General features: G+C 43.8%; 1 protein-coding gene across 5 annotated transcripts; it reads right to left on the bottom strand.

Annotated features, from left to right (window-relative positions):
- Nucleotides 1-28875: 28875 nt before the first annotated feature.
- mcm9 (minichromosome maintenance 9 homologous recombination repair factor) lies at nucleotides 28876-109992 on the bottom strand. 5 transcript variants are annotated; one of them, XM_070885311.1, is made up of 13 exons: nucleotides 109928-109992; nucleotides 104024-104338; nucleotides 101539-101855; nucleotides 100027-100108; nucleotides 81203-81403; nucleotides 68450-68575; nucleotides 59483-59602; nucleotides 46910-47084; nucleotides 44685-44887; nucleotides 44323-44526; nucleotides 36019-36101; nucleotides 35457-35602; nucleotides 28876-31128 (listed from the first exon to the last, which is right to left on the bottom strand). In XM_070885311.1, the coding sequence occupies exons 2-13, from the start codon at nucleotides 104331-104333 to the stop codon at nucleotides 29592-29594; spliced, it is 3504 nt and encodes a 1167-aa protein (XP_070741412.1). In that variant the 5' UTR covers nucleotides 104334-104338; nucleotides 109928-109992; the 3' UTR covers nucleotides 28876-29591. The 5 variants fall into 5 exon arrangements, 4 of the variants coding, with proteins under 4 accessions (XP_070741412.1, XP_070741411.1, XP_070741413.1 ...); XM_070885310.1 differs by lacking the exon at nucleotides 109928-109992 and adding an exon at nucleotides 109315-109691; XM_070885312.1 differs by lacking the exons at nucleotides 28876-31128; nucleotides 35457-35602; nucleotides 36019-36101; nucleotides 44323-44526; nucleotides 109928-109992 and adding an exon at nucleotides 109315-109691 and having other exon boundaries at nucleotides 44699-44792.
- Between the last annotated feature and the right edge of the window lie 30986 nt (nucleotides 109993-140978).

Here is a 140978-nt window from a genome sequence, read left to right as displayed (position 1 = left end):
TTATGTTATATAAAGCAGTACTGTAATATGCTGAGAGCTTGATCTATTACTATTGGCCCAGAACTTGCGGTTCTAATGACAGCGAACTGGCAGTGTTTGCTGTCATTTTGCCTTTGAAACTGACTGCCAATTCAGGATTTAGTGCATGTGCTGCCAAATGTGGGAATGCCAAAGTTGCGATCTGTCATTCACTGCTCCGCCACAGGCTGCGCTGTGGATCCCCTCCCCATCCTTGTTTACCAATGTAAATATCCCATTAAAGTCAGACCTTTTTGGATTAGGTGTAAGTGAGGTTTTAACAGTGTATTGACTGCTGAACAAAGGTTATGGCCCTGAAAAACTAATTTTATTATGGAATGGAAAATTTATCCATTTTAATAAAAATTTAAATTAAGAAACTTAAAAAATATGTTTTTGAAGTATGTTCATCTTTATTTCAGGTTTGCCTTTTCCCCAATCTTTGTTTTGCTCTCTGACATTTTTTAAAAGTTAGAATCCAAAGGAGCTTGCCCACTTCCTGGTTCGCTGTCTGAGAGAATTCTGCATCTTGATTGGCTGCTTATACAGCTTGTTGATGTCACAGCAGCTCGCGCTATAAGTTCCCCCTTAACTTGCGTTGATTCCAATTATGCGCAGGAAAAGCTGAACTTCTCGCCACAGCGATCACGAGATCTTTGTGGGAAGCTTTCTTTGGGGCCAACGGTGAACACCTTTGCTTCACCACTGATTCCAAATTAAGACCATTATGTTCCAAAAAATTCTTCTGCTACAATGTTATTGTGAAGTTTTTGATCAGTGGGTATTCAGAAATATCAGTAACCACAGGGAAAGCAAATTATTTTACAGGTTCTAGCGTAGTGCTAAAATTAATTTCTGGTAAGTATTTTTTGAATTAAATTCACTGTTTTAGGACTATTGCAAGCCTAGAGGGTGTGTCAGTACTCCTCACATTCAACAAAAAGTAACTGATCAAAATCCACACAATCAGAATGAGAAATTAAATTGCTTATAAAATGGATTGTCTCAGGCTCCTGTTTTAAAAGCATTTTCTGTCTTTAGATCTAGTCATATTCTAATCCTGCTTATCAGAACTGCTGCACATTCTATTTTGAGTCGACCAGTTCGTGTGAATTTAGATCTTCATCCATTCCCAGAGGAGTTTGAAGATGGCAAGCAAAATCTGGGGAGTGGGGATGGGCTGGATTAATAACATAATATGCAATTAATCAAATATAGTAATATTAACTTTTTTTAAAGCATCTAAGCAAATATCACTATTTTATCAGACATATCCTTGTGTATATTTTTGTTAATTCTTTGTTGTTTCAGATATTAATTGCTTTGTAAGAGATCTCTGAATAATTTTTGCATTATGTGTATTGTATTGTTCCTATTACACAACCAGAATTAAGTTCTAACTTTTAAGTGATACAGCAATCTGGGTATAATTAATTAGTAATCTATATTAAATAATTTATAATAATTTGTTTAGCCACATTTTCCTTTAGCACTGTAGCTTTACAAATCACTTCTGTAGATGTTAGAGGAAAAATGTTCCCACACTACAGTACTCGGGGGCTCATTCTGTGAAAGGTCAATGGTTTGAAATGAATCAGAGGGTTTCATGAATGTCACTGAAATTATGACATTTCTTACAACATGTAAAAATGTTAAATCACAAAGCATTGAGATTGTAATTAACTACAGTATAATAAGTGTCAAGTGAAGGACAGATCCATGGTGTACTCAAGTGGAAGAGGTCTTGGATGTCCACCAAAAACAGATGTGAAGTCGGGCATCAGAAGCATTTTGAGGCCTGGGCCTTGCAAAACAGGTCACTGGCGAGCTGCGGGCATCTGCTGCAGCTCTCGTTTCTGGAGAGCGGGAAATCAGTCGAGCTGGCTGGCAGGTCGGGTCCGGGGCAGGGGGTGTTGGATTCAATTCTGGCAATGGGTCAGAGGTATTTTGGGAGGTGCACGAGGAGCTGTCCTGCTCATTAGGCCACTCAATGCCTGCTAGAAATGGATGGAGTGTGCGCGATGCACACTCCCCCATTTGTGGATGGAGCGTGCGCAATGCACACTCCCCCATTTGTAACTGAAATTTGCAATCAGGGTCCTTCAGTCCTATGGAACCACGATTTGCTTATTTAAGTAGCCTTACGTCCATTTCAGGGGTACTTTCGGCTCGCTCATTTACAGGCCTACCTGAAAATTGCGTCAGGCGGGCCTTATGTGTCAAGCGAGTGGCCGAGCGGCCCCACTGCCTGATTTACAAGCGAAGGCGTTATGTTTTCCAGGCAAGAAACAGATAGTTGAAAATCTCTCCAGCATGTCACCCCATAAAATGAACCAGAGGTCAGTTGCAGTTAAAGCAAAATGGGAAATGGAAAATAGTGCTATCATTATGTCATAGGTTTCATTTATTTGGAACTGTATACTTCAGTTTTTGGAGAAAACAGCTGTAAAGTGAACAAATTCTCTCCCACCAGAACATTTTGTTTATCCACATGCCTATATTGAATTGAAATAATTTCCAGTGCCTATAACCTTTTACAAAGTCAGAAATATTATTAGTTGCAGCCTACATATCTCAATTAACTTCAACAAAAATGTTTTATGAAAATATAATCAGGCAAATTGTAGCAATAATGTATTTATTTCCTTCTGACTACATTGTAGCTTCCAGACGTGCAAGTGAACTCCACTGTGGGTGCAAGGAGCATCACTTTTCAACTCATTTCTAACATCACATTAGTCACTGGATGGAAATCATTACGATTGTTTATTTGGAGTGTGTTTTAAGCCATCATACATCTAGTACTGTGATCTCTTCACTACTGTAGACTACATCCTTTACAAAATCATTCCAAAATCAGTTCAAAGTTCAAACTGCTTTAAGAAGAGCATGAAGCGGGACATCAATGCTATTTATTGAATATTAAACTAGTATAAACCAATTTATTCATCATTATTTGTTATCCATATGAAGCTTAGGCAACAAAAAGTTAAATGAATCATACACTTACATTTGTCCAACTAAATTATGTGCAACGTTGCTGATAATGTGAGTGGCAATGAAGCTTTTCTTCAGGGCTACTCAGGCATATTCCAAGAGCATCTGAAATTGCAATAGGACTTTGCATATTTTTAATTCCTGAAACATATTGCGCAAATTATGCACCTTTAGGTACATTGGGCCCAAATTTCCCCAACCCCTCCCGAGATGCGCCGACTTTGTGCGCTCAAAATGACGGCAAAAAATTTGCTAACGATTCTGGCAGCTCTGCTGTGTGTCCCAGGTCCTGGCACGGCGTTTCTCGTGGAGTGGGGGGCGGAGCCACAACTCTGCACCGAAAACAGTGCCGGCAGCTGCGCGCAGGCGCAGTGGAGTCTCTGCAGGCTGTGAGCCGGTCCCGATGCTCGCTGCCCCTATCCCTGGCCGAAGAGATGACCCGATGTTCACCGCCCCATCCCTGGCCGAGTGGCCTGCCGCACACGCCGGCCGCGGTTTTCCCGTGCTGAGGGCTACAAGAAACAGGTTGGTGCGGGGAGACTTTTGATCGGTGGGAGGGGGGGGGGAAGTGGAGGGTGGGGGGGCGGGGGGGAAGTGGAGGGTGGGGAGGGGGGAAGGAGGAGAGTTTCTTTAAATGATTTAGAAAAAGTCTCTGTCAATGGCACAATGCAACTGGCTGTTAACAGGTGAGAATGACCAGAGAAAACTTTCCTTAGGTTTGGTCTCTCAGTACCAGCAAATATCTGGTTGTGGCTGTTGTTTTGGTAGTAATCATGACTTAGGTCAATTTTTTAAAAATCCCACCAATTCTTAGTGAACAACTGCATGGATGCCTATGGATACCCTGTTAGGAACATTCCATCAGCACCCACTGGTGCCTTATTGGGGAATAACTGCATGGGCACCCTCAGGTACCATGCGCAAATGACCATCGTTCATAGCCCTGCTAGCAAAATATTTGATTGATAAATGGTTTTATGAAACCCTTTGTCTTCTGATATAAATGATATTAAAAAGTGCAGATTTTCTGAAGCTTTATATAGTGGAATGTATAAATTATGCAAAAGTTACAGTACAAGATCTCTATTAGTTGCTGTGAAGGTGTTTAGTGTTTTGCAAGGTCCTCTGTGCTTCCCTTCCCTCCCCCACCCTCCCCTATCTCTGGTGACTTCCTGCGCTGATTTTTTAACTCTCCGCAATGGTTTTCTGTGCGGCCACAAGTGGCCACATACGCTGGCCTAAGTTAGTTTGGAGCAACTATTAGCTGTCCAAACTAGCTTAAATAGCCAAAACGGCTGGTAACGCCCCCTTTTGAAAAAAAAACTAAACTAAAAAAAATCCTAACTAACTCACTTACACTGGCACAAATTGAATGTGCAAAATGGGGATTTTTATCATACTCCAGAAAAATCAAGTTGCTCCAAAAAAAACAGAGCAACTCCTGGCCAAATTTGGGCCCTTTATGTATACTTAAAATAAATTGTAAATAAATCACCATAGAACAATCAGCTGGGCAAATCACTCAAGATGGTTTTCCAGAGTAGCATCCTTGGAATCAGATAAAGTTTTCTACACATACTCTGTAGAGCACCTCAAACTTCAGTTCTTTTCGATCAGAGGCTAGGTGGGAACTGCCATAGAATAACAATATTTGGGGTGTAAATCAGATACACCCAAGTTATATCATTCCAAAATACTGGTAGAATTGGCTGCTGGAAAAAGATGTGTCTGTCCCAAAGTGGGCTGAAGCTGCTCTCAGAAATTGTCATTTACAAGAGAATTACACCCAACTTAGGTTAAGCCTGTAGAAAAGAGGAGTAAGTGACCTAGAAGTCAGTTGTTGAACCAGCTAGTAGTTGAGCTCACAGGCTGTGAGTGCCCACAAACCTCGTCTGAAATATCAGCTTTGATGAATCGATTAGAAAAATCTTTTTCAGCTGTGCAACTAAGAAATAATTCTGCAAATTGCTTTTCCAGTTTCAGGCAGGGAACTTTTTTCCTCCCACCCTTCTGTCCTGGAGCCCTTACCATAGGGTTCACCTTGGGGGTTTCCCATGTAAATCCTTAACATAAAAACTGACTGCAAAAGCTTCTATAGATATATGAAGAGAAAAAGATTAGTGAAGACAAACGTAGGTCCTTTGCAGTCAGATTCAGGTGAATTTATAATGGGGAACAAAGAAATAGCAGACCAATTGAACAAATACTTTGGTTCTGTCTTCACGAAGGAAGACACATGACCTTCCGGACATACTAGGGGACCGAGGGGCTAGTGAGAAGAGGAACTGAAGGATATCCTTATTAGGTGGGAAATTGTGTTAGGGAAATTGATGGGATTGAAGGCCGATAAATCCCCGGAGCCTGATAGTTTGCATCCCAGAGTACTTAAGGAAGTGGCCCTAGAAATAGTGGATGCATTGATGATCATTTTCCAACAGTCTATCAACTCTCTGGATAAGTTCCTATGGACTGGAGGGTAGCTAATGTAACATCACTTTTTAAAAAGGAAGGGAGAGAGAAAACGGGTAATTATAGACCAGTTAGCTTGACATCAGTAGTGGGGAAAATGTTGGAATCAATTATTAAGGGTGAAATAGCAGCACATTAGGAAAGCAGTGACAGGATCGTTCCAAGTCAGCATGGATTTATGAAAGGGAAATCATGCTTTACAAATCTTCGAGAATTTTTTGAGGATGTAACTAGTAGATTGGACAAGGGACAACCAGTGGATGTAGTGTATTTTGACTTTCAAAAGGCTTTTGACAAGGTCCCACACAAGAGATTGGTGTGCAAAATCAAAGCACATGGTATAGGGGGTAATGTACTGATGTGGATAGAGAACTGGTTGGAAGACAGGAAGCAGAGAGTCGGGATAAACAGGTCGTTTTCAGAATGGCAGGCAGTGACTAGTGGAGGGCTCAGTGCTGGGACCTCAGCTCTTTACAATATACATCAATGATTTGGATGAAGGAATTGAGTGTAATATCTCCAAGTTTGCAGATGACACTAAACTGGGTGGCGGTGTGAGCTGTGAGGGGGACGCTAAGAGGCTGCAGGGTGACTTGGACAGGATGGGTGAGTAGGCAAATACATGCCAGATGCAGTATAATGTGGATAAATGTGAGGTTATCCACTTTGGGGGCAAAAACACAAAGACAGATTATCCGAATGGTGGCAGATTAGGAAAAGGGGAGGTGCAACGAGACCTGGGTGTCATGTTTCATCAGTCATTGAAAGCTGGCATACAGGTACAGCAGGCGGTGAAGAAGGCAAATGGTATGTTGGCCTTCATAGCTAGGGGATTGTAGTATGGGAGCAGGGAGGTCTTACTGCAGTTGTACAGGGCCTTGGTGAGGCCTCACCTGGAATATTGCGTTCAGTTTTGGTCTCCTAATCTGAGGAAGGACATTCTTGCTATTGAGGGAATGCAGCGAAAGTTCACCAGACTGATTCCCGGGATGGCTGGACTGACATATGAGGAGAGACTGGGTCAACTGGGCTTTTATGCATTGGAGTTTAGAAGGATGAGAGGGGATCTCATAGAAACATACAAGATTCTGACGGGACGGGACAGGTTAGATGCGGGTAGATTGTTCCCGATGTTGAGAAAGTCCAGAACCAGGGGACACAGTCTTAGGATAAGGGGTAGGCCATTTAGGACTTAGATGAGGAGAAACTAATTCACTCAGAGAGTTGTTAACCTGTGGAATTCCCTGTCGCAGAGAGTTGTTGATGCCAGTTCAATGAATATATTCAAGAGGGAGTTAGATATGGCCCTTACGGCTGAGGGGATCAAGGGGTATGGAGAGAAAGCAGGAAAGGGGTACTGAGGGAATGATGAGCCATGATCTTATTGAATGGTGGTGCAGGCTCGAAGGGCCGAATGGCCTACTCCTGCACCTATTTTCGATGTTTCTTTTAACAGAGGTAGAACAGGAGCAGGCTGAAGAGGAAATGAGTCACCCAGGATAAGGCCACACCTATGTAGAAGATAAACCAGAGACTACAGACCAAGCCTCTGTCTCAGTGATGTCTCAGAAGGAGGCAATGGTTCAATTAAGGAGACATAGAAGGAATTGCCTGCCAAGGCAAACTGACCTTCAAACATCCTTTCGAACACGAAAAAACAAAGATTAATTTTTAGAAGATTTGACTTGATATTGCAAAGTGCATATATATTTATAGAATGTGCTTCCTATTATCACTGCGCTGACCTCTGATGCTTCTCATGCTGGTCTGAAACCTATCCTGGTACTACGCTGTAATGACACCTTAGGAAAAGCTGGCTAGAAAGGTCACATGAGCTGGAGAGATGATGGCATCATGAAGGCAGATTCTAGGCATGCCACTTGTGCTGGGTCCCAAATCTGAGTGTCCATGGTCAGCAAGGGGCAGACCAAAAAATATTAATTTGTTGTTAGAGAGAGGTCACTCTGAAGCTCTTCGAAGCTGTTCTCTCCAAACAGTTCTCCCAAGCCTGTGGTCAAAGCATCTACTTAGGATGCACTGATTGGTCTGTGGACCTCTCTGTCAGGGAGACAGACAGATGCAGATGTTGGTGGTGCCACCATCCAGTTCATGTAGTGCTGCATTTGGTCAAATCCCTCTCGGCATATTGGCATTGAGGATGGCATTGAAGTCCACGTGAGCTCTGCCTTTTGTCTCAGATTCTCTGAGATGGTTCTCTGTGTGCCTCCATACTCACCCAACATCTTTCCTTTGAGTGCAACAGCCCAGAAATCTGAATCCATAGGCTCGGGAGCTCGAGTCCGATCTCTGGGGAATCAGGTGAGATCGTCTTCAGATGTCCTGTACAACACCCCGATCATCAGTTCTTTTTAATCAGAGAAGCCAGATATGTAATCATAAAAAGTATTGAAAAGATATGCTTTGTAAAGTTAATTCAATCTAAATCAAAAGGAATAGATTATTTGTTAACAATCAGATTAATTAAACAAAACTTTAATACCAAAACTATTTTTTGTACAGGTTATAATGAATTATTTGCTATGATTATTATGTATGTAACACCTTGTATCTGACTCCACTTGGACATTTTGTCACCTTGTTCATATTTATCACATCATTAACGATTGATTAAAGAATTTTGGGCTCAATTTTCTCCAAAGCTGTTTTTTGGCGTACTTGAAGTGTTACACCCATTTTTTGGGGGCCCAAGTACGCCAAAAAAAAATCATCCAAGTTTCCCTGTTTGATTTCTTCATTTTGGTGCCGCCTAGCCTGTCGTTTCATTTTGGGGGAGGAGCCTTGATCTGCTCCAAAAAGATCGGGTTGCCACGGTAACCAGGGACACAATGCGAGCTGAAGCTGGAAAGTGAAACATACAGCCAGCTCACAGCAACCTGCACAAGCACATTACACATTTCAGCAACTTACATCCAGGCCGAAGGGCCTCCCAGTGCCGATCCCCGCTCCTATCCCAGGCCAAATGGCTTCCCCCCTCCCGGTCCCCGCACCTATCCCAGGTCGAACGGCCTCCTTCCTCCTGGACCCCACTCCTAACTATGCTCGAAAGGCTTTCCCCCCCCCTCTCTCCCACTCTCTCTCACCTCTCTGCTGCTGCTATCCGGGCCCTGGAACTGCATCTGCTGTGCTGATTTACTTACCTGCACCATTCTTAACTCACCAGAAGGTGTTTCCACAGAGGCCACATACGCTGGCCTAAGAAGCATTGGAGTAAATTGGAGCTGGCTAATTGCTTAAATGGCCGGAATTGGCGTGGGTGGCAGGTTATGCTCCCTATGACACAAAAAAAACTAACCTAAAAAAATTGTAACTAACTGAGTTATGCTGGTGCACATTGATTGGGTAAACTTGTATTTTTTTTCAAATTTGGGCCAAAAAAACGTCGCAAATCACTGGGGAAAATTGAGCCCAATACTTATCTAAAATTCCTCTAAAAATCTTCAATTATTATGTGGTCATGTGCATTTCCTGTACATGCACTATTTTGTTTATTCGCATAATGTTAATTTTCTGTCTTCATAAAAAATGTAAAGGCTTTTGAAAGATAATATGATGAAATAAAATATTTTGTAAGGTGAGAACATCGCAAGATCGGCTTTGCTGATTATGTGCGTCAAGCTCACATGATTAGTTCTGGCTAATATACAGCACTTATTATAGCACCTTCATACATGTTGGCCCCAATTTTGCCCAACGAAACGGCGGCCAACAATTTTTCTGGCGCTGAAGGTTAGTTTAAATATTTCACAATGTTGGGGCGCTGGCGTCAACTACCAGCGGCAGAATGTCTCACGCAATACATTCTAGCACTGGTGTACGTTGAAAAGCAGCTTACGCGCCTTTACTTGCCATAAGGCCAACTTTCCTCATTAACATTTTTTTTTAAATCCGTGCACAGATACTAGAAACACCGTAGGAAAAAGCCTTACCTGCAGTTAAAGAAATCCGTGCTGGCCTGCTACTATCCCCGGCCGAAGGGACTCCCTGGCTATTTTACATCAACTTTATGGAACTTGAAAAATAAAACAGATCAAAGAAAACTTACTGCTAATGCTCCTCCTTTGCTGAGAATTTTTGTGTGTTTTTTTTTGAGCACAAGCTCTAAGCACCGCCCCAAGATCGACTCGGGTAGCGCCAGCGCAACAAGAAGATTACATTTGCTGGAAATTTGGGATTTGTTTTTCCACAGCAGACAGTCCACAAAAAAACGTGCATTCAGGTCAGTGTACGCCATTAGTTTTGCTTGGGGAAAATTGGGATCATTGTTCCAACAACAACCAATGAGAAATACATCATTTACTCCATGAATAAGGAAGACTTCATGACTCGCAAATGCCTCGAGTGATTTACAATGTTATTAGCAAACAGAGTAAAATTGGCATTTGTGCTCCACGTTCATAAAAATAATTACGGATTGAAGAAAGAAAATTTTGTTGCCAATAATTAGTGTTTAAAATTAATTTGTAGATGACTAGAATTGTAAACAGCGGTATGTAGCTAGTCCTGAAGATGTCTATGAACGGAGTACGTAATTGTTAAATGTATTAAAATGTGTGGCTATATGGAGAAGTTTCCAGGGCAAACGAAGATAGTAAACGATGTACATTGAAAATATAATTCTGATGTTCTGGATACATAGAAATATCGAAAATAGGTGCAGGAGTAGGCCATTCGGCCCTTCGAGCCTGCACCACCATTCAATAAGATCATGGCTGATCATTCACCTCAGTACCCCTTTCCTGATTTCTCTCCATACCCCTTGATCCCTTTAGCCGTAAGGGCCATATCTAACTCCCTCTTGAATATATCCAATGAATTGGCATTAACAACTCTCTGCGGCAGGGAATTCCACAGGTTAACAACTCTCTGAGTGAAGAAGTTTCTCCTCATCTCAGTCCTAAGTGGCCTACCCCTTATCCTAAGACTGTGTCCCCTGGTTCTGGACTTCCCCAACATCGAGAACATTCTTCCTGAATCTAACCTGTCCAGTTCCGTCAGAATCTTATATGTTTCTATGAGATCCACTCTCATCCTTCTAAACTCCAGTGTATAAAGGCCCAGTTGATCCAGTCAATACAGATTTCAATGAAATGTAATAAATGACATGCTCTGACTGTAACAGGACTTATTTGTTGTAATTAAACACTTGAAAACAATTCCAAAAATAAATGGAAGTAAACTGTCTTGCTATGATGTAGCTAAATTTATTCATTCATTCAGTCACAAGAACTATTTTACTGAACCACTGAGGTGGAAAGGTCAACTGAGATCAATTATTACTGATCACACATGAAATTCCTATCCTTCCATCTGGCTGTTTACATGGAATGTAGTCACATGATGACTTAAGGAGGAAAACAAGAATATTGTCACATGCTTCACAAGAGCTTTAAGCTTTTATTATGAATAGAAGCAATGCCTTGCTATTTAGTTCAAAATTGATTTTTTTCTCTTGTATATCTGATTACCAACTCCATTTTAAAAACTAACAAGTCTAAATCACTTTTATTTTCAAACTTTTCCAGTGATTTTGCTGTAGAACAATATTATTGCTCATCATATTCCTAGCTACTAGTTTTTTTCAGACAGAATGCAGCAGCGAAGAAACAAATCCAAAGTCTTCACAGTGTGGATGCTACAAATGTTCAAAAGGGAGCTGGCCGAGTTCCTCACTATGGCTGAGTATATATAAAAAAGGTAGATGGGGTATTTAGGGAGACACCTCCCAGTCATCGTGGTCTCCTGGAACTTGTTTTATCACCCCTGCGGAGCTCGGAGGGGCGGGGGTGGTGGTGCAGTCTGACGGGAAGTTCCCAGAGTTTTCTCCCCTACGTTGGCCTAAGTTTTTTCTGTGGTCTGTTGCCTGCCCCAGAATATTGTGTGACTGGTTGTTGGGTGGGGAGGGGGACGAGAGTCACAGTGTGCATAAATTGCATCATGACAGTATGGGACAGGCTTGATGGACCAGCTGGTCTTTTCCTATCCAACATATTCCAATGTCATATTTATCCACGATACCCAGATTCTTTTGCAGTTGTTTTTACTCCCAGCAGAATGTATTTGACCTGTACCTCATCAATTGTGTAATATCTCCCACTGCTGTTTCATCTACTATGAATCTAACCAATGAATCTGGCCTCAGTCCCCTTTCATCCCTCTGAATTTAGCTAATTTCAGGTCCAACAGCTTTATCATTGATTTTTTTCCCCCTCTCTTTATTTTCAACATGACCCTAATTATGTTACAGTTGCTATTTTGCCAAGTGTTCCCCTACCTTCAGCTCCATTACTTGCCCTATTTTATTATTCAGAACCAGCAAAATACTGATTAAGGAACCAACCCCAGAGGCAAAGACCCTCTCCCAATTTTGACAACGTACTTTTATCTTATCCCAGTCTGCCTCAGGGTAATTGAAGTCCTCCACAATTACAATGTACCATTGAAAACGTCTATTAAAATACTATTGCCTACAAATCTAATCCTTGAATTCTTTCCCACTATTCAGTGGTCTTTCTTACTCCCAAATTTGGAACAAAATGGGTCTATAATTATTTCTAACATGGTAACAAATCCATTATTATTTCTTAACCCAACCCAGGCAGACTCTTTTGGACCACACCATCAATAAAAACTCTCCTTTCTATTGGAGATTAAATGAAAATTAGAAAAGATTTAGGAGTTGAAATTCGGTACCGCCATTTTTGAGGCAGTGCCACCGCCTGAGTACTGGTTTTACCGCCAGGTGTTAGGTGCAGGCTCCAACTGCCAAATTCGTTTTTTACGGCCAAAGGTGAGAGAACTCACTAAAAAGTAGCTTTGCACACTCATCCTCGAGCGGGAGCTCAGGAGGCCTACTGAATTTCGCAATGGGAGGCTGCCGCCATGCTAGCTGAAAAACGGAAAGAAAAGGGAAGAAAAAAACAAACCTCAAACTTCTACTTCTTTGACCGACACACAAACTTTCCCAGTATTACAACTAATGAAAAGATGAAATAAATAAAGAAAAAAAACTTACCTTGATTTCTGGACGAATACGCCCGAGCACCGTGATGTTCCCTCCACTTTTCCCAGGCAGTAAGGATGCCTTGCCATTAGGCTTCCGTACAAACCAAATATCACGGGAGCGGCACCAGGGGGGGGGTTGCACGCTGGATGACATCACCACGTGGGTGGCGTTAGATGGTGCAGAGTTACTTCTTGGCGCCTCTACCAGAGCCTACCGAATTTCTCCCGAGCCGTGGGCACCGTTTATACCGACGGTAGGCCTTTGCTGCCCGTTAGCTGCCTAGTACTGGTGCTAATGGGCGGCAAAGGCCTACCAAAATTCCCTATAAAGGGAATTTCGACCTTTTAAAATTGAGAGAGGTGACAATCTAAGTATAAAAATTATAGTGCACTCCCAATTTTCTGCTGATTAAAGTTAATGGATGGAAATTTGCAGGCTGGGAATACACAATTTTATAGTATGCTCCCAAAGAGCAGCGCTCTGGAAATTTTAACCCCCTAATTGTATAGCAGCATGTAGGAGCAAATTAGGCTTGATATTTAGCCTTGGCTGACATCAGCATTTTGTCAGAAAGAATTTGCATTTATATAATGCCTTTCACGGCTTCAAGTTATCCCAGTGCTTTACGGCCAATGGAGTACTTGTTGAAATGTAGTCACCATTGCAATTTGCACAGAGCAAGGTCTCACAATGAGCAATGAGATAAATGACCAGATTAATTACTTTAATGATGTTGCTTGAGGAATGTTGGCAAGGAACCGACCGGGAAGACCTCCCTGCTCTTCTTTGAATAGCATCATGGGATATTTTATGTCCACTTGAGGGGCCAAACAAGGCCTTAGTTTAGCATCTCCTCAGAAAGATGGCACTTCCAAAAGTGCAACACTCCCTCAGTACTTCACTGAAGTGTCAGTCTAGATCATGTGCTCAAGTCTCTGCAGTGGGGCATGAACATTATGATTTTCCCTTTTTCTGAATGTAAAAAGATGCACACTATCAAATATGCATGGTATGCATTTTGTATTTCCGATAAATTGTGTGTGCTTGCCATTTTGATTTGGATCTGCTAAAATTGATGAAAAAGGAGCAATTAATACTTTGGCGTTGAAATTCTTCTCCGTTGACAATTTTGCTAAAAGGTTGGTGTCTTATTTTCAACAGGAGCTATTTTATTCCTTTTACTTGCAAAAAGAGGAACATATAACCCTAAATGTAGGCTTCCTCTCCTCTCAATCAATAAAATCATTGGATTTGCCAACAGAACAGGATAACAGAGTTATATTACTGGTCAGTTACAATGTCATTTTCTAAGTTTATCAGGTTCATCCCTTTAGTGAAAAAAAACTCTTTTCCAATAACTTATCAGTCTAATGCATACTCCAGTTTTCAGCTTCACCTATGTACTTCCTCCTATAATACTAGAAAATAACAAAAGAGTTTCACTTAGGACATTACAATATACTTATATAGGAACATACGAATTGCTAGACGAGAAAAAGGCCATGGTCCATCTCGTTTGCCTTCTACCATCCTAGTAGTCAGATGATACAACGATAATGTAGCTGCTGATTAATGATAGCAACCAATAAATATCAATTAGTCTACAACAGACCCAGACATGACACAAAAGATCCCAGTGATGATGAGCTTTGGGAACCAGAAGGCCAAAAACATACTAAAGCGATTTACAGACCCAGAAATTTAATGTTTTAAGCTTTTTTTTCTCAACCATCTATAAATATAATGGCTTCTCACTGTAGTATTTGGCTACCTTTAGAAAATAAGAACATAAGAAATAGGAGAAGGAGTAGGTTATTTGGCCCCTCGAGCCTGCTCCACCATGCTATAAGATCATGGCTGATCTGATCGTGGACTCAGCTCCACTTCCCTGCCCGCTCTCCATAACCCTTTACTCCCTAATCGCTCAAAAATCTATCTCCGCCTTTAATGTATTCAATGACCCAGCCTCCACAGCTCTCTGGGGCAGAGAATTCCATAGATTTGCAACCCTCAGAGAAGAAATTCCTCCTCATCTCAGTGTTAAATGGGCGACCCCTTATTCTGAATCTATGCCCCCTAGTTCTAGATGTCCCCAAGAGTGGAAACATCCTCTCTACATCGACCTTATTGAGCCCCCTCATTATCTTATATGTTTCAATAAGATCACCTCTCATTCTTCTAAATTCCAATGAGTATAGGCCCAACCTTTCTTCATAAGTCAACCCCTTCATCACAGGAATCAACCTAGTGAATCTTCTCTGAACTCCCTCCAATGCAAGTATATCCCTCCTTAAATAAGGAGACCAAAACTGTACGCAGTACTCTAGGTGTGGCCTCACCAATACCCTGTACAGTTGGAGCAGGACTTCTCTGCTTTTATTCTCTGTCCCCTTTGCAATAAAGGGCAACATTTTGTTTGCCTTCCTGATTACTTGCTGTAGCTGCATACCAACTTTTTGTGTTTCATGCATAAGGACCCCCAGATCCCTCTGAACTGCAGCATTCTGTAATTTCTCTCCATTTAAATAATAATTTGCTTTTTTATTTTTTCTGCCAAAGTGGATAACCTCACATTTTCCCACATTATACCCCATCTGCCAAATTTTTGCCCACTCACTTAGCCTGTCTATATCCCTTTGCAGATTTTGTGTGTCCTTCTCACAACTTGCTTTCCCACCCATCTTTGTATCATCAACAAACTTGGCTACATTACACCTGGTCCTTTCATCCAAATCATTAATATAGATTGTAAATAGTTGAAGCCCCAGCACTGATCCCTGTGGCATCCCACTAGTTACCATTTGCCAACTGGAAAATTACCCATTTATCCCGACTCTCTGTTTTCTGTTAGGCAATCCTCTATCCATGCTAATATATTACCCCCAACCCCGTGAACTTTTATCTTGTGCAGTAACCTTTTATATGACATCTTATTGAATGTCTTCTGGAAATCCACTGGCTCCCCTTTATCCACCCTGCTCATTATATCTTCAAAGAACTCCAGCAAATTTGTCAAACATGATTTCCCTTTCATGCTGACTCTGCTGACTGTATTATGCTTTTCCAAATGTCCTGCTTCTGCTTCCTTAATAATAGACTCCAGCATTTTCCCAATGACAGATGTTAGGCTAACTGGTCCACAGTTTCCTGCTTTCTGTCTGCCTCTTTTTAAATAGGGGCATTACATTTGTGCTTTTCCAATCTGCTGGGACCTAACCAGAATCCAGGGAATTTTGGTAGATTACAACCAATGCATCCACCATCTCTGCAGCCACTTCTTTTAAGACCCGAGGATGCGAGCCATCAGGTTCAGGGGACATGTCCATTATTATTCCCATTATTTTACCAAGTACTTTTTCTTTAGTGATAGTGATTGTTTTAAGTTCCTCCCTCCCTATAGCCCCTTGATTACCCATAATTGGGATGTTTTTAGTGTCTTCTACGATGAAGACCGATACAAAATATTTGTCTGCCATTTCCATATTTCCATTATTAATTCACCAGTCTCATCCACTAAGGGACTTTAGTTGAGCTTATCAGAAGTGGATCAAACACAGCACATGTTTCATAAATCCAACTTGTTCTGGCCAACAAGCAAGTTCCCTTTCGGAAGTGTAACAGATACATTTCATAATAACACATACTTAAAATCTATCTTAAATAATTCAGTTGGAGTTTTGGATCTTTACCTACTGAATGGAAATTTACAGACAGCGAAAGAATCTAAGCTTCCATACCTACGTTTCTTTTGCATACAAATTCTGAATTTTATTCCATTGATTAACAGATCACATGCAAAATTGCGATTACATATTCTTAGTGGACTGAAACCTAAACTGTGTGCACCAAATGTAGACACTCAACCACATAATGAAAATCAGTGTATTTTCATCAGTGTTTGTATACTACATGAAAAACTCATCTATACCGATCAATTTGCAAGAGACCTGGTGGATTTGTGATCATGGCAGTTCAGTTTACTCCCCTCATTGCTCTAAAAAAAGACTTGAAAGGAATTGTGAAAACCATAAAGATTATAAATTCTTTACTCAAATGACAATATATAAAATTGCTATCCAAGAAAAAATGATTTTAATGATATTACATTTATTTTACAGGGTTGCTGGCATCTGAGACAGCTCAAGAGAAAAAAATGGGCAATGCCAGTGCTGCTGGAGACACAACTCTGCCCCCCGCCCACCTCCTCCACCCCCACCCCCCCCGGCCCCCACCTTCAGAAGGTGTTTTGCTGGGTGGCTTTAACCAGTGGCAGCAAACATGAACAGTGGCCGTTATAGCTTTTAGGTTGGGTCACCACTTTGGGTCTGGCCATCGGTAGCACATGGGGGAGCTATTGTGACTTTTCACAGGTTGTGCATGTGTGAATTTCACACTTGTGCATTTGCTTTAAAATTTGCCACTTCAAAGCAACTGCATTTGTGCAAATCTCGTACATGCCCAGTATTTCATGGTTTCTGAATCTGGCAGATTCAGAACAGCATAGACAGGATTATATTGGATATTTTCCGTTGAGATGTTAATGCAGTAAAGAAGCATTCAGATACAATGGTTCCTTCCATGTACCATTAATGCCCCACCATATATACACTTGACATGTAAGCAACAAAATAGAATCCAGAATCAATGTGGGTTAAATCATGTGATTCAATTGCAGGTGTCTACTATTTAACATTGTTCATCATAACATATACCATTGGTATACTTATATAAAGACTAAAATAATACTGATGAAAAAAGTGACTCCGTTTTGTCAAAACAAAAATGTACACAACCCACAATCCTGTAATTGTTGGGGAAGCACATGTCTCCATGATTTAAAAGAGCTTTCTGTGTAGTGATTGCTGAGATGCAAGAGAAAGTCTTATTGGAGCTACTCCAATTATAAATAATTAATATTACCGTTGACATCTTGATTAACTTTTTTTTTACTTATGTGTTTATTTAAACAGTGAAGTCATCATTGAGGAGAGTTTGGAAGGGTGACAACTAAAGTCCAACATTTTGAGGGTGTTGGAGCCACAAACACAGCTGATGGAGCCACAAATACAGCTGATGCTGAATCATCGGAGTTTATAATTGATTCTTAACTAATGACAATTTCGCAAGTTAACAATTAAAATTAGTTACTCCTTAAAAACAGTAACCCTTGTTGATGTCACTGCCACTGACTGAAGAATAAGATTCTTGCAGAGATAGGAAAAAAGTTACTAATCTCAATGCTTTTGAACTTTTTTTTTAAGAACTGTGATGTTTAAATTTTATTCATCTTGAGTAATTTACTTCAGCGTTATAAAGAAGATTATAAACAGTTTATTTTTGTTTTGCACTTTGTACTGATGGTGACTGGTATTACTTCAGTAAGAATGCAATCGCATTGTAGTGCTTAAGGGCTCAATTTTGCCTAAAACCATTTTTTGGCGTATTGCCAGAGTTACGCCCGTTTTTCTAGGCCAGAACTACCAATGTGCTAAGTTTCCCCGCTCTATTTTTCCAAAATTGGTGGCGCGCAGCCTGTCCTGTAGCCACGGGGGGGGGGGGGGGGGGGGGGTGGAGCCAACTGTCTGTGCCGCAAAAACGATGTCGCCCCTTCTGTACATGCATGAAAAAAACAGGACGTTTTTGATGTGATTTCTGTGGCCACGCATGCGCAGTACTGCTCCCGGTCTGCAATTGGCCACTTTTAAAGAGCCATTTGTGTGTGAGAACTTTAATTCCCATTGGAAAAATCGGAGCTGCAATACAAGATGCAACGTGGTGCAAGGACCAAGAATTTCTTACAGGATGATGTAGAGGCACTGGTTGCTGTGATTGAGGGCAGATGGCATGAGCTGGACACCAGCAGAGGTCACATAAACGTTCCACCCAAGGAAATGAAGAAACTGGAACCAACTTGCAGAAGATTACTGTGCAATGGTGACCACCCCGAGGTGGCAGGACCTTGGTCAAGTAGTTAGTGAGAAAGAACTTGAACAGGAGAAAGCCCGGCAAATCTGCACCCACTGACATCCTTGGAAGAGAGGGTCATTGCTTTGATGGGTCCTGCCGGGAGAAAAGCAACCACCACTGCACAAGCTGGACCCAAGCTCGAGGGAGAGGGCAAGTCCTGCAAATTCCACAGTCTGGCGTTCCTAAATGTGAAGTATTACGTGGGTTCATGGGGATGTCTCCCTCAGCTACGCTTCGGTTGATGCAATGTGCTATCATTCATCGTGGTCCTTCAAATCAGCCTGCTGCCTGCGCTGTGTGAGCCTACTCATGCCACCCACCCTGCCCCCTCCTCTGCTGCTAACCATTTGTCTGTTCTGTTATATTTTGCAGAAGAAGATTCAGACGAGAACGAGCCTGAAGAGAACATCTTCCAATCCCACCTTCCAGACCAAGAGCAAGGGGTGAGGGGGAGGGATGGATGAAGTCCCCACTGTTGTACTCACTTTGGAGGAGGTGCAGGTGTCGTCCATTGACGTGCTAGCCCCTTCCCTGAGAATGGTTTGAGTGTTGGTGGGACATTCCATGGTTTCCCACCATCCGAGGCTGCGGGTCCCACTGGGATGCTGCGAGCCACAGCCAGGATGAGGAGGGGAAAGAGGGCTCGACTGTGCCCTCCTGAGGTGCAGGATCTAATAGATGTGGTTCACACGATGTCAATGAGTGTGGAGAGCACTGACCTTACGCGGTCACTCCTGGACACGATCAGTAGACTGGGTGATGAGGTTTCGGGACTGTGGGGAAAAGTAACAACACTCTCACGAGAAATGGGAATGCTGTCCAGGAACATGAGGGAGGGAATATCTCAGTCAGCTGAAACCATGTCGGTGCACATGAGGGAGGGAATTTTGGAGTTAGCTGCTGCAATAAGGGAACATGCCCAGACCCTGCGCCCGCTGACAGAATCAACTGCCACTCCCACTCCAATCCCTAGACCAGCCTCTAAAGAGTCCGAAACCGGGGCCTTCCACATTACCGCCTCCACTCCCCCCACCCCCTGCCTCCCATCAAGAACTGCGAGATTTTTGAAAGAATAAGCTTGATACCAACCCGAGAAACGCTGTGCCACCCGTGGGCAGGGGTGGTGGAGGCACCAAGACCAAGCGCAGCGGGCGGTCTTAGAATGAGATGCAGGAGAGATGGGGCAGTCTTTCTTTGCTGCTGCTGTTATTATTAGTATTATTGTTGTTATTGTTGTAACTGTTCTCAACTTAAAAGTTTTTTGTAAGTTATGTAAATTTGCAAGTTTAAAGTTTGTAAGTGATCTTATGGGAAAACTTTAAAGTTTGATACATGAATATGTTTATTAAATTTAAGTTAAGTACAAACAAACATTTGTTAAACCTTTGAATAAAATATATTTTAAATTATAACAATCATTTGCATTATTTGTCCATTATTAACACAACTTTTGAAGTAAACAAGAATCATTTCCATCATTTATTCCATTAACACAACACATTACAGAACAGGTCCAAACAGTAAACATGGTTCATGTGGAATAGTTGCCACTGAGCCTTCAGGCAGTAAAGCATCCATGGATGAGCTGCTGGTATAAGGCTCGAGCAATCGTTAAAGGGGCACGATGGCCCGTCCTCCTCCACCGTCATGCTCCAGATTCAGGTAGTTGCATGGCTTCCTCGTCCTCTGCATCTTCCTCATCATTATCTTCAGCCACTCTCACCTCAGATGGGTCTTCTACCACCATCTGCTGCTGCGTCTTGATGGCTAAGTTATGCAGCATGCAGCAAACAGTGAACTGACCAACAATCTCAGAGGAGTATAGCAAGTAGCTTCTGGAATGGTCCAGGCATCGGAAACGCTGTTTCAAGATGCCAATGGTCCTCTCTATTATGCTGCGTGTCGCAATGTGCGACATGTTGTATCCCTGGTCAGCTTCCATCCAGGTTACACGTAGGGGTGTACCCTTTGTCTCCCAGTAGCCAGCTCTGCCCTTCTGGCTGCTGCTGAAATGTGACAGATATAACAATCTCGCGTAGGATGAACGCATCATGGATGCTCCCAGGGTATTTTCCATCAACTGACATGATGCAATGCATGTTGTCACACGAGCTGCACATTAATGGAGTGGAAGCCATTTCTGTTTCTGTACATCCTCCAAAAAGGTGCTCGCAAGGCGATGTGGGTACAATCAATACAGCCCTGTACCTTCAGGAAGCCAGCAATCCTGAGAAACCCACAGCCCTGTCAAGCATTGCCTGGGCGGTCATGGGGAACTTTATGTAGTCATTCCTCTGGACATATAGTGCAGCAGTCACCTGCCGAATGCAGACATGTGTTGCATGTTGAGAAATGGCGCATACATCCCCAGTTGTAGCTTGGAATGATCCAGATGCATAGAATGAAAGTGCAACTGTAACCTTCACTTCAACTGACAAAGCAGTCTGCCTGATGCTTCTAGGTTGCAGGTCTGCTTTCACCAACTCACAGATCTGTTGCAACCTCTATGCGGAAATACAGCCTTCTGACACAGTCTGCATCACTCAGGTGCAGGAACGAATGCCTATCTCAATATAGCAGACATGGGCAAGGCCTCCTGCCCATCACCCTACGGGCTCTCACGTTCGTCATGTGATGAGGTTGAATCAATTGTTTCCTCCGCAGCACCATCATGCAAAAGGCTTGTACAAAGTATGGCATTATCAGTATTGCTCCTGCTTAAATTTGACCGTTGTAAGAAGCTCAAAGCAGCAGGCAGGCAAAGCCTCATTGTTCTCTCTCCCCACAGGTCTGTATGGACCACACCCAGGTCTGAGCAGGGTCAGTGATCAGGAACCTCCACCGCCCCCCCCTCCCCCCACGCTACATTTGATGCCTTCCACCCGGGCTACATTTGATGTCTTGTGATGCCTTCCACCCGGGATACATTTGATGCACAGTGCAGTCTTGTGATGCCTTCCACCCAGGCTACATTTGATGCACAGTGCAGTCTTGTGATGCCTTCTTTATGCCTTCCACAGCCCCCCACCTTTGCCGCCCCCCCGGGCTTCTTTTGCAGCCAAGCCTGTGTCTGGGCACGGGACCGATTCTGCCAACTGGCGCTCCGACTTTCCAGCCCTGTTTGCAGATGTTCGGTGGTAGTGTGTGAGTTGAAAAAATATGAAAACTTACAGAATTCCATTAAACTTCCATTTACTGAATTATAAAGGGAAAAAAAAATCTGCATTATGCATATTTAAGTCTTCTTGGCTCCCTCTAAAACTTCTCTGAAAAACAAGCATCTTCCTGCGCCGAATTTTCAATGCACACTGCTTTTTCTTAACTCACCAGAAGGTTTTTCAGGAGTGGTCACATACGCCGACGTAGGAGAAATTATTTTAGGGCAAACTTCCATAATTGAAAAAACTGGCGCAGAGATCAGGTTATGCAAATAAAACCCTAAATAAATTGTAACCGAGTTACGCTGGTGCACGGTCGTTGGGGAAACTTAATTTTTTTCAATTTATGCCAAAGAAAGTGGCACGCACCAAAAAAATGGCGCAAATCACTGGGAAAAATTGAACCCTATGTTAGTAATACAAATATATTCTGGAATAAAATCTTGCAGCAAAAACAAAACTAAATTAAACTAGCAGATCTCCTGTGGTGTTCCTTATGGTGAGAGAGAGCAGTGCAAATATCTGGGAATATGTGGGTCAGCTTTGGCTCAATGGTAGCACTCTCACCTCTGAGTCAGAACATCGTAGGTTCAAGCTCCAATCTTGAGATTTGACCACATAATCCAGCTTGGCACTTCAGTGTAGTAAGGGAATGCTGTACTGTTGGAGATGTCACCATTCACATGATACACTAAACCAAGGCTTTGTCTTCTGTGGATGTAAAATATTCCATTGTACTATTGAAAGAACAGCAGGGAAGCTTTCTTGGTGTCCTGGCCAACATTTATCCATCAACCAACACATAAGACAGATTGGGGCCGAAATTGGCCCTTTGCACAGAGCCAGTTTGCGCAGCCCACCGGCGCTAATAGAGCACCAATGAGTTAGCTCACGGGTGAGGCAGCCACATCGACCCGCGTGGATTTGCCTCTGGGGCTCCGCGCGGCAGAGAGTGAATGCGAGAAGCTGTGGTGGCTGTGGCTCCCCAGCCGTCCTTAAAGCGAAGGTGGTAGCTCGATGGTCGTCATCTTTTTTTTGTCGGACAACTTTTTTGACAATGGCGGCCACTGGTATGATCGGGCCACCAACCTACAGCCTGGCATCCCCTCTTAGGTGCCAGGCCACTGGCCGGACCAACACCCTCTCTGGTGGCACAGTGGGCACCACTAAAGAGCCTGCAGAGTTTGCAGTGGCACATCTACGTTGCGCTGACGTCAACAGCGCTGTGCTGACGTGCTGATCGTCATGCCCAGCGAATGCTGGGGGAACGCTCTGTTACAGGGCCAGCGCATTAAAAAAAAAATCACTTTTAGTGAAATGACCACCCCAAACCTAGCGCAGGACAATTTCGGGCCCAATATCTGGTCATTTATTTCATTGATGTTTGTGGAACCCTGGTGTGTGCAATTTGGCTGCTGTATTTCCTACATTACAACTTCAAATTACTTCATGGGCGGAGGTTGTGAAAGGCGCTATATAAATAAAATCCTTCTTTCTGCAGAGATAGATGTCTCTATGAAAGGATTTGGTCGAAGTTAGTAAGAGATCTGATCGGAGGCAACAAAGTGTTTTTTGATTGGTTCCTAATAAAGCTTTTTTTCCCCTTCTGCTAGAAATACTACCCCGTCAATGTAGCTCCATCACTGGACAGGAGGGTATAGAGAAAGCAGGGGGTGACGTGGATGCAGCAAATCCTGGTGTGATGTGTGAATGGCCAGTTTGTTGTCAACCATAAAAAGATTCTGGGAGGTGTGGGCGCACAGGCATACTGGGAGTTGCAGCCTGATGACAATAAAAGCACTGGGAGCTCCAAGTGCTCAAGGAGAAATTGTTATTAGTCATTTTGAACAGTAAAAATGCCATTGTACACAATTTTCATAGAATTTTGTAATGTTCTATATCTTAATTATGTTATAAACTTCATTTTCAATGTTTAATCAGAGTAACTGAGAGCTAAAACAATTCCCCCCAAAAAATATTTGAAGCATTTCATTGGTTCACTTTCTCTTTTTTATTGGCAGTGTTTGCTGACTACTCATTGCTGATTTGTTGTTTTCACATGTTTTTCATGGATATTTATGCACCCACTTTTGATTGGTCTTTACCTTACCTGTTCAGTTGTGATTTGGCATTTTATAAATATGTAATTTCAACCAATTAAGTGCAAGTATAACACAAAAATCTGCACGAGTTACATTATAGGTTTGACACTCAACTTTGACATAGTAAGTATGAGACACAAGCCGTGCATGTTACATAGATTCATATACTACATATTAAAATGAGTATGAGTCACACACTCCATTTTAGACAGGCAAGAATTTTGCCATGTTAAAATATTAACATTTTCCTGTTTGCCCTCTAGGTGTCCCCCCAATAAAGTTTCCCATTGTTAGCGGAGAAGCAATTACCTCTCACAGTCCCTGCAGGTGGAGCTGTAGAGATCCCACATTGTCCACCACAGCTACTTCAGTCTACAGGTAAATTTAGGAAAAATATCTTCTTTTATCAGCTGTTCAGCCCAATTTCAGCTAACTGGGTGGGTTTTAAAAGTTTTTTTAAAAAAAAGTACCTTAATTATATGTATTCTTACCTGTTCATGTTTCTCCAGCCGCTTCCGCAAATGTCAACTTCAGGCATCCAGTCTGTCGCTGCTCTACTTTGGGCTACCTATCATTCAGTTGTTGCTATTTTTGTTCCTATTTTCTCTCTATCTCCCCCTCCAACAATTCAAATTGTCAGCTCAAGATATTCTTCCTTCTACCTCTCTATCCTACTCTGAACCATTTTTGCACCTTGCTCCCTCTTCTGTTCTGCTGGCAGCCCTTCTCCCGCCAGTCCTGGACTGTTTCAAGCACTGCTTTTCTACTCACTCAGTTACTCGATACTGGCTCTCTGATCTGTGCCTGATTCAATTAATTCCACCCAATTGCTTACTGTTTTCAGGGCCCCGCTCCCATCCATTCCTGCTGCTGGGCCATGTTCTCTCTATCACATTCACAGCCCTTCTGCCCAGCTCCAAACCATTTTTGGGCCCTGCGCCCTCTGCTATTGCACTTTCAGTCCTTAATCCCTGCATCCAGGCAGCCCTGTTGACAGACACCACTCCTTCCTTTGTTCTGCTGGAAGCGACTTACTTGAACCCAGAGAATTAATTCATTAAATGACCCATGGTAAAGTAAATTAAATTTAGCCAATTATTTTTGTAATTAAATTAATCTTTCTAGTTGAGAGAATGGAAACTGTGAATTAATTTACTTGTGTGGCTGAGCCAAATGAATCCATCAAATGAATCACAATGAGGCAATGGAATCCACAGAAATACAATATGTGAATGAATGGAATCAGAGGAATAAGTCAATTAATTATATTATGTGTTGGCAAGTCAATGAAACCCAGAGAATGAATTAATGTGTCACTGAGTGAATAGAATTCACCAAATTCGTCTAATAATGTGCGATTCAGTCAATGGAGTACAAATTTTTACTTACCCACATGGCTCACTTTGATTACTGACTACCTGAACTCCCTTGAAATACTCCTAGCCACAGTACTCCATTCCCCCTCAACTACTAACTACATATCCTTACCACTTCACTACTTAGTACTCTACCATAAATATCCTACCTCCTCCATCAACTACTCTTCATTCTCCCAGAATTGCTTACTGCCCTACAATGCATCTCCCTTCCCAGTCCCTTAAATACTTCCACATACCTCTTAAATTAGTGCACAATCAACATCTCCTATCACACCACAACCCCTCACCAACATCACATCATTTCCATTTATTTATTAAACACTATATCCTCCACCTTCCCATCAATAATTTGACAGTACTGTATTGGCAAATCCCCCATGGTATTTCTTATCATTGTCATCATCTTCGGCAGTCTCTTGGAATCGAGGAAGACTTGCTTCCACTCCTGAAGTGAGTTCTTTGGTGGCTGAACAGTCCAATACGAGAGCCACAGACTCTGTCACAGGTGGGACAGATAGTCGTTGAGAGAAGAGCGCCCTCCCCAGGTGTCAGTGGGGATGTCGGACTTTATCAGGGAGGCTTCGAGAGTGTCCTTGTAATGTTTCTGCTGCCCACCTTTGGCTCATTTGCCATGAAGGAGCTCCACATAGAGCACTTGCTTTGGGAGTCTCGTGTCTGGTATGCGAACTATGTGGCCTGCCCAGCGGAGCTGATCGAGTGTGGTCAGTGCTTCAATGCTGGGGGTGTTAGCCTGGACAAGGATGCTGATGTTGGTGCACCTGTCCTCCCAGGGGATTTGAAGGATCTTGCGGAGACATCGTTGGTGATATAGCTCCAGTGACTTGAGGTGTCTGCTGTACATGGTCCATGCCTCTCAGTCATACGGTAGGGTGGGTATTACTACAGCCCTGTAGACCATGAGCTTGGTGATAGACTTGAGGGCCTGGTCTTCGAACACTCTTTTCCTCAGGCGGCTGAAGGCTGCACTGGAGGCGGTGTTGAATCTCCTCATCAATGTCTGCTTTTGTTGATAGGAGGCTCCCGAGGTATGGGAAATGGTCCACGTTGTCGAAGGCCGCATCGTGGATCTTGATGACTGGGGGACAGTGCTGTGCGACGAGGCATACAAAAGCATGGGCCTTATGCTAAACATCCGTAAGCCAAAGGTCCTCACCAGCCTGGTATTTCTCATGGTGAGATAGAGAGTACATTGTTCAGGTGGTTATATCGCACAATCTATTGTATGTGGACATGCACATTTAACATTGTGCAAATCTAATATGGCACTTGCCACTAGTTCGCACTCCTTTCCAATCTGCACAGTCCCAATGCCCAAATCCACCACTGCTTCTTGAGATTATAAATTCATTTAAGTCTGGGGAGTTATCCACCTGTTGTGTGCTGTTATGAAAGAGTGTTGCCTTTAAATGTAACTGCAGTAGAGAATAAGAAATGGTTTACCCATGGAAATTCTTTCCTGCAGAACATTCATCTCCCATTATTTTTTTTTTTTATTCGTTCTGGGATGTGGACATCACTGGCAAGGCCAGCATCTATTTCCCATCCCTAATTGCCCTTGAGAAGGTGGTGGTGAGCTGCCTTCTTGAACTGCTGCAGTCCTTGTGGTGAAGGTACTCCCATAGTGCTGTTAGGGAGGGAGTTCCAGGGTCTTGATCCAGCAACGATGAAGGAACGGTGATATATTTCCAAGTCAGGATGGTAACTTAGAAGGGAACGTGCAGGTGATGGTGCTTCCATGCACCTGCTGCCCTTGTCTTTCTAGCTGGTAGAGGTCACGAGTTTGGGAGGTGCTGCAGTGTATCTTGTATATGGTACACACTATAGCCATGTTGTGTCGGTGGTGGAGGGAGTGAATGGTGAAGGGAATGGATGGGGTGCTAATCAAGTGGGCTGCTTTGTCCTGGATGGTGTTGAGCATCTTGAGTGTTGTTGGAGCTGCACTCATCCAGGTAAGTGTAGTATATTCCTTCACAATCCTAACGTGTGCCTTGTAGATGGTGGAAAGGCTTTGGGGAGTCAGGAGGTGAGACACTCCCCACAGAATACCCAGCCTCCGACCTGCTCTTGTTGCCACAGTATTTATGTGGCTAGTCCAGTTAAGTTTCTGGTCAATGGTGACTCCCAGGATGTTTATAGTGGGGGATTTGCCGATGGTAATACTGTTGAATATCAAGGGGAGGTGGTTGGATTCTCGCTTGTTGGAAATGGTCATTGCCTGGCACTTTTGTGGCGTGAATGTTACTTGCCACTTATCAGCCCAAGCCTGAATGTTGCTCAGGTCTTGCTGCATGCAGGCATGAACTGCTTCATTTTATGAGTTGCAAATGGAACTGAACACTGTGCAATAATCTGCAAACATCTCCACTTCTGACTTTGTATTGGAGGGAAGATCATTGATGAAGCAGCTGAAGATGGTTGGGCCTAGGACACTGCCCTGAGAAACTCTAGCAGTGATGTCCTAGGGCTGAGATGATTGACCTCCAACAACCACAACCATCTTCCTTTGTGCTAGGTATGACTGCAGCCAGTGGAGAGTTCTCCCTGATTCCCATTGACTTCAATTTTTCTAGGGTTCCTTGATGCCACACTCGGTCAAATGCTGCCTTGATGTTAAGGGCAGTCACTCTCACGTCACCTCTGGAATTCAGCTCTTTTGTTCATCTTTGGACCAAGGCTGTAATGGGGTTTGGAGCTGAGTGGTCATGGCAGAACCTAAACTGGGTATCAGTGAGCAGGTTATTGGTGAGTAAGTGCCGCTTGATAGCATTGTCGATGACACCTTCCATCACTTTACTAATGATTGAAAGTAGACTGATGGGGCAGTAATTGGCTGGATTGGATTTATCCTGCTTTTTGTGGACAGGTCATACCTGGACAATTTTCCACATTGTCGGATAGATGTCAGTATTGTAGCTGTACTGGAACAGCTTGGCTAGAGGTGCAGCTAGCTCTGGAGCACAAGTCATCAGCACAATAGCCGGGATGTTATCGGGCCCATATAGCGTTCAGCCGCTTCTTGATATCACATGGAGCGAATTGAATTGGCTGAAGACTGGCTTCTGTGATGGTGGGGACCTCAGGAGGAGGCCGATATGGATCATCCACTCGGCACTTCTGGCTGAAGATGGTTGCAAACTCTTCAGCCTTGTCTTTTGCACTTGCATGCTGGGCTCCACCATCATTGAGGATGGGGATATTCATTGAGCCTCCTCCTCCCATTGGTTGTTTAATTGTCCACCACCATTCATGACTGGATGTGGCAGGACTAGCGAGCTTTAATCTGATCCGTTAATTGTGGGATCGCTTAGCTCTGTTTATAGCACGCTGCTTCCGTTGCTTAGCATGCAAGTAGTGCTGTGTTGCAGCTTGCCCAGGTTAACACCTAACTTTTAGATATACACGGTGCTGCTCCTGGCATGCTCGTCTGCACTCCTCATTGAACTCCTCATATAACACATAAGGTTGGATTTTTCTCCTTTTGGCCACCATTTTCAGCCATATCTGGGGTGGCCCACTAAGGAAGATTGGGTAGAAAGGTCCAACACTTAGGCACTGCAAAACTCATGGAATGTTGGCCTACTTTTCACAAACCAAGAAAGGAGAGTATCTATCAGTGGTGAATTGGTTCATTTACCAGCAATTCTGATAAGGAAGGAGATGCTATGACAACTTCTCTAAGATAATGACTTACAGATTGTTCTCAGATAAATAAAGAAAGCAGTTTACATGTTACAGTGAGAATGTAATATAACAAAGTACATTACATCATCCTGGAATTACGTGTCCTTTTAATAGATTATTTGGTTTCTATCTCATCACCAGATACCCAAAAGAGCTATTTATTTTCATTTATAATTCTTCATCATAAAATGCACAGTTGACACAATGATCTGAAGTTCAACGAATGAGACTGATTGACTTGTTATTAAGCAAAAAAAAAGTTTTCAAAAGAACAAAAAGTAATGAGTTTCCTTTTGTTTCTTGATTGTAACATCTTGTAATTTGCAACCTCCCTGGTGGTAGTTAATACTCAATTACTATCAGTGGATTTCAGGTGGGTTCAAACAACTCAGCTCATTTCCATTGCCTCTTTATAGACATTTAGAAATTTTACAAATGTGTGCTGCGGGTTACACCTTAACATACTGGGAGCACACACGAGGAAATTATGCACACGCGAGGAAATTATGCACACGCCTAAACAGAATTTTCAGTCAAGATCGCGCATTCATAGGTTTCAATAGTTAGGTACAGAACGTTAGCTTTCTATTAATAATTTCTTCCAACATTGGAGTTGATTTTTTAAAGACTATTTTTTCCCCCTTTTTAACACATAATCTTCAACATTCTGAGTCACTGAAGGTGTGACGTAGTGTCAGATGGGTTAATCATGAAGTAGAAAAAATGCATATATTTTTAAAGAAAATGATTAAGATACATTTCTGAAATACATCAATTATGCCCTGGGTTTTTTCCTTGCTTCTTCTTCCCAGTCAAAATCCAGAATACAATCATCTTCCAACTCATCAGTAGAAAAGAGGTACTTGCTCTGAACAGCAGCTGTAGTGCCAGCTGCTGGAAATCCAAAGGTCTTCCTTTTTCTAGATGGTGCTGCACAGTCGCTATCTGCATTGTGTGCCGCACTATTCGGCTTCTCAACAGCTACCTGCTTTTCAGCCGTGTCCTTTTCATTTTTCTTTTCAGAAGGTGGACTAAAAGAGAAACCGGCAAGTTTTGCTAATGTACTAGAGGACACTTTCGCCTGGCTTGTCGTAGCTGAACCTCGGCTAATTTGTTGATCTGTATTAGGCTCTGTAGGAAGTGGATATTTTGATTTATCCAGTGTCGATCTTTGCATCTCACCCTCGTGTGTGGTATTAAAACTCTTTGGCAATTCAAGTGATTGTTCTGTTCTACTGCAGTCTGCAACAGGTGGTCCTTTGTTTGTTGTTTTACGTGGGGGTCTACTTTTAGAAGTACAAGCTTGTAGTGTTTGGAGATTTTCTCTGTGAATACTGGCTTGTGTTGGCTGCTCAGAAGCATGTGTCAATTCAGTACATAATTCCCCACCTTCAGCAGTCTCAGAATGCAAGATCAAACAGTCAGAAGTAGAATTATTTACAGCCGAATGGCTTAGCTTTTGCTTTGGTTTGAATGCAAACGTTTTCAGTTTGGTCAGCAGACAGTCAGAATTCCCATTAGTTTCAGAATCTGGGAGAGCGACGCCACTGTCCTGGACTGCATTCTTTGTTCCAAATGGATATGCTGACTTATTTGCTGCAGCCTGCATTCTATGTGGAGGACCTTGGTCTGAACTGCCTCTATTTGATGTAGAGAGGACATCTGAACAAGAGTCATCCAGATTATAAAATGCACTAGTTTTACTTAATTCAGGTGAGTGACTTTTGCTAAACGTTTTATCGCTTTTGTACAACATTCCACTTAGTGAAACCCGAGAAGCATGAAGCTTTTTTGGCACCCGCACTGTTACAGCAGAACTTGATGTGTTTGAAGAAGCACAAATCTTATCATCTGTCTGTCTTTTTAAGTTGTCAGTGTAAGCAGTTTTATCCATTTCTAAATTATCGATGGTTGGACCAGCAGACTTCACATTATTTGTACCACAAGAACTTTCAGATTGCAAAAGCCTGGTAGAAATGTTTGCATTTGTTGCAACACCCTCTGAATATTTTATTGACGATGGAATGGCATTTAATTCAGGAAAAAGATTTTGATAAGAATTCTCTGATGGCACTTTTCGTGTGGGGGATTCAATCTGTACAACGTCATCTCCTTTTGGCTCCGTTTCACGATTTTCACTTTGAAAACCAACAAACCAGTTCAGACCACAATCAGTTTGATCAACATCTTGAACAGCACTGGGCTTCATTTCATCATTTTTTGAATAAGTAGTGGAATGAGAAATCAGATCGGATTTGTCACTTGAGTTTGTACTTCCAGTCGATGGCTGGTGCCCTTTTTCATTTTGAACTCTTAAAGAAATCATCACATCATTATGAAATATGTAACAAAATCATTATTGCATTCACAGAAATTAATATCCAATCAAAAACAAGGACTCCTCCTCCAACCACCCACTAAATGTAGTGTAAAATTTATTGCATCTCATTGAATTAAGCTGATGATCTTCTCATAATATAACAGCTACAAAAGCAGTTTTGTTATATATTTGATGCAATATTCCTATCAACACCAAAGGGCTGATTGTAATTTTCAGTGGTGAGAGAAAATGGAGCGATCAGCCGCCGGTCAATGGAAAGGAAAATTGGGCAAGGTGTATAACAGGTAGCCAATCTACTACCTCGCATTTTCCACTAGCGCCGAAGATTGAAATTAGCCCTCAAATTTCATAGTACATATTTAGTATTTCTGGTGTTTGTAGTGTAGTTGCTTCATGGGTCCTTTGCTTAAGAATTCATAGCTACACACTTGCTGAAAAAAACTAGCTGGTTTAGTTGCAAAGGTTTAACAATCAAACTGAACACCACCAGTTCATCCACCAGGCTCACAATTGCACACTGTGGAGAACCTGAATTCAATTAACTGGGGTTTTATTGAGTCTTGTGAACATCATGTGACTGGCTAAACCACTCACAGTGCAACAGCTCCGCAAGCCTGTGAGCATGCTCAACGGTGCATACATTACCGTGTTCTTTACCAAAAGGAAAGCATTGGTTTATCTCATTGCACATTGACCAGTTTAAAATACACCTGCACTAATGCATTTGAATATAGCACAAGAACTCCCACATGTAAATAAATGCTGCAGGCCTTGAAAATGTGCCAGAGTCAAGTTATTCAAGGTATTCTCTGATGAGCAGAAACTACCTTGTGGTGCACTGCGAAGCTCTGTTTTATCCAAAAACATTCTGGGGCCGAAATTGGTCGATGCATAAGATCCGCCCATTTCTCGGCGGTATGCTGGCGGTGCATTGTTTCAAACCGCCGGCATACCGCTGAGACCGAAGAAGACAAAATTGGTCAAAAATGTTTTTGACGTTATGTTGGCAGTATGCCAGCGGTCTGCAGTGGGTGGTATGTAACTTAGAAGTCGGTCCAGATCGGCTTTCTCTTTGATGGACGGTGCAGCACTGAACTGCGCATGTGTGATTTCCCCTCCCCCCCCAATTTTTTTACAGAAGCATTTTATCCACGATTTGGGGGGTTAGGGGTAACCCGTGTATGTGCAGTGACTTGAAGTGGGCGAGAGTGAGAAGGAGCAGCAAGCTAGTCGATAGGCAGTTACTTGAAAAACACATTGTAGAGTTATTAAATATTCCTAACAACTAATAATTCTACAGTTTGAAGAATAAGACATATTTTACAAAGCAAAAATCATAACAACAGAAATATTAGGGAAATGTTAAAAAAAAATCAAAGCGCAGGAACATCGAGAAGGATGGGAGGTTGAGGGCGCCTGCCTTCGACGAGATGGAGTTACCGGCCCTTCGAGAATCTAACAGAGAGGCACTCCGAGCTAATGAAGGAGGTCGTGGAAAGCCTCCCCCTCAAAGGAATACAATAGGATATGGAACGAGATTGGGGAGGCTGTGTCCTCCACAAGTACCATGGTACGCACCGGGGAAAGGTGTCGCAAGAGGTGGAACGACCTGGTGAGGGTAGCAAGAGTAAGTAATGATTTTATTTATGCACCCCCCATGTGCTATGTACCATGTAACTGTAGGTTCAGTGTCACACGCATGATGTTATTTATCTTCAGGTTACGGCGATGTATTCGTGCTTTCAGGCAATGACAAGAGGATCAACGCAGTGTTTTAATGTGTGTGTGTGTGTGTGTGTGTGTGTGTGTGTCTGCGATGTTGAATGGATTGAAGATTTTTTACTTTGATTTACTTTACTTTCTGCAGAAGACGACATCTGCAATAGCAGCCGATCAGCGGCGTACGGGGGGAGGACCCAAAACCCAGGAGCCTCTGACTGACATCGAGATCTGTGCCCTGTCCCTGGTTAGGGATAGCAACCGTGCCACCACCGGCATTGGAGCTGACCCATTCACACAAGATGGTAAGTTGAATAAAATGCAGTCTGTGTTGCAGTCCTCTCAAGTCATGTAATGTAACTGTTACTGTAATGTTGGTCCCATGTGATGTACTGCAATGTTGGGGGCATGTAACACAATGCATATATGTATTGTATGTCTGCGATATGTAATGCAATTCTGCAGCAGTGGTGGACATTTAAGTAAGACTGCGCTAAGTCACTGTACTATGTACTCTTGTAACCCTGACCCCTCCCCCGGTACCAAGCTTTTTAAAATATTGTTTTGTACTTCCAGACTCGGACGATTCAGACCACAGCGACACAGATGACAGACCCACTGCCTCCACCTCTGGCATCACCCAGCCCTCTCCCGACTTCACCGCTGGTAGAGAATATGAAGATGAAGAGGAAGAGCCGCTGATCCAGCAGCCGGTGGAGCTGGTGCTGGAGACGGAGGAGGATACACCAGCTCCATGTGGGACAGCTGGAACATCCTCCACCACGGAGTCTGTATTCAGGGGACTCCCCCATGACTCCTCTGATTCTGCTGGACCAAGTGCTGTGCAGCAAGGCACCCCCAGTGTTGCAGCACCTTTGCGCAGCGACGGAGGTTGGTGCAGTAAAGGTCGGTTGCTGCAGGCGTGTACCAGGACATGGTGCGTCTGTCACAGGCCTGCATTGACATAGGTCGAGAGCTGCTCAAGGCCATGACTACAATAGCCGCAAACATCGCGGCTTTATCAGAGCGGCAGTCGGAGGAAAGGTTGCGTCTGATCACTGTGATAGAGCGAACCGCCGACGCGGTCGGAGCCATGCAGCAAACAATGGGATCGGGACATGGCGCGGAATCCCCCCATGCCATGGTAGTCACCTGAGGGTGGGGAGCTGACATCATCTTCCAGCCCTAAAGCCGCGCCTTCCACATCACGAGCTTCTCCCGAGGCCCCATTCTTGCGCCTGCAATGTCTGACCCCCAACGACAGCAATAGCACTCTTGGTGCGGTGCTGCACGCCGGCTTGGTATCACCACGGGGAGGTCCAGGCTCAGGGGCACTGGGAAAGGGAAGGGCGGGAGTAAGAAAAGGGGGAAATACTCCCAAGGGTGGTGTAGCACGTGGTCGTGGCCGAGGCCAGTAAAGAGTCTTTTTGTTGTACTTGTGCACTAACTAATTTAAGTTTGATTTGTAAAAGTTTACTAAAGTTGAAAAATGTTGTTAAAGTTGTTATTAAAGTTGTTAAGTTGTTTTATAGTTAAAAGTTTTACAAAGTTTTAAAATTGTTGTATATTTTTGAGATATTTACATAAACGTTTGAATTTAAGCACTCTTGTACAGTGTCAAACTTTTGGGGCAACAGTCATCAGGATAAGGCCTCCTCCTCCTCATCAGTCTGCGACCTCCTCCATTACCCTTATAACACTGCTCAATAAACCTACTCACATCTGGTTCCTCCATTAGACAGGTTGTACAGGCCCCATTCTTTTTAAATCTCCACAATATTTTTCAATGAAAAAAATATAAATAAAATGCCTTCTATCTTAATAAGTTACTCAGTAATAATAAAAATACCTTTTCCACCCTAAATTGCACTGTAAAATCACCTCACCTCAGAAATACAGAGGTGCTGCTTTAGCTGACAGTTCTCGATTTCCAAAATGGCATATCCGTGCACTCTGCCCATTCCCGCCCACTTAACATCACGTAAAACCACGTTTTCCAGGACGGTATGCAGCTCCGGTGGTATGTCGGTGGTATGCGATGAAAATCGGACTTTTTGGGCGGTATGCGGGCAGTTCTGCACGGTGGACGGTGTGCATACCGTTCGGCGATATGTCAATGATGAATATTCTGCCGAGCGGTATGTTGGCAGTATGTAGATGCTTTTTGACCAAAGTTGCACTTTTGGGCGGAACCCGGGCGATAGGGGGCGGTATGTCAACCAATATCGGCCCCTCTATGTGTATTTCTATTTTTTTTTATAATTAGCTCCTTTAATAAAGTATATTCAAGATCTTGATACTTATCTTTCTCTGTGATTCCAAAGCAGTTTCAATTTTGATGGCAACATTCATATGATGTTTTGGCAGCTACAAGGTCATTAATAAAGTTGTTTATCCTGCCAAATATATAATAGATCTTCCCCTGACAATATTACATGCTTATCAATGGCAAAGTGGTTATGTTTTTGGTGTTTTTAATAAATAACTAAGTATCAAATGTACTATTCTATGAACATAACCAAATGAAGTAAATCTTTGTAATGTTTCTCAGCCTCCCATGGACTGAGTCTGACATCTTACCTATCAAGTCCTAGCAGCTCTTGATGGAGAATATCATTTAGGCCCAGTCTTTCCAGTAACAGTTCACACTGCATTTTGTATTGTTCTTTTGGGTTTTCTGGAAAGGAAGTGTGCAAAGCATTCACACCACCAAGAAGAGCACCTCCCTGGAAATGAGAAGCATCAGAACCTCAAATAATATGAATATATTATATAAATTATACAAGGACGGGAAAAGGTCAGCCAGCCCATCCAGTCCCAATATGGTGCCATCTACACACATTATTTAACTCCATCTCCCTCCCCCACCTCCTGCAAAATATCAAACAATTAGTTTTGCCTGAATTCAGCATTCTTATGTTAACTTTATTTGTGTCTTATTCAGAATGAACATTTATCAATCATAAATTACAAAAAGAGGATACAAATGGAAAACATTTTCTGTTGAGTTTAATTTATTGGAATTAATCTGGTTTTCATTTTTACTTGTGCCCCAGGGTATAGTGCACTTTTCAACTTTGTGTCCGTCACACGACTCATTTCGCTATAAAAACGTTTTAAATAATTTGTAATAAATGCATACCTGCATGGAAGACTCCATTACAGAGATCACTGTGATGGCATCTTCAACAGTTACTGTATCCCTAAACATCAGCCTCGCATGAGCTGAAAAACAGTTTTTAAAAATAGCAAAGAAATAGAAAACAGATCACAAAATCTTTACAACCTAATTAAATTTACATCACCTAAATATACCAGCAAACAATTATGATTTGAAAATGCAGTGGAGTGAGATTTCCTCTAGCTACTACCAGTAATAAAATCAGAAACCTATTTATAAATGACATGTTTACAATTTACTGCATCTGAAAACACAGAGGTAATCTTCCCTCATTATTGTCTGAATTAAAAACAAAAAGGCCTGTAAGGCTTTTATGACCTTTTTTTGGAACCTGGCAGTTTCCAACATGTTTTGTTATATTAAAACATAAATTATTAATTACTTGACCTATTTGAATAAACCATTTCAACATGAGAACCAACATGCATTCCCGAGAAAGCTCGGGGAAATATACACAGAATGAACACATTTGAAGGAGTTTAACTCAGTTGTGAACAATTTCAGATTCATTTATTATTTTCCCTTTTAACCATTTTGTAGAGAAGCAATTTTTGACTTTACTAAGAACTATTCTCAGAACTAGCGGTTATTTTCTAATTATACATATCACTTTAGTTCATGAATGTAACCCAAGAGTGCTTACAAGGCAGCAATCTCTTCAAAGGACTCAGAACAATGTAATCAAAAATTGAGACCACTGTCCAGAATTCAGCAGCAACGTGTGGAGTAGGTGAGGTCAGTTTTATTTAATCTCATTTCCTTTAACGTTGCCCTCCAAACGGGTCTCATGGGGGGCACCGGCAGCTACAATGGCTGTGTGGTTCATGCATTACAGCAGCTATAATGAAGCATTGATAGTGATGTAAATTACAAGTTAAATGAAGCAGTTCATGCCTGCGTGCAGCAAGACCTGGGCAACATCCAGGCTTGGGCTGGTAAGTGGCGAGTGACATTTGCGCCACACAAGTGCCAGGCAATGATGATCTCCAACAAGAGAGAGTCTAACCACCTCCCTTCGACATTCAATGATAATTCCATCACCAAATCCCTCACCATCAATATCCTGGGAGGTGACCATTGACTAGAAACTCAGCTGGACCAACCATTTAAATTCTATGACTACTAGTCAGGTCAGAGGCTGGTATTCTGTGGAGGGTGGCTTACCTCCTAACTCCACAAAGCCTCTCCACCAGCTGCAAGACACAAGTCAGGAGTCTGATGGAATACTCTCTTGATTGTATGGGTGCAGCTGCAACAACACTCAAGAAGCTCGACACCAGGACAAAGCAGCCCGCCTAATCAGCACCCAATCCACCAGCTTAAACACCCATTCTGTCCACGACCGGTGTAATGTGGCTGCAGTGTATACGGTCTACAAGATGCAATGCAGCAACTCGCATGGCTTCTTCAGCAGCACCTCCCAACCAACCTGCGACCACCACTACCGAGAATGAGTACTAGTGGGAGCCATGGTTCCTCTGTGGAGTGCAGCCAGAGTCAAGTCCACAGCACCACAGGTGGTTCAGCTACACAGGGGGTGCGGTGGTGGGGGGGCGGGGGGAGAGGAAGAAGAGTGGAAGAGCAATAGTGGTAGGGGATTCGATCATTAGGGGAGCAGACAGGCATTTCTGCAGCTGCAGACATAACTCCGGGGTCAAGGATGTCACCGAGCAGCTGCAGGGCATTCTGGGGGAGAGGGTGAACAGCCAGAGGTCATGATCCATATTGGTACCAATGACATAGGTAGAAAGAGGGATGAGGTCCTGCAGGCAGATTTTAGGGAGCTAGGAGAGAGATTAAAAAGCAGGACCTCAAAAGTAGTAATCTCCAGGTTACTGCTGATGCCATGTGCTAGTGAATACAGAAATAGGAGGATAGAACAGATGAAAGCATGGATGGAGAGATGGCGCAGGAGGAAGAGCTTTAGATTCCTGAGGCATTGGGACCATTTCTGGGGGAGGTGGGACCTGTACAAGCCAGACAGGATGCACCTCAACAGAGCCTGGACCAATCCTCGTGGGGGGGTTTGCTGGTGCTATTGGGGAGGGTTTAAATTGGCAGGGGGATCGGAACCCGAGAATAGATTCTGAAGGGAGAGAAGCAAAGCTGGAATTGGAAAAGCAGAAAAGTAGTAAGTGAATTTGGAAGACAGAGGAAACAAGGGCTAGAAAATAGAAAACAATGGAGTTTGGCAGTTCTAAATGGTATACACTTCAATGCAAGGAGTATAGGGAATAAGGCAGATGAGCTGTGAGCACAGATAGATAGGAGTATGATATTACAGCTATTACTGAGACATGGCTGAAAGAAGGGCAGGTATGGCAGCTCAACATTCATGGTTACAGGATGTTCAGACGGAATAGAGAGGGGGGGTATAAAAGGAGGACGGGTTGCAGTATTGATTAAAGAAACTATTACAGCTGTGAGGAGGGATGATATGTTAGAGGGGTCATTAAATGAGGCCATATGGGTTGAACTGAAGAACAAAAAAGAGGCGATCGCATTGCTGGGAGTGTACTGTAGACCCCCAAACAGTCAGAGGGAGATAGAAAAGCAAATATGTTGGCAAATTTCTGAGAAGTGCAAAAACTCTAGGCAGTAATAGTAGGGGAATTCAACCAATCTAATATTAACTGGGATAAAATGAGTGTGAAAGGTATAGAGTGTGCAGAATTCCTAAAATGCATTCAGGAGAACTTTTTTTACCCAGTATGTAACAAGCCCAACAAGGGAGAGGGCGGTTCTGGACTTAGTTTTAGGGGATGAAGCGTGGAAGGGGTTCAGAGGGAAAGCATTTTGGTACTAGTGATCATAATTCAGTTAGATTTAGGGTATTTATGGAAAAGGACAAAGATAGACCAGGAATAAAAGTTCTCAATTGGGGAAAATCCAATTTTGCTAAGCTGAGATGGGATTTAGTCACAGTGGACTGGAAACTGCTACTTGAAGGTAAATCAGTGTCACAGCAATGGGAGGCATTCAAGGAGGAGATACTGAGGGTACAGAGCAAGTATGGTCCCTTAAAGAAAAAGGGTGGGACTAACAAACCTAGAGTCCCCTGGATGTCAAGAGACATACAGGGTAGGATAAATTAAAAAAAAGGGAGACTTATGACAGATTCCGAGGACTCGATACTGCAGAAACTCTAGAGAAGTATAGAAAGTGCATGGGTGCAAATAAAAAATAAATTAGGAAAGCAAAGAGAGAGCATGAAAACATTTTGGCAAGTAAAATCAAGGAAAACCCAAAGATATTTTGGCCCCAAGTTTCCACATGATTTGCTCCTGATTTTTAGGAGCAGCTGGTGTAGAACGGAGTATCTTAGAAATCGGAATTCTCGTCATTTACTTTGCTCCAGTTCTAGTCAGTTAGAACAGTTTCACTTTGGAACAGAATTTTCTTTTCAAAAGGGAGCGTGTCCGGCCACTTACGCCTGTTTTCAAAGTTTCGTCAGTGAAAACTTACTCCAAACTAACTTAGAATGGAGTAAGTGAAGATTTTTGTACGCTCGAAAAAACCTTGTCTACACTTTAGAAAATCAGGCGTAGGTTACAAATCAGGCGTAGGGAATGGTGAGTGGGGGGGGGGGTTTAAAGGGAAGTTTACAAACATTAAGTTTTACAAATAAAGAGCCATCATCAATAATAAATGATAAATACATCAATAAATCAAGCAATAAATCAATCAAAAAAAATTAATAAGAAATAATTTTTTTTTAAAAATCAATAAATAAAACATTTTCTACTTACCGACTGCAGCACCGGGAGCCCTCCAACAGCATGCTGGGATGCCCCCCCCCCCCCAGTGTGTCTCTGTCAGTGTCTCTATCTCTCTGTCTGTCTGTGTGTGTCTCTCATTCTCTGTCTGTCAGTGTCTGTGTTTGGGGGGGAAAGGAGATGGGGGGGAAAGGAGATGGGGGGGAAAGGAGATGGGGGGGGGGAAAGGAGATGGGGGGGAAGGAGGAGATGGGGGGGGAGAAAGGAGATGGGGAGAAAGGAGATGGGGAGAAAGGAGATGGGGAGAAAGGAGATGGGGAAAGGAGATGGGGAAAGGAGATGGGGAAAGGAGATGGGGAAAGGAGATGGGGAAAGGAGATGGGGAAAGGAGATGGGGGGGAGGAAGGAGATGGGGGGGAGGAAGGAGATGGGGGGGAGGAAGGAGATGGGGGGGAGGAAGGAGATGGGGGGGAGGAAGGAGATGGGGGGGAGGAAGGAGATGGGGGGGGAGGAAGGAGATGGGGGGGAGGAAGGAGATGGGGGGGAGGAAGAAGATGGGGGGGAGGAAGGAGATGGGGGGAGGAAGGAGATGGGGGGAGGAAGGAGATGGGGGGGAGGAAGGAGATGGGGGGGAGGAAGGAGATGGGGGGGAGGAAGGAGAAGGGGGGGAGGAAGGAGATGGGGGGGAGGAAGGAGATGGGGGGGAGGAAGGAGATGGGGGGGAGGAAGGAGATGGGGGGGAGGAAGGAGATGGGGGGGGAGGAAGGAGATGGGGGGGAGGAAGGAGATGGGGGGGAGGAAGGAGATGGGGGGGGAGGAAGGAGATGGGGGGGGAGGAAGGAGATGGGGGGGGAGGAAGGAGATGGGGGGGAGGAAGGAGATGGGGGGGGGAGGAAGGAGATGGGGGGGGAGGAAGGAGATGGGGGGGGAAGGAGATGGGGGGGGGAAGGAGATGGGGGGGGGGGGAAGGAGATGGGGGGGGGGGAAGGAGATGGCGGGGGGGGAAGGAGAAGGGGGAGGAAGGAGAAGGGGGAGGGAGACTTCGGCCAGGGCCCGTCCTCAGCACCAGATTTACAGGTAGGTGGCGTTGGGTCGGGTCGGGGGGATGTGGGAGGGAGGTCGGTTCAGTTCGGGTCGGGGGGAGGGAGGGAGGGAGAGGGAGGTCAGGTCGGGGAAAGGGAGATCAGGTCGGGGAGAGGGAGATCAGGAAGGATCCAGTGCGGTGGCGGGGGCGGGGGGGAGCGGGAGTCGGGTCGGGTCCAGTCGGGGGGGTGGGGAGGGAGAGCGGGAGCAGGAGTCGGGTCTGGTCCGGGGGTGGGGGGAGCGGGAGCGGGAGTCGGGTCGGGTCCAGTCGGGGGGTGGGGGGGGGGTCGGGAGCGGGAGTCGGGAGGGAGCAGGAGCTGGCCGTGGGAGGAGCCTTATTCACGCAGCCCCAGTGAGGCCATTCGGCCAGGGCTAGGGGCTGCGTGCTTCGGGCCCCTCCCACACAGTTTTGGGCGCCTGGAGCTACTGAACATGCCCACTGTAGCGCGCATGTGCAGAGGTCCCGGCACTGTTTTCAGCGCAGGGACCTGGCTCCGCCCCCTACAGCTCCTGCTGCGGTGCGCTGAGGGCCAGAGGACCTGCAGGGAGGTGGAGAATACGGAGGGTTTTTTTAGGCGCACTTTGTGGCGCGAAAAACGGGTGTCCAGGTCGGGACTGCGCCGTTCTAGGCGCGGCTCGAAACTTGGGCCCATTAAGAGCAAGAGGATAACTAAAGAAAGAGTAGGGCCTATTAGAGACCATGAGGGTAATCTGTGTGTGGAGGCGGAGGATGTGGGTATGGTTCTTAATAAATGCTTTGCGTCTGTTTTCACAATGCAGACATTGCAATTAGGGAGGAGGAGTGTGAAATATTAGATGAAATAAACATAGTGAGAGAGGAAATATTAAGGGGTTTAGCAGCATTGAAAGTGGATAAATCCCTAGGCCCGGATGAAATGTATCCCAGGCTGTTAAGAGAAGCAAAAGAGGAAATAGCAGAGGCTCTGACCATCATTTTCCAGTCCTCTCCGACTACAGGTGTGGTGCCAGAGGACTGCTAATGTGGTACCTTTGTTTAAAAAGTGAGAAAGGGATAGAATGAGTAATTAAGACCAGACAGCCTAACCTCGGTGGTGGGAAAATTATTGGAAAAAATTCTAAGGGACAGGATATATCTTCATTTAGAAATACACGGATTAATCAAGGACAGTCAGCATGGATTTGTTAAGGGAAGGTCATGTCTGACTAACTTGATTGAAATTTTTGAAGCAGTAACAAGGAGGGTCGGTGAGGGCAGTGTATTTGATGTGGTGTATATGGATTTTAGCAAGGCTTTTGAGAAGGTCCCACATGGCAGACTGGTCACAAATAAAAGCCCATGGGATCCAGGGAAAAGTAACAAGTTGGATCCAAAATTGGCTCAGAGGCAGGAAGTAAAGGGTAATGGTTGATGGGTGTTTTTGTGACTGGAAGGCAGTTTCCAATGGGGTTCCGCAGGACTCAGTACTACGTCCCTTGCTTTTTGTGGTATCTATCAATAATTTAGACTTGAATATAGGGAGTATGATAAAGAAGTTTGCAGATTATACTAAAATCGGCTGTGTGGTTGATAATGAAGAATAAAGCTGTAGACTGCAAGAAGATATCAATGAACTGGTCAGGTGAGCAGAACAGTGGCAAATGGAATTCGATCCGGAGAAGTGTGAGGTAATGCATTTGGGGAGGGCTAACGAGGCAATGGTAGTAGAGGAACAAAGGCACCTTGGTGTGCAGGTCCACAGATCCCTGAAGTAGCACGCCAGGTAGATAAGGTGGTTAAGAAGGCATACGGAATACTTGCCTTTATTAGCCAAGGCACAGAATACAAGAGCAGGGAGATTATGCTTGAACTGTACACAACACTAGTTAGGCCACTGTTAGAGTACTGCGTGCAGTTCTGGTCACCACATTACAAGAAAGATGATTGCATTAGAGAGGGTACAGAGGAGATTTACGAGGATGTTGCCGGGAGTGGAGAATTGCAGGTATGAGGAAAGATTGGATAGGCTGAGTTTGTTTTCTTTGGAACAGAGGAGGCTGAGGAGAGACCTTATTGAGGTGTATAAAATCATGACGGGTCTAGATAGAGTGGATAGGAAGGATCTACTTTCCTTAGCAGAGGGGTCAACGACCAGGGGGCATAGATTTAAAGTCATTGGGGGGGAGGTTTAGAGGGGATTTGAGGGGAAATTTCTTCACCCAGAGGGTGGTGGGAATCTGGAACTCACTGCCTGAAAGGGTGGTAGAGGCAGAAACCCTCACCACATTTAAAAAGTACTTGGATGGGCACTTGAAGTGCAGTAACCTGCAGGTTTACGGACCTAGTCATGGAAAGTGGGATGAGGCTCTTTGTCGGCCAGCGCAGACAAGATGGGCCGAAATGGCCTCCTTCTGTGCTGTAAATTTCTATGATTTTAATGAGAACACCATCAACTCCAAGGTACACCATCCTGACCTGGACATATTTTGCCGTTCCTTCATTGTCGCTGGGACCAAATCCTGTTTGGCAAGTCCTGTTATCTCAGTAAATTTTTTGTTCCACAGCCAAGTGTGGCACAGGCCAAACTGTCTCAGCAAACATTATATGTGCCAGTGGCCCATTCAAGATAGGGTGAGGAAGTCTCCTTGCAAAATCTGATGGAGCCTGCCCTCTGAGCTGCTGGTACAGGCATGGCCAACATAACCCCACTTTCCGAGACTCGCAAAATTGAGGCTCTAGTGCTTTGCAGCATTAAATATAATCTGCTCAGCTTAAGAGGGAGTGAGAGAGAAGTAAAATTAATATTTTGTACATGCATTTGGAACTCAACAGAGTTGTGCTCTTGACAACTAAATGGGAAGAGTGGCATTATGTAGGAGAACTTGATAGAAGGAGTCGTTGCACCAGGAGGTTTTACTGGGGCTGTAATTCAGTGTTGGTCTTTGCAGACTGCATAGTGTTCAAAGAAGATTTTATTAGAATCAATGTTCAAGTGACTAAAGCCTCTTTTAAATAATTACATCTTTACGACAAAACCTACTGTTCATTTTAACAAATAACATTTGTTAATTGACATTTTATAAAATGAAACACAGCCTCAATTTAATGTTGGGAAAAGGCTGCTGCAGGAAAAATTGTCATAGCCTCAATCTTATCAATCCACTTTTATATCCAGGGGTTGATAGGAAAGCTATGTAATAAAAAGCAGTTTTCAAAAATACTATAAAGTTAATAATCTCCCCAGAGTAGGGGAGTTTACTGCCACGGACAGGATGGGCCGAATGGCCTCCATCAGCGTCATAATTTTCTAATTTTCTATGAGAGGTTACAAACAAATCATTGTTGCATCAAAAGATCACTTCTTTTTATGCAGAGGAACAATTGTACTCAAAGTTTGTCTAATTACTGTCAGCTTTTTGATGTACTATATTTATATTAAAGTATATTACAAACCTATTCAGAAAAGTTGTTTTGTATATCCACAAAAACTGATCCAAAGAATCTTACCTTCAGCTAAACGGACTAAGCTCTCGAGCATGCGTATTGTGGTTCTTGCTGCATTTCTGAACCCACTTTGGCGCTGTACTTGGTAATATTTCACGAGGATTTTATCTGCTTCGTCAGAAATTTTTGGTTGTAAAGTTTTGATGAGACAGAAGTAGGTTTTCAATTTCTCCATGCTCCACAGTTTGTCAGACAGTGTTGGGCAGGCTAAATAATTTTAGGAAAATAAAAGATTTTATAATTAATACAAAGCTCTTCTACACAACCTGCAAATATTTGTTAAAACTATTAAAACATCATTGCAAGTGTATTAAATAAAAATCACAAAAAGAAATAAAAATGTTTCTTTGATTCTAAATGCAGACCTTTGTTTTCCAGAATGAAAGAAGCTATAACTTTGTCCCATTCTTCATTTTTGGTGTCCAGGAGTACCAATACTAGGTCAAATCTGCTCAGGAGTGGGCTAGCGAGTGCTGTATTTACAGTAATAGATTCATCAGGATCATACTGGCCTTTTGGATTTGTAGCTGCTAGTACAGTGGTTTTTGTGTTCAGCTTGCATACTATACTAAATGTGTAGAAAAGATGGTCAGTACCAATGTATTAGGTTAGAATATTGCACGGAAAAAAGTTCTGTTCATACTTTTCAATACATCCTGCATTCTTGTATTGAAACCAGTTACAACTGCAGCAATTAAGTTTTATTTAGTGCTTCCCACATAGAAATAACATCTCAATACACATTACAGGCCAGGACAGAGAAGGAAGAAATGTAATATCCAAGATATATCACACTACTGTAACATAGAAAAGCTACTTAACCAGCATATTCTAAAATATATCTGTGAAACTTACAGCAAGTTGCAGTGAAACACCCGAAGGCATTTCACAAATTAAGGGTCAAATCTGGCGACAAGTAGAGGTGCAAGGTGTCCAAAGAATTAATCAAAGAGGTAGGTTTTAAAGGATATTTTTGAATGTGATAAGAAATGTAGAAAGGTTTCGGAAGGGATTCCCAGAGTGTCAGGGTGGCGTGATTAAATACACTGCTACTGATCGTGAAGAGGAGGAAGGGAGAGACCATGGCAGACCAGAGTCTGAAAAGCAGAGTGTGCGACTAAGGATGGAGAACTGGAACAGACTGCAGTAGTACGTTGGAATAAAGCAATGCAGGGATTTGTGAATGAAGAATAGGAAACCACAAGGATTGAGGAGAACTGGAGTAATAGGCATGCAAGACTAAGTACAGGATGTGGACATGAGAATGCTGGATATGTTGGAGCTTGGGGAACCAGCAAGGAGAATGTTGGAAAACTTGCCTGGATGTGGCAAAGGCACAGATTTCAGCATAGGAAAGGGGAAGGTGAAGTAGAGACAGAGACTGAATGTAGGGTTTGAAGCGCAGCTCAGGATTAAATTATGCCAGAAAGGGGGATGAAATTAGGGGATAAGGTGCAATGTTTCTGGCAGGAGCCAAATAGAATGTTTTTAGTCTTCCCAACGTTATGGTGACGCAATGTTATGTTGCAGAAGATTCCGATTCACCTATGCTTTGATGCTGGACAAGCAGTTGGACAGGTGAGTTCGCAGTAGAGTTTCACCTCCTCCACTGCTATTAGAGGCTCATCCCTCTGCCTAATCAATCTGGAGATGGCGCAATTCCAAGATTTCCAGTATTAAAAGTCATCTAGAAATACTGGTAGGAAGTGATTGGAGCCCGTGTCAACAGGAGGAAGGGAAAGGCCTATTTTTCCATTTGCTCTCAGGATTTAAGTGATATAGGCAGGCTGCATTAATTGCCCATGCCCAATTGGTCTGAGGGTATTTCGAGTCAACTACATCTTGTGGAATTGAAGTGTAGGTTCTCTGAAGGACATTAATGAACTAGTTGATTTTTACAACAGCAGCTGGCTCACAAAGTACCAGATTTATTGAATTCAATTTCTCAACTTGCCACGGTGGGATTTGAATTCTCGACCCTTGGGCTGTTAGTCCAGTATTATAACCACTAGTCTACCGTACATGGAATGCCAGTTCCAGATGCATGATAGCTGTAGATCAGGAATGCACTCTTAGAGCCTTGCATGGAAGTGTGTTAAGCGGTCACCATCTTAATCTTAGAGGCCAGTTGAGGAACTGCAGTAATATCAAAACAAGTTATGCTGTAAATAGATCACCTGGCACCAAATACCAGACCAAATTTGAGGGAAATTATTTTAAAAGCATTGCATTCTGTAAGTTAATTAAACCATCAACAATGAACAACTTGTATGCATGTAATGAAGACAACTTCCCTAAAATTCTGTACAACATTTTGCCTTTTAATACAAAATCATTTAGGATATTTGGATCAAACGTTGATCATACAATTGTCATCAGAACAGTCTTCTTACAACACCAATATTTGGCTTGTTCTCCAAATGACTATAGAAATGGTTTGTAGTTAAAATGTCATTGATAATTTTTAGTGCTGTCAGATAGGCTGATTGCACAGCTGTTTTAAGATTTTGGAGACTAATCTGAAAGCAACTATCACAGTACTTTGGTCTTTGCAGGAAACAACCTCAAGAGATGGGAATAAGCATCTTACCCTGCCTTTGCCACACTTATAGTCTGCTGCTCCATTGCCTCATGGATGCTGCTTTTATCATGCTCTTTAATACTGTTAAATTCATCAATGCAGCACAGACCGCCATCTGCCAGAACCAGTGCTCCTGCCTCCAAATTCCACTCACCAGAGTCCTTTACCGCAGTCACAGTCAAACCTACAAAGGGGAGAGGGAGAAAAATGAATATATACTAAACTTGTGTGGAGATTCACACAGGGAGTGAAGGTCAACTGTAACACAGTCCCCACCAGCTTTAAAAAAAATGAATTCATTCTCCGGACGTGGGCATCGCTAGCAAGGCCGGCATTTATTACCCAAGCCCAGTTGCCCTTTAGCAGGTGGTAGTGAGCCTTCTTCTCGAGCCACTGCAGGCCACATGGTGAAAGATACCCCACAGTACTGTTAGTAGAGAGTTCCAGGATTTTGATCCAGCGACCATGAAGACAAGGGCGATATATGTCCAAGTAGGGATGATGTGTGCTTCAAAGGTGATGGTGTTCCCATGCAGCTGCTGCCCTTGAACTTCTAAAGTGTCACGTTTAAGTTGAGCAATCGTTTAAATTGGGCATGCAGTGCTAACCAATTACCATTATTGTCAATTACAAAATTGCCGCTTACAGCCTATTAAGCACGCCAGCTATTTTAGAAACATAGAAACATAGAAAATAGGTGCAGGAGCAGGCCATTCAGCCCTTCTAGCCTGCACCGCCATTCAATGAGTTCATGGCTGAACATGAAACTTCAGTACCCCCTTCCTGCTTTCTCGCCATACCCCTTGATCCCCCGAGTCCTAAGGACTTCATCTAACTCCCTTTTGAATATATTTAGTGAATTGGCCTCAACTACTTTCTGTGGTAGAGAATTCCACAGGTGCACCACTCTCTGGATGAAGAAGTTTCTCCTCATCTCGGTCCTAAATGGCTTATCCCTTATCCTTAGACTGTGACCCCCTGGTTCTGGACTTCCCCAACATTGGGAACATTCTTCCTGCATCTAACCTGTCTAAACCCATCAGAATTTTAAACGTTTCTATGAGGTCCCCTCTCATTCTTCTGAACTCCAGTGAATACAAGCCCAGTTGATCTAGTCTTTCTTGATAGGTCAGTCCCACCATCCCGGGAATCAGTCTGGTGAATCTTTGCTGCACTCCCTCAATAGCAAGAATGTCCTTCCTCAAGTTAGGAGACCAAAACTATACACAATACTCCAGGTGTGGCCTCACCAAGGCCCTGTACAACTGTAGCAACACCTCCCTGCCCCTGTACTCAAATCTCCTCGCTATGAAGGCCAACATGCCATTTGCTTTCTTAACCGCCTGCTGTACCTGCATGCCAACCTTCAATGACTGATGTACCATGACACCCAGGTCTCGTTGCACCTTCCCTTTTCCTAATCTGTCACCATTCAGATAATAGTCTGTCTCTCTGTTTTTACCACCAAAGTGGATAACCTCACATTTATCCACATTATACTTCATCTGCCATTCATTTACCCACTCACCTAACCTATCCAAGTCGCTCTGCAGCCTCATAGCATCCTCCTCGCAGCTCACACTGCCACCTAACTTAGTGTCATCCGCAAATTTGGAGATACTACATTTAATCGCCTCGTCTAAATCATTAATGTACAATGTAAACAGCTGGGGCCCCAGCACAGAACCTTGCGGTACCCCACTAGTCACTGCCTGCCATTCCGAAAAGTACCCATTTACTCCTACTCTTTGCTTCCTGTCTGACAACCAGTTCTCAATCCACGTCAGCACACTACCCCCAATCCCATGTGCTTTAACTTTGCACATTAATCTCTTGTGTGGGATCTTGTCGAAAGCCTTCTGAAAGTCCAAATATACCACATCAACTGGTTCTCCTTTGTCCACTTTACTGGAAACATCCTCAAAAAATTCCAGAAGATTTGTCAAGCATGATTTCCCTTTCACAAATCCATGCTGACTTGGACCTATCATGTCACCATTTTCCAAATGCGCTGCTTTGACATCCTTAATAATTGATTCCATCATTTTACCCGCTACTGAGGTCAGGCTGACCGGTCTATAATTCCCTGTTTTCTCTCTCCCTTTTTTAAAAAGTGGGGTTACATTGGCTACCCTCCACTCGATAGGAACTGATCCAGAGTCAATGGAATGTTGGAAAATGACTGTCCATGCATCCGCTATTTCCAAGGCCACCTCCTTAAGTACTCTGGGATGCAGTCCATCAGGCCCTGGGGATTTATCGGCCTTCAATCCCATCAATTTCCGCAACACAATTTCCCGACTAATAAGGATTTCCCTCAGTTCCTCCTTCTTACTCGACCCTCTGACCCCTTTTCTATCTGGAAGGTTGTTTGTGTCCTCCTTAGTGAATACCGAACCAAAGTACTTGTTCAATTGGTCTGCCATTTCTTTGTTCCCCGTTATGACTTCCCCTGATTCTGACTGCAGGGGACCTACGTTTGTCTTTACTAACCTTTTTCTCTTTACATACCTATAGAAACTTTTGCAATCCGCCTTAATGTTCCCTGCAAGCTTCTTCTCGTACTCCATTTTCCCTGCCCTAATCAAACCCTTTGTCCTCCTCTGCTGAGTTCTAAATTTCTCCCAGTCCCCGGGTTCGCTGCTATTTCTGGCCAATTTGTATGCCACTTCCTTGGCTTTAATACTATCCCTGATTTCCCTAGATAGCCACGGTTGAGCCACCTTCCCTTTTTTATTTTTACGCCAGACAGGAATGTACAATTGTTGTAATTCATCCATGCGGTCTCTAAATGTCTGCCATTGCCCATCCACAGTCAACCCCTTAGTATCATTCGCCAATCTATCCTAGCCAATTCACGCCTCATACCTTCAAAGTTACCCTTCTTTAAGTTCTGGACCATGGTCTCTGAATTAACTGTTTTATTCTCCATCCTAATGCAGAATTCCACCATATTATGGTCACTCTTCCCCAAGGGGCCTCGCACAACGAGATTGCTAATTAATCCTCTCTCATTACACAACACCCAGTCTAAGATGGCCTCCCCCCTAGTTGGTTCCTCGACATATTGGTCTAGAAAACCATCCCTTATGCATTCCAGGAAATCTTCCTCCACTGTATTGCTTCCAGTTTGGCTAGCCCAATCTATGTGCATATTAAAGTCACCCATCATAACTGCTGCACCTTTATTGCATGCACCCATAATTTCCTGTTTGATGCCCTCCCCAACATCACTACTACTGTTTGGAGGTCTGTACACAACTCCCACTAACGTTTTTGCCCTTTGGTGTTCTGCAGCTCTACCCATATAGATTCCACATCATCCAAGCTAATGTCTTTTCTAACTATTGCATTAATCTCCTCTTTAACCAGCAATGCTACCCCATCTCCTTTTCCTTTTATTCTATCCTTCCTGAATGTTGAATACCCCTGGATGTTGAGTTCCCAGCCCTGATCATCCTGGAGCCACGTCTCCGTAATCCCAATCACATCATATTTGTTAACATCTATTTGCACAGTTAATTCATCCACCTGATTATGAATACTCCTTGCATTAAGACACAAAGCCTTCAGGCTTGTTTTTTTAACACCCTTTGTCCTTTTAGAATTTTGCTGTACAGTGGCTCTTTTTGTTCTTTGCCTTGGGTTTCTCTGCCCTCCACTTTTCCTCATCTCCTTTCTGTCTTTTGCTTTTGCCTCCTTTTTGTCTCCCTCTGTCTCCCTGCATTGGTTCCCATCCCCCTGCCATATTAGTTTAACTCCTCCCCAACAGCACTAGCAAACACTCCCCCTAGGACATTGGTTCCGGTCCTGCCCAGATGCAGACCGTCCGCTTTGTACTGGTCCCACCTCCCCCAGAACCGGTTCCAATGCCCCAGGAATTTGAATCCCTCCCTGCTGCACCACTGCTCAAGCCACGTATTCATCTGCGCTATCCTGCGATTCCTACTCTGACTAGCACGTGGCACTGGTAGCAATCCCGAGATTACTGCTTTTGAGGTCCTACTTTTAAAATCTAGCTCCTAGCTCCTTAAATTCGTTTCGCAGGACCGCATCCCTTTTTTTTCCAATGTCGTTGGTACCAATGTGCACCACGACAACTGGCTGTTCTCCCTCCCATTTCAGAATGTCCTGCACCCGCTCCAAGACATCCTTGACCCTTGCACCAGGGAGGCAACATACCATCCTGGAGTCTCGGTTGCGGCCGCAAAAACGCCTATCTATTCCCCTCACCATTGAATCCCCTATCACTATCGCGCTCCCACTCTTTTTCCTGCCCTCCTGTGCAGCAGAGCCAGCCACGGTGCCATGAACTTGGCTGCTGCTGCCCTCCCCTGATGAGTCATCCCCCCCAACAGTACTCAAAGCGGTGTATCTGTTTTGCAGGGGGATGACCACAGGGGACCCCTGCACTACTCTTCCTGCTGGTCTTCCATTCCCTATATGGCTGTGGACCCTTCTCCTGCGGTAAGACCAACTCACTACACGTGATACTCACGTCATTCTCAGCATCGTGGATGCTCCAGAGTGAATCCACCCTCAGCTCCAATTCCGCAACGCGGACCGTCAGGAGCTCGAGGCGGATACACTTCCCGCACACGTAGTCGTCAGGGACACCGGAAGTGTCCCCGAGTTCCCACATGGTACAGGAGGAGCATAACACCCGACCGAGCTCTCCTGCCATGACTTAACCCTTAGATACACTTAAATTGGCAACAACAATTTTGGGCAGAAACAGGTGTTCAGTAAGTAGTTTGCACTTTGTTAAGCTTTACTAAGTAAATTAATGACAATAACCCAACCAAGCAGTTCAGGTACAGCTAACCTAACCAGCTTTTCATAACAGACAACTTTTCTCTTCAGTATTTGTTGTATGTCGGCTTCTGCTGCTACTGTCTCTGCTGCTCTTATGCAGGCAATCATCGTGAGAAGAAAGTTACGGCAAATAAGCAATATAGATTAAATCAGAGTATGCCTTTTTGTGCAAAGTACCAATGGCATTATGCAGTTTCTCTTGAAGGATTTTTTTTTGTCCACTTCAAAGTTTAATTAGCATCAGAACTTTTGGATCATGTAAACCGTTCACACGTGTAGAGTGGGATAATTGCAGGAGCACCAATGCACTCGCTCTAAGCAGCAGGAATGGAATTCAGGTTACAAGGGGTCAGAGGGCAGCATAACTGAACCACAGTGTGCAGCAGAAATTCAGTCCCCATTTTAAAGTCATACATTCCAACCTTATTTTTATACAATGCTTCCACAAAACTTACAGCAATTTAGGATTCAGAGAAGTAGTTTGTAGTACAGGCGGAAGAGCTGGGAAATTGAAGCACTACAGTGGCACCACTGGCAGGAGGGTATAATTACAGCACAGCAGTTTACGTAGCAAGTTTCTATTGTAAATGTGAGCTTATAACAAGAAAAGTTGACAAGATGTACATGCAGGCAAAAGATTTTTAATGTATGAATATCATCTATTTTCCATAGTTAATTAATTTTGGTGCGCAGGATAATTATAGCAGGACTGGGACATCAGTTGCTGGCTAATTAATCAAAAGTCCTGAAACTCTGCAACTAACTATTCCACTGCATGTTATGGTATACGCCATGACATTGAATTTCCTGTAATAGTCTGCACGTTATATTGCAAGGTACAATATTAACTTTGGTCACTGCCAGAATCTTTTAAAACATAGCTGTAAATTGAAGGGTAAATGTTCTTAATAGAAACATTCTGGTAAACACATTTTGTGCAAAGGAAATAAATAGCTCTTTCAGCCCCAGTATTAGTGGGATAGAGGTGAATCGTTTCTAATCGTAAAACAGTGAGTTTTCCAAAGGGTAAATGCAACACATATACAGAACCATATACATAGAAACATAGAAAACAGGTGCAGGAGTAGGCCATTCGGCCCTTCGAGCCTGCACCACCATTCAATAAGATTATGGCTGATCATTCCTTCAGTACCCCTTTCCTGCTTTTTCTCCATACCCCTTGATCCCTTTAGCTGTAAGGGCCATATCTAACTCCCCCTTGAATATATCCAATGAACTGGCATCAACAACTCTCTGCGGTAGGGAATTCCACAGGTTAACCTCTCTAAGTGAAGAAGTTTCTTCTCATCTCAGTCCTAAATGGCTTACCCCTTATCCTTAGACTATGTCCCCTGGTTCTGGACTTCCCCAACATCGGGAACATTCTTCTTGCATCTAACCTGCCCAGTTCCGTCAGAATTTTATATGTTTCTATGAGATCCCCTCTCATCCTTCCAAACTCCAGTGAATACAGGCCCAGTCGATCCAGTCTCTCCTCATATGTCAGTTCTGTCATCCCGGGAATCAGTCTGGTGAACCTTCGCTGCACTCCCTCAAAAGCAAGATTAGGAGACCAAAACTGAACACAATATTCCAAGTGAGGCCTCACTAAGGCCCTGTACAACTGCAGTAAGACCTCCCTGCTCCTATACTCAAATCCCCGAGCTATGAAGGCCAACATACCATTTGCCTTCTTCACCGCCTGCTGAACCTGCATGCCAACTTTGAATGATTGATGTACCATGACACTCAGGTCTCGCTGCACCTCCCCTTTTCCTAATCTTCCGCCATTCAGATAATATTCTGCCTTCGTGTTTTTGCCACCAAAGTGGATAACCTCACATTTATCCACATTATACTGCATCTGCCACACGTTTGCCCACTCACCTAACCTGTCACCCTGCAGCCTTTTAGCGTCCTCCTCACAGCTCACACCGCCACCCAGTTTAGTGTCATCTGCAAACTTGGAGATATTACACTCAATTTCCTCATCCAAATCATTAATGTATATTGTAAATAGCTGGGGTCCCAGAACTGAGCCCAGCGGTACCCCACTAGTCACTGCCTGCCATTCTGAAAAGGACCTGTTTATCCCGACTCTCTGCTTCCTGTCTGCCAACCAGTTCTCTATCCACGTCAGTACATTATCCCCAATACCATGTGCTTTAATTTTGCACACCAATCTCTTGTGTGGGACCTTGTCAAAAGCCTTTTGAAAGTCCAAATACAGCACATCCACTGGTTCTCCCTTGTTCACTCTACCGGTTACATCCTCAAAAAATTCTGGAAGATTTGTCAAGCAGGATTTCCCTTTCATAAATCCATGCTGACTTGGGCCGATCCCGTCACTGCTTTCCAAATGCGCTGCTATTTCATCTTTAATAATCCAGTCCATAGGAACCGATCCAGAGTTGATAGACTGTTGGAAAATGATCACCAATGCATCCACTATTTCTAAGGCTACTTCCTTAAGTACTCTGGGATGCAGACTATCAGGCCCCGGGGATTTATCGGCCTTCAATCCCATCAATTTCCCTAATACCATTTCCCGCCTAATAAGGATTTCCTTCAGTTCCTCCTTGTCACTAGACCCTCGGTCCCCTTGTATTTCCGGAAGGTTATTTGTGTCTTCCTTCGTGAAGACAGAACCAAAGTACTTGTTTAACTGGTCCGCCATTTCTTTGTTCCCCATTATAAATTCACCTGAATCCGACTGCAAGGGACCTATATTTATCTTCACTAATCTTTTTCTCATCACATATCTATCGAAGCTTTTGTAGTCAGTTTTTATGTTCCCAGCAAGCTTCCTTTCATACTCTATTTTCCCCCTCCTAATTAAACCCTTTGGCCTCCTTTGCTGTATTACAAAATTCTCCCAGTCCTCAGGTTTGCTGCTTTTTCTGGCCAATTTATATGCCTCTTCCTTGGATTTAACAGTATCCTTAATTTCCCTTGTTAGTCACGGTTGAGCCACTTTCCTCATTTTATTTTTACTCCAAACAGGGATGTACAATTGTTGAAGTTCATCCATGTGATCTTTAAATGTTTGCCATTGCCTATCCACCGTCAACCCTTTAAGTATCACTCGCCAGTTTATTCTAGCTAATTCACGGCTCATACCATCGAAGTTACCTTTCCTTAAGTTCAGGACCCTAGTCTCTGAATTAACTGTGTCACTCTCCATCTTAATAAAGAATTCTACCATATTATGGTCACTCTTCTCCAAGGGGCCTCGCACAACAAGATTGCTAATTAGTCCTTTCTCATTACACATCACCCAGTCTAGGATGGCCAGCCCTCTAGTTGGTTCCTCAACATATTGGTCTGGAAAACAATCCCTAATACACTCCAAGAAATCCTCCTCCACCGTATTGCTACCAGTTTGATTAGCTCAATCTATATGTAGATTAAAGTCACCCATGATAACTGCTGTACCTTTATGCACGCATCCCTAATTTCTTGTTTGATGCTGTCCCCAACCTCACTACTACTGTTTGGTGGTCTGTGCACAACTCCCACTCGCGTTTTCTGCCCTTTGGTATTCCTTAGCTCCACCCATACCGATTCCACATCATCCAAGCTAATGTCCTTCCTTACTATTGCATTAATTTCCTCTTTAACCAGCAACGCCACTCCATCTCATTTTCCTTTCTGTCTATCCTTCCTAAATGTTGAATACCCCTGGATGTTGAGTTCCCAGTCTTGGTCACCCTGGAGCCATGTCTCCGTGATGCCAATTACATCATATCCATTAACTGCTATCTGCGCAGTTAATTCTTCCACCTTATTCCGAATACTCCTCGCATTGAGGCACAGAGCCTTCAAGGCTTGTCTTTTTAACAAACTTTGCCCCTTTAGAATTTTGCTGTAATTTGGTCCTTTTTGATTTTTGCCTTGGGTTTCTCTGCCCTCCACTTTTACAAGGAAAGTGCCAGATTTAATTACTGGTTGATGTTGAGTTAGCCAATACCACACAGCGCAAGTTTAGAAATAGGCTTTTGTGAAAAACAGACAGGGCTCCTGCTCCTGACAGTGATCTCTGCTGGAGAGTGTACATGTGAGAGCAGGATCAGGCTTTGCTGAGATGACCTCCAACATCAGACGGTCTACACTCACTGTCTAGACTCACAGATGGAGAATGGGTGCTTGGGCAGGATTAAGGATGGCTGCTGCCAGCTTTGGGTTGTACCTCAGCATGAGTATCCCAGCCTTCAGGAGAGGAAGCACAACAAATACAATAGGGAGAAGGAGAATATGTGCCAACAGTTTCACAGAACTCGGGTGGAAATAAGCATTCTTGCCTAATTTGGTAACTGTTTGAAACAGTTACACAGCTGCCACTCCATTGATCAGTGGCACTGGCAATGATCATGGGCCACATCAACTCTCTGTTGAAGGATGTTACATAGAAATAATAAACTTTTGTTGGGAAGGGGAGGAGGAAGATAAAGTAAAAGTAACTGAACAAGTAAAGAGTTGGGGTCATTATGTTTTCATCCTGGAATAACAATTGGGTTCATCATGTCTGGAAAATGGTGATAATCTTATAAAATTGGCACATGGAGCTTTTTTCCCCTTTTCCACAGTACTGATCCAATTAGAATGAAACAATTTAGTAAAAGTGGCATCTACCAATATGCACTGTCATTACTGCAATAATGATGCCATCTGGCATTTCTCTGAAGTCTAGATCACACCAAATGAAAAATGTAGTAAATGAATGAGTTCAAATCATTGAAAATAAAATAAGAAGTGCCCCAAGCCATACAATTCACTGGTAGAGCTGCTTTTTATGTAAATTGGATACAGATGAAGAGGTTACTCTGCAAGTAATATCTTCAACCAAATGCCATACAACTAAAACTGCAGATATAAAATAAATAAAATCTGTGGAATCTATGATTTGGTTGACTACTATGTTTTTAATGTTTTTCTTCAGGATTTTAAGTTAATAGTTTATGGTGTCATGTTCTATGCAGCTTAACCTGTTCAATGTGATTTTTCCCTCAAAACTATCAGCATTAAAGAGACATAAATTCACAAAGCATGCCAAGACAAAAATTTTCACATCAAGTGTGCATTGGTTACTTAAGGAATTTCTTAAAATCAATCGAGTTTGTTCCTTCCAACAAACCACATACGATTCTGCTGACATCAAAGGTTATGGAGTGAATACAGGCAGGAGCACGTTGGGGGTGGAGTGTAAAGGAAATAGAGGTATTTCAGCCATAGTACTGGTGGGATTGATGGAATCATTTGCAATACAAACGTAGTAAGCTCCATGATGGTTCAATGGATAATTGCACCCCCAATGCTGAGCAAATCAAACCAGGAAAATCCCAAGTTTAATCACTGGTATGTGCTGGGTTAGTCAATCTCAGTTAGTATAGCAGCAGGTAGATAAAATTAATCTTAAATGAGGCTGGGGAGGGAAAGAAAAAGAGAAAACACTGGGGCCAAGTTTCGGCCTGAGTTGTTCCTGTTTTTTTGGAGCAACTGGTTTAGAATGGAATATCTTAGAAATGTGAATTCTCGGCATTTAGTTTGCTCCAGTTCTAGTCAGTTAGAACAGTTTCACTTTGGAACAGAATTTTTTTTTCAAAAGGGGGCGTGTCCGGCCACTTACGCCTGTTTTCAAAGTTTAGGCAGTGAAAACATACTCCAAACTAACTTAGAATGGAGTAAGTGAAGATTTTTGTACGTTCGAAAAAACCTTGTCTAGACTTTAGAAAATCAGGCGTAGGTTACAAATTAGGCGTAGGGAATGGGGGGGGGGGGGGAGGGGGGGGTTTAAAGGGAAGTTTACAAACATTAAACACTTCAGTTTTACAAATAAAGAGCCATCATCAATAATAAATGATACATACATCAATAAATAACCAATAAATCAATCCCAAAAAATTAATAAAAAATAAAAAAAATTGAAAAAATCAATAAATAAAACATTTTCTACTTACCGACTGCAGCACCAGGAGTCCTCCAACAGCGTGCTAGGACGGCCCCCCCAGTGTGTCTCTGTCAGTGTCTCCATCTCTCTGTCTGTCTGTGTGTGTGTCTCTCACTCTGTCTGTCAGTGTCTGGGTTTCTGACAGCGAGGGGAGGGGGAGGAGGGGGGTGGGGGAGGGGGAGGAGGGGAGGGGGAGAAGGGGAGGGGGGGGAGGAAGGGGGTGGGGGGCAGGAGCGGGGGTGGGGTGGGGGGAGGAGGAGGGGGCGGAGGAGGGTGGGGGGAGAGGAGGGGTTGGGGGCGGGAGGAGGAGGGGGGTGGGAAGAGGAGAAGGGGGGAGAGGGGTAGTGGGGTAGAGGGGCAGGAGAGGGGGAGAAGGGAGAGAGGAGGGAGGGAGGGAGGGAAGGAGAGGAGGGAGGGAGGGAGGGAGGAGGGAGGGAGAGAGGAGGGAGGGAGGGAAGGAAGGGAGAGAAGGGAGAGAAGAGAGAGAAGGAGGCTGAACGGCCGGGGGGGGGGGTGGGTGGGTGGGAGAGTCGCGGGGGAGGGGGTGGGGGGAAGCAGAGGTCGAGTCACCGGGGGGGGGGGGGGAGCGGGGGTCGGGTCGGGTGGGAGGAGCCTTATCCACGTAGCCCCAGTGAGGCCATTTGGCCAGGGCTAGGGACTGCGTGCTTCGGGTCCCTCCCACAGTTTCGGGCGCCTGGAGCTACTGCACATGTGCGCCCACTGTAGCGCGAATGTGCAGAGGTCCCGGCACTGTTTTCAGCGCAGGGACCTGGCTCCGCCCCCTACAGCTCGTGCTGCACCGCGCCCAGCTCCAGAGGACCCTGCAGGGAGCCGGAGAATCGGTGAGTTTTTTTTAGACGCACTTTGTGGCGCGAAAAACAGGCGTCCAGGTCCAGGCTGCGCCGTTTTAGGCGCGGCCCGAAACTTGGGCTCACTGTTACTGTTCCTGCTTTCACAACATAGCAAAACCTATCAAACATAATCTGGAACAAATTTAATTCGATCAAGTTATCAACAGAACTTGCCATTTTGAACCCGGAATTATCCTCATCACTTTCCTCTGAACTTTTGGCAATGCATTAATATGCTTCTGCAGACAAGGTTACAAGATTCTACACATGATTCCAATCTTCCTTTATTAATAAACCATACATGGCTAAAATAACTTATTTTGACTTGCAATCAAGTCGCATCAGAGGACTTCACTTTCATCATCAGCAACAGTCTGAAACTGTGAACAATTTCAGTAAACAATTGATAATCGCACTCACATCTTTTCTTTCCATAACTATCAATAGCACAGCTATTTAATATATTCTGTACCAATTTGCATTATCTTCCATTTTTCGATCATAATATATATTTACCATTTAACTAATTCTCCAGACCTTTGAACACTACCAATCTCCCCTATAATCAAAACTCTGTGATCACTGATATAACAAGGTCTGAGTTTACATAATTATTTCTGTATGTACGTTTCTCAACGATTCTGGCATCTCCCTTTTGAATGCCATTACTAAAGTATAATATTTCATCACTACATTATTCAATTTTCCCTTTTATAAATATAAACATACTCATTTACTCTATGCGACACAGCAAATCACAGCAAAGGAATCTGTATGTATATATTTTCTCTTTAAAACAAAAGGCTGACTACTTAAACTAGTCAGGCCAAAATACGAGTATTTAAATCAAAATTCAAACAAAATACGACATATAAAAGCAATTGGCACATATTTCTTAATGTTAAATTTCAAGGTACATTAAGTGTTACTAGATTTTTAAATTGTAGAAGATATAAATGTTTCACATGCCTGCACTGGTAGATCCAATTCCAGCTGTCAGTATTGACCGGGGTATAATTTTTGCTGCATATTTAAGAAATTGAGATTTCCCAGTACCAGGATCCCCTACCAGTAAGAGATGAGGTTCCCCTTCAAAACAAAGGGAATGTATTAATGAGTACATATTCCTTTATTAATTAATTATACACAATCAAACTGTACCAGGAAATTGAGCATCATTGAAGGGTGAAACAGTTGGATGAAGCACAGCATCACTGGGATCATTCTGCGATCAGAGTCTCCAGCAGGGAGCAACAATCGAGGGCAACACTTCTCGGGAAATCAGAGGTCACAAAAAAGCAAGCACCACTCCTTTCTGGGAGTGCCAGATTGTAGATCACCACTTGTATTCAATCTTTTCTTTTGGTGGGAGGGGAGGGGAGGGGGAAGAAAGAAAACTCACAAAGAAGTTGCAATAATATTAATATTTTGTAATACTGTATGTAATTCAGAATAATAGCCAAAACTGTGGATTTATAAATCTCATCATTTATATTTGAATTCCCTAAAAACATATTTTTGAATATACCACACAACATATTACATATGCATTCTTTATTGGTGCACAAACACTAGATAAAATTGGTATAATTCAAGAATTTTTATGTTTTTAAAATGACAAACTTACACATCCCCTGAAGGTCACCTATCGTTACCAGGGCTACCAACAAAGTACAGAAAAAAAGACTAAAACAGTAAGTCGTATGGATCAGTATTGGGACCCCAACTATTTACAATCTATATTAACGTCTTGGAAGAAGGGACCGAGTGTAACGTAGCCAAGCTTGCTGACGATACAAAGATGGGAGGAAAAGCAATGTGTGAGGAGGACACAAAAAAGTTGCAAAAGGACATAAGACAGGCTAAGTGTGTGGGCAAAAATTTGGCAGATGGAGTATAATGTTGGAAAGTGTGAGGTCATGCACTTTGGCAGAAAAAATCAAAGAGCAAGTTATTATTTAAATGGAGAAAGATTGCAAAGTGTTGCAGTACAGCAGGACCTGGGGTCCTGGCGCATGAAACATGAAAGGTTAGTATGTAGGTACAGCAAGTGATCAGGAAGGCCAATGGAATCTTGGCCTTTATTGCAAAGGGGTTGGAGTATAAAAGCAGGAAAGTCTTGCTACAGTTATACTGCATACAGTTTTGGTTTCCATATTTAAGAAAGGATATACTTGCTTTGGAGGCATTTCAGAGAAAGTTCACTAGGTTGATTCCAGAGATGAGGGGGTTGGGCCTCTACACATTGGAGTTCAGAAGAATGAGAGGTGATCTTATCGAAAAGTATAAGATTATGAGGGGGCTTGACAGGGTGGATGCAGAGAGGATGTTTCCACTGATAGGGGAGACTAGAACTAGAGGGCATAATCTTCGAATAAGGGGTCGCCCATTTAAAACTGAGATGAGGAGGAATTTCTTCTCTCAGAGGGTTGTAAATCTGTGGAATTCGCTGCCTTAGAGAGCTGTGGAAGCTGGTTAAGAATAAGGGAATAAAGGGTTATGGAGAGTGGGCAGGGAAGTGGACCCAAGTCCATGATCAGCCATGATCGTATTAAATGGCGGAGCAGGTTAGAGGGGCCGTATGGTCTACTCCTGCTCCTATTTCTTATGTTCTTATGTATGTTATGGCCATTCATCAGGGTCTGAGCTAAGGAACCATTCATTGTCAATGGGTAAATATATCAACTTAGAAAACCATTCCACCGTAGAATCCTCCCCCGGACATCGCTAACGATCGTGCCGAGAGTCAACATCACAAGATTCAGATTGTAATTCAGCGGCATCCCTTGAGAAAGGATGGGCAGGATGCAGGTTCCTAAGCTCTCGCCACCCAGATATGATGTTTGCCTTCTATCATCTGCAAAGAAGGCATGCAAGCCTTCAGACATCCAGATTCCCCACAACTTCTTCACAATAATCTGAAAACGATCTAATGACTGTTATATTTCTTCACTCATCATGTTAGATTAGACCTTCAAATATCACAGCCTAGGAACTATTCTTTATCACTGACCATAAACTGAACAGTTTGTTTTTTTGATTGTTAACACTGTCAACTCCAGATTGTGGGTTTGTAGAGCATTCCTTACTAACGGAGCCCTGAAGTAAACATCATGGGACCTGATTTTTGGCTCTTCTCCACTCCGTTTTTCACCCTGGAGTAGCGGCAATGGCAGCAGTAAGGTGTTCTGGCTGGGCGGTCAGCCTCCAGCCCCCCACAGCGATCCTTGGGTCTGGTTTTGAGGCAGCATGGAGCAGTACTGCCCGGAAGAGCTGCGACAGTGAACAATGGCCCTGGTTGCGATACCAGTGCAAGTTTTAATTCTTGCTCAACCCGTGCACCCCAAAGCGCGCCCCGCAGTGAACACCTGGGAAATCAGGCAATACCGACAGCGGTGAGGTAAGTTAATGGACTCCTAAGGTAAGTGTGAATGTTTTTTCTTTTCATTTGTTTTGCGATTCATGCTGTGGTGGCGTGGGCAATGTTTTGGGAATGTTTTTGTGGCTTTTTTTAAAAGTTTTGTTTCTCCCCCCAGATGTCTCTCGGAGCACTCCAAGCCTGGCTCTCGAGCTCAGGAGATCCCAAGAGAGGTGCACAACGCCTCCCTTAACGTTGCACCCACACTCCGGGCCCAGCTGCTCAATGTTACTTACTGAGGCGCAAACTGTTCCTGGATGAAAACTTTACCGCCCCGCCACCATTACCGCCCCAAAACATCAAAGCCGAAAATCTAGCCCCTTTTCTTTATAATGGCATGCGGTCTCCTCAACACAAACCACCATCAGGTCTCCAGTTATCTAAGCATTTGTATTATGCTTGACAACACCTGCAGGGTAATTTTGCAGGTGGTGCAGTTTTTCCATTCAAAAATAATCAATAAGCTTCGTATTATCACCATTAATTACACATGCCAATGCTATGGTAAAGTTGGTCTGTTTGAGGGCATTGGTTACTACCAACTTGGACGGCTCGCCTTGCTAGGCACCCATTCTACTTCCTGGTACATCGAAGCTCACTAAAATGTTGTCCCTTTTTGCAGCCTCCTGAAGGGAACTGATGCTTTCCATATTCTGTAAAATTGAGCTCTGAAAACTGGTCATCTTCTCCAGATGGTCTGGTAACAATATCAGGCACAGTAGCTGGGTATGTACATTCTTCAAAATTTGAAGAATGGGTTGCAGCTGAAACTTGAGGTTCATCTTTGCGACATACTTTGCAGCTTGCAGTTAAACTTTGACAGTGATGACTGATGTGGTCTTTTTATCGCCATTTCAACCATCATTTTCTTTTCTTTTTCAAGCCACTTTCCTTTTAGACCATTTTGAGCTTGTTCATTTTCAGTAAGTAACATTGACTCAGAAGGTCAAGATGTTGAATCAGTTTGGGTGGAGATAAGGAATAATAAGGGGATAAAGTCGCTGGTGGGCGTAGTCTATAGGCCCTCTAACAGTAGCTACACTGTTGGACGGAATATAGATCAAGAAATAATGGAGGCTTGTAATAAAGGAACGGTAATAATCATAGAAACATAGAAACATAGAAAATAGATGCAGGAGCAGGCCATTCAGCCCTTCTAGCCTGCACCGCCATTCAATGAGTTCATGGCTGAACATGAAACTTCAGTACCCCCTTCCTGCTTTCTCGCCATAACCCTTGATCCCCCGAGTAGTAAGGACTTCATCTAACTCCCTTTTGAATATATTTAGTGAATTGGCCTCAACTACTTTCTGTGGTAGAGAATTCCACAGGTTCACCACTCTCTGGGTGAAGAAGTTTCTCCTCATCTCGGTCCTAAATGGCTTACCCCTTATCCTCAGACTGTGACCCCTGGTTCTGGACTTCCCCAACATTGGGAACATTCTTCCTGCATCTAACCTGTCTAAACCCGTCAGAATTTTAAACGTTTCCATGAGGTCCCCTCTCATTCTTCTGAACTCCAGTGAATACAAGCCCAGTTGATCCAGTCTTTCTTGATAGGTCAGTCCCGCCATCCCGGGAATCAGTCTGGTGAATCTTCGCTGCACTCCCTCAATAGCAAGAATGTCCTTCCTCAAGTTAGGAGACCAAAACTGTACACAATACTCCAGGTGTGGCCTCACCAAGGCCCTGTACAACTGTAGCAACACCTCCCTGCCCCTGTATTCAAATCCCCTCGCTATGAAGGCCAACATGCCATTTGCTTTCTTAACCGCCTGCTGTACCTGCATGCCAACCTTCAATGACTGATGTACCATGACACCCAGGTCTCGTTGCACCTTCCCTTTTCCTAATCTGTCACCATTCAGATAATAGTCTGTCTCTCTGTTTTTACCACCAAAGTGGATAACCTCACATTTATCCACATTATACTTCATCTGCCATGCATTTGCCCACTCACCTAACCTATCCAAGTCGCTCTGCAGCCTAATAGCATCCTCCTCGCAGCTCACACTGCCACCCAACTTAGTGTCATCTGCAAATTTGGAGATACTGCATTTAATCCCCTCATCTAAATCATTAATGTACAATGTAAACAGCTGGGGCCCCAGCACAGAACCTTGCGGCACCCCACTAGTCACTGCCTGCCATTCTGAAAAGTACCCGTTTACTCCTACTCTTTGCTTCCTGTCTGACAACCAGTTCTCAATCCACGTCAGCACACTACTCCCAATCCCATGTGCTTTAACTTTGCACATTAATCTCTTGTGTGGGACCTTGTCGAAAGCCTTCTGAAAGTCCAAATATGCCACATCAACTGGTTCTCCTTTGTCCACTTTACTGGAAACATCCTCAAAAAATTCCAGAAGATTTGTCAAGCATGATTTCCCTTTCACAAATCCATGCTGACTTGGACCTATCATGTCACCATTTTCCAGATGCACTGCTATGACATCCTTAATAACTGATTCCATCATTTTACCCACTACTGAGGTCAGGCTGACCGGTCTATAATTCCCTGTTTTCTCTCTCCCTCCTTTTTTAAAAAGTGGGGTTACATTGGCTACCCTCCACTCCATAGGAACTGATCCAGAGTCAATGGAATGTTGGAAAATGACTGTCAATGCATCCGCTATTTCCAAGGCCACCTCCTTAAGTACTCTGGGATGCAATCCATCAGGCCCTGGGAATTTATCGGCCTTCAATCCCATCAATTTCCCCAACACAATTTCCCGACTAATAAAGATTTCCCTCAGTTCCCCCTCCTTACTAGACCCTCTGACCCCTTTTATATCCGGAAGGTTGTTTGTGTCCTCCTTAGTGAATACCGAACCAAAGTACTTGTTCAATTGGTCTGCCATTTCTTTGTTCCCCGTTATGACTTCCCCTGATTCTGACTGCAGGGGACCTACGTTTGTCTTTACTAACCTTTTTCTCTTTACATACCTATAGAAACTTTTGCAATCCGCCTTAATGCTCCGTGCAAGCTTCTTCTCGTACTCCATTTTCCCTGCCCTAATCAAACCCTTTGTCCTCCTCTGCTGAGTTCTAAATTTCTCCCAGTCCCCAGGTTCGCTGCTATTTCTGGCCAATTTGTATGCCACTTCCTTGGCTTTAATACTATCCCTGATTTCCCTTGATAGCCACGGTTGAGCCACCTTCCCTTTTTTATTTTTACGCCAGACAGGAATGTACAATTGTTGTAATTCATCCATGCAGTCTCTAATCATGGCCGATTTTAACCTCCATATTGATTAGACAAAGCAAATTGGCCACGGTAGCCTTAAGGTAGAGTTCATAGTGTATCCGGGATAGTTTCCTTGAACAGTACGTTGCGGAACCAACCAGGGAGCAGGCTATCTTAGATATGGTATTGTGTAATGAGACAGGATTAATAAATGATCTCGTAGTAAAGGATCCTCTAGGAATGAGTGACCATAACATGGTTGAATTCCAAATTCATTTAGAGGGTGAGAAAGTTGTATCTCAAACCAGTGCCCTTAGCTTAAATAAAGAAGACTAAAAAGGTATGAGGGCAGATTGGCTAAAGTGGACTGGGAAAATAGATTAAAGTGTGGGACGGTTGATGAGCAGAGGCAGACATTTAAGCAGATGTTTCATAACTCGCAACAAAAATATATCCCAATGAGAAGGAAAAACTGTAAGAGAAAGAATAACCATCTGTGTCTAACTAAGGAAATAAGGGATGGTATCAAATTGAAAACAAGGGCATACAATGTGGCCAAGACTAGTAGGAGGCCAGAGGATCGGGAAACTTTTAAAAGCCAGCAAAGAACGACTAAAAAATTGATAAAGAGAGGGAAGATAGATTATAACAGTAAACTAGAACAAAATATAAAAACAGGTAATAAGAGTTTCTACAGGTACATAAAAAGGAAAAGAGTGGCTAAAGTAAATGTTGGTCCCCTAGAGGATGAGACTAAGGAATTAATAATGGAGAACAGGGAAATGGCAGAGACATTGAATAAATATTTTGTATTGGTCTTCACGGTAGAAGACACTAAAAACATCCCAATAGTGGATAATCAAGGGGCTACAGGAAGGGAGGAACTTAATACAATCACTATCATTAATGAAGTCGTACTCAGAAAAATAATGGGACTAAAGGCAGATAAGTCCCCTGGACCTGATGGCTTACATCCTAGCGTCTTAAAAGAAGTGGCTGCAGAGATAGTAGATGCATTGGTTGTAATCTACCAAAATTCTCTGGATTCTGGGGCGGACCCAGTGGATTGGAAAAACGCAAATGTAACACCCCTATTTAAAAAAAAGGAGGCAGACAAAAAGTAGGAAACTATAGACCAGTTAGCCTAACATCTGTCGTTGGGAAAATGCTGGAGTCCATTATTAAGGAAGTAGTAGTGGGACATTTGAAAAAGCATAATTCAATCAAGCAGAATCAGCATGGTTTTATGAAAGGCAAATTTGCTGGAGTTCTTTGAGGATGTAACAAGCAGGATGGATAAGGGGGAACCAGTGGTTGAGGTGTATCTGGATTTCCAGAAGACATTCGATGAGATGCCACGTAAAAGGTTACTGCACAAGATAAAAGTTCATGGGGTTGGGGGTAATATATTAGCATGGATAGAGGATTGGCTAACTAACAGAAAACTGAGAGTTGGGATAAATGGGTCATTTTCCAGTTGACAAACAGTGACTAGTGAGGTGCCGCAAGGATCGATGCTGGGTCCTCAACTATTTACAATCTATATTAAAGACTTGGATGAAGGGACCGAGTGTAATGTAGCCAAGTTTGCTGATGATATAAAGATGGGTGGGAAAGCAAATTGTGAGGAGGACACAAAAAATCTGCAAAGGGATATAAACAGACTGCGTGAGTGGGCAAAAATTTAGCAGATGGAGTATAATGTGAGAAAATGTGAGGTTATCCACTTTTACAGAAAAAAATAGAAAAGCAAATTATAATTGAAATGGAAAAAAATTGCAAAGTGCTGCAGTACAGAGGGACCTGGGGATCCTTGTGCATGAAACACAAAAAGTTAGTATGCAGGTGATCAGAAAGGCAAATGGAATGTTGGCCTGTCTTGCAAGGGGGATAGAGTATAAAAGCAGAGAAGTCCTGCTACAACTGTACAGGGTATTGATCAGGCCACACCTGGAGTACTGCGTGCAGTTTTGGTCTCCGTATTTAAGGAAGGATATACTTGCTTTGGAGGTTGTTCAGAGAAGGTTCACTGGGTTGATTCTGGAGATGAGGGGGTTGACTTATGAAGATAGGTTGAGTAGGTTGGGCCTATACTCATTGGAGTTCAGAAGAATGAGAGGTGATCTTATCGAAACATGTAAGATAATGAGGGGGCTCGACAAGGTGGGTGCAGAGAGGATATTTCCACTCATAGGGGAAACTAAAACTAGGGTCATAGTCTCAGAATAAGGGGCCGCCCACTTAAAACAGGTGCGGAGGAATTTCTTCTCTCAAAGGGTTATAAATCTATGGAATTCTCTGCCCAGAGAGCTGTGCAGGTTTGGTCATTGAATATATTTAAGGCGGAGATAGACAGATGTTTGAGCGATAAGGGAATAAAGGGTTATGGGGAGCGAGCAGGGAAGTGGAACTGAGTCTATGATCGGATCAGCCATGATCTTATTGAATGGCGGAGCAGGCTCGAGGGGCCAGGCGGCCTACTCCTGCTCCTATTTCTAATGTTCTTATGATATGTTATTGCTCTGTTCCTCTTCTCAGCAACTATCTTCTCCTTGTCACCCTGAAGGCCTAGTATCTCCTTTCCTCTCTGGGCCAAAATTTTAATCAATTTTGAAGTCAAATTTGCATTAAACACCTCCACTCTCTGATCTTGCACTGTACATAAGCATCATCAAGTATGTCTTCACACTGTGCTGTGCAAAAAAGTAGAAGTACTATGATTGCAGCAAATACCATGGGAAGGCACATGCATCAATGTATGTGTGCTCTAGATGTACCCATTTAACTAAAATAACATTATGGATGGGACAAAGTAGGGCTTTTCATCCTTGGAAGGAGATGAAGAGGTGATCTTACAGATGTATACTAGATAATAAAAGGTATAGATAAAGTAAATCTAGAACATTACTTCAAATAAAACTGTAACAGTAGGACAATGGCATAAAGTTCCAACTAGTGAAAGGCAAAATTAAGACTGAATTTAGGAACTGACTTTTGACTAAGCGATCAATACATGAAATGGACTTCAGAGTCAGGTAGTGGAGGTAAAAATCAGAATCATTTAAGAAACAGCCAGATCGGGAGATTGTAGGGTTTTTTGTTGTCGAATAGGTTGAATGATTTTCCTCATCCAGAACTATTTCTGATCTTGTGATTTTGCTTCAAGTGCTGCATCGAACTTTGCAGATTAAATAGAATAAACATCAATAGAAATCATTTAAAAAAAAACATCTGTTCCAGTCTAGACATGTGCGAAAAATATCTGAGTAGTACAGATTAATTAAAAGGATTTTAATTAGTCAAGATTTCATTCTATTGCTGCAGTACTAACCTCTAACCTTTGTGCCTGCTGCATCAGTTCTTTGCACTCCACCTGCTAACACCATGGCAACAGCTAGCTTAACCACGTACATTCCAAATACCTGTGGACAAATGCTGGCCAGAATTTCATTTCTTCCTTGAAAATAAAAACATGAAGAACTTCTATGATGAAAGGAAGCAGTACACGCGATTATTTACCGCCAAATAGCAAGTCTCTATATACACAAATCCTACTACAGATAGAACGTCCATCGTCCATAAAAAGGAATAGTCCGAAAACCGGATATTGTGCAGATTGCAAGAGTCATTGTCCGGAATTCGGAAATATTTCCCGAAAACCGGACTTTTAAGCTGTACATACCTTTTTCAAACATGAATCCAAAAAAATATGCAAACCGGCATGGCCCGGCCGCAAGGTTGCCGGATTTGGGCCGTCGGATTTAATGCTCCGAAATCCGGAAATACACAAAAGACGGTCCAGGGTTTCCAGATTCGGGACATCAGATTGTCTCCGAAATCCGGAAATACCCGAAAATCATTCACGAAGTTGCCGGATTCGGGACATCAGATTTTCTTCTCCGAAATCAGGAAATATCCAAAATTCAGCCCAAGGTTTCCAGATTCGGGACGTCAGATTGCTGTCATCTGAAAACTTTATAACTCTTTATTCCTTCATCCAAGTCATTAATATACATATATGGTTAAAATCGGAGGCCCCACTACAGATCCCTGAGGAACACTACTTGTCACATAGCACCAATCAGAGAATTAAACCCTATCTCTAATTGCTCTGCTACCTCTCAATCAATCACTGTCCCATGTCACAATTCTGTGCCCTCTCATTTTTGCTAATAAACTCTTGTGCAGACCCTTATCAAATGCCTTTTGGAAATGCATATAGATAACATACATAGGTACTCTTCTAGCCAACATGTTCGTGACCTCTCAAAAAATTCAACTAGATTAGTCAGATATGACCTACCGTTCAAAAATCTATGCTGACTCCCTTTGATCAACTGATACTTATCCAAGTGCACATCACTCTGGGGAGGCATTTTAATGCCCCCATGACAGGCAGAAGGATGGTCGAGGGCGAGTGATTAAATTGGCAAATATGCAAAACTGTCAATCTGGCCGTTAAATTTGGCAGGACTTCAACGTTCCCGGAATTTCCGGGCTTCCCTCCCGCAAACATACTCCCCCGCTCCCTCCATGTAATTATCAGGGTTTCTGTCTGGTGACAGATTCCAGTAACTTCCCTACAATTGGTGTAAAACTGACAGATCTGTAGTTAGCTAGTTTCTTCCTCCCTCCCTTCTTAAATAATGCAATTTTCCAATCCTAAAGCACAATTCCTGAATCTAGAGATCTTTGGAAAATTCTGACTAAGGCATCTGCAATTACCTCACCTAATTATTTTGATACCCTGGAGTGGAACACATCGGGTCTTGGAGACTTATCTATCTCAAGTCCCATTGTTTTCTCCATCATCATTCTTTTGAAGTTATATTAAATCCACCTAGTTCCTCCCATTAACTTATTTTTAGGTTCCCGTGTACCACTTGTATTTTGTCTTTTTCCTCCACTGTGGAAACAGATATAAAGTACTCATTTAACAAGTCTTGCCATTTTCTAATGAACTATTACAGTCTTGACTGCATCTATTTTTCATGGGCCCACTTTCCCCTTTACCACTCTCTGTCGCTAAATATATTTGTAAAAACTGTTGCTGTTAGCCCATATAGGTTTTTTTCATATTCCCTTTTTGTACCTCTTATCACTTTTTTTGTATCCCTTTGTTACTTTTCATAGCTCTCACATGGGATTTCTACTTTTCTTTGCAAGCCTGTTCTTTTAACTTGACACTGTCACCATGTTGACCATGGTTTCTTTACTACACAAGTGAAGCCTTTGCTTATTTACTCTGTGATTTCCAAAACCCTGGCACCTGGGAAGTAAAATACCATTGGGGATTCTGGATCACATCTACAAAAGAAACAATCTACACCTCTGACTATAGAATCCTCCACAAATCACCACATGCCTATTCTTGCCACCTACACCGTTTTTCCCCATGTGTAACTGTTAATTCCTGGATTCTTTTACCTCAATCTGGTTCAGTAAAATTACTGAGTCGAATACCTCTTGTGCTTTGAACAAAGCAGTCTTTATTACCGGCCAGTAAGACCTATCAGACAGAAGATATACTCTCTGGATAGAGCGTACACACTCCCTACGGATAGGTGAAGTTACATCGTAAAGCGTTAACAGTTATACAGTTTTGAAATCAGATAACAAAATACAAATGGATTGACAGTCTAACTCAGCCACTCATTAGTCAATCTATATGAGATGTTCTTCTTGAAAGCTCAAGTATTGCCTCCAAATGTTTCAATCTAATGGTGTGACTATTTACTGAGACCTTGCAATTCTGCAGATGTATTTCATGTTACAATTATATATTATTGGCAGGATTAGTGACTTGAAACCTTGAGACAGACTGTTAGCTAAGCTGATGTTGCACTATTTGCAATCTGACATTCTCCCAGCTATTCTTCCATGGCTTATACATTTTCATATATCCCGTTTACTTTACTGTTCTTAATGCCATATATTCCGTTCAGATATCCACATCCCCCCTTTTATCATTCTATGATAACATTTAGGATCATTCTATGAGTATTGCATTGTTGAGTAGTTCTCTAGTTTGTTGGATCATAACCCGGGAACCCTTGACCACAAGAGGGTCTGCTAACCTTGTCATTGCTTTACAGCAGAGGTTAAGGCAACCAACAATCAAACAGCAGGTAATGTATTAGATAGGATCTCCAAGATCCACCCAGAAACCAATCAAACCTGCTAAGTTCTTTTGCTGGTGTGGATAACTTTTTCACCTCCCTCCTTATGTGATCGGCAAGGTGGGTTATGTTTTCTGAACTATCAGGAATGTAAGTGCAACATTCAGATCCTATCAGGGCACACGTTCCCCCTTTCTCAGCTAACAGGTAATCGAGGGCCATTCGGTTTTGTAATGCTACGGTCCTTATCGCTACCATTTCAGCTGTGATGCCCTCCAGAGCCTCAGCAGTGCGGTTAGCTACCTGTTCCAATATCGTTTCTTTGAATCCATCTAACAGTCTCAGTTAGGGTCAGGGGAACGGTGCGCAAAGGAATTCCCCCTTTGGAATGTATAGGGATATGTGAACACACCCAGCATCTAGTGAAGTGCCCTTTTTCCGCATAAACGTAAGACATAAACAAAAAGGTGTTTACATGGAGCTCTCGCCTTTGTCTTCCTTCCCGTGCACCAAAACTGTCATATATCAACACTATTATGCAGACAGTAGCATACAGACACAGTCTCATCTTATAAATAGTCCAATTATTTAGCTGATAAAAAGAGTTCTGTTTTCACGTTTCCCTTCAGGTTTCCGTCAGTGTATTTGGCTGTCTGACAGGTAAGAGTTCAAACTGATCCTCCTTCAACTGCATTGTTCAGCTATAGGGAGGAGGAGATCTGGAACAGAAACAGGAATTAGACTAACCAGCAAAATTTGTTTAAATGGTGATGAGCTTGCAGTGGTGCAGGTGAACCCAGGCACTTTTCCCCTCAACCTTGGCTGCAGTAGGGGTAGTGAGTGACACCTAAAAAGGCCCCTCCTATTGTGGCTCTAATCCCTTCCGAATCCATACTTCCCTGGTGCCACGAGGGACTATTCGGGTAAGCATCTTGAACCTGGTTGTGAACTAGTCGCAGAGCCTGAGTCAGAGAAAGAACATAGGTGGTCATCAGTCTAGCTGAGATCTCATATCTAGGAACAATTTCCCTCATTAACACCTTAACAACAGTCTGAGTCTTATTGTCCAGGTTAGGGTAGGCTTCAATCCATCTGCTAAACACATCTACTATTACTAACACATATCTGTAACACTGAACTTTTTGCAACTCAATGTAGTTCAACTGAAATGTCTCAAAGGGACCTTCGGGTAGGGGCGTTTTACCCCAATCACAGGGGACTCCCTTCCCTGGATTATGTTGCTGGCCAACCAGGCAACGACTACTGATGTTCTGGGTGAGCGCCTGGAGTTTAGGGTGCCACCAAGTAGCCAAAAGTGTATCTCTTGTTGCCCTTGCTCCACAATGAGTAGCAAAATGCAGACATTCTATAACCCATGAGGCCAACTCGTCAGACATGCAAGTCTGTTCCGCGGGAGTGGTCCAGAGTTTAGAAACATTGTCATAAGTACATGCATAATATTTCCACAACAGTTTATCTTTTTCAGGAGCGTCCCCCTGTGCTTTTATAACATCTTGGATGGTTGGCATTGGTTTTTCCGAGGCTAACTTATCCTTTGCAGGATTTTTAATCTGACTCATAATTTTGGGCACTACCATCTGTTGGTCACGAGAGGCCTGTTTGGCCTCTTGGTACAATGGCAATGCGTTTGGGGAACATGAGGGCTTGCAACAAATCAGATACTAACTGTTTATGAGATATCTCATTCCCCTGTGAGGTTAGGAATCCCCTATTTTTCCATAATTGTCCGAAATCATGGGCTACCCCAAAGGCATACCTAGAGTCGGTATAGATATTAACCTTGAGGTCTTTAGCCAAGATACAGGCTTGGGTGAGGGCGAATAGTTCAGCTTGTTGAGCAGAATAGGCGGTTTCAAAGTGGCAGATTCCAAGACCTGATTCTCCTGGTTTACTATGGCGTATCCTGAGATTCGTGTATCTTCTGGATTAATAGAAGTACTTCCGTCAACATACATAAACAATCATGACTGGGTTCTTCCTCATCTTTGGTTGGCTCAGTAAGAATACAGTCTGGATCTTCCATTGGTACATCAACTAAATCTTCCCTGACTGATGTGGCCTCTTAAATTAAAGATAAACAATCATGACTGGGTTCTTCCTCATCTTGGGGTGGCTCAGTAAGAAAACAGGCCGGATTAATTGCAGTACAGTGCCGAAAAGTCAGTTTAGGATTGCCTGTGATTTCAGTGGGTTCTGTCGGATAGAGGGCCAGTCCACATTGCCCTGCACTGGGATCTCAATTAATGGGAGTATAACCCACTTGGGAGGGGTCCTCTGCCCACACATGAGGATCCACATAGTCGGGTATGTCCGAGCCAGTATGATGCCATAGAGTTGTTAATACTTTCTCGGGGTCCCCATTAAATTGGACTGTTCGGCCATGTTTTACGATTTGCACATCCCGGCTGGTAGGGTCAGCCTCATCTATGGCCTTGTGTACCATAACTCCCAAATCTTTAGCATGGTGAGGGGCTAATACTTCACGAGCAATATGCGGTGCCATTGTTAGGGGCTGTTTCCACAGATTCTTATCCACTTCCACAAAATCTGCCTCTCTTTCCAGTCCAGTCACTCTAGCCCTAAATAGAATTCCCTTCACTTCCCCTTCGTGATCCTGATAAAAGTTCTGCAGGACCTGATTCTTTCCACTGGGATCGTATGCTAGGGTCACGTGACAGGGTGCCTGCGGCAGGTCCAGAGACCACCACTGAGGGGTTCTAGTGGTATAATACTGCCGCTTAAGGGTTTCCTGTTTTACAATAATCCCGTTATCTCCACACTCCAAATGCAACTGGAATTTGCAAAGGAGGTCTCTAGCCATCAAGTTACAGTCCAGATTGGTTGTGATAACAACTCGATGTTCCACCGATTCTTCCTGGTAACCCATTTTAACCGGTTCTGACACTGGGAATGTCGAGATTTGTCCCAGGAATCCTGAAAGTTCCTGTGTTTCAGTAGAAGCAGGGAGTTTAAGCTTTGATTGTACAGAAGACATGAAGGCTCCCGTATCTATCAAAAAGGGTTGCCACTCATTCAGAATGGGTTCGTCGTCCGGGGAGGATCCCTGCACAATCAAGCTGCGTAGTCAATCGGGGGACAATTGACCAAAGGGGTTGTTCTGGGAGAAGTTAGTGTAAGATCTTCCTCTCCCCCCTTGCCCCCCTCCTCTTCCTCCTCTTCCTTTTCCATGCTGACGGTAGGGGCAATTTTTATTCCAATGTCCTTCCTGCCCACAATTAAAACAGTCAATTCCTCTTACCCAGTCCCGGCCTCTTCCCATACCGTGCCGGGGACAATAGGGAGGTTTATTAGCAGGGCTCGGGCCGTTTGGTTGTTTAGTATAACCGTATCCTTGCTTATCCATCCAATCCTGTATGCAACACTGCGGTTCTATTGATCCTTCCTCCCGAGATGGCTCTTCCTTTCTAGTCACGTATTCAGTCTTGACCCGGGTTGGGGGCGCACCTCCCCCCTCCCCTTTCTTTTTCTGCCAATAATATCTAACTGCCCTTTCCATCTGTCCGGATAGCGTGAGCAATCAAATAGTTGTTTGAAGATCACAGACATCTATAGAGAGGTGGTCTGCAGCTTGTTGTGCATCAGAGTTTGGCATTGGTCTGACAGGGAATTGGTGTCGGGACTTTGGGATCTTGGAAATCATTTCTAGACCGGAGGATGTTTCAGAGCTGTCTGACTGCTTGACAGTTCTGTGTCTCGATCGGCGGGGGTGTTTGCTATGTCTTTCACAACTTGGACTGGTAGGTTGACTAGAAGATTTACGGGACTGTTTGTGATGTTGAGATATAGTTCTGCCCTTTCGAGTGTGAGATCTGGTCCTTTCGGCTGTATTGCTTGTAAACTGGGGATCCGAATCGCTATCAGAGGATGAGGAGTCAGTTTGGGTTTGTTGCTTTGGTGATATGTGGTTGTTCCTAACTCTTTTTTACTGGAGTGTTAGGTGGAGGGTGTTGGGAAGAGGACTGGAGCAAGAGGCCAGGGGGTGCGGGAGGCGCCGTTGGGCGCTGAGTCAGTGGCCACTCATCAATTTCATCATCAGCCTCGGTTAACACAAAGCCAGCCATTTTAACTTGTAGTTGATCAATACCTTTCTCAGAGGTCCCAGAGGATCTCTTAGCAAGTTTCTCGTGCGCACATTCATTCTTTTTTTTTTAAAGACGTCTACAGTTTTAACATGTGTTCCCTCTGTCAATGCAAGTCCTAATTTAATAGCATTGTTTGCCAACTCGATAGAAGTGATGCATCTTTTAATTTCTGACAATAATGTCGCCAGGTTGCAATTAAATTTTTTTTATCCCCTTTTCCTCGTCCCCTTCTCCAAATTAATCCCTGTGCTTTTTTTTTTACCTCTACGCTTCTAGTGTCACTTAGAGGCCACTGGTCATCCCCTAATAATTTGTTCAGGGCTCCTGATAATTTTCTAAAGTCTTCAGCTCTTTCAGGGAATTCCTCACATAACTTTTGTAGCGGACTATCCGCATCCGTGGTTTTATCTAACTGATTTCCCATTTTCACACTGCCCCTCGTATTACTGTGTCGCTACGCGTTCGTGTCGTCGTGCAATTTAAACAAACTTACAAATAGACACAGACTTTACAGAACTAACACGGACTTTAACTAACTCCAAATCTAACACTTACCCGCATCACCGCACGGTCCGCGTCGCCGCACGATCTTAATACTAAACTACCACGTCGCCTCGCAGTTCACGTCGCCTTGCAATCCGCGTTGCCCCGCAGTTCACGCCGCCGCGCAATCCGCGTCGACCCGTGGCTCGCGTCGCCGCGCGAGTTAAGATACTTTAACTTTACTTTACCCGCATCGCCGCACGGTCCGCATAGCCGCGCGATCTACAAAATAGACAAAGACTTCTAACACGTACCCGCATCACCGCACGGTCCGCATAGCCGCACGATCTACAAAATTACCCGCATCACCGCACGGTCCGCATAGCCGTGCGATCTACAAAATTACCCGCATCACCGCACGGTCCGCATAGCCGTGCGATCTTAATACTAAACTTAAAACTCTAAATACCTTAAGACTTACAGACTTACTGCCATTAGCACTGACTTTCGCGATTCGCGTTGCTGCGCCTCTGCGTCACTACGCGTCGGCGTCACTGCGCGTTTACGTCACTGCGCGTCTACGTCACTGCGCGTTGACGTCACTGCGCGTTCGCTTCACTGCGCGTTTACGTCGCTGCGCGTTCGCTTCGGCCCTTCTCTCGGCCGCGCGTTCGCGTCGGCCCTACCTTCCGAGTTGCTGCGGGGTTTTTTTTTTAAATTCAATCAGAGCCTAGACGGGCCAAGTGATATACAAGGTCGACGTCGTACCTGAGTTGAACACCTATCCTCTATTTAAATCCCCATTTTATTCCCTGTGAGCCTAATTTTCTAATTTTGATTTCTTATGAGCCTCAATTAATTTATTTTAGTCTCCAAATTTCCCTATCCTTTCGCGTTACTGCGCAGTTTAAATTCAATCAGTCAATGAAAGCCCTAATTTAATGGAGTTTTTCTGCCAACTGGACAGGAGTGATTTTATATTTTTCATAATTTAAAATCTCAGAACATTTTTTTTTTTCTTTCAGCACCTATTTAGTACGTTACTTTTTTTTTATAACTAGAGAGAAGTCTGGCACGTAGGCTGTGGACTGCTTTTCGTTATCTCAATTGTTCCAGCCTCAAGGTCGTGTTATTTAATATAATTTTTTTAAATCCATCTCAGTTGTTTTGCTGTGCCTTCTCTGAATGTTTTCTTTCAACAAGTTTTTCTTTTTTTTAACCACCGGGACCATGTAATTTTTTCTCTTTTTAACAAATCTATCCTTTGGGCATTTCCTGGCTCCGCAACTTATCATCCGAATATACGTAATTCAATAAGGTTCACACTCTTAAACTTCCCACATACAGGACAACACTACGAAGGGTTAAAACAAACTTTCATTCTGTTTGAGATAAAACAAACCACAACTCCCCGGCTTTTTTTTACAGTAAAAGTCACAGAAGCATTTCTCATTTAAACAGACATTCACAAGAGTCTCTTTTCTTTCCTATTAATTTTTTTTGGATCCATGATTGATCATCTATCCCTATCTAGCTCTAACTATCTTTCCCTTTCCAAGTCGCCGCTTGGTTTGCGTCATCGCACAATTTCCCTATCTCTATCCCTATTCTAAGTTTGAAAGGTATTCACCAGATTGTCCTGGATCTCGTTCAGACACTACCTGAGAACCAGCGAGTGGCTAAACTTTCCTCAGATTTTTGAAACCGGGGGAAACTGGAGCAGTATTGAAATCATACTCACTCCAGTGGCCATTTTCCCCTCGTCTCGTCCAAGGCTAGTCTGGCTCTTAATTCGCAAGTTTTCGGCAGTCGTCCGTTGAGATCCCACTTCTGACACCAAATGTTAATTCCTGGATTCTTTTACCTCAATCTGGTTCAGTAAAATTACTGAGTCGAATACCTCTTGTGCTTTGAACAAAGCAGTCTTTATTACCGGCCAGTAAGACCTATCAGACAGAAGATATACTCTCTGGATAGAGCGTACACACTCCCTACGGATAGGTGAAGTTACATCGTAAAGCGTTAACAGTTATACAGTTTTGAAATCAGATAACAAAATACAAATGGATTGACAGTCTAACTCAGCCACTCATTAGTCAATCTATATGAGATGTTCTTCTTGAAAGCTCAAGTATTGCCTCCAAATGTTTCAATCTAATGGTGTGACTATTTACTGAGACCTTGCAATTCTGCAGATGTATTTCATGTTACAATTATATATTATTGGCAGGATTAGTGACTTGAAACCTTGAGACAGACTGTTAGCTAAGCTGATGTTGCACTATTTGCAATCTGACATTCTCCCAGCTATTCTTCCATGGCTTATACATTTTCATATATCCCGTTTACTTTACTGTTCTTAATGCCATATATTCCGTTCAGATATCCACATAACCACTCGCTCTCTCGTGCCTTTTAGTCGCTCATGTGCGTCAACTGTTTTGTCCACATCACTGATAACAAAACAGGAATACCTATTAGACAAATCTAGCTCCATAGATGATCCCCTTTCTACCCCCAACAACACTTGTATTTATACAATCCCTTTAACATAGAAAAACGTCCCAGGGTGCTTCACAGAAGTGTCATCAGACAGAAATTGACACTGAGCCAAAGATTTTAGGATGGGTTTCGAAAAACTTGGTCAAAGAGGTAAGTTTTAAGAAGGGTCTTAAAGGAGAAGAGAGAGGTGGTGAGGAAAAGAGGTTTAGGGAGGGAATTCCAGGACGTAGGGCGTAGACGACTGAAGGCACGGCTGGCAATGGTTGGGTAAAGGGAGTACGGGATGCACAAGAGGCCGGAGTTGGAGGAACGCCAAGATCTCAGGGGGTTGTAGAGCTGGAGGAGGTTGCAAAAATAGGGAGGGGTGAGGCCATAGAGGGATTTAAACATTGGGATGAGAATTTTTAAATAAATGTGTTGGTGGACCGGGAGCCAATGTGGGTCAGCGAGCACAGGGATGATGGGAGCGGGACATCACTCCAGACACTGACACTGGCATACCTATTCATACATTTAATCTAACAGATGTTTAACTCAACTCCTTTTAAACTGGTTGTTGAATTATTTCTGTTTACTCACTCTAATTTATTTACTTAATATGTTTTAACATAAGAACATAAGAATTAGGAGCAGGAGTAGGCCATTCAGCACCTCGAGCCTGCTCCGCCATTCAATGAGATCATGCTGATCATATACCTCAACTCCACCTTCCCGCACTATCCCATATCCCTCGATTCCCTTAATATCCAAAAATCTATCGATCTCGGTCTTGAATATATTCAACGACTGAGCCGCCACAGCCCTCTGGGGTAGAGAATTCCAAAGATTTACCATCCTCTAAGTGAAGAAATTTCTCCTCATCTCAGTCCTAAAAGGCCGACCCCTTATTCTGGGACTGTGACCCCTGGTTCTAGACTCCTCAGCCAGAGGAAACATTCTCTCTGCATCTACCCTGTCCAGCCCTGTTAAGAATTTTGTATGTTTCAATGAGATCACCTCTCATTCCTTTAAACTCTAGAGAATATAGGCCTAGTCTATTCAATCTCTCCTCATAGGACAATCCCCCAATCCCAGGAATCATTCTGGTAAACCTTTGTTGCACTCCTTCTATAGCAAGTATATCCTTTCGTAGGTATGGAGACCAAAATTGTACACAATACTCCAGGTGTGGTCTTACCAGGGCCCTATATAATTGCAGTAAGACGTTTTTCCTCTTATACTCAAATCCTCTTGTAGTAAAGGCCAACATACCATTTGCTTTCTTAATAGCTTGCTGTATCTGCATGTTAACTTTCAGTGATTCATGTACAAGGACACCCAGGTCCTTCTGAACACCAACATTTCCCAATCTCTCACCATTTAAAAAATACTCTGCTTTTCTATTTTTCCTACCAAAGTGGATAACTTCACATTTATATTCCATTTGCCATGTTCTTGCCTGTCTATATCCCTTTGAAGCCTCTTTGCATCCTCCGCACAACTTCCATTCCCACCTAGCTTTGTATCATCAGCAAACTGGGATATATTACATTTGGTCCCCTCATCCAAATCATTGATATAGATTGTGAATAGCCCCAGCACCGATCCTTGCGGCACCCCACTAGTTACAGCCTGCCAACCTGAAAATGATCCGTTTATTCCTACTCTCTGTTTTCTGTCCTTTAACTAATCCTCAATCCATGCTAGTATATTACCTCCAATCCCAAGAGCCCTAATTTTATTTAATAACCTCTTGTGTGGCACCTTACCAAATACCTTCTGAAAATCCAAACACCACTGGTTCCCCCTTATCTATTCTACTAGATACAACCTCAAAAAAACTCTCACAGATTTGTCAAACATGATTTCCCTTTCATAAATCCATGCTGACTCTGCCGAATCCTATTATTATTTTCTAAGCGCCCTGTTATCATGTCTTTAATAATAGATTCTAGCATTTTCCCTACTACTGGTGTCAGTAGTTTTGAAAGTGTCGCATATATTTAGTTATATATAGTTAAAAAATGTAAATTGTAGTTCAGATGAGCACTTTCTTAAAAACAAGTACTTTCTTGCCAGCTGGTTGTTTTATTGGTGGGTAAAACAATCGAGTATTGAATCGTTGGGGCTTGTACTCGGAAAGGGAAGGCGGCTGACTCATCTGCTGACAACAAGTGGTGGTGACACCATATGCAAATACCCGGTCTACAATTCACCTCATTCTAATCAGCAAATCGGAGTGTTAGGGAAAACTCCAAGCATACTTCCACTCAACAGATTCGACCTGTGTGCACACTGCTCCACCACACAGTCCTGAATTCAGTACTTTTACATTTTCAATTGCTAGTTTTGGATGCTTTGGTAACAAAGAAAGAAATTTAAGATCTTGCATCGTGGCAAATTTACAGTTCAGCTTTTACCACTTACTTTTTAGTGGAATTTTTGCAAAAGGGCCCGGTTACCAGATATAACCTTTGAACAACTCCATCTGGACTGTTGACCTTTCCTCATCAGTTTCAATATATTCACTACAAGCGAGTGTCAACCACTGAAATGGTATAAGCCAGCCCAGTTCAGCAATGATTTATTGAGGCAATTACTGCACTTAATGCAGTGAAGTTCTTTTAAGACTTCTGGCAAAACAATCATGTTTTTCTTAAAAATCACCTGCTTTAGCTGTTCCAGTCTGTTACCTTTAATAGACGTGCTTCCATATTAATAGCCGACATTTTTCTTTACCATCGCACAACTTGAAATAGTTTAGTTAAAATCTTGTCTAGAATCCATGTGGCAGATTTATATCACTGCACAGTGGAAGATTTGAAGAATCTACGAACTCGTGTTTAACACTTCTATTCACAAGTCACTCCACTGCACCTGCTAGAGGATCATCTTTGTAGTTCTCCCAGAAGTCTTTAAATTCTTTCCGGACATCCTCATCAATAACAACTCCGGTTGGCTGCTCATTGTTCACCTCAAGGTTATTGGCTTTCAGGACAAGTTCTAGGTCACAACGGGAGCCCTGAGTGAGAGGTTTCCACCTCTGCATAACCACGCCATAAACAGTAATATCATCACCTAGGTTAAAATTTTTAAAAATGCATTCATTATTTCTAAGCATTTGGCCACTGGTCTTTTTTGGCACAGAAAAGTAAACAAACTATTTGAAAATCTTTAGTTAACAGTCCCTGGCACAACATAGTGAAATAGGAAGCTATTTTCCCCATCGTTTCTGTAATGCTTTTTCCAGAGCAATCCAAAACTAATCCCATAGCCCACAGTACCTGAAATGTGTAGTAAACATGCATGTTAAAATTTACAATGGACAAGTAAATGGTATTGGCTGTTCCGCATCGGAGCCTATATACCAGCAAATATTTTGCTTAAATAATGTATAAATAAAATTGACAAAAATATTTGCAAACTTACTAAATATGTACACATTTCAGTTTTTTTTTCCAATGTTCACTGCCTTACATTTATCCAGATCAAAATACATCTTCCAGTGGATAGCCCATCTTTTCAATTGATTCAAATCACTATCAATGCTTTCAATGTGTTACGCTTGAAAATTAGCCATCTAGCTTGGCGTCATCAGCAGATTTTACATTACAAATATGCTCCTCCTATATTATTTATGAATAGAATGAACAGAAGAGCCATAACAGAATCCTGCGGACCTCAAAGGTCACTACCCCTTTCTGACAGAGCTTTTTGAAAATATCCTTTTTTATTTTCTGGTTGCTAGGATAGATTTTTAATCCAGCTGGCCAATTATTTATTAATTTCAAAAGGCATAATCTTAACAGTCGCCCACACATATCCTTCTGAAATGATTTCAAAGAGTTCAATATATATCAACTGCACAACTTTCATCCTCTGATTTAGTTAACTCTTTGAAGAATTTCAGTAGCTTCTTAATGAATGTTGATTATTCCTTATGGTCTCCACTTGATTAGATGAACACTGATGTTTGTTATAATAAGCTGTATATCATCTCTCCAGCCCTGATGACAAGTCTAATTTCGAGTTTCATGTTTAATATTTTTTTGAATAACAGAAGAACATCGAAAGTACTGAACATAAATTAGAGCTGAATATAAAGCCCAAACATCCAATCAGATCTGCACATCTACAGTAGTTATCTTCTTTTATAGAAATTTCACTTGTATTTTTTTCTCTTTTTCTGCTTTTGGTCTTCTGCAGCTACACAAATATGGTTCCAATTTGTAATCGCTTTCTATGGATCAGTGCCTTGCCTCTGTCAATTCTCCCGACAACACAAACAGGATGGGGAATTTCCCGTGGGGAAATGTATGCATAAACCACATTCCCTATGATACAGTAGGAAAAATGTGTATTTAGGGTGTAGTCAACACAAAACCTTAATGTATTATTTTAACATTTATGTAGTGTTGTTCCATAAAAAAGTTATAAATATTTATAAATAAGCACAGAAAATGCTGGAAATACTCATCAGGTCAGGTAGCATCTGTAGAAAGAGAAACAGAGTTAACGTTTCAGGTCGATGACCTTTCATCAGAACAGTTCTAGTGAAAAGTCAGCAACCTGAAACATGAACTCGGTTTCTCTCTCCACAGATGCTTCCTGACCTGACAAGTATTTCCAGCATTTTCTAAGTTTATTGAGATTTCCAGCATCAACAATAATTTGCTTAGATAAATAATTATATCTTCCCTGTAATTTCACACAATTAAGTAGGCAATTAATGAAGAAATGATGATTACAATTAGAAGTGAAATCTTTAAAAGTTGGAACTAAAATACAAGAGTGCAGGATATTGAAGTGTTGCCACAAGTGCATGGCAAAAGTTCCTGGTCTTTGTCATGTTGTTGCAGTGCTTCCTCACAGAGGCAAAATACTGCAAGTAGAATCACTGTAAACCAATTCATACAATACCTTGTGGCTGATTTCATTCTTCCTCTATTTCAAATCACGGAAATAACCCGGATGTCTCCCAGAAACCTGTATATGCGGTTGCAACCTGGGGGGGGGGGGGGTGCGGGGGTGCGGCGCATGTCATGAGTAGACAGGATTGTGGAAAAGGGAAAAACTATTTGAAATTAGGAAAATATCTAGTGGCATAAAACCCTAGATAGGAATAGCGCAATCAAGCAGATGCAACATGGATTCATGAAGGGGAAATCATGTTTACCGTATATACTCGCGTATCCTACGATCTCACGTATCATGCGACCCCTAAATTTTCGTCCCCAAAACATGATTTTATCATATATCCTATGTATCATGCGAGTCACTTTTTTGAGATACCAGATGACACTAGGCTAGGCTTTCAAACAAGTTTAACAAGTACCCAACACGTAACAAGTACCCTAACACATAACAACGATCGAATACAGACCTTAACAACCGAATCATGAAACGACTCTTCCGCCGTAAACAACCGAATGAGAAACAGCTGTTTTGCTGTTTCTCATTACGATAATAAACAGTGACCATATTTCGTTCCAAATCTCATCTAAGGTAGTAAACTATGACAAATATATTTTTACATTCTACCCTTAGCCACTATGGAGAAAAGATCTGCGAAGAAATATACTGCCAAATTTAAGCTGCAAGTTGTTGCCGAAGCGGAACAAAGCAACAACGTTAAAGCTGCAAAGCTGTTTGGTGTCGGAGAAAGCTGTGTCCGAAATTAAGAATCGTTTCTGTTTTCCTTTGGTAGTTAGCCTCTCAGCTGATTTGGAAAGCGTAAACATTACGTGTGTATCAGCAAGTAAAACAGCAGTTTTATCAAAATCATCTTTATTTGATATACATATGTACTATTTGACTTACCGTAAATGGATACGGTCTGCTTAACAGCCTAACAGCCTAACCTTGGCCAGCACTTCACACCCGCAAATTTTGTATCTCGCGTATCATGCGACCCCCCAAATTTAGGTTACAATTTAGGTCTTCAAAAGTCGCATGATACGCGAGTATACACGGTAACTAATTTACTGGAATTCTTTTGAGAATATAACGAGCATGGTGGATAGAGGTGTACCGATGGATGTGGTGTATTTAGATTTCCAAAAGGCATTCGATAAGGTGCCACACAAAAGGTTACTGCAGAAGATAAAGGTACGCGGAGTCAGAGGAAATGTATTAGCATGGACAGAGAATTGTCTGGCTAACAGAAAGCAGAGAGTCGGGATAAATGGGTCCTTTTCGGGTTGGAAATCGGTGGTTAGTGGTGTGCCACAGGGATCGGTGCTGGGACCACAACTGTTTACAATATACATAGATGACCTGAAAGAGGGGACAGAGTGTAGTGTAACAAAATTTGCAGATGACACAAAGATTAGTGGGAAAGCGGGTTGTGCAGAGGATACAGAGAGGCTGCAAAGAGATTTAGATAGGTTAAGCGAATGGGCTAAGGTTTGGCAGATGGAATACAATGTCGGAAAGTGTGAGGTCATCCACCTTGGAAAAAAAACAGTAAAAGGGAATATTATTTGAATGGGGAGAAATTACAACATGCTACGGTGCAGAGGGACCTGGGGGTCCTTGTGCATGAATCCCAAAAAGTTAGTTTGCAGGTGCAGCAGGTAATCAGGAAGGCGAATGGAATGTTGGCCTTCATTGCGAGAGGGATGGAATACAAAAGCAGGGTGATCCTGCTGCAAGTGTATAGGGTATTGGTGAGGCCGCACCTGGAGTACTGCGTGCAGTTTTGGTCACCTTACTTAAGGAAGGATATACTAGCTTTGGAGGGCGTACAGAGACGATTCACTAGGCTGATTCCGGAGATGAGGGGGTTAACTTATGATGATACATTGAGTAGACTGGGTCTTTACTCGTTGGAGTTCAGAAGGATGAGGGGTGATCTTATGGAAACATTTAAAATAATGAAAGGGATAGACAAGATAGAGGCAGAGAGGTTGTTTCCACTGGTCGGGGAGACTAGAACTAGGGGACACAGCCTCAAAATACGGGGGAGCCAATTTAAAACCGAGTTGAGAAGGAATTTCTTCTCCCAGAGGGTTGTGAATCTGTGGAATTATCTGCCCAAGGAAGCAGTTGAGGCTAGCTCATTGAATGTATTCAAATCACAGATAGATAGATTTTTAACCAATAAGGGAATTAAGGGTTACGGGGAGCGGGCGGGTAAGTGGAGCTGAGTCCACGGCCAGATCAGCCATGATCTTGTTGAGTGGCGGAGCAGGCTCGATGGGCTAGATGGCCTACTCCTGTTCCTAATTCTTATGTTCTTATGTTCTTTAAAACAAACAAACAAACCTTTTGTGTGAGGTAATGCATTTGGAGAGATCTAACCAGGCAAGGGAATATACATTAAATGATAGGACACAGAGTGTAGAGGAACAAAGGGACCTTGGAGTGCAGGTCCACAGATTCCTAAAGGTAGCAGGCCAGGTAGATAAGGTGGTTAAGAAGGCATATGGAATACTTGCCTTTATTAGTCGAGGCTTGAAATGTATAAAACACTGGTTAGGCCACAGCTGGAGTACTGTGTGTAGTTCTGGTCACCACATTACAGGAAAGATGTGATTGCACTGGAAAAGGTGCAGAGGAGATTTACAAGAATGTTGCCTGGGATGGAGAATTTTGGCTATGAGGAAAGATTGGAGATGCTGGGTCGGTTTTCATTGGAACAGAGGAGGCTGAGGGGAGACCTGGTTGAGGTGTATAAAATTATGAGGGGCCGAGATAGGGTGGATAGGAAGGACCTGTTTCCCTTGGCAGAGGGGTCAACAATCAGGGGACATAGATTTAATGTAATTGGGGAAACGTTTAGAGGAGATATGAGGGGAAATTTCTTCACCCAGAAGGTAGTGGTGGTCTGGAACTCACTGCCTGAAAGGGCGATAAAGGCAGAAACCCTCACCACATTTTAAAAATACTCGGATGTGTATTTCAAGTGCCGTAACCTACAGAGCTACAGACCAAGAGCTGGAAAGTGGAATAAGGCTGGATAGCTCTTGGTCGGACGGCACGGACATGAGGAGCTGAAATGGCCTCCTTCCGTGCTGTAAATTTCTATGATTCTATGATTTACTGACTGACTATATTATTATAGATTCATTGGATTTCAGACAGTGATTAGACAATACCAGTAATTGATCATATTTTTAAGTGGAAATATATGCACACTTAGTTTGTTTAAATAAAATGATTGGGATACGGGTTAAATTTTTTTAAAAAGAAAACGCCTTTCTGGGCTTTATATTATTTTTCGTTCTGTATACGTCAGGTGGATTTGAACCAGTGTCTGATACAGCCCTGGAGCTGGGAAAGTACTGCAGTAAAGTAGAGAGTCAATTTTACAAGTTGTGAACTCCAAAAACATGGGGGATAATTTTCAACTTCCAGCCGCCCGTTTCTTGCCTGAAAAAAATTGGCAGCCAGCAATTGAAAATTGGGAGTGGGGGTGGAGGGCTCAGCTGCCCCATTAACACCTGATGTAATCGGGCCTGTAAATGGGCAAGCAATCCACCTGCCTGAAACAGATATGGTAATCGTGTACACACACCAGTTGTAGGACCCCGATTACATTTTTTCAGGTTCACATGTACCAACCATTGAGTGGCCCAATCAGCAAACCATAAAGGGATCACTGGCGGCCCCTCAGAAAATGGCCCAGGAAACTTGTCATCTTTTTGGTGGGCCCAGGAGAAGCACTCCTGCACTTCTTGCCCCCCAAAAAAAGCTTTTCCCGCTGCTGGCCTATTCTGGACCCTCCTCACCCCCCCTGTGGATCACCACCCCACTAGGGCCAAAACGGGCCAGCTCAGCACGGGAGCTGGATGATTTCCTCCCTTCCCAAATGCGTTAAGCCGACCAGTGGTTTGTTAAAGAGGCCCACACCTCAAAATAACTCAGGCACAATCGGACAGGCGGACTGACCACTCCACCAACTTTGTGCTTTTTTTGGGCGCTACTTGAGAATCGCCACCATAAACTGTATGTTGCTTCATTATTTTCCTTTGGTGTCCATAATGTTATGTTTAGAATAACTCCACAAGACTGTACATCTTAAGCTCAAACTGTTGTGACCTTGGTCTCTTTATTCTAACTCCAGAGTGAGGAGGCAGCATGGTAGATTGCCTTTTATATCTGCTTGCCCAGGTGTGCAGGTGACCCTTGGGTCTCCCACAGGTGCGCCCCCTCGTGGCAAGTCTTGCACATTGGTAATGTTTACATACATAACACCATTCCCCCCCAAAGTCTTATGTACAAGTTATTTACAAGTTGAGGTGATCCGGGGCTCTGCGTTCCCAGGTTGATCATCTGAGTTGAAGTCCTGGCATGGGTGAGCCGGTCGGATCATTGCTGCACTGCGGTGTGGCTGGTCTGATCGGACTGTCGGGCACGGTGGGTTCATCCTCGTGGTTGACCGTGAGGTTGATTGCTGGTTGGGTGTGTGTGGGTGGATCAATGATGGTAATGTCCTCTTCAAACTGTTCTTGGTTGTCAGTGATCCGCAGTTTGGTCTGATCCAAGTGCTTTCTGCATGTTTGTCCAGTCAAAAGTTTGACAACAAATACTCTATTCCCCTCCTTGGCTAACACAGTGCCAGCAACCTATTTGGGACCATGACCATAATTAAGAACAAACACAGGGTCACTAATGGTACATGTTATGCCAGTGACGCCGGGTTTCTACATGATCATTGAGATCCGGGTAGACTAAAGAAAGCCTGGTTTTGAGTGCTCTCTTCATTAGCAATTCCGTAGGGGAACCCCGGTAAGCGAATGGGGTCGCGTGCGGTAGCTGAGCAGAATCCAAGATAGCGGGGTCTGCAGGGAACCATCCGTCACGTATTTCAAGCTCTGTTTGATGGTTTGGACTACTCGTTCCGCTTGATCATTGGATGCGGGCTTCAACGGTGCAGACCTGCCATTGCGGATCATGAACTCGTTGAATTCTGAGCTGGTGAAGCATGGTCTAGTGTCACCAACAAGGATGTTGGGCAAACCATGGGTGGCGAACATGGCCCAGAGGCTTTCAATGGCGGCAGTGGACGTACATGATGACATTATTGTACATTCAATCCACTTAGAGTAAGCGTCCACTGCTACTAGGAACATCTTTCCTAGAAAGGGGCCAGTGAAGTCTATGTGGACCCTGGACCACGGTTTGGAGTGCCATGACCACAGACTCAGTGGGGCCTCCCTGGGTGCATTGCTCAACTGTGAGCAAGTGTTGCATTGGTGTATGCATGACTCCAATTCTGAGTCAATGCCGGGCTGCCAAATGTGCAACCTGGCGATAGCCTTCATCACGACTATAGATGGGTGGGTACTATGGCGGTCGCGTATAAACGTTTCCCTGCCTTTTTTTGGCAAAATTACACGATTCCCCCATAGGAGACCGTCTGAATGGATGGAAATTTCGTCCTTGCGTCAGTGGAACGGCTTCATTTCATCTTGCATTTCCCCTGGGACCGCCGACCAGCTTCCATTGAGGACACAGATTTTTATTAGTGATAGCACAGGGTCTTGGCTAGTCCAGGTCCTGATCTGGCGAGCCATGATGGGTGACCCCTCACTCTCAAAAGCATCCATTACAAGGAGTAAGTCTGCGGGTTGCGCCATTTCCACCCCGGTGGTGGGCAATGGTAGCCGACTGAGGGCATCCGCACAGTTCTCAGTGTCTGGTCTGTGGCGGATTACATGATCATATGCAGATAATGTTAGTGCCCATCTTTGGATGTGGGACGAAGCATTGGTGTTAATACCTTTGCTTTCTGAGAACAACGAAATGAGCGGCTTGTGGTCGGTTTCGAGCTTGAACCGGAGCCCAAATAGGTATTGGTGCATTTTCTTAACCCCGTATACGCATGCTAATGCTTCTTTTTCAACCATACTGTAGGCTCTTTCAGCCTTAGATAAGCTTCTGGACACATATGCAACTGGTTGCAGTTTGCCTGACCCACTGACTTGCTGTAACACACAACCGACCCCGTACGAAGATGCATCACAAGCTAGTACTAAATGTTTACACGGGTCATACAATACAAGTAACTTGCTGGAACATAGCAGGTTTCTGGCCTTGTTAAAGGCTGTCTCTTGAGCTTTACCTCAAACCCAGTCGACACCCTTGCATAGCAATAAATGCAAGGGTTCCTGCAAAGTGCTCAACCCCGGTAGAAAGTTACCAAAATAGTTGAGGAGTCCCAGGAACAAACGCAGCTCCGTCACATTCTGTGGTCTGGGTACATTCTTGATGGCCTCTGTCTTTGAGTCCGTGGGTCTGATGCCGTCTGCCGCAATCTTTCTCCCCAGAAATTCGACTTCTGGCGCCAGGAAAACACACTTGGAGCGTTTCAGCCCGAGTCCCACTCTGTCCAGTCGCTTGAGGTTGTGCAAGTGTTCGGTGGTGTTGTGGCCAGCGATCAAGATGTTGTCTTGGAACACCACAATGCACGGAACCGATTTCAGCAGACTCTCCACGTTCCTCTGGAAGATAGCAGTCACCGAACAAATCCCAAAGGGGCATCTGTGGTATATGAACAGTCCTCTGTGCGTGTTGATGCACGTCAATTTTTTCGAAGGTTCAGCCAGCTCCTGTGTCATGTAAGCAGAGGTTAGATCCAGTTTGGTGAACGACTCCCCCCCCGGCCCCCCGCTAGTGTTGCAAACAGGTCATGCACTTTGGGTAGTGGGTACTGGTCCTGTAACGAGACTCGGTTGTTCATTACCTTGTAGTCCCTGCAGAGTTTGACCGTCCCATCGCTTTTCAACACCGGAACAATTGGACTGGCCCACTTGTTGAACTCGACTGGCGATATGATCCCCTCTCGTTGAAGTCTGTCCAGCTCGATCTCGACTTTCTCTCGCATCATATATGGAACCACTCGGGCCTTGTGATGAACGGGCCATGCATCAGGGACTAGATGGATCTGCACTTTGGCAGCTGTGAAGTTGCCGATGTCTGGCTTGAATAACGACAGGAATTTGTTTAGTACTTGGGCGCACGAGGCGTCATCCTCCGAAGACAGTGCTTTGATGTCGTCCCAGATCCATCGGATCTTTCCTAACCAGCTTCTGCCAAACAGCGTTGGGCCATCGCCTGGTATAATCCATAGTGGTAAATCATGCACCGCCCCATCGTACGATACCTTCACTGCCGCACTCCCAATGACTGGTATGAGCTCTTTGGTGTAAGTGCACAGCTAGGTGTGAATCGGACTTAGTTTTGGCTTTTGTGCCTTGTTGCCCCACAGTCTCTAAAAAGCCTTATGGCTCATAATTGACTGACGCGCCCTAGTGTCCAATTCCATGGAAACTGGAATGCCGTTTAATTTGACTTAACATTATCGGAGGGCTTTTGGTGGTGAAGGTGTGTATCCCATACACTTCCTCTTCAGCCTTGGGTTGAGTTGCCTTTCTTACTCGTTCAGCGTGATCCGTGCCAGATCGGTCATCTTCTGCCGACTCTGCCACGTGGTGAGTCACAGCACGTTTGCACATTCGCTGGAGGTGCCCCATTGTTCCACAGCCCTTGCACACGTAGTGCTTGAATCGGCATTGATGGGCTCGATGATTACCCCTGCAGCGCCAACACAGTGCTAATGGATTCACATTCACGGCCCACGGCGGGCTCTGAGTCATCCTAGGTCTGATCTCTGCGGGCGTGTAGGCCCTGCCATGTACAGTTCTGCCTGCTAAAGGCGTTATTTTATGCACAGTACTTGCCGGTGAGTTCCGATGCTGCAATGATATCTGTTTCGTGTTATCGTTTGTGGAGCTAAAAGCCTGGGCTATCCTGACGGCCTTGCTCAGATCTAGGGATTCGGCAAACAGCAGTTTGCGAGGAATGACCTCGTGGCCGATTGCAAGCACGAAAAAGTCCCGCAACACTTCCCTTCAAAAATCCAGCAAATACACACGGTCCCACAAAACGTCTTAGGTCGGCGACATAGCTCACCACGTCCTGGCCCTCGGAGCGGTGGGGAGTATAAAAGCGATACCTGGCCATCAAGATGCTCTCCTTCGGCATGAGGTGTTCCCGAACCAGCGTGCACAACTCTTCATATATCTTGTCCGTTGATTTAGTCGGTGCTAGCAGATTTTTGATGAGGCCATATATCGTGGACCCGCAAACGGTGAGGAGAATCGCCCTGCGCTTGATCGCGGTTGCTGCCTTTTCCAGCTCGTTGGCCACGAAGTACTTGTCAAGACGCTCAACGAAGGCTTCCCAATCATCACCCTCAACAAATCTCTCAAGAATACCAACGGCAGCCATAACTGTGTGAAAGTTTGTGATCTGTTACTCGTCGCCAATTGTTATGTTTAGAATAACTCCACAAGACTGTATATCTTAAGCTCAAACTGTTGTGACCTTGGTCTCTTTATTGTAACTCCAGAGTGAGGAAGCAACATGGTAAACTGCCTTTTATACCTGCTTGCCCAGGGTGTGCAGGTGATCCTTGGGTCTCCCACAGGTGCGCACCCTGGTGGCAAGTCTTACACATTGATAATGTTTACATACATAACACATAACAATACTATATGTAATACCTTCAATAGCACTGCAAATCTTACATATTTTGGGCACCTATAGTTTGCTGTTTCTCTGTTTCCAAAACTCATACTAAAACTAAAAAAAAATGAATCAAGAAAACTGCACTATGTCCCAGGGATTTTGTCAAATTGAAACAATCTAAACATTCAAACTAATGTTGTGTCTAGAATTTCTGTATCTGTTATAGCCACAACTTATGTGATGTATGATAATGTTTCTCCACTCTCATCTCTCAATCATAAGATTGTGTCTTCAAGCCACACTCCCGGACTTGAGCACATAATCTAAGCCGACTTTCTAGTGCAGTACTGAGGAAGTGCCGTCTTGTCTGAGTGCATTCCCTTGGATAAGACATTATACAGACGTCCCATCTGTCTGTTCAGGTGATTCAGGTAGACACTGAACATCCTAGAATGATCAGGGAGTTCTCCTTATGTATAGAGAGTTCAGAGTGGGAGTGGGACCTCTCTGTCCTCAGTCTCCTACACTGTTCCAATGAAGCTCAATGTAAGCTCGAGAAACATCACGTCATCTTTCAATTGGGTACTTTACAGCCTTCTGGATTCAGCATAGAGTTCAAAAATTTTGGACAGTAGCTTTTGGCAATAGAAACATAGAAACATAGAAATTAGGTGCAGGAGTAGGCCATTCGGCCCTTCGAGCCTGCACCATCATTCAATAAGATCATGGCTGATCATTCCCTCAGTACCCCTTTCCTGCTTTCTCTCCATACCCCTTGATCCCCTTAGCCGTAAGGGCCATATCTAACTCCCTCTTGAATATATCCAATAAACTGACATCAACAACTCTCTGCGGCAGGGAATTCCACAGGTTAACAACTCTCTGAGTGAAGAAGTTTCTCCTCATCTCAGTCCTAAATGGCCTACCCCTTATCCTAAGACTGTAACCCCTGGTTCTGGACTTCCCCAACATCGGGAACATTCTACCCGCATCTAAGCTGTCCAGTCCCATCAGAATCTTATTATGTTTCTATGAGATCCCCTCTCATCCTTCTAAACTCCAATGTATAAAGGCCCAGGTTGATCCAGTCTCTCCTCATACGTCAGTCCTGTCATCCCGGGAATCAGTCTGGTGAACCTTCGCTGCACTCCCTCAATAGCAAGAACGTCCTTCTTCAAATTAGGAGACCAAAACTGAACACAATATTCCAGGTGAGGCCTCACCAAGGCCCTGTACAACTGCACTAACACCTCCCTGTTCCTATACTCAATTCCCTAGCTATGAAGGCCAACATACCATTGCCTTCTTCACCGCCTGCTGAACCTGTATGCCAATTTTCAATGACTGATGAACCATTACACCCAGGTCTCGTTGCACCTCCTCTTTTCCTAATCTTCCGCCATTCAGATAATATTCTGTCTTCGTGTTTTTGCCCCCAAAGTGGATAACCTCACATTTAGCCACATTATACAGCATCTGCCATGCATTTGCCCACTCACCTAACCTGTCCAAGTCGCCCTGCAGCCTCTTAGTGTCCTCCTCACAGCTCACACCACCAGCCAGTTTAGTGTCATCTGCAAACTTGGAGATATTACACTTACTTACTTCATCAAAATCACTGATGTATATTGTAAAGAGCTGGGGTCCCAGCACTGAGCCCTGCAGCACTCCACTAGTCACTACCTGCCATTCTGAAAAGGACCCATTTATCCCGACTCTCTGCTTCCTGTGCCAACCAGTTCTCTATCCACGTCAGTACATTACCCCCAATACCATGTGCTTTGATTTTGCACACCAATCTCTTGTATGGGACCTTGTCAAAAGCCTTTTGAAAGTCCAAATACAACACAACTGGTTCTCCCTTGTCCACTCTACTAGTTGCATCCGATTTGTCAAGCATGATTTCCCTTTCATAAATCCATGCTGACTTGGATCGATCCGGTCACTGCTTTCCAAATGCGCTGCTATTTCATCTTTAATAATTGATTCCAACATTTTCCCCACTACTGATGTCAGGCTAACCGGTCTATAATTACCCGCTTTCTTTCTCCCTCCCTTTTTAAAAAGTGGTGTTACATTAGCTACCCTCCAGTCCATAGGAAGTGATCCAGAGACGATAGACTGTTGGAAAATGATCACCAATGCATCCACTATTTCTAAATACTCTGGGATGCAGACTATCAGGCCCGGGGATTTATCGGCCTTCAATCCCAATAATTTCCCTAACACAATTTCCCGCCTAATAAGGATATCCTTCAGTTCCTCCTTCTCACTAGATCCTCAGTCCCCTAGTACTTCCGGAAGGTTATTTGTGTCTTCCTTCGTGAAGACAGAACCAAAGTATTTCTTCAACTGGCCTGCCATTTCTTTGTTCCCCATTATGAATTCACTTGAATCCGACTGCAAAGGACCTACGTTTGTCTTCACTAATCTTTTTCTCTTCATATATCTATAGAAGCTTTTGCAGTCAGTTTTTATGTTCCCGGCAAGCTTCTTCTCGTACGCTATTTTCCCACTCTTAATTAAATCCTTTGTCCTCCTCTGCTGAATTCTAAATTTCTCCCAGCCCTCAGGTTTGTTGTTCTTTCTGGTCAATTTATATGCCTCTTCCTTGGATTTAACACTATCCTTAATTTCCCTTGCTAGCCACTTGAGCCACCTTCCCCATTTTATTTTTACTCCAGACAGGCTTGTACAATTGCTGAAGTTCATCCATGTTTGCCATCGCCTATCACCGTCAACCCTTTAAGTATCATTTGCCAGTCTATTCTAGCCAATTCACGCCTCAAACCATCGAAGTTACCTTTCCTTAAGTTCAGAATCTTAGTTTCTGAATTAACTGTGTCACTCTCCATCTTAATAAAGAATTCTACCATGTTATGGTCACTCATCCCCAAGGGGCCTCGCACAACATGACTAATTAGTCCTTTCTCATTACACATCACCCAGTCTAGGATGGCCAGCTCCCTAGTTGGTTCCTCGACATACTAGTCTAGAAAACCATCCCGAACACACTCCAGGAAATCCTCTTCCACCGCATTGCTACCAGTTTGGTTAACCCAATCAATATGTAGATTAAAGTCACCCATGATAACTGCTGTACCCTTATTGCATGCATTCCTAATGTCTTGTTTGAAGCTGTCCCCAACCTTACTACGACTGTTTGGTGGTCTGTACACAACTCCCACCAGCGTTTTCTGCCCCTTCGTATTCCGTAGCTCCACCCATACCGATTCCACATCTTCCAAGCTAATGTACTATTGCATTAATTTCCTCTTTAACCAGCAATGCCACCCCGCCTCCTTTTCCTTTCTGTCTATCCTTCCTAAATGTTGAATACCCCTGGATGTTGAGTTCCCAGCCTTGGTCACCCTGGAGCCATGTCTCCGTGATGCCAATTACATCAAATCCGTTAACTGCTGTCTGCGCAGTTAATTCGTCCACCTTATTCCGAATACTCCTCGCATTGAGGCACAGAGCCTTCAGGCTTGTCTTGCTGACACACTTTGCCCCTTTAGAATGTGGCCCTTTTTGCTTTTTGCCTTGGGTTTCTCTGCACTCCACTTTTACTTTTATTTCCATCTTTTGCTTCTGCCCCCATGATTCTGCTATTCACATTTACAGCTCCTCTAGACCTATCTTTTGTTTCTTTACTTGTCCCATTACCAGCCCTTTTGCCTCGCACCATCATCCATTTTGTCATTTAATCTCTGCTGCCTGTTACCCTATCACAGACCTTCCCCTGTGTTCTTTCCTCTCTCTCCCCCCACCCACCGTTTCCCTGCCTATGTACTTGTTTAAAACCTGTTACATTTCTAACGTTTTCCAGCTCAGATCATCGGCCTGAAACATTGGTCTGTAAATTGCGACCTCTCCGGGTGCGTACGATGTGCGCCCGTGCTTGAAGAGGCCTCCGCAAGTGCGGTTCTCGTCGCACGTACGAAGTGTGTACGGACCCGGGAAGGCATCACAAAAGCCGGTTTTCAGCGCACAATGCGCATGCACTGAAAAACCGGCTTGTCGGTCTGTCACAGAAACATAGAAATACAGAAATATAGAAAATAGGTGCAGGAGTAGGCCATCCGGCCCTTCGAGCCTGCACCACCATTCAATAAGATCATGGCTGATCATTCCTTCAGTACCCCGTTCCTGCTTTCTCTCCATACCCCTTGATCCCTTTAGCCGTAAGGGCCATATCTAACTCCTTGAATATATCCAATGAACTGGCATCAACAACTCTCTGCGGCAGGGAATTCCACAGGTTAACAACTCTCTGCGTGAAGAAGTTCCTCCTCATCTCAGTCCTAAATGGCTTACCCCTTATCCTAAGACTATATACCCTGGTTCTGGACTTCCCCAACATCGGGAACATTCTTTCTGCATCTAACCTGTCCAGTCCTGCCAGAATTTTATATGTTTCTATGAGATCCCCTCTCATCCTTCTAAACTCCAGTGAATACAGACCCAGTCTCTCCTCATATGTCAGTCCTGCCATCCCAGGAATCAGTCTGGTGAACCTTCGCTGCACTCCCTCAATAGCAAGAACTTCCTTCCTCAGATTAGGAGACAAAAACTGAACACAATATTCCAGGTGAAGCCTCACCAAGGCCCTGAACAACTGCAGTAAGACCTCCCTGCTCCGATACTCAAATCCCCTAGCTATGAAGGCCAACATACCATTTGCCTTCTTCACCGCCTGCTGTACCTACATGCCAACCTTCAATGACTGATGAATCATGACACCCAGGTCTCGCTGCACCTCCCCTTTTCCTAATCTGCTGCCATTCAGATAATATTCTGCCTTCGTGTTTTTGCCCCCAAAGTGGATAACCTCACATTTATCCACATTATACTGCATCTGCCATGTATTTGCCCACTCGCCTAACCTGTCCAAATCACCGTGCAGCCTTTTAGCATCCTCCTCACAGCTCACACCGCCACCCAGTGTCATCTGCAAACTTGGAGATATTACACTCAATTCCATCATCCAAATCATTAATATATATTGTAAAGAGCTGGGGTCCCAGCACTGAGCCCTGCGGCACTCCTGCCATTCTGAAAAGGACCCGTTTATCCCGACTCTCTGCTTCCTGTCTGTCAACCAGTTCTCTATCCACGTCAGTATATTACCCCCAATACCATGTGCTTTGATTTTGAACACCAATCTCTTGTGTGGGACCTTGTCAAAAGCCTTTTGAAAGTCCAAATACACCACATCCACTGGTTCTCCCCTTTCCACTCTACTAGTTACATCCTCAAAAAATTCCAGAAGATTTGTCAAGCATGATTTCACCTTCATAAATCCATGCTGACTGGACCGATCCTGTCACTGCTTTCCAAATGTGCTGTTATTTCATTCTTAATGATTGATTCCAATATTTTTCCCACTACTGATGTCAGGCTAACTGGTTTTCTTTCCCTCCTTTTTTAAAAAGTGGTGTTACATTAGGAACCCTCCAGTCCATCTGAACTGATCCAGAGTCGATAGACTGTTGGAAAATTATCACCAATGCATCCACTATTTCTAGGGCCGCTTCCTTAAGTACTCTGGGATGCAGACTATCAGGCCCTGGGGATCTATCGGCCTTCAACCCCGTCAATTTCCCGAACACAATTTCCCACCTAATAAGGATATCCTTCAGTTCCTCCTTCTCACTCGACCTTCGGACCCCTAGTACATCGGGAAGGTTATTTGTGTCTTCCTTTGTGAAGACAGAACCAAAGTACTTGTTCAATTGGTTTGCCATTTTTTTATTCCCCATTATAAATTCACCCGAATCTGACTGCAAAGAATCAATGTTTGTCTTTACTAATCTTTTTCTCTTCACATATCTATAGAAGCTTTTGCAGTCATTTTTTATGTTTCCGGCAAGCTTCCTCTCGTACTCTATTTTCCCCTCTTAATTAAGCCCTTTGTCCTCCTCTGCTGTATTCTAAATTTCTCCCAGTCCTTCGGCTTGCTACTTTTTCTGGTTAATTTGTATGCCCCTTCCTTGGATTTAACACTATCTTTAATTTCCCTTATTAGCCACGGTTGAGGCACCTTCCCCGTTTTATTTTTACTCCAGACAGGGATGTACAATTGTTAAAGTTCATCCATATGATCTTTAAAGGTTTGCCATTGCCTATCCACCGTCAACCCTTTAAGTATCATTTGCCAGTCTAATCTAGCTAATTCGCGCCTCATACCATTAAAGTTAGCTTTCCTTAAGTTCAGGACCCTAGTTTCTGAATTAACTTTGTCACTCTCCATCTTAATAAAGAATTCTACCGTATCAAGCTCCAACTTGACAGATCCTCTGCATCTCAGGAGTGAGGACATTTGCAAGGGCAAGATTGCAGTATTTACCCATACCTTGCCCAGCAAATGTCCTCAAAACTCTTGCACCTGATAAAAGCAGGCACGTAGCCTACTTTTACAGGCGTAAGAGTTTTAAAACACACTTAAAACATAAAAAATGTAATTAAAAAAACACATTTTATTTTTAAAGACCCTGCCCTCTACGTTAAATTTATTTTAAACTATAATTAAAAAAACTTTTTTAAAAACTTGGAAAAAAACTGTTTCTCTAAGATATTTATTAACTTTAATTTCAATGTTTCTTATTTTTTATTTGGTGTTACTGGGTTTGTTTTATTTCTCTCTCAATTAATAGCAAGGAGAACTTGTAGATACAGAGTTCCCATTGCTATTAATTGAGAATACTTTACCTGATTGGTTTACCTGAAATGTGACTGCATCTTCTGTGTGGGAACCTCGAGGATGGGAGCGCTGGAAGAGAAGGCCTCCCCAATGGAATTCCACACTCCTCCGGGACCACCAGATACTTTCGGAAAAATTCTCCGGTCGGAGACTTTCGTCCAAAAGAAGCCTCCGACCAGAATTTCAGGGCCAATGTCCTTTGACAGATTGTACACATCCCCGGGAGAAGGGCATTCCTGGGTGGCAATTAGGGCTATTTGCCCAACTCTTGTCCAGCGAATGTCCCTTTATGCCTGGTAAAAGCAGGCATATAGCCTACCTTTACCAGCGTAAGAGTTTTAAAAAGGTAGAAAAATTCTATTTTGTCACTAATTTTTATATTAAAAATCCTGTCCATTAAGGTAAATTTATTGTTAACTCTATTAAAACATTTACTAAAACACAATTTAATTCAATTTCAATTAATTTTAAATATATGAGGTGTTTTCTTTATTTATTGTGCTGTGTTTTTCTGGGTATTTTCATTGATAGTAATGGGAACTCCCATTATTATCAATGAGAATACTTCATGGTCATTGGTGGTCCAGGCCCACGTGGGCCCATACGCTGGGCTGCGAAAGGAGGACTCGGACCGCAAGTATACGTTCCTCCAGAACCACCAGGTACATTCGTAAAAAAAAATTCAGTCGGAGGCATCCGCCCACGGGAAGCTTCCGACCGCAATTTTTGGGCCATTAACTTTGTTTCTTTCTCCACAGATGCTGCCTGACCTACTGAGTATTTCCAGCATTTTCTGCTTTTAGTTCAGATTTCCACAGTATTTTTCTTTTGTATTGGTTATCCCTATGTACTCACCAGCAATCTTCCCTCAACCAGCATCACCAGAAATATAGACTATGGTCAATCATCTCAGTACTATTGTAGGATCTGGTCTGTATACGATGCCAGGTTTGCCTATAAAGCAACAATGTCTGCACGCCAAAATGAATTCATTGTACGTGAAGGCCTTTGGAAAGTTTCTGAAAGGTGATATGGTGCTATATAAATGCATAGTCTTTCTTTCTACACAAATATTATAATAAAAAAATAATATAAACTACCTATTAGTCAAGTTCATTTCTACTTTAAGATAAATCTTTAATTTTAATACTGAACAACGCTTGACAAAGTTCTGCTTGCACCAATTAGAAACACATTCGTTTGAAATACAGCAGACCAAGTTTATAATGCTCTCTTTTGGGAGCCATATAAAAAAGTGATTTTCAGAAAATAATTTTTTTTTTAAATTTAGAATTAGAGATGTAACTTTTGAACTTTTATAATTCTGTATGAAATCAAAATACCACTCCACCCCCTTATAGAAATGGTTTGAGGCTTGAATGGTGACAAGATCAAATCAAGGAACATTTTCAGGTTGCAGCTATGGAGACTGACCTTTTGCTGTAAATGGGGTGCTATGATTAGCCAGTTTTAATATGTTGGCTCCTGGATTGTTGCACACAACCTAATCAGTAACTCTTACCAGATTTGCAAGTGTCCACAAGGTCATCTTCTAGTACAACCAATAAAGATCGAGGAATGCTTCCCACAGACAGCCTCTGAACCTATTATTGAACCAGAAAAGATAAGTAAGGAATAATGCAAATGGCTATTCTATGCAAGTTTAATCTCGCTAACCTGTTCACTGCACATGCCCATTAATACTTTTTAAAAATTAATTCATGGGACGTGGGTGTTGTCAGCAAGGCCAACAGTTATTGCCCATCCCTACCCACCATCTTAAACTGCTGCAGTCCATGTGGTGAAGTAGTATACTTCTTTGTAGCAGTTTGGTACAACTGCCATTTACAAGTGTGGGGTCTCAGTCCTTCATATTTAATAATTGCTGGAAATTAAAAAAAATGTTAATACTTTGTGTTTTAATGTTTTCTTTCTGTCGCTTATCTCTCTCTTTATTTCGGTTTCTGTACATGATTTGACGTTGAATTAAATGTTTTAACTGACACTTCCTGGTTAGAATTCTGAGTGGCTCAGCGAGGATTCTTCAATCTGATTGGTTACGGAGACACACAATTGCCCTTCCTGTTCACACAGGTCCCAGATCCTGTGGAGGGCACTGCACTGTTGCCTGGGCCAATGTTGTTCGCACTTGACAAGCAATTAATACTATTTATTCACCACAATTTCAAAAAATAAGTGAAATAGTTGTGGTTATCTCCTCCATCCTTCCATCATCCTCAGTCACAAACTTTCCTCAGAGGACAGCACAGGCTGGACACACTTGTCTGGCAGGGTGCCCTGCCTGCTTGTTGCACAGACTGGAAAATTGCGGGGGCTCTGCCCATGAATTTCGATCCATTAAAATAGATAGATGGTAACGTGTGCCTGCCTGCAGTGTCCCAGTGTGTGTGAGTGGTCGGGAGGTGAGGCTTTTTGCCAGCAGGGTACATTCATAAAATCAGCCCTCTGTTCTCAGGCTTTCCATTTCTCGGCAGTGAACCCTATCAATTTGCAAAATAACTCCAAACCTATAGAAGTTTCACTGTTTAGTTCCACACCAGCCCTGTTTGCAATCCTTTCTTCATTTTGTTCTTTCTCTGATCTACCCTCGGACATTTTCCCAATAAATCTGTAATTGTTCACTGCCACCATGTGGTCAAATAGCAGGACTGGTGCTATCTGGTCCACAGTTATCTTCCATGCTGTTACACACAAACTAACAGAAGGTGAGCGTTGTGGGATGGATGGAATGGGATGCCCAAAATCCTTGAAATGAAATGCTAGTGTTTCATAACAGCTTCATCGAGGAATAGTAAAAAAAAATGATAAACAATTTGAATTTGGATCCTCCGAGTGAACTCCAACACTGCTACAAGTATTTGATTTCATGTTCAGATTTTAAAAGACATTGTGAGCCACACTTAAACTGTTACACTGCATTTTACTCACCCAAATGTTTGTTACCTGAAAATTACAAAAATAATATATTATTATTGTTAATGGCAATCAATCGAAAGCGTCGTTTTTACATCACCTGTTCCTGAATTTTGATTTCTTGGTAGTCTTTACAACTTGAGGGAGAAGACGAGGCCCCAGACAGGCACGTAAATTTCATTGAGTTGCAACCTTCTGGATTGGGACAGGATGTCGGACAGCAGAAGGTGTAATGCTGCTCAAAGTCTGCAGTCACGGTAAAGACGTGCCTGCATTTGTTGCACATGTACTCGTGCTCGAATTCCAGCACCTTCACCATTCCAGTACGTATTACCGTCCCAATGACTGAAAGGAAATGACTTACATCTCTGGTTTTTGGAATACGATCCCTGGTCAATTCAGGACAAAGTGGCAATCCTGACAAATAGATTAAAAAAAAGAATTCACGCATTACTTAAAACATGAAACTATAATTTAATTAGCACTGACAGTCCCCTGTAGTTCGCTGTAAAGAAAAATATTGCATTTTATTTAACACCCCAAAGCACTTGGCAGTCAATGAAGTACTTTTGCTGTATAGTCACTGTTACAATGTCGGGAAATATCGCAGCCAATTGGGTCCTACAAACAAATGGCCAGATTATCAGTTTTTTTTTAAAATAAGTGATACCCTTTGAGGGATAAATATTTGGCCAGGACAGCAGAACAAATCTGCTGGTGTTTTTTGAATAGTGCCATAGAAACATAGAAAATAGGTGCAGGAGTAGGCCATTCGGCCCTTCGAGCCTGCACCACCATTCAATAAGTTAATGGCTGATCATTCCCTCAGTACCCATTTCCTGCTTTCTCTCCATGGCCTTTGATCCCCTTAGTCGTAAGAACATAATAAGAACATACGAATTAGGAACAGGAGTAGGCCATCCAGCCCCTCGAGCCTGCTCCACCATTCAACAAGATATGGCTGATCTGGCCGTGGACTCAGCTCCACTTACCCACCCGCTCCCCGTAACCCTTAATTCCCTTATTGGTTAAAAATCTATCTATCTGTGACTTGAATACATTCAATGAGCTAGCCTCAACTGCTTCCCTGGGCAGAGAATTCCACAGATTCACAAGCCTCTGGGAGAAGAAATTTCCTCTCAACTCAGTTTTAAATTGGCTCCCCCGTATTTTGAGGCTGTGTCCCCTAGTTCTAGACTTCCTGACCAGTGAAAACAACCTCTCTGCCTCTATCTTGTCTATCCCTTTCATTATTTTAAATGTTTCTAGAAGATCACCCCTCATCCTTCTGAACTCCAACGAGTAAAGACCCAGTCTACTCAATCTGTCATCATAAGGTAACCCCCTCATCTCCGGAACCAGCCTAGTGAATCGTCTCTGTACCCCCTCCAAAGCCAGAATATCCCTCCTTAAGTAAGGTGACCAAAACTGCACGCAGTACTCCAGGTGCGGCCTCACCAATACCCCGTACAGTTGCAGCAGGACCTCCCTGGCTTTGCACTCCATCCCTCTCGCAATGAAGGCCAACATTCCATTCGCCCTCCCGATTACCTGCTGCACCTGCAAACTAACTTTTTGGGATTTATGCACAAGGACCCCCAGGTCCCTCTGCACCGCAGCATGTTGTAATTTCTCCCCATTCAAATAATATTCCCTTTTACTGTTTTTTTTCCAAGGTGGATGACCTCACACTTTCCGACATTGTATTCCATCTGCCAAACCTTAGCCCATTCGCTTAACCTATCTAAATCTCTTTGCAGCCTCTCTGTGTCCTCTACACAACCCGCTTTCCCACTAATCTTTGTGTCATCTGCAAATTTTGTTACACTACACTCTGTCCCCTCTTCCAGATCATCTATGTATATTGTAAATAGTTGTGGTCCCAGCACCGATCCCTGTGGCACACCACTGACCACCGATTTCCAACCTGAAAAGGACCCATTTATCCCGACTCTCTGCTTTCTGTTAGCCAGCCAATTCTCTATCCATGCTAATACATTTCCTCTGACTCCGCCATAACATCCTTTATGTCTACATAAGAGAGCAGGCAGGGCCTCCATTTACATATGCAAAGGAGGTAATGCTGTTTCCGGCACAGGCCCTGGGCACCAATGCAGAAGTCTGTACCAATATGGTGGGCAGTGTACTTCTGGGTCGGAATTTACATGGGCACACCTCTCGCCATATTGAACACCTAGGTGCCTGTTTAATGCTGGCCACAATGCCAATAAATTTCTATACTTAAGAGCCCTGCTCAGAGCCTCTCTCCACAACTGGGAGCAATTTGAAGCAGCACAAAGAAAACAAACAGAAATAAAACTAACTAAAGAAGACGACACCAATACTACCTGCCTTCCCCTCCGCCCCGCCCAGAATAGTCACGTAAAACAGACCATGCAGTTGAAGCACGATTGGCCAGACTCCTAGATTTGTTACGCCCCCCCCCGCCCCCACCATGTCTAATAAACATAAGAAACAGAATATGAAAATCCAAGTAATAAGTCAACTGTAAAATGCAGTGATCACACTGCACTATATATTTCAGGCTGCTAAAGATTTTTTGGTTTAGTATTTAACCTACTGACCTGAAATTCTCACGTGAAGGTTTTGTTTCATGACCAAATCATGTGGCTTTGGATATGACTGCAGAATTGTCATGGTTGCTCTGTGCAGTGCATTGTCAAATATTGGAAACAGTTCATTGGGGAATGCATTCAAGTATTCACCAATCTCCATACTGATTTCAAACAGTGTCAACGCATTCACAGTGACTGGATAGTGAGCACCATTATCTGGCTCTTGCAGAATATGGATGATATTATTTTTGTGGAGTTCTGCAACATAAGATTCAAATACTTGTCCAATTAAGGCAACTTGTTCTGGATTCAGATGCATTCTTCCTGTTTGGAAAACAAAAAGAAGGGAGATTATAAGAGCGAAATATTGTTTATCTAACTATGGGAAGCAAATGTTATTACAGCACTGGACCAATCTCTGCTTTTGGGAACGAATAATGTAAAAGTAGCATTTGCCTTTAAACGAAAGGAGATTCAGAAACTGTACAACTGTACCAATATGTAGCCCAATGTAAATATTCTTAAACCATCACTTTTCAACTCACTATCACATTCATATTGAATTTGATGATGCAGTATCATGAATAAATGTAGTAATTATCCTTACAAATATAGTAGCTGTTTGGAAATTCCAGCAGGTGGGCTGAAATGGAATGTTATAAATTTCAATTGTTTACAGCCCCATCGAAATATTACATCTAGTTAAGATGTGATCATTCAAATACATTCTGTATTGATTTCAAAGCAATTCATAATTGCTATTTTTTCCCCACAACTGTGAATATTTTGCTTAACAGTAGCAAAAGCACTTTGTTTAAAAGGGAATTATACCGCACACTCTGCCCACTGAATAATGTATACCTAGAGCCAATTTAGTGTCGCTTCCTCCTTTGCTATCTGGTGTGGGACCAGGTTAAGACTGTAATTTTATACCAATTCAGCCTACTACTGGCCACAATATAAGCCCAACCAGTCCAAAAACAATGTTTAAACTTTCAATGAGTCAACAAGGCAACAGACTATTGTCTAATATTAAAAGGATTCACTGGCTGGTAAGCTATGTGCTTTTAAGTACATCTCGCTCACTAAGTTATGCAAGCACAGCAATGTAATCCCTCCCTCATTAAAACATGTGCTGGCACCTTAAATTCAACTGGAGCAATAAACATTGAGCAAAATTGGCAGGTCAATCATGAATACCACTTTCACAAGACTAATCATGAGATGGTGTAATCATACACAAGATGGATTGTGGAGCATTCTGATTACCATACCCACTAGAAATTGGATTGAAACTGGCCAAACTGATTTCAATAAGATCTTTACAGACAGCAGACAGAAGGGACAACTTTTATCCCATCAGCCTGGGCAGCAATTGAATTCAAGTCCAAAGATGAAAGGCCAGCTAGTCTAGCAAGTAGGCAGAGTAGTGGTTACTGTACTGGAGTATCAACCCAGATGTCTTGTGTTCATAAACTCACCGTGCCAAGTTCAGAAAATCAATTCACTACATCCGGTCAATTGTGGGCAGCACCAGAAAAATGAGTATGAAAGCTGCCAGATTGTGATAAAAATTCAACCGGGTTTACTAATAATAAAAGGAGCGGCGAGTGGCGGCCATGAGCAGCGTGACGGCCTCGACCTGCGAGAGACCATCAGCGGCAGGTCGGAGCCATAAAAGGAGTGGCGAGTGGCGGCCATGCCACTACAAGGTACAGCGGGAGCTGGTGTAGGAGGGCGACGGCAGTGAAGAGAACAACTGGATTGGATGTCATCAAGGTCCAGGTGGCTGACTGAAGCGTGGGCAGGTGCAACAGGAGCGGAAGGTCAGGGTGAAGGAGCGGCGGGTGATCGTGGAGTGACGTGATCGGGGCCCAGGAGACGCGTAAGTTCGGGGCCAGAAGAGGCGTGGGCCCAGGGGCAGCACGGGCCAGCCCATACTGCAATATGTGCACGCACTAGGTCCGTGCAGAGCAGGTCTCCAGTTGTCTTGGGTAATCCTTGCCACTGGACCAAGACCTGGCTCTGACTGTGGATGGGCAATGGCAGACATTTAGAGACCGCATGGATGAACTACAACAATTGTACATTCCTGTCTGGCGTAAAAATAAAAAAAGGAAGGTGGCTCAACCGTGGCTATCAAGGGAAATCAGGGATAGTATTAAAGCCAAGGAAGTGGCATACAAATTGGCCAGAAATAGCAGTGAACCCGGGGACTGGAAGAAATTTAGAACTCAGCAGAGGAGGACAAAGGGTTTGATTCGGGCAGGGAAAATAGAGTATGAGAGGAAGCTTGCAGGGAACATTAAGACGGACTGCAAAAGTTTCTATAGATATGTAAAGAGAAAAAGGTTAGTAAAGAAAACGTAGGTCCTCTGCAGTCAAAATCAGGGGAAGTCATAATGGGGAACAAAGAAATAGCAGACCAATTGAACAAGTACTTTGGTTCGATATTCACTAAGGAGGACACAAACAACCAACCGGATAGAAAAGGGGTCAGAGGGTCGAGTAAGAAGGAGGAACTGAGGGAAATCCTTATTAGTCGGGAAATTGTGTTGCGGAAATTGATGGGATTGAAGGCCGATAAATCTCCAGGGCCCGATGGACTGCATCCCAGAGTACTTAAGGAGATGGTGCTGGAAATAGCAGATGCATTGACAGTCATTTTACAACATTCCATAGACTCTGGATCAGTTCCTATGGAGTGGAGGATAGCCAATATAACCCCACTTTTTAAAAAAGGAGGGAGAGAGAAAACAGGGAATTATACACCGGTCAGCCTGACATCGGTAGTGGGTAAGATGATGGAATCAATTATTAAGGATGTCATAGCAGCGCATTTGGAAAGAGGTGACATGATAGGTCCAAGTCAGCATGCATTTGTGAAAGGAAAATCATGCTTGACAAATCTTCTGGAATTTTTTGAGGATGTTTCCAGTGGAGTGGATAAGGGAGAACCAGTTGATGTGGTATATTTGGACTTTCAGAAGGCTTTCGACAAGGTCCCACACAAGAGATTAATGTGCAAAGTTAAAGCACATGGGATTGGGGGTAGTGTGCTAACATGGATTGAGAACTGGTTGGCAGACAGGAAGCAAAGAGTAGGAGTAAATGGGTACTTTTCAGAATGGCAGGCAGTGACTAGTGAGGTATCACAAGGTTCTGTGCTGGGGCCCCAGCTGTTTACATTGTACATTAATGATTTAGACGAGGGGATTAAATGTAGTATCTCCAAATTTGCAGATGACACTAAGTTGGGTGGCAGTGTGAGCTGCGAGGAGGATGCTATTAGGCTGCAGAGCGACTTGGATAGGTTAGGTGAGTGGGCAAATGCATGGCAGATGAAGTATAATGTGGATAAATGTGAGGTTATCCACATTGGTGGTAAAAACAGAGAGACAGACTATTATCTGAATGGTGACAGATTAGGAAAAGGGGAGGTGCAACGAGACCTGGGTGTCATGGTACATCAGTCATTGAAGGTTGGCATGCAGGTACAGCAGCGGTTAAGAAAGCAAATGGCATGCTGGCCTTCATAACAAGGGGATTTGAGTACAAGGGCAGGGAGGTGTTACTACAGTTGTACAGGGCCTTGGTGAGGCCACACCTGGAGTATTGTTTACAGTTTTGGTCTCCTAACTTGAGGAAGGACATTCTTGCTATCGAGGGAGTGCAGCGAAGGTTCACCAGACTGATTCCCGGGATGGCGGGACTGACATATCAAGAAAGACTGGATCAACTGGGTTCACTGGAGTTCAGAACAATGAGAGGGGATCTCATAGAAATGTTTAAAATTCTGATGGGTTTAGGCAGGTTAGATGCAGGAAGAATGTTCACAATATTGGTGAATTCCAGAACCAGGGGTCACAGTCTAAGGATAAGGGGTAAGCCATTTAGGACCGAGATGAGGAGAAACTTCTTCACCCAGAGAGTGGTGAACCTGTGGAATTCTCTACCACAGAAAGTTGTTGAGGCCAATTCACTAAATATATTCAAAAAGGAGTTAGATGTAGTCCTTACTACTAGGGGGATCAAGAGGTATGGCGAGAAAGCAGGAATGGGGTACTGAAGTTGCATGTTCAGCCATGAACTCATTGAATGGCGGTGCAGGTTCGAAGGGCCGAATGGCCTACTTCTGCACCTATTTTCTATGTTTCTATGTGTGGTGATTGGTGTACAACGGCCACAACACGTTAAAAAAATCCACGCCCAGGCATTTTCCAGCCTTCACGATGTAGTTCAGGACCTGGAATATTAGGTCCTTCATTAAAACATCCTTTTTTGACGTGGAAGCAAGTCATCCTCGTTTCGATGAAAGGGACAGGCACATACCACCCCTATCCAGTGGCCTACTCACAACTCCAATCCCGCAACATGGGATTGACTCAATGTCCTCCAAAGTGGCCTAGCAAGATATTCAGTTGTAAAAACAATTGCTAGAAAAATGTCCACTAGAGCCTTCTCAGGGCAAATAGGAGCAGGCAATATGTCGGTCTCATTCCAAGTACAAATCTATTCACACATCCAGTTAACGCCTCATCATATATTTGTATATCCACATTTACTTGTCATGTTGTAGTTACACTTCCCTCCACTGGAGGCACTGTAAAACCATCACTGGCAGATGGGTGTAATTACAACATGATAAGTTTACCACAGTGGCATTTTCCGTTAAAATGTGAAATTAGGAATTATATATTAGAAATATAAAAATAAGGTCAGAATAAATGAGAACTGAATTGGATCAACACTCTGTTCAAATATTCCCTGACCTCTAACCCCACTTCACCTGAAGACTACATTTGGTTTTGGGACTCCCTATACACATTGCCACAGGAGATGGACTTGTAACAAAAAACACTGTTCTACCCAGTCACCAATCAGTTTGTGCAAACTCCATTGCTACAACCCCCTCCTGCTTTACATCCTCCCCACACCTTCATCCCTCCAACTAAGGCCTCTTCTGCATGCCCTCTCCCTTCACCCCCATTAGTGGCACAGCATTAATGTATTTAGAACTCCTTCCGAAACCCTTGTCCCTCCAAATCTCACTTCACTTCAAAAAAAATCTTCTCAAAACCATATGTTGATCACATCTCTAAACTCCTCCACCACAACTCAGCACCCATTCTTTTATTAATTTTTATTCTTTCACTTTCCTCCATAAAGGAGCATGATATATATTTTCTGAAGGTGTTATATATATGCAAATTATTGCTTTGCCCCATATAGTTTCCTGAACTGTCAAGTCTCATTTATTTCCAGCAAGATTCACACTTCGAGGTGCAAGTTCTACTTACTTCAGTTCATTCGTCACTGGACTCAAATCCTTTTTTACTGTGTCAGGTAATGTCACATTAGTGCTATTTGAAATAAACCAATAACCAAGGACTCTTGTGAAAACGACAATTGTGGGTCGCAACCTTTTCCAAATGTGCACACACAGACGGCGCTGAGATTGCCACACGTTGGGGGTGCCTGAAATGACACGTGGGGCGGCCACCGCGAGCTGGGACAATGCAGCGCCAGGGAGTAAGAATGCTCGCACACAAACCCGGGCATTCCCAGTGACATCACAATAAGGCGAACCCGGGGCTCATGGAACCCAGTGACATCACAATAAAACGAACGCAGGGCTCATGGAACCCAGTGACCGCACAATAAGGCGAACGCGGGGCTCATGGGGCCGAGTGACATCACAATAAGGCGAACGCGGGGCTCATGGGGCCGAGTGACATCACAATAAGGCGAACGCGGGGCTCATGGGGCCGAGTGACATCACAATAAGGCGAACGTGGGGCTCATGGGGCCGAGTGACATCACAATAAGGTGTCGGTCGGGCTCATGGAGCCCAGTGAGGTCACAATCATAAGCAGGAACGGTACTAACGAGCATCAGATCGCGCTACATTACCTGGCGCGGTCGCCCAGCAACAGCCAGGGAATCCCCTCCGTGCATCACATCTCCCGCCAGCCGCGCCACCACCGAGAGGGACAGGGGCCGTAGTCAGAGATTACAGCGGCTCCTCTTCCTTCTCCATCTCCTCTTTAATAATTCCGATTTAAGTGAAAATTACATTGAATAGGGTTGACTTGTGTGAAAGTAGATAATGTGCACTATAATGATACATATAAATAACGAAGTGAGCAATCGCCCCCCTCTGGTGATAGTGGTAGGTTCCCCGCGGGCTGTTTCAGCGCGCGCTCAATAAACTTTTGTTTTTAAAAACAAAAAAGAAAACGATTTAAACAATTTGGAGGCTCCGAATATTTTCTTGCAAAAATTGTGCATTTTGCACTTGAAATTGCATTTTCCGGTTACAACTTCAATTGTTTGTACACAAATCGAGAGAGGTGGATGAATAAACAAAGAACTTGCATTTTTTACAGCGCCTTTAACCTCAAGGCGTCCCATAGAAAGAAACATAGAAAATAGGTGCAGGAGTAGGCCATTCGGCCCTTCTAGCCTGCACTGCCATTCAATGAGTTCATGGCTGAACATGCAACTTCAGTACCCCATTCCTGCTTTCTTGCCATACCCCTTCATCCCCCTAGTAGTAAGGACTTCATCTAACTCCTTTTTGAATATATTTAGTGAACTGGCCTCAACAACTTTCTGTGGTAGAGAATTCCACAGGTTCACCACTCTCTGGGTGAAGAAGTTTCTCCTCATCTCGGTCCTAAATGGCTTACCCCTTATCCTTAGTCTGTGACCCCTGGTTCTGGACTTCCCCAACATTGGGAACATTCTTCCTGCATCTAACCTGTCTAAACCCATCAGAATTTTAAATGTTTCTATAAGGTCCCCTCTCATTCTTCTGAACTCCAGTGAATACAAGCCCAGTTGATTTAGTCTTTCTTGACAGGTCAGTCCCGCCATCCCGGGAATCAGTCTGGTGAACCTTTGCTGTACTCCCTCAATAACAAGAATGTCCTTCCTTAGGTTAGGAGACCAAAACTGTACACAATACTCCAGGTGTGGCCTCACCAAGGCCCTGTACAACTGTAGCAACACCTCCCTGCCCCTGTACTCAAATCCCCTCGCTATGAAGGCCAACATGCCATTTGCGTTCTTAACCGCCTGCTGTACCTGCATGCCAACCTTCAATGACTGATGTACCATGACACCCAGGTCTCGTTGCACCTCCCCTTTTCCTAATCTGTCACCATTCAGATAATAGTCTGTCTCTCTGTTTTTACCACCAAAGTGGACAACCTCACATTTATCCACATTATACTTCATCTGCCATGCATTTGCCCACTCACCTAACCTATCCAAGTCGCTCTGCAGCCTCATAGCATCCTCCTCGCAGCTCACACTTCCACCTAACTTAGTGTCATCCGCAAATTTGGAGATACTACATTTAATCCCCTCGTCTAAATCATTAATGTACAATGTAAACAGCTGGGGCCCCAGCACAGAACCTTGCGGTACCCCACTACTCACCGCCTGCCATTCTGAAAAGTACCCATTTACTCATACTCTTTGCTTCCTGTCTGACAACCATTTCTCAATCCATGTCAGCACACTACCCCCAATCCCATGTGCTTTAACTTTGCACATTAATCTCTTGTGTGAAACCTTGTCGAAAGCCTTCTGAAAGTCCAAATATACCACAGCAAATGGTTCTCCCTTGTCCACTCTACTGGAAACATCCTCAAAAAATTCCAGAAGATTTGTCAAGCATGATTTCCCTTTCACAAATCCATGCTGACTTGGACCTATCGTGTCACCTCTTTCCAAATGCGCTGCTATGACATCCTTAATAATTGATTCCATCATCTTACCCACTACCGATGTCAGGCTGACCAGTCTATAATTCCCTGTTTTCTCTCTCCCTCCTTTTTTAAAAAGTGGGGTTACATTGGCTACCCTCCACTCCATAGGAACTGATCCAGAGTCAATGGAATGTTGGAAAATGACTGTCAATGCATCCGCTATTTCCAAGGCCACCTCCTTAAGTACTCTAGGATGCAGTCCATCAGGCCCTGGAGATTTATCGGCCTTCAATCTCATCAATTTCCCCAACACAATTTCCCGACTAATAAGGATTTCCCTCAGTTCCTCCTCCTTACTAGACCCTCTGACCCTTCTTATACCTGGAATGTTGTTAGTGTCCTCCTTAGTGAATACCGAACCAAAGTACTTGTTCAATTGGTCCGCCATTTCTTTGTTCCCCGTTATGACTTCCTCTGATTCTGACTGCAGGTAACCTACATTTGTCTTTACTAACCTTTTTCTCTTTACATATCTATAGAAACTTTTGTAATCCGTCGTAATGTTCCCTGCAAGCTTCTTCTCATACTCCATTTTCCCTGCCCTAATCAAACCCTTTGTCCTCCTCTGCTGAGTTCTAAATTTCTCCCAGTCTCCGGGTTCGCTGCTATTTCTGGCCAATTTGTATGCCACTTCCTTGGCTTTAATACTATCCCTGATTTCCCTTGATAGTCACGGTTGACCCACCTTCGCATTTTTATTTTTATGCCAGACAGGAATGTATAATTGTTGTAGTTCATCCATGCGACCTCTAAATGTCTGCCATTGCCCATCCACAGTCAACCCCTCAAGTATCATTCACCAATCAATCCAAGCCAATTCACACCTCATAACTTCAAAGTTACCCTTCTTTAATTCTGGACCATGGTCTCTGAATTAACTGTTTCATTCTCCATCCTAATGCAGAATTCCACCATATTATGGTCACTCTTCCCCAAGGGGCCTCGCACAACGAGATTGCTAATTAATCCTCTCTCATTACATAACTTCCAGTCTAACATGGCCTCTCCCCTAGTTGGTTCCTCGACATATTGGTCTCGAAAACCATCCCTTATGCACTCCAGGAAATCCTCCTCCACCGTATTGCTTCAAGTTTGGTTAGCCCAATCTATGTGCATATTAAAGTCACCCATTATAACTGCTGCACCCTTATTGCATGCACCCATAATTTCTTGTTTGATGCCCTCCCCAACATCACTACTACTGTTTGGAGGTCGGTACACAACTCCCAATAAAATTTTTTACCCTTTGGTTGTTCTGCAGCTCTACCCATATAGATTCCACATCATTCAAGCTAATGTCATTCCTAACTATTGTATTAATCTCCTCTTTAACCAGCAATGCTACCCCACCTACTTTTCCTTTTATTCTATCCTTCCTGAATGTTGAATACCCCTGGATGTTGAGTTCCCAGCCCTGATCATCCTGGAGCCACGTCTTCGTAATCCCAATCACATCATATTTGTTAACATCTATTTGCACAGTTAATTCAGCCACCTTATTACGGATACTCCTTGCATTAAGACACAAAGCCTTCAGGCTTGTTTTTTTAACACGCTTTGTCCTTTTAGAATTTTGTTGTACAGTGGCCCTTTTTGTGCTTTGTCTTGCATTTCTCTGCCCTCCACTTTTTCTCATCTCCTTTCTGTTTTTTGCTTTTGTCTCCTTTTTGTTTCCCTCTGTCTCCCTCCATTGGTTCCCATTCCCCTGCCATATTAGTTTAACTCCTCCCCAACAGCACTAGCAAACACTCCCCCTAGGACATTGGTTCCGGTCCTGCCCAGGTGCAGACCGTCCGCTTTGTACTGGTCCCACCTCCCCCAGAACCGGTTCCAATGCCCCAGAATTTAAGTCCCTCCCTGCTGCACCACTGCTCAAGCCACGTATTCATCTGCGCTATCCTACGATTCCTACTCTGACTAGCACGTGGTACTGGTAGCAATCCCGAGATTACTACTTTTGAGGTCCTACTTTTTAATTTAGCTCCTAGCTCCTTAAATTCGTTTCGTAGGACCTCATCCCTTTTTTTATCTATGTCGTTGGTACCAATGTGTACCATTACAACTGGCTGTTCTCCCTCCCTTTTTAGAATCTCCTGCACCCGCTCCGAGACATCCTTGACCTTTGCACCAGGGAGGCAACATACTGTTCTGGAGTCTCGTTTGCGGCCGCAGAAACGCCTATCTATTCCCCTAACAATTGAATCCCCTATCACTATCGCTCTCCCACTCTTTTTCCTGCCCTCCTGTGCAACAGAGCAATCCACGGTGCCATGAACTTGGCTGCTGCTGCCCTTCCCTGATGAGTGATCTCCCTCAACAGTACTCAAAGCAGTGTATCTGTTTTGCAGGGGGATGACCACAGGGGACCCTTGCACTACCTTCTTTGCACTGCTCTCCCTGCTGGTCTTCCATTCCCTATCTGGCTGTGGACCCTTCTCCTGTGGTATGACCAACTCACTACACGTGCTACTCACGTCATTCTCAGCATCGTGGATGCTCCAGAGTGAATCCACCCTCAGCTCCAACTCCGCAACGCGGACCGTCAGGAACTGGAGGTGGATACACTTCCCGCACATGTAGTCGTCAGGGACACTGGAGTCGTCCCTGAGTTCCCACATGGTACAGGAGGAACATAACACGCGACCGAGCTCTTCTGCCATGACTTAACCTTTAGATAGGCAACAATAATGTTAAAGTTTACTCACTGTTAAAGAGAAGAAAGAAAAACTACTCACCAATCACCAGCCAATCACTTACCCCTTTGGCTGTGACGTCACCTTTCAGTTTCTTTTTACTTCTTTTTTGCCTTCTCCCTGTAGCTGCACAAGCTCGCCTCACCAACCCCGGACTCGCGCTGCTCCAACTGCCGCCGCCTCACTCTCCCGCTGAGCCTTTTATAGGCCTCTCCAACCCCGGACTCGTGCTGCTCCAACTGCCGCAAAGTCCCAAAGCACTTTACAGCCAATGATGTACGTTTTGAAGTGTCGTAAGTGTGATTTAATGTAGGAAATGCAGCAGCCAAGTTGTGCCCAGCAAGGTCCCACAAACAACAATGTAACTAGAAAATCTGTTTTTGTGATGTTTGAGGGATTGGCTAGGAAACCAGGGAAAGCTCCCTTACTCTTCGAAATCGTACCACAAGATCTTTTGCGGCTGTGGTTTAGTGTCAAAGATGGCACATCTGACAGTGCAGCACTCTCAGTACTACACTGGAGTATCATAGATTTTATGCTCAAGTCTCTGGTGGAATTTGAACCCACAACCTTCTGACTCAGAGGCGAACCACAGCAAACATCTGAGGACTGGAGTGGGGAGGATGAGAAGGAGGGTTACATACGAACAATGATGGACTGGTAAAGACCATCTGGTCCATCGAGCCTGTCCCACACAATTGCGATACCTTGTGTATCACAACATAACCACTCCACTCCATCCAAAATCATGTGATCTCCTGGGAGAGGCAAAAAAACATTAAAAACCCAGGCCAATTTGGGTAAAATAATTCTGGGAAATTCGTCTCCGACCCATCTAGGCAATCAAAACTAGTCCAGGAGATCACTCTGGCCATTAAGTTCTCTGCAGTACCTACCAGTTAATCTCCGCCACAGCCAGAAACAAATCCAGCTTTTGTTTGAAGGAGTTCAGTGAGTCTGCATCCACCAAATGAGGTTCAATTGAGGGGGTGGGAAGCAGGGGGAAGGAAGAGAGAGGGAGGTGAAGAAGAGAGATGAGGATGGAAGAGAGAAAGAAGGGCTGTGAAGAGAGGGTCAGAATAGAAAGAAGAGAGGATGAGAGTAAGAGAGAAGAGTTGGACAGGTGAAAAAAGGAAATGGGTGTAGAGCAGATGGAGAGAAAGAGGAGAGGAGGGAATGGTAGAGGAGGGGAGAGGGAAGAGGCGTAAGGAGGGAGAGGATGGGGTAGAGAGAGGAGTGGGGAGGGATGGAGAGGAGTGAGGGCGAGAGAGTGGGCAGAGCAAAAGGAAGTAAAAACAGAAAATGCTGGAAATCCCAGCAGGTCAGGGAGCACCTGTGGAGAGAAAAACAGTTAACGTTTCAGGTTGATGGGAGGAAAAAAAGCCTGAAAAAAAATGACCAAAAACATTCCTAATACATAACTCACACCACCACAACATAAATCACAAACCAAGAAAAAGAAAAACAATCATGAGGTTTGTTACATATGTGAACTTGTATTTATTCTGTACAGCCACCAGAGGGCTTATTTCCCGGAGTCCCAAGGGATCCCATAATTCCTTGGGAGCACAGATATTTAAGAAGGCTTCACAGGTTGAAGAGGCACTCTGGAGACCTGCAATAAAAGACTAAGATCACACTTTATTTTGAGCTCACAGTGCTCAGTCTGACTCTTTCTCCATACACAACAACTGGCGACGAGATACAGATAGCGAACCCAAAGATGCAGAGAACAGTGGGCATCCTGGAGAAATTTTTGGAGGGAGATGATGGGAAACTTTTGTGGAGCGACTTGACTAATACTTCGTGGCCAACGAGCTAGATGGGGTAGAGCGCGCTGCCAAATATAGAGCGATTCTCCTCACCATCAGTGGGGCACCAACGTATGGCCTCATGAAGAATCTGCTCATTCCAGCAAAATCCACTGAGAAATTGTATGACAATTTGTGCACACTGGTCCAAGAGCATTTGAACCCGAAGGAAAGCGTTCTGATGGCGAGGTACCGGTTCTACACTGAAGAAAGTTCTGAAGGCCAGGAAGTGGCGAGTTAAGTCGCCGAGCTGAGATGCCTTGCAGGACATTGCGAATTTGAAGGACATTTGGAGCACATGCTCAGAGACTTTTTCGTACTTGGCATTGGCCACGAACCGATACTTCACAAGCTTCTGACTGAAGAGACCCCAACCTTGACTAAGGCCATAGCGATAGCCCAGGCATTCATTGCCACTAGTAACAATATTAAGCAAAGCTCTCAGCACACAATTGCTGCTACAAGTACTGTGAACAAAGTGATGTTGTTTTCGAATCGTACGGCAGTCGGGAGCAGCGTCGAAGAGGTCCGTTGGAGAGGCCTATAAAAGGCACAGCAGGGAGTCCGGGGCCCAGCGTCGGTGGCAGTCGGGAGCAGCGTCGAGGAGGTGCGTGGAGAGGCCTATAAAAGGCACAGCAGGGAGTCCGGGGCCCAGCGTCGGTGGCAGTTGGGAGCAGCGTCGAGGAGGTGCGTGGAGAGGCCTATAAAAGGCCCAGCAGGGAGTCCGGGGCCCAGCGTCGGCGGCAGTCGGGAGCAGCGTCGGAGGTCTGTTGGTGAGGCCTATAAAAGGCCCAGCAGGGAGTCCGGGGCCCAGCGTCAGCGACAGTCGGGAGCAGCGTCGGAGGTCCATTGGTGAGGCCTATAAAAGGCGTACTTGTGCAGCTACAGGGAGAAGGCAAAAAAGAAGTAGAAAGAAACATAAAGGTGACGTCACAGCCAAGGGGGTAAGTGATTGGCTGGTGATTGGTGAGTAGTTTTTCTTTTTCTCTTCTATAACAGTGAGTAATCTTTAGCATTGTTGTTGCCTATCTAAGGGTTAAGTCATGGCAGGACAGCTCGGTCACGTGTTATGCTCCTCCTGTACCATGTGGGAACTCAGGGACAACTCCAGTGTCCCTGACGACTACGTGTGCGGGAAGTGTATCCGCCTCCAGCTCCTGACGGACCGCGTTGCGGAGTTGGAGCTGAGGGTGGATTCACTCCGGAGCATCCACGATGCTGAGAATGACATGAGTAGCACATGTAGCGAGTTGGTCTTATCGCAGGTGAATGGTCCACAGCCAGATAGGGAATGGAAGACCAGCAGGAAGAGCAGTGCAAGGAAGGTAGTGCAGGGGTCCCCTGCGGTCATCCCCCTGCAAAACAGATACACTGCTTTGAGTACTGTTGAGGGGGATGACTCATCAGGGGAGGGCAGCAGCAGCCAAGTACATGGCACCGTGGCTGGCTCTGTTGCACAGGAGGGCAGGAAAAAGAGTGGGAGAGCGATAGAGATAGGGGATTCAATTGTAAGGGGAATAGATAGGCGTTTCTGCGGCCGCAACTAAGACTCCAGGATTGTATGTTGCATCCCTGATGCAAGGGCCAAGGATGTCTCGGAGCGGGTGCAGGACATTCTAAAAAGGGAGGGAGAACAGCCAGTTGTCATGGTGCACATTGGTACCAACGACATAGGTAAAAAAAGGGATGAGGTCCTACGAAACGAATTTAAGGAGCTAGGAGCTAAATTAAAAAGTAGGACCTCAAAAGTAGTAATCTTGGGATTGCTACCAGTACCACGTGCTAGTCAGAGTAGGAATCGCAGGATAGCTCAGATGAATACGTGGCTTGAGCAGTGGTGCAGCAGGGAGGGATTCAAATTCCTGGGGCATTGGAACCGGTTCTGGGGGAGATGGGACCAATACAAACCAGATGGTCTGCACCTGGGCAGGACCGGAACCAATGTCCTAGGGGGAGTGCTTGCTAGTGCTGTTGGGGAGGAGTTAAACTAATATGGCAGGGGGATGGGAACCAATGCAGGGAGACAGAGGGAAACAAAAAGGAGACAAAAGCAAAATACAGAAAGGAGATGAGGAAAAGTGGAGGGCAGAGAAACCCAAGGCAAAGAACAAAAAGGGCCACTGTACAGCAAAATTCTAAAAGGACAAAGGGTGTTAAAAAAACAAGCCTGAAGGCTTTGTGTCTTAATGCAAGGAGTATTCATAATAAGGTGGATGAATTAACTGTGCAAATAGAATTTAACAAATATGATGTGATTGGGTTTACAGAGACGTGGCTCCAGGATGATCAGGGCTGGGAACTCAACATCCAGGGGTATTCAACATTCAGGAAGGATAGAATAAAAGGAAAAGTAGGTGGGGTAGCATTGCTGGTTAAAGAGGAGATTAATGCAATAGTTAGGAAGGACATTAGCTTGGATGATGTGGAATCTATATGGGTAGAGCTGCAGAACACCAAAGGGCAAAAAACGTTAGTGGGAGTTGTGTACCGACCTCCAAACAGTAGTAGTGATGTTGGGGAGGGCATCAAACAGGAAATTAGGGGTGCATGCAATAAAGGTGCAGCAGTTATAATGGGTGACTTTAATATGCACATAGATTGGGCTAACCATACTGGAAGCAATACAGTGGAGGAGGATTTCCTGGAATGCATAAGGGATGGTTTTCTAGACCAATATGTCGAGGAACCAACTAGGGGGGAGGCCATCTTAGACTGGGTGTTGTGTAATGAGAGAAGATTAATTAGCAATCTCGTTGTGCGAGGCCCCTTGGGGAAGAGTGACCATAATATGGTGGAATTCTGCATTAGGATGGAGAATGAAACAGTTAATTCAGAGACCATGGTCCAGAACTTAAAGAAGGGTAACTTTGAAGGTATGAGGTGTCAATTGGCTAGGATAGATTGGCGAATGATACTTAAGGGGTTGACTGTGGATGGGCAATGGCAGACATTTAGAGACCGCATGGATGAACTACAACAATTGTACATTCCTGTCTGGCATAAAAATAAAAAAGCGAAGGTGGGTCAACCGTGGCTATCAAGGGAAATCAGGGATAGTATTAAAGCCAAGGAAGTGGCATACAAATTGGCCAGAAATAGCAGCGAACCCGGAGACTGGGAGAAATTTAGAACTCAGCAGAGGAGGACAAAGGGTTTGATTAGGGCAGGGAAAATGGAGTACGAGAAGAAGCTTGCAGGGAACATTAAGACGGATTGCAAAAGTTTCTATAGATATGTAAAGAGAAAAAGGTTAGTAAAGACAAACGTAGGTCCTCTGCAGTCAGAATCAGGGGAAGTCATAACGGGGAACAAAGAAATGGCGGACCAATTGAACAAGTACTTTGGTTCGGTATTCACTAAGGAGGACACTAACAACCTTCCGGATATAAAAGGGGTCAGAGGGTCTAGTAAGGGGGAGGAATTGAGGGAAATCCTTATTAGTCGGGAAATTGTGTTGGGGAAATTGATGAGATTGAAGGCCGATAAATCCCCAGGGCCTGATGGACTGCATCCTAGAGTACTTAAGGAGGTGGCCTTGGAAATAGCGGATGCATTGACAATCATTTTCCAACATTCCATAGACTCTGGATCAGTTCCTATGGAGTGGAGGGTAGCCAATGTAACCCCACTTTTTAAAAAAGGAGGGAGAGAGAAAACAGGGAATTATACACCGGTCAGCCTGACATCGGCAGTGGGTAAAATGATGGAATCAATTATTAAGGATGTCATAGCAGCGCATTTGGAAAGTGGTGACATGATAGATCCAAGTCAGCATGGATTTGTGAAAGGGAAATCATGCTTGACAAATCTTCTGGAATTTTTTGAGGATGTTTCCAGTAGAGTGGACAAGGGAGAACCAGTTGATGTGGTATATTTGGACTTTCAGAAGGCTTTCGACAAGGTCCCACACAAGAGATTAATGTGCAAAGTTAATGCACATGGGATTGGGGGTAGTATGCTGACATGGATTGAGAACTGGTTGTCAGACAGGAAGCAAAGAGTAGGAGTAAATGGGTACTTTTCAGAATGGCAGTCGGTGAGTAGTGGGGTACCGCAAGGTTCTGTGCTGGGGCCCCAGTTGTTTACATTGTACATTAATGATTTGGACGAGGGAATTAAATGTAGTATCTCCAAATTTGCGGATGACACTAAGTTGGGTGGCTGTGTGAGCTGTGAGGAGGATGCTATGAGGCTGCAGAGCGACTTGGATAGGTTAGGTGAGTGGGCAAATGCATGGCAGATGAAGTATAATGTGGATAAATGTGAGGTCATTCACTTTGGTGGTAAAAACAGAGAGACAGACTATTATCTGAATGGTGACAGATTAGGAAAAGGGGAGGTGCAACGAGACCTGGGTGTCATGGTACATCAGTCATTGAAGGTTGGCATGCAGGTACAGCAGGCGGTTAAGAAAGCAAATGGCATGTTGGCCTTCATAGCGAGGGGATTTGAGTACAGGGGCAGGGAGGTGTTGCTACAGTTGTACAGGGCCTTGGTGAGGCCACACCTGGTGTATTGTGTACAGTTTTGGTCTCCTTACATAAGGAAGGAAATTCTTGCTATCGAGGGAGTGCAGCGAAGGTTCACCAGACTGGTTCCCGGGATGGTGGGACTGACCTATCAAGAAAGACTGGATCAACTGGGCTTGTATTCACTGGAGTTCAGAAGAATGAGAGGGGATCTCATAGAAACGTTTAAAATTCTGATGGGTTTAGACAGGTTAGATGCAGGAAGAATGTTCCCAATGTTGGGGAAGTCCAGAACCAGGGGTCACAGTCTAAGGATAAGGGGTAAGCCATTTAGGACCGAGATGAGGAGAAACTTCTTCACCCAGAGAGTGGTGAACCTGTGGAATTCTCTACCACAGAAAGTTGTTGAGGCCAGTTCACTAAATATATTCAAAAAGGAGTTAGATGTAGTCCTTACTACTAGGGGGATGAAGGGGTATGGCAAGAAAGCAGGAATGGGGTACTGAAGTTGCATGTTCAGCCATGAACTCATTGAATGGCGGTGCAGGTTAGAAGGGCCGAGTGGCCTACTCCTGCACCTATTTTCTATGTTTCTATGTTTCTATGTAACATACAGGGCAGGTCATACATACCTGCAGCTACACGTCCGCAGTTGTCTCAGAGTCCACCATCAAGGGTGTTGAATGCAAGGCCATTAACACCTTGTTGGCGCTGCAAGGGTGATCATTGTTTCCATTCATGCCGATTCAAAGGATACGTTTGCAAGGGCTGTGGAACAATGGGAGATCCTTAACGAGTGTGCAGGCGAGCTGCAAAGCCTGTTAAACCTGAAAACCACCATGTTGCAGAGGAGGACAGATCCACGGTGGATCACGACGAACCAGAGCCTCAAACCGAGGAGGCAAAGGTACATGGGGTGCACACATTCACCACGAATTGTCCCCCGATAATGCTGAATGTTGAACTAAATGGACTCCCGGTGTCAGTGGAGCTAGACACGGGCGCAAGCCAGTCCATCATGGGCAAAATGACTTTCGAAATGTGGTGCAACAAGGCCTCAAGGCCAGTCTTAACTCCAGTTCGCACAAGACTAAGAACTTACACTAAAGAACTGATTCCTGTAATCAGCAGTGCTACCGGAAAGGTCTCCTATAATGGAGCAGTGCACAAGCTACCACTGGGTGGTACCGGACGATGGTCCCACGCTGCTCGGCAGGAGCTGGCTCGGAAAGATATGCTGGAACTGGGGCGACATCCGAGCGCTATCGCCCGCTGACGACACTTCGTGTGCCTAGGTCTTAAATAAGTTTCCTCCACTGTTCGAACCAGGCATCGGGAAATTCCAAGGAAGTGCAGATCCACCTAATTCTGGGGGCGCGACCCATCCATCACAAGGCAGGAGCAGTACCGTACATGATGAGAGAAAGGGTAGAGATCGAGCTAGACCGGCTGCAACGAGAGGACATCATTTCACCGATCGAGTTCAGCGAGTGGGCCAGTCCTATTGTCCCAGTCCTCAAGGGAGATGACACCGTCATAATCTGTGGCGATTACAAAGTAACTATCAATTATTTCTCCCTGCAGACCAATACCCACTACCAAAAGCCGATGACCTCTTTGCAATGCTGGCAGGTAGGAAAGGCATTCACGAAGCTGGATCTGACTTCAGCCTACATGACGCAGGAACTGGAGGAATCATCAAAGGCCCTCACCTGCATCAACACACACAAAGATCTTTTTGTTTATAACAGATGCCCGTTTGGAATCTGATCAGCGGCGGTGATATTCCCCTGGAAAGTTTATTGAAGTCGGTCCCGCACACCTTGGTCTTCCAGGACGACATCTTGGTCACAGGTCGGAACACAGTCGAGCATCTGCAGAACCTGGAGGAGGTTCTTAGTCGACTCAACCGCATGGGGCTCAGGTTAAAATGCTCGAAGTGCGTTTTCCTGCCGCCTGAAGTGGAGCTCCTGGGAAGGAGGATTGCGGCGGACGGCATCAGGCGCAAAGGTGAAATGTCTAAACAGGCAGACTGCCTTCTGTGGGGCAATCGAGTAGTGGTCCCCAAGAACGGCAGAGACACCTTCATCAATGACCTCCACAGTTCCCACCCAGGCATCGTAATGATGAAAGCGATGGCCAGATCCCATGTGTGGTGGCCCGGTATCGATGCGGACTTAGAGTCCTGCGTTCACAGATGTAATACATGCTCGCAGTTAAGCAATGTACCCAGGGAGGCGCCGCTAAGTTTATGATCTTGGCCCTCCAAACCGTGGTCTAGGGTACAGGTCGACTATGCAGGCCCGTTCTTGGGTAAAATGTTCCTTGTGGCTGTAGACGCGAACTCCAAGTGGATTGAATGTGAGATAATGTGAACTGGCACATCCACTGCCACCACTGAAAGCCTGCAGGCCATGTTTGCCACACACGGCTTACCCGATGTCCTGGTGAGCGACAACGAGCCATGTTTTACCAGTGCTGAGTTCAAAGAATTCATGACCCGTAACGGGATCAAACATGTCACACCTGCCCCATTTAAATCAGCATCCAATGGTCAGGCAGAGAGAGCAGTGCAAACCATCAAGCAAGGCTTGAAGAGGGTAACTGAAGGCTCATTGCAGACTCGCCTATCCCAATTCCTGCTTAGCTACCACACGAGACCCCACTCGCTCACTGGGATCCCACCTGCTGAACTGCTCATGAAAAGAGCACTTAAGACGAGGCTCTCGTTAGTTCACCCTGATCTACATGAACAGGTAGAGAGCAGGTGGCTTCAACAAAGTGCTTACCATGATAGCGCAAATGTGTCACGCGAGATTGAAGTCAATGCTCCTGTATTTGTATTAAATTATGGACAAGGTCCCAAGTGGCTTCCCGGCACTGTCGTGGCCAAAGAGGAGAGCAGGGTGTTCGGGGTCAAACTTTCAAATGGACTCATTCACCAGAAACACTTGGACCAAATCAAACTCAGATTCACGGACTACCCTGAGCAACCCACCTTGGACCCTACCTTTTTTGATCACCCAACAAACATACCAGTGGCAACCGACACCACAGTTGACCATGAAGTAGAACCCATCATCCACAGCAGCCCTGCAGGGCCCAACACACCAGGCAGCCCAGCAAGGCCAGCTGCACAGCAGGCCAGTGAGGGCCCAACAAATAATTCAACAACACCAGCTTTCACACCGAGACGATCAACCAGGGCAAGAATTGCCCCAGATCGACTCACATTGTAAATAGTTACACTATTGACTTTGGGATGGGGGGGAATGTTGTTATATATGTGAACTTGTATTTACTCTGTACAGCCACCAGAGGGCTCATTCCCTGGAGTCCCAAGGGATCCCATAATCCCTTGGGAGCACAGGTATTTAAGAAAGCTTCACAGGTTGGTGAGGCACTCTGGAGACCTGCAATAAAAGACTAAGGTCACACTTTACTTTGAGCTCACAGTGTTCAGTCTGACTCTTTCTACATACACAACAAGGTTGACATTACTTACCTCACTGCAGCCACTTTCACCGGTGGTCCCAGCTGTCTACTCCATGGAGCGCTACGGGTCAGGCGGCAGCCAAAAATCAAGCCAGTGTCACAACCAGGGACACTGGCTCGCCACATACGGGCGGTAATGCTCTGTGCCACCTCCAAACCGGCACCGAATTTCCTGACAGGGCACTGGAAGCTGGCCGCCAGCCTGGAAGTACTCATTGCCACCTCTCCAGGGCACAAACGGGTGGCAGGATATCAATAATCCAGCCCCAGTTCTATTTCATAAGTGGCAGATCAGTATCTTGACGTTCAACTGCGGACCTCATTGCACACAGGTTCCAGGCGAATCAGCCAAACTTCAAAATATTTTTTTCTTAAGTGGCTGAAATTCAGTTTGGATGTTTAGACACTTGCCACCCCTTCAGCCTGCGTGTCAAAGAGACTTCAGACTATTTTTGTACTTTTAATTTCATGGCATCCCACGACTCGTCACACCAGCTGTTAGGCGGACAATCTGCTATTTCAAAAAAGTCTTGGGAGTGAGAGGGAGCAGGGGGAGGAACTGTGTCTTCTACATAAGAACATAAGAAATAGGAGCAGGAGTAGGCCATCTGGCCCCTCGAGCCTGCTCTGCCATTCAATAAGATCATGGCTGATCTGATCTTGGCCTCAACTCCACTTCCCTGCCCGCTCCCCATAACCAATGATTCCCTTATCGTTCAAAAATCTGTTTATCTCCACCTTAAATATATTCAATGACCCAGCCTCCACTGGGGTAGAGAATTCCAAAGTTTCATGACCCTCTGAGAGAAGAAATTCCTCCTCATCTCCATTTTAAAAGAGAGGTCCCATATTCTTGAACTATGCCCCTAGTTCTAGATTCCACCCTGAGGGGAAACATCATCTCGTATCCAACCTGTCAAACATCATCAGAATCTAATACATTTCAATAAGATCACCTTTCCTTCTTCTAAACTCCAAGGAGTGTAGGCCCAACCTGCTCAACCTTTCTTCATATGACAATACTTCATCTCAGGAATCAGCCTCACGAACCTTCACTGAACTGCCTCCAATGCAAGTATATCCCTACTTAAATAAGGAGACCAATACTGTATGCAGTACTCCAGCTGTGGCCTCACCAATGTCCTGTACAGTTGCAGCAGGTCTTCCTTTCTTTTACACTCCATTCCCCTCGCAATAAAGGCTAACATTCCATTTGCTTTCCTAATTACTTGCTGTACCTGCATGCTAACCTTTTGAGTTTCATGTTCAAGGATCCCCAGATTTCTCGGTAGTGCAGCATTTTGTAATCTTTCCCCCATTTAAATAATAATTTGCTTTTTTATTTTTCCTACCAAAGTGGATAACCTCACATTTTCCCACATTATACTCTATCTGCCAAACTTTTGCCCACTCACTTAGCCTATCTATATCCCTTTGCAGATTCTTTGTGTCCTCCTCACAACTTGCTTTCCCACCTATCTTTGTATCATCAGCAAATTTGGCTACATTACCCAGTCCATTCATCCAAGTCATTTATATTGATTGTAAATAGTTGAGGCCCCAGCACTGATCCCTATAACACCCCACTAGTTACAGTTTGCCAACCTGAAAATGACCCATTTATCCTGACTCTATGTTTTCTGTTAGTTAGCCAATCCTCTATCCATGCTAATATATTAACCCCCCCAACCCCGTGAACTTTTATCTTGTGCAGTTTTATGTGGCACCTTATCGAATGCCTTCTGGAAATCCAAATACACGACATCTACTGGTTCCCCCTTATCCATTCTGCTCATTACATCCTCAAAGAACTCCAGCAAATTTGTCAAACATAACTTCCCTTTCATAAAACCACGCTGATTGCTTGACAGCATTATGATTTTCTAAATGTCCTGCTATTATTTCCTTAAAAATGGACTCCAGTATTTTCCCAATGACAGATGTTAGGCTAACTGGTCTATAGTTTACTGCTTTCTGTCTCCCTTCTTTCTTAAATATGGACATTATATTTGCAGTTTTCCAATCCGTGGGGAAATCTCCAGAATCCAGGAAATTTTGGTAGATTACAACCAATCCATCCACTATCTCTTCAGCCTCTTCTTTTAAGACCCCAGGATGCAGGCCATCAGGTCCAGGGGACTTGTCCACTTTGAGTCCCATTAGTTTGCTTAGTACTTTTTCTCTAGTGATAGCGATTGTTTTAAGTTCCTCCCTCCCTATAGCCCCTTGATTATCAATTATTGGGATGCTTTTAGTGTCTTCTACCATGAAGACCGAAACAAAATATTTCTTCAAAGTCTCTGCCATTTCTCTGTTTCCCATTATTAATTCTCCAATCTCATTCTCTAGGGGACCAATGTTTACTTTAGCTACACTCTTCCTTTTTATATACCTGTAGAAGCTCTTACTGTCTGTTTATATATTTCTTGCTAGTTTACTCTCATAAACTAGCTTCTCCTCATCATTTCTTTAGTCGTCCTTTGCTGGTTTCTAAACATTTCCTAATCCTCTGGCCTTCCATTATTCTTCGCAACATTGTATGCCTTTGTTTTCAATTTGATACCATCCTTTACTTCCTTAGTTAGCCAAGGATGGTTCATCCTTCTCTTAAAGTATTTCTTTATCACTGGAATATATTTTTGCTGAGAGTTATGAAATATCTCCTTAAATGTTTGCCACTGGTTATCTACCGTCTTACACTTTAATCTATTTTCCCAGTTCACTTTAGCCAATTCTGCCTTCATATCTTTGTAATTACCTTTATTTAAGTTCAGGACACTAGTTTGAGACCTAGCTTTCTCACCCTCAAACTGAATTTGAAATTCTATCTTGTTATGATCAGTATTCCCAAGAGGATCTGTTACTATGAGATCATTAATTAATCCCATCTCATTACCAAATCTAAAATAGCTTGCTCCCTGGTTGGTTCCAAAATGTATTGTTCTAAGAAACCATTCCACATACACTCTATGAATTCTTCATCAAGGCTACCTTTGCCAATTTGATTTGTCCAAGCAAAATTATAAAAATCACCCATAATTATTGCCGTACCTTTCTTACAAGCCTCCATTATTTCTTGATTTATACTCTATCCTACTGTGTGGCTACTGTTAGGGGGTCTATAGACTACTTTCCCTTATTATTTCTTATCTCCACTCAAACTGATTCTACATCTCGACTTTCTGAGCCAATATCTTTTCTCAGTATTGCACTGATCTCATCCTTTAATAATAGAGCTACCCCGCCTCCTTTTCCTTTCTGCCTATCCGAAATGGCAAATACCCCTGAATATTCAGTTCCCAGCCTTGGTCACCTTGCAACCATGTCTCTATAATGGCTATCAGATCATACCCATTTATTTCTATTTGTGCCGTCAACTCCTCTATCTTGTTACGAATGCTGCGTGCATTCAGATAAAGAGCTTTTAATTTTGTCTTTTTACCATTTTTCCCCACTCTGACCCCACTTTTTGATGCAATCTTATGTGTATACGCTCTGTCCCTTCCTGTCAAACTTTGGTTATCATTACCCCTATCGCTACCCTGCAGTATTGTCTTCTCCTTTCACTTTGACTTTTTAAATTTCCGCTCACCGGAACCCTCCCCCCACTAATTAGCTTAAAGCTTTATCTACAGCCCTAGTTATTCGATTCTCCAGGACACTGGTCCCAGCCTGGTTCAAATGAAGCCTGTCCCAACGGAACAGCTCCCTCCTATCCCAGTACTGGTGCCAGTGCCCCATGAATTGAAATCCATTTCTCCCACACCAATCATTGAGCCACACGTTCATCTCTCTGATCTTATTTACCCTATGCAAATTTGCTCATGGCTCAGGTAGTAATCCAGAGATTATTATCTTTGTGGTTCTGCTTTTTCATTTAGCCCCTAGCAGCTCATACTCCCTCAGCAGAATCTCTTTCTTTGTCCTACCTATGTCATTGGTACTTATGTGGACCATGACAACTGAATGTTCCTCCTCCCACTCCAAGTTCCTCTCCAGCCCAGAGGAGATATCCTTAACCCTGGCATGGGGCAGGCAACACAATCTTTGGCACCTATGCTTTTGGCTGCAGAGAACAGTATCTACCCCCCTAACTATACTGTCTCCTACCACTAACATTTCTTTTTGCTCCCCCAACTTGAATGGCCCCTGTACCATGGTGCTGTGATCAGTTTGCTCATCCTCTCTGCAACCCCTGCTCTCATCCACACAGTGAGTAAGAACCTTATACCTGTTAGACAATTGCAAAGGCTGAGGCTCCTCCATCACTGCATTCTACATCCCCATCACTGCCTCACTGGTAATCACACCCGCCTGTACCTGACCATGGACAAAAGTTGAATTATTTAACTTAAGGAGTGTGACTCTCTGCTGGAACACAGCGTCCAGGTAACTCTCCTCCTCCCTGATGTGGTGCAGTGTCTTCTTTACCACCTACAAAGTGTGGTACCTGGGATTTCTTGTGTTTAGAATGTGATTTGTGCCTCAAGGAGAGTGAGAAACTTACCATTACACAGGTGTCCACCCTTCTCCAAGGAAAGGCTTGGTATAGCCCCAACTGTGGACCAAGTATTGAATCACATCAAGATCAGCCGATTGACAGTCAGTTAGTGTTAGGTGGGGTGTAATTTAAGGTAATGAGTCACATAATGTTACCCTGACAGCGCCATGTACATGCACAATACCATTAAACTTTTGTAACCACACGCACTGTTTATAATCTGCCAGAATTTGCTGGAGCGGGGCATCTGGAGCGTGCACCATGAGTTGGATATTTTTCCTCACCCTTCAGCTCAAAAGATTTTAGTGGTGGGAATTGTGGAAAGTGTGAGGCCAAGGGGGCATCTGGGGCCCTGGTGAACATAGAAACATAGAAACATAGAAAACAGGTGCAGGAGTAGGCCATCCGGCCATTCGAGCCTGCATCACCATTCAATAAGATCATGGCTGATCATTCCTTTAGTACCCCTTTCCTGCTTTCTCTCCATACCCCTTGATCCCGTTAGCCGTAGGGGCCATATCTAACTCCCTCTTGAATATATCCAATGAACTGGCATCAACAACTCTCTGCGGCAGGGAATTCCACAGGTTAACAACTCTCTGAGTGAAGAAGTTTCTCTTCATCTCAGTCCTAAATGGCCTGCCCCTTATCCTAAGACTGTGTCCCCTGGTTCTGGACTTCCCCGACATCGGGAACATTCTTCCCTCATCTAACCTGTCCAGTCCCGCCAGCATCTTATATGTTTCTATGAGATCCCCTCTCATCCTTCTAAACTCCAGTGTATAAAGGCCCAGTTGATCCAGTCTCTCCTCATATGTCAGTCCAGCCATCCCTGGAATCAGTCTGGTGAACCTTCGCTGCACTCCCTCAATACCAAGGATGTCCTTCCTCAGATTAGGAGACCAAAACTGAATACAATATTCCAGGTGGGGCCTCACCAAGGCCCTGTACAACTGCAGTAAGACTTTCTGCTCCTATACTCAAATTCCCTTGCTATGAAGGCCAACATACCATTTGCCTTCTTCACCGCCTGCTGTACCTGCATGCCAACTTTCAAGGACTGATGAACCATGACCCCAGGTCTCCGCTGCACTTCCCCTTTTCCTAATCTGCCGCCATTCAGATAATATTCTGCCTTCGTGTTTTTGCCCCGAAAGTGGATAACCTCACATTTATCCACATTATACTGCATCTCCCATGTATTTGCCATTCGCCTAACCTGTCCAAGTCACCCTGCAGCCTCTTAGCATCCTCCTCACAGCTCACATCATCACCCAGCTTAGTGTCATCTGCAAACTTGGAGATATTACACTCAATTCCTTCATCTAAATAATTAATATATATTGTAAATAGCTGGGGTCCCAGTACATGAGAACGATGGGACCAACAATATATCTCCTTAACCAATTATATTTAAGAATGAAGAAATAGGAATGATGGAGGAAATGGGGTGAATTAGTAAAATTAGATACAGAAAGAGAAATAAAGGGAGATAAAAGAAAGTTTGGATTAAGAGAGATAAAAAGAGAGAGAGGAAAAGCAAGAAACTAAAATAATTTTATAAATCTCAAGCAACAATTTACTACCTGTAGAAATGAGACACCACAGTTTTAACTTTTCCCTTCCTGGGTCTCCAAGGTAGACTGGTATTACAGAAAAATACACCTCAATGAAAAGGGTCCTTACGTTGTTAAATGCCAGCCCTAATTTTCTGCGGCAACTTTAATTTGTTTTTTAACAGCGCAAATCCAGCAATTTCTCAAATCCCAATGGGAGGTTGACAGCGAGCTCCTGTTTACGTGAGTCTAACAATGGAATGGCGCAAATTGTCCAGCAACTTGTTGCGATTCACAGCTCATGGCATATACCTTCCTCATCACAAATTGATGACTTTTTTTACACATTAATAACGGTGTGCCTATTAAACTCATCATTATTCTCCCAGAAAATTCTAGGCCAATATCTACGTTATAGGTTTCTGTGGTTACTTGGGTCCTCCTCCATAGGAAAATGTATCAGCATTTTGTTGTGTATGCAATAACTCAATAGACTGAATAATGTAAACTCCGAACAGGTACAAACCTGGCTCTATTTTATTCGGGCCCAAAGTGATTACATTATAAGATGGCTGGCCTTTTATACCTGGGCAGCACACACATGCACACAGCCCAATGACCTCTGACAGTAGCGCCACCTGGTGGCTAGCAAAAGCAAGCATGTATACATGACAATATCCCCCTTTAAGATATTAGTAACGGTCTTTTTACAAATTAAGACGGTCCGGGGCTTTCCGCCTCCAAGTTGAACGTCTCAGTTCAACTCCAGCCTTGGGCGAGCGTTCTGATTCTGTTATGACTGGGGGCTGGGTAGCCGATCTGATGGGATTGGCAATGACCACGTCAGGGATTGAAAGTCCAGGTTCATTGACCATGTCAGTGATTGAAAGTCCAGATTCATTGATGGCTTAGGGTAGGTTGGTTGGTCACTGATTGTGTCTTCCTCAGACTGTTCCGGTTCATCCATGTGCCGCAGCTTTATCTGATCAACATGTTTCCTGCATGTTTGCCCATTCTTGAGCTTAACGATAAACACTCTGTTACCTTCCTTGGCCGTAACAGTACCAGCGATCCATTTGGGACCTTGACCATAATTCAGTACATACACAGGATCATTGATAGAAATGTTGCATGACACAGGATACCCTTGCTGACTTTGACGTCTGTATTCAACATGATTATTCAAGTCAGGGTGGACAAGAGAGAGTCTGGTCTTGAGACCTCTCTTCATCAATAGTTCAGCATGGGAGACCCCAGGAAGCGTATGGAGTCTTGTCCTGTAACTAAGCAATATGCATGACAAGCGAGTTTGCAGTGAACCTTGAGTTACACATTTCATACTCTGCTTGATGGTTTGGACCACACGCTCTGCTTGTCCATTGGATGCGGGTTTGAATGGTGCTGACCTCACATGTTTGATACCATTGAGTTTCATGAACTCTTGAAACTCCATACTGGTGAAGCAAGGTCCGTTGTCGCTTACAACGATGTCAGGCAGATCATGCATAGCAAACATGACACGAAGGCTCTCAATGGTAGCTGTGGATGTGCTGGATGACATGATTGTACACTCTATCCACTTGGAATAAGCATCCACCACAACTAAGAACATCTTTCCCAAGAAGGGACCTGCAAAGTCGATGTGGATCCTGGACCATGGTTTAGATGGCCACGACCATAGACTCAGCGACGATTCCGCTGGTGCTTTACTAAGTTGCATGCAAGTGTTGCACTGATGCACGCATGATTCCAAATCAGAGTCAATTCCAGGCCACCATATATGAGACCTGGCAATGGCTTTCATCATGACAATACCGGGATGCATGCTAGGTAAATCATGCACAAATTTCTCTCTTCCTTTCTTGGGCATAACAACACGATTACCCCACAGTATACAATCTGATTGAATGGATAGTTCATCTTTGCGACGGATGTAAGGTTTGGTCTCTTCACACATTTGCTTGGATATGGCAAACCAATCACCACTAACGATACAACGTTTAACAACCGATAATCTTGGGTCCTGGCTGATCCAGGTCTTAACTTGTTGGGTCGTGACAGGGGTTCCTTCACTTTCAAAAGCATCCATGACTAACAGTAGGTCTGCTGGTGGTGGCGTTTCCATCTCCGGTGTGGGCCATGGCAGACGGCTCAATGCATCGGCACAATTCTCAGTGCCAGGTCTATGGCGAATGACATAATCATAGGCAGGTAATGTCAGCGCCCACCTCTGGATGCAGGACAATGCATTGGTATTGATACCTTTGTTTTCCGAAAACAATGAAATGAGTGGCTTGTGATCTGTTTCCAGTTCAAACGGAAGACCAAACAGGTACTGATGCATCTTTTTAACCCCATACACACAGGCTAATGCTTCTTTTTCTACCATGCTGTTGGCTCTTTCCACCTTTGACAAACAGGTTGTAATTTGCCCGACTCATTAGCTTGTTGGAGCATGCAACCAACTCCATATGATGAAGCATCACAGGCCAATACTAGATGCTTACATGGATCATAATGTACCATCAGCTTGTTAGAGCAAAGCAGATTAGTAGCTTTCTCAAAAGCTCTATCTTGAGATGCGCCCCAAACCCAGTTGTCACCTTTTCTTAGCAGCATGTGCAGTGGCTCAAATAAGGTGCACAATCTAGGTAAGAAATTATCGAAGTAGTTGAGTAGACCAAGGAACGAATACAGCTGCATCACATTCTGAAGCTTGGGTGCAATTTTGATGGCCTTGGTTTTCGAGTCCGTCGGCCTGATACCGTCAGCAGCAATTTTCCTCCCCAGGAATTCGACTTCCAGTGCCATGAAGACGCACTTTGAGCATTTCAGTCTGAGTCCCACTTTGTCCAGATGATGTAGAACCTCATCCAGGTTGTTCAGATGTTCGGCGGGGTCACGACCTCTGACCAGTATGTCATCTTGGAACACGACGGTTCTGGGGACGGACTTCAGTAGACTCTCCATGTTCCTCTGAAATATGGCTGCAGCCGAGCGAATTCCAAAAGGGCACTTGTTGTAGATAAACAGTCCTTTATGAGGGTTGATGCACGTAAGTTTCTTCGACATGTCGACCAGCTCTTGTGTCATGTAGGCTGACGTCAGATCCAGTTTTGTGAACGTCTTCCCCACTGGCTACTGTTGCAAACAGGTCATCAGCCTTTGGTAACAGGTATTGATCCTGTTTTGAAACTTAGTTGATCGTAACCTTGTAATCTCCACAAATCCTGACAGTGCCATCACTTTTCAACATGGGAACAATAGGGCTGGCCCATTCGTTAAATTGGACCGGTGATATGATCCCTTCATGCTGGAGTTTGTTCAGTTCGATTTCAACCTTCTCCCTCATCATGTTCTGAACTGCCGGAGCTTTATGATGGACGGGTTTTGCATCTGAGTCCACGTGGATCTGCACCTTTGTTCCTGTGAAATTGCCAATGCTTGGTTCAAACAGCGAGGGGAACTTGCTCAGCACTTGAGCACATGGAGTATCCTCCTCCTCCAACAATGCTTTGATTTTGTTCCAGTTCCATTTGATTTTTTCCAACAAGTTCCTGCCGAACAGTGTTAGACCATTGTCTGGAACAATCCATAAAGGTAATTCGTGAACCACACCATCATACTACATCTTGATTACTGTACTGCCAATCACCGTTATGAGTTTTCTTTAATGTACATACACAACTTGGCATTGACTGGACTCAGCTTAGGCCTCACAGCCTTAGTATCCCACAGCCTGTCCTCTGGCTCATTATTTATTGATTCGCACCCGTGTCCAATTCCATCGATACTGGCACACCATTAAGTTTTACATTAATCATTATCGGTTGGCTCTTTGTTAGGAACGAATACAGTCCATACACTTCCTCCTCTGGTATCTCGGATTGCATATCCGAGCTGCGCTAGACTAGTCATCATACTCCACGTGGTGTGTCGCAGCACGCTTGCTCAGTTGTTGACACATGCGCTGGAGATGCCCCACTCTCGAACAGCCTTTACAAATATACTGTTTAAACCGACACTGATGATGTTGATGATTTCCCCCACAATGCCAACATGGTGATAGCGGATTCATTCCCGTTGGCGGACTTCTTTGAGCAGCCACAGGTTTCCCATATGCAGTCGGGTAGTCCCTGCCATATGCAACTCTGCCAAACAAGGATACTATCTTGTTTACAGTAGTTGCCGAGTTCCGATTTTTCAATGATATCTGCTTTAAGCTTTTGCCTGTCGTCATGCACGATTGGGCAATCGTGATGGCCTTGCTCAAATCCAGTGTCTCCACCGCCAGTAGCTTACGCAGGATCACCTTGTAGTTGATGCCAATTACAATGATGTCCCGCAGCATGTCTGCCAACGCAGTTTCGAACTTACATGGTCCAGCTTGACATCTTAGGTTGGCAACGAATTCCGATACATCCTGGCCCTCAGAACGACCGTGCGTATAGAATCGATGTCTTGAGATAATGATACCTTCATCTGGTTTGAGATGGTCACGTACCAGAGCACACAATGTTTCATAGTCCTTATCCGTTGGACTTAAGGGCGAGAGGAGATTTTTTATGAGTCCACAGGTTTTCGGACTGCAAACCGTGAGGAGGATCGCCCGGCGCCGAACTGCGTCTGCCTCTTTCTCCATTTTGTTGGCCACGAAGTACTGGTTCAAGCGGGCTACAAAGTCTGCCCAATCTTCTCCCTCCACAAATTGCTCCAGAATTCCAATCGTGCTCATTTTTGCATGCGAAGGTTCTTGTTATCTCGTCGCCAAATGTTGTGCATGCAATAACTCAATAGACTGAATACTGTAAACGATGAACAGGTACAAACCTGGCTCTACTTTATTAGGACCCAAAGTGATTACATTACAAGATGGCTGGTCTTTTATACCTGGGCCGCACACATGTGCACATAGTCCAATGTCCTCCGGCAGTGGCGCCACCTGGTGGCTAGTAAACCCAAGCATACATGCATGACACATTTCACCTCACACAACTGGATAATCAGAAACTGGTTTTAAAGGAGCCAGTCATAAATTGAGTGAGGTTTTGTTCCCATCAGGCTCATTCAAACCTTTGCAATATCATTCCATCTTACTTTTAAGATGGATCATCTTTAAATTTCTTCATTAATTAAACCCACCCTATCTTTGCAATTTCTTCCAGCCTTTTGTATCCCTCATCCGAAACACCATTCCTCTAATTCCAACCATGTGTAGTGGACCAGTTTTGAACTTTATTGTTTTTAATGTGTAACCCAAACAATAACGATCAAGGCAAAAATATTATACTTGCATTGGATGGAGTTACCACTCATCATTGTACATATATAGAAAATGCACAAAACCATCCTATTGGGGCAAAGGTAATATCGTTTCTTACTTAATAATTCTTTTAATTACAAGCACACACCAATCGGACAGCGGTTAACTCACTTTAATGTGGTTTCCAGATTTATATCCATGTGGGAATTCTTCAAGGGGATATTTTGCTGATCACTGTAGAAAGATTGTATGAGAAAAAGAGGGGCAGAACAGAATTTGGAGAAAGTGAGACACTATTCGGATTGGAGGCAGACCTGGAGAGAAAGCAGGAAAGAGCAATCAACAAGTTTAATATAGAACAAGAGAGAGGAAAAAAGGAGTGGAAGCAGCCTGGAAAAGATAAACAAAAAGATCAGTCCGCAACACTGAGAGAATCAGTTAAGAGCAGGGCCCAGAGGAAGAGGGAGAATACAATGGTAGAATGGGGCCTGTGGAGAGATCGTGTAGTGACAGATGGTGCTGGGAGATTAAGCTAGTCGTAAAAATCCCCAATTTAAAGTCCCATACCAAAACAAAAGTCTAGCACTGCAATCTCCTATTCCATTGAGACTTCTGTGACCTGGTGCCAATCTCGCATCCAGGAAATGGCATATAAAGTGTAGGATCTCAAAGTTACATAACAACATCTTAATATTCAGATTTTCAAAAAAAAATGATATTTGTAACACCCTCTTTAGTAGAACTTTTCAGCAATTTCATGACAAAATTAGTTGTCACCAAATTATCAGCAGCAAAAGTCTAAAAATCAACTGATGTCTGTTAGTCCCTGCATAGTCTTCCTGCATATCATAAGTCAGCATCATTGTTAACTATCCACACTGTGTGCAAAGATCACTATTTCCAACCTGTTTGCAGATTAGTCAGAATATCAGCTGTTTTAAGAACACTATGCTCACCCCATAATGCACCTGTGACTCACTTCTTATATGTTTGCACTGAGACATTACAATGACCTACTTGCAAAGGCTTTGCCTGCAAATCATAATTCGAAGTCCTCTGTTCCGATTGACAAGTATATAGTCACATACAACAGCAACAGTACAGACATCCTAAAAAGGTACTTGTGGCAAGCAGACATATTAGTTTCCTTAAAGTACAGCCCAATGACACCCTCACCTCACCCCATAAATAAGTTTTTCAACTTTTGAGCTCACTTACCCCTTCAAAAGCCTCTAAATCCAGCATTGCAAAAATTACACTTTTGTCCCTATAATACAATTGATGAAATATTGGTTATAGCTGTAACTTAAGTCAGAACATTGTAACTACTTTTTACATGTCTAACACAAGGCCATTGGGTTTTAGTTTTCACAGAAACTGAATTGTGAAATATGATTCCAAAATAATAATAAAATCCAGAAATCTAATGTAATAAAAGGGAATTAAACTTATTCATTTATAATGGCTCCAAGTTTTGCCATGATTTGCTCCTGATTTTTAGGAGCAACTGGTGTAGAACGGAGTATCTTAGAAATCGGAATTCTCGCCATTTAGTTTGCTCCAGTTCTAGTCAGTTAGAACAGTTTCACTTTGGAACAGAATTAAAGTTTCGTCAGTGAAAACTTATTCCAAACTAACTTAGAATGGAGTAAGTGAAGATTTTTGTACGCTCGAAAAAACCTTGTCTACACTTTAGAAAATCAGGCGTAGGTTACAAATTAGGCTTAGGGAATGGTGGGGGGGGGGGAGGTGGGGGGGAAGGGAAGTCATTAAATTATACAATTAATTCTTAGTTATACTTATACAAATATTATACAAATAAATCCAACCTGAATAAAAATTTGTAAGCAAAGAAAAGATTAAATAAACCATGTTCCTACCTGTGTGAAATAGCAGCAGCCTTCGAGCTGCTGTGCTTCAGGCAGGCCTTTCATGTTGGAGACAGGCAGGGGTGTGGCATCAGTGTCTCGACGGCAGCGGCAGCAAGCTTCGAGCTGAGCTGCAGTGCTTGAGGCAGGCCTTCATTCTCTTCGTGGCTGGCCGCGAAGAAGCAACACCCGGACGGACCCGAGACCATTCGGCCATGAGATATCAGCAGCGTCAGTGGCTGGCCAGCAGCCGAAGAATCAGCAGTGGACTGACGTGAGGCCATTCGGCCATAGGATATCAGCGGCGTCAGTGGCTGGCCGGCAGCCGAAGAATCAACACCTGACACACGCAGCTCTTTATGGTGCTTGAGGCCATTCGGCCACGCTTTAGGGGCGGCGTCAGTGGCTCGACGGCAGCCGAAGATACAACAGCAGCCTTCGAGCTGTGAGGGGGACTGAGGCCATTTGGACAGGGAGAGGCAGCCACATCGACAGTTTTATATTTAAATTTGCAGAATGGGTGCTGCACTGTCAACACCATATATTATGCAATAGTGGACGTTAATCCATTGCAAAGTTGAGTTGGCCTCTTATTTCTCCAAACACACGGTCCTTAATTTGCATGCACCAATGCAGCACCGATTCTGCAAGTTTAGCAGTGAAAAGCTGAACTCACTGATTTCAGCAGGTGATTTATTCAGCAGTGCTGCTAAAAGCACTCCCTCACACACAGAAATATCAAAAAAATTAAATTACAAGCCTTTGCAGGGGTCCAAGAAACAAATCTTCACTTTTTCTGCAGTCCTTTTAAAAATGGCCGAGTGCCAATGTTTGTTTGAGACTGCGCATGCGCACACGCTCCAACGTGCACGTACAGGGTTGCCGGCACCACGAAGGCTAATTTAAATTGTACCCGCCCCCTGCTACTTGGAAAATCGGCGCGAGTGTTAGGCTCCGCCTCCTGCTGCGAAGAGCGCGCTGCGCCAAGCAGACATCGAGCTCCAAGGAGCTCGAGAATATCGGAGTTTTTTTTAAGCGCAGTTTCCGGCGCGAAAAACAGGCGCCCAGCTCGGAGGTGCGCCGTTTTCACCGCGGCACGAAACTTGGGGCCAATGAAACAGCAGCCTTAGTCATCATCATCATCATCATAGGCAGTCCCTCGGAATCGAGGAAGACTTGCTTCCACGCCCAAAGTGAGTTCTTTGATGGCTGAACAATCCAATACGAGAGCCACAGACCCTGTCACAGGTGGGACAGACATTCATCGAGGGAAGGGTTGGGTGGGGCTGGTTTGCCGCGCGCTCTTTCCGCTGCCTGCACATGGCCTCTTCACGCTCTTTGCATTGAGACTTGAAGAGCTTAACGCCCTCCCGGATGCACTTTCTCCACCTTGGGCGGTCTTCGGCCAGGGTCTCCCAGGTGTCAGTGGTGATGTCACACTTTACCAGGGAGGCTTTGAGGGTGTCCTTGTAACGTTTCCGCTGCCCACCTTTGGCTCGTTTACCATGAAGGAGCTCCGCATAAAGCATTTGCTTTGGGATAGCCATAGTCATAAGCTGTATTAAGAGCAGGAGAAGGCTATTTGGCCACTCGCGCCTGCTCTGTCATTCAATAAAATCATGGCTGATCTTCTACCTTAACTCCACTTGCCTGCACTATTCCCATACTCCTTGATTCCCTGAATATCCAAAAATCTATTGATCTCTGTCTTGAATATACTCAACGACTGAGCCTCCACAGCCCTCTGGAATATTTCCAAAAATTCGCCTCATTGCAGTCCTAAATGGCCGAAGCCTTATTCTGAGACTTTGATCACTGGTTCTAGAATCTCCAGCCAGGGGAAACGTCCTTCCTGCATGTACCCTGTCAAGCCCTGTAAGAATTTTGTATGTTTCAATGAGATCACCTCTCATTCTTCTAAACTCTAGAGAATATAGACCTAGTCTACTCAACCTCTCCTCATAAGACAATCCCCTCATTGCGACATCTTTACTCTTATACTCAAATCCACTTGTAATAAAGGCCAACATACCATTTGCTTTCTTGATTGCTTGCTGTACCTGCATGTTAACTTTCAGTGATTTGTGTACAAGGACATCCAGGTCCCTCTGAAAACCAACATTTCCCAATCTCTCTCCATTTAAAAAATACTCTGCTTTTCTATTTTTCCTACCAAAGTGGATAACTTCACATTTCTCCACATTATATGCCATTTGCCATGTTCTTGCCCACTCATTTAGCCTGTCTATATCCCCTTGAAGTCTCTTTGTATCCTCCTCACCACTTACATTCCCACCTAACTTTGTATCATCAGTAAACTTGGATATATTACATTTGGTCCCCTCATCCAAATCATTGATATTGATTATAAATAGCTGAAGCCCAAGCACTGATCCTTGCAGTGCCCCACTAGTTACAGCTTGCCAACCCAAAAATGACCCGTTTATTCCTACTCCCTGTTTTCTGTCCGTTAACCAATCCTCAATCCATGCTAGGATATTACCCCCAATCCCAAGAGCCCTAATTTTGTTTAATAACCTCTTGTGCGGCACCTTATCGAATGCCTTCTGAAAATCCAAATACACCACATCCACTGATTCCCCTTATCTATTCTGCTAGTTACAACCTCAAAAAACTCTTAATAGATTTGTCAAACACAATTTTCCTTTCATAAATCCATGTTGACTCCGCCCAATCCTATTATTATTTTCTAAGTGCCCTGTTACCACATCCTTAATAATAGATTCTAGCAATTTCCTTACTACTGATGTCAGGATAACTGGTTTGTAGTTCATCATTTTCCCTATCCCTCCTTTCTTAAATAGTGGGGTTATATTTGCTACCTTCCAATCCGCGGGAACTGTTCTTGCATCTATGGAATTTTGGAAGATGACAACCAATGCATCCAACTATAGCCACCACTTTCAAAATCCTAGGATGTAGGCCATCAGGTCCAGGAGATTCATCAGCTTTCAGTCCGATTAATTTCTCCAGTACTATTTTTTTACCAACACTAATTTCTTTCAGTTCCTCATTCTCGCTAGACCCTTGATTTTCCACATTTCCGGCAAGCTTTTTGCATCTCCTTCCACAAAGACAGACACATAGGGAGTGAAATTCATTCTCTGGGGCGTTTGGGGGCGGTAACTTTTGAAAGCCAGGAAACCTAGCGCCAGCTGCCAATGTTTCCCCACTCTCAAAATATTGGCTTTCGTGCTCCAGGAAGGAAGTGGAGCACTACATCAAGTAAAGGACAGGGTGGGGCGGAAACCTCAGCAGTGCTGCACACTGGGCCTTGCAGCACTGCCGCGTATAATGGGCCCTTCCCTCCCTTAAAGGGAAGGGCCATCGCTGCAAGATCTGCAACTAAAAATGGACCTATCTTGACCAGCAAGGGAATGACGAACTTGGCCTGAGTGATTGTGGCCAGGGACCTGCGAAGAAAACGGCATCAATGAAGGTAAGTTTTTTTTTACTTACCTCGGCCACACCGCTTTTAATCATCGCCCTGGTAACGGCCAATCCACGCC

This window comes from Pristiophorus japonicus, chromosome 7 (assembly GCF_044704955.1).
Source record: "Pristiophorus japonicus isolate sPriJap1 chromosome 7, sPriJap1.hap1, whole genome shotgun sequence".
Classification (NCBI taxonomy): Eukaryota; Metazoa; Chordata; class Chondrichthyes; family Pristiophoridae; genus Pristiophorus; species Pristiophorus japonicus.
This window is presented reverse-complemented; position numbering and strand designations above follow the sequence as displayed.

What these genes read in the sequence shown, in the direction of transcription:
- mcm9 (XM_070885311.1), bottom strand. Translation starts at nt 104,333, where the DNA reads ATGCATCTGAATCCAGAACAAGTTGCCTTAATTGGACAAGTATTTGAA. An exon ending in TAATGGAGTCTTCCATGCAG is followed by an intron (nt 35,603 to 36,018) that starts GTATGCATTTAT and finishes TCTCATTTCCAG; the next exon opens with GGAGGTGCTCTTCTTGGTGG. An exon ending in GAGCTGCTAGGACTTGATAG is followed by an intron (nt 31,129 to 35,456) that starts GTAAGATGTCAG and finishes GATTTCTTTAAG; the next exon opens with AGTTCAAAATGAAAAAGGGC.